This window comes from Pseudophryne corroboree (genome assembly GCF_028390025.1).
Source record: "Pseudophryne corroboree isolate aPseCor3 chromosome 3 unlocalized genomic scaffold, aPseCor3.hap2 SUPER_3_unloc_71, whole genome shotgun sequence".
NCBI lineage: Eukaryota > Metazoa > Chordata > Amphibia > Anura > Myobatrachidae > Pseudophryne > Pseudophryne corroboree.
Genome location: NW_026967565.1, coordinates 44769 through 188947, shown reverse-complemented (window position 1 = coordinate 188947; position 144179 = coordinate 44769). Strand labels below are relative to the sequence as shown.

General features: G+C 47.1%; 1 protein-coding gene across 1 annotated transcript; it reads left to right on the top strand.

The window, feature by feature from the left end:
* The first annotated feature begins 22956 nt into the window (after nucleotides 1-22956).
* On the top strand, nucleotides 22957-125013 carry LOC134984667 (oocyte zinc finger protein XlCOF7.1-like). The gene is made up of 7 exons (XM_063950195.1): nucleotides 22957-24097; nucleotides 98809-98957; nucleotides 102092-102283; nucleotides 103199-103277; nucleotides 103396-103493; nucleotides 103592-103979; nucleotides 123045-125013. Exons 1-7 carry the CDS (start codon nucleotides 22957-22959, stop codon nucleotides 124121-124123), a joined length of 3126 nt encoding a protein of 1041 aa, XP_063806265.1. The 3' UTR covers nucleotides 124124-125013.
* The last annotated feature ends 19166 nt before the right edge of the window (nucleotides 125014-144179 follow it).

Below are 144179 nucleotides of genomic sequence, written 5' to 3'. Positions count from 1 at the left end.
TTTTAGGTAGATATTAAAACAGAAGACATAGAAGGAGAAGAAGAGACGTATGTGACTGACATAAAGGCAGAAGATACAGAGGGAGAAGAAGAGACGTATGTGACTGATAAAAAGGCAGAAGATATAGAGGGAGAAGAAGAGACGTATGTGACTGATATAAAGGTAGAAGATATAGAAGGAGAAGAAGAGACGTATGTGACTGATATGAAGGCAGAAGATATAGAAGGAGAAGAAGAGACGTATGTGACTGATATAAAGGCAGAAGATATAGGGGGAGAAGAAGAGACGTATCTGAAGGGTGATCAGCAGTGTAAGGAGGGGGAAATCCCTACAGATATCAGCACAGGTGAGTAATAAACACTTATTACAGAAAAGAGTCACATATTCTCCTTTCTCAGTCACTACAGCAATCTCTTATCCTACACCCTCCTCTGTCAGTACACACTAATGAGGGAAATGTATCTGCCTAGTGGGAGAGTCAGGAGCCATCAGCCCCTATTATACTCCTACTCTCCCCCTCACATCATGTCAATGTGTGTTACCAGCCCAGAGATCTGACCAGTCTCCTCCCCACACTCTCTGGTGTATCTCATACATCAGGTGCCATCAGCCTCTATTATACTCCTGCTCTCCTCCTCACATCATGTCACTGTGTGTTACCAGCCCAGAGATCTGACCAGTCTCCTCCCCACACTCTCTGGTGTATCTCATACATCAGGAGCCATCAGCCCCTGTTATACTCCTGCTCTCCCCCCTCACTTCATGTCACTGTGTGTTACCAGCCCAGAGATCTGACCAGTCTCCTCCCACTCTCTGGTGTATCTCATACATCAGGAGCCATCAGCCCCTATTATACTCCTGCTCTCCCCCTCACATCATGTCACTGTGTGTTACCAGCCCAGTGATCTGACCAGTCTCCTCCCACTCTCTGGTGTATCTCATACATCAGGAGACTCAGCCCCCATTATACTCCTGCTCTCCCCCTCACATCATGTCACTGTGTCACCAGCAGCCATACTGTGTGCTAGCAGTACCCCTGCCTATGGTATTACATGCCCTGAGAGTGTCACTATTAGCACACGCCGGTCTATATATAAACCACTCCTTATTTCTTGCATGGTACGGCTGCTTGCTGGGGCACAGACTCGGGGCTCCTCATGCCACGTGACGCAATGCTTAGGAAATATCTGGTGCAGCCTCTGTCATGTATCCACATGCTCCTGTAACAGCCGGCCTCAGGGAATTGGCTTGTGAGCGGCTCCTATTACTGAGTTGGCAGCATCTGAGTCTTGCTACCGTCGTCTTAGGTATATAATACATTTATTGAGCTTGTGTATGGGAACCAGCATTCAGAGTCCTGCACATTCCCTGCTGATTACCTGCCCCCTGGCACTTGGATGACGGCCTTCTGATCCATGGCCTTAAGGGCACACCAATGGTTCGTAATGGAAGTATTTTCAGGAGCATTCACATCTAAGTAGGAGGACAGGGCCTCTTGCAAAATTCTAGTGCCTTCAGCATCCATTAATATATAATCCTGCAATCTCCAAGGTGGTAAAGGAGGAGTAGCGGGAAAAGGCGACCAGAACCCTATCAGAGGGGTGGGATCAGACCATGAAATTACTGTCTGTAGAAAAATTCAAGTGACCAGGTTCTGGGATACACTGTGATAAATATGGAGACTGACACAGGACATTTCATAAAGGAGAAGCATTTATTTCTCTAAGTTACAACAATAAGAACCTGCAAATAACAAGTTATACTCAGTTACAGTAATAGCAAGAACAAATTAGAATACTCAGCTCTTATCTCAGATGTTTCATGATCTGTCCCAGATGATGGTCATCGATTACGTAGTTTAAACAATATAGTTCAGTCGCCCCCAGGGTCCCCCTTTAATAACATCATTTATCTTACCCTGGACAACTGTCCCCTTTCACCTACTTATGAATACAATATTCCAAACATCTTACTAGACACTTTCCATCTGAGATACTGATAATAGGAAGATATATCTATTATAATCATCCAGCCTAAAAGCTGTGTATATTCTCCCCACTAATCCTAATAAAATGAACATATATAGAGCAGTGAGGACATACATATACAAAATGGAGATACACATGGACAAAATGGCATCTAAAAAGTAGTAACTAATTGTGAGGATACGGATTCTCAGATCACTCAGGTAAACAGTTTAGTAAAGTGGCAAATGCCCTTTATTGTAAATATACACACACAGTACACTAAAACAGTAACTATTACATGCCAGGATGGTATCTCACTAGGTCCCCACAATAGTATAGGATTACAGATGTATGCGGGAGTATCTATATAGCAGAGCCAACAAGTCTGCACTCCCAGGAAAAGTTTGTCATCCAGTGTCCACAATGCGTCCAGACAATCCTCACTGGCAGCCTCGTCCTCAGTGCACGTCCAGTAGCCTTTTTGGAACGAGGGGATAACAACCATGCTTGTAGGCCTCAGCACACTGGAAGCGCTATCCTACCAGTAGCTTTCAGAAGCAATACACCTCATTCCTCACAGGTCAAGAACTCCACACTCTCTGACCTTCTGGCCAGATCTCACCTCAGAAGAGCCCACTCCTCTTACCTCCCCTGTCTTTTCATCACACAAGCTGGTCAGGAGGTCACAGGACTGGAGACGAGGTGTCTGGGCTCCTGTACACAGTGGGGTGTATAGGATCAGATTACCTGCAGCTCCATACAGAAACTGTTTACTACTGAACCTACTCCTCCTAATCACATCTGATTGTATAGCTAGGGAACTTACATTACAATGACCTGATGTAACTATGTTACTAACACTCTGGCATACAATCACACACATTGCACACAGTATAACCAAATAACCTGTATATTCCTAATATAACAGATAAAACATAACTGTGCAATATAATAACACAATACAATACAATATTGCGTAGCATATGACTAATAACATAATGGCAATTAGTGGAGTCCATGGTTAGGACCAGGGCTAGGAAAGTAACTGCGTGTATTTCATCACTGTGCGACACGATGCGCCAGCTGTGTCGTCACACTATCACCCCATATTGAAATCTATTAATGCGAGGAATCAATTGTAACGACCTAGAAGAAGGTCTATTCTCTAATATGACCTGTGTACAGCAGAGTAATAAGTATAATCACGCACACCTGGATGTCTAATTCTCCGAGTATTATAGAGGTCAGATTCAGCTAATAAAGGGAGCATGAGGAAGCTAAGGAACGGGCGGCGTTATTGGTCTGTTCATCAGTAGTGGTGGATCTATCAAGATGAGAGTCTGGAGCAAGAGTAACATCTCCCATAAGGAGAAGTGCAATTTCTTGTAGCTTTTGAAAAACAATATATAAGAAATCGGGGCTGTCTGGCATTAGGGGCATTGAGAGAAGTGAGGGTGACATATTTATGAATTTTCCCAACTAGAATCAAATATCTACCATTGCATTCCACCCACTTGCTTTCCAGGTGAAAGGGGCAGGATCTATGGGAAAGGATGGCTACACCACAGGAGATAGAGCATGCTGGGTAGTTATTGGTAAACTGAGGGGGAGAGTGCAATGGAACATGTGATTCCTGAATGGCTACCACCGCCGCCTTCTGGTCAGCAAAATATTTTATTGCAATACCTCTCTTATGAGGAGAATTAAGACCTTTTACATAAGACTTAAAAACGTCACCATGATAGAGATCAGATCATGGTATGAAACATCTAGGATCATCTGTGTAAAGTCCAATAGAGTCTGTAGGGCGTGTGCATACTTCAAACTATCATAACAGAAAAAATAAAATAGGGAACAAAAATGGGAGACAAACAGAAATTGCGTCCATAAAGGAGCTAGAGATTCCGTCACTAGGGTACCGTGACAGAAAGGTGGAAAAAGGTGGCGGTCGGGCCTAAAAGGGAAATCCACTGACTACCCCAAGTAGCCATACGACAGTGCAAAATCCAGTCATCATAGTAACAATTGTACAAAGAAATATCAAATCTCAATGTAACCCATATATCCAAAGGAGGTAAGGACCAAAAACATGGCCTGATATCCAATTTAGGTTCTACCAACACCTTTATAAGGGCAACAGGATGTTAGACAAATCAGTCATGCTTTGCCTGAACACCCAAACATTCTAGAAAGGTATAACGAAACGTAAGAGTGGAAAGAATATCAGACCATATACTATATAGTAATTAAATAGCACAGGAAATAAAGAGAAACAGAGACGTTTTAAACCCATAATAAGAATAAATAAATCTGGCCCAAAAATAGATCCATGCCCAGTAACTTAGTCCCAGTTGGCACATGTTACAGTAGCAAACAAACTCTGAGTCTCTCTAACAGTCTTACAACTTAGCATATTCCTTCAAGACGGAAGACAACTCCAGGATTGGTTTAGGTAAAGTGTCATGAAGGACTGTCAACAAAAAAATCCCACATTTTCAGAATAGCAGGGTCATCCTTGGGTGAAGGTATCACTGTGAAGGCGCCATTTCGCATCACAATAATCTTAGTAGGAAAGCCCCATTTGTATTGCACTTTTACTTGGGTGGAATAGACGTCTTTTGGCCAGCGTCACAGAAGAAATATCTGGAAATATCTGCAGATTATCCAGACACTTGGCTGTGGATGAGGAAGACAAAGCAGACTGTAGAATGTGTACTTTAATATGAAGAAAGTGGACCTTGAGCAGAGTGTCCCTCGGTGCTTGGATAGGGGCCTGTTTGGACTTTGGGAGTCTATGGATCCTATCAATAAGAAGGTTCGCGGCAGAAGCCTTCAGTGGAAGCTTCTGAATAGAGGACCATGGCATAATCATAAAGCTCAGAATTTGTAACAGAATCCGGAACGCCCATTATTCTGATATTATTTCTCTGAGACATTGTCTTCTAAATCAATGACTTTATCACGAATAGAGACCATGTCTTCCTGAAGGTTGTCATGTGCTGAAATCAGATCTTTGTGAGACGCAACAATCTCTTTCATCTTAGTCTGTACGAGTGCCAATCTCACGGATACCGGACCTCAAAGCTTGAATATTAGAGTTAAGTTCTGAGGTTATTTCAGTCCTTAAATGTAGATACCATAGAATGTATAGAGCGTAGAGTAACAGAACTATCTAGAGTGTCTTAAGACATCTTCAGCCATTACAGCTGGGCTGTGCATCTGACAAGAAGAAGCAGATGATGTTGTAGCGGTTTCAGAAGGACCACCTGAATTCGAGGTACCAAATAGATGGACAGGTGGGGCTGATGTACCTTTTAACCTTTTTTGGAGGCATGGTAAGCTGACTACAAAGAGACTGACCTCTCAGAGATAGGAACATACAAACGATCTATAAATAAAAGGAGCAGTAGTACGTTGTCAGAAGGTTACATCAAGATGACATTCTTAGTCGGGGTGACGGGGGTATCCGAGCTAAAATTTCAAGTAAACTTGATGTAATGCAACTCAAATAACACAGTAATGACCGAGAAATTCCACTAGAGGTCAGCGTGATCATAGACGTGAAGTACTCAGCACAGAGAGAAACAAATGGCAAAATATATGCAGTGGATAAATCCACAAAATAAAATACTGTGAGGTAATCAGAGTGTAATGAACTGTACTCAGACGATACTTGATACTGGGCTCTGCATGTAGACTGAGAGGAAGTAGATGATAGTGGTACCATATAAATAGAAGGTAATTTCACCTCCAGGCAAATGCCTCAATTTAGTGTAGTAACCCCGGTCCAGCCGTCAGGACAATAAATTTAGCAGCTTATATAAATTTGACACCTTATTGAAGGCAAAGTATGCGATGGCCGGGCACCAGGATCCAAAATGGCAGCCATATCACTTCCCAATATCACTGCCGGGCTCCGGTGACTGTGGGCAGCCAGTTCTGTCCCCAGCTGTAGTGAGCGGGAGAGCAAGTGCTCCCACCTGAGGCAAAAGCGATTCCAAGTCAGGTGGCCAGAGCATGTGGGAAAGACTGGGCACACTTAGCTCCAAAATTTAGCCTGTGGCTTCAGTGGCGGCGCTAGGCTGCGGCAGTGAACAGTGCCCGGAGTGAGCAGAGTGTGTGGGTTTAGGGCAGGAGGAGTGAAGGACTTAATAGATTGGGTCTTGGTCCCAGCAGCGGCTGAGAGCTATCAGGTAGATAAGAAGCCACTTAGTGAGGAGAAATCCAGAAAGTACGTCTGGATGGACTCAGGCCACGCCACTTTTATTTATTTTAAATACTAACGGGTGACTGGTGTGGTACATTCCTGCAAAGGCAGATATAATCTTTTTCTCATCAGACTCTGCTATCTTCCCTGCACTCTCACTCAGATGTTCACTGCTGCCAGTAGCACATGTATGAGAAGCAGAAGTATGGCGGCAGCTGTATAGATTCTGATATATAATTCTCTGTGTCATACTTACCGTACACACATCATCCTTATTACTATGATGGGGGGGGGGGTAAAAGTAGATTATAACCTAGCAGATGATGATGATTGCAGGGTATTATATGGTGTATTGCATGTAAGATACTGTACTTTGTTCCACACACCTACTCTGCTGTAGCAATATACCTTATATAAGGGTGAGTAACACATGTACAGGCTTACCAGCGTATGAGCACACACATAAAGGAATGCTACCTTACAATGCTTCCAGGAGTAACATTAGGAGACATTTCTCTGATCCATCAGCTCATATGACTGATGTTATTGTTCATCTAGAATCTCCAATTCATACAATATGTTCCCCATCCATTGTTTTACATTGGTGCTGACATAGGACTTGGCGAGTGACTACATCTCCATTTATACTTCATGGTTAGTTACCAGTACAAGAGAGAGAGATATCTAAGTCTTATTATAATATTACATTTGTTATTGTGAGTGTTCTCAGGAGGGTGGACACAATTATAGTCTGAGACACAATATTATAAAGCCTTCATTAAAAGTTATGTTTTATTATACACACACATTTACAATTAAGTGTCCCAGAGAGTAGTCTTCTCCTATTGTTTACAAGATTAATATTGTTACAGAAAATGTCACATTTCCATAATGTATTTTATTTCCAGCAGATGGACACACAAGCAGGAATATCTCAGAAGGACATCTAATGTTATCCCTGGATTGTGACATAAAAGATAATGACAGTAGACAGGATTCTCCAGGAGATAACCCCATTACCCCAATTATACATCCAGCTCTATCAGCTAATCCCCCTGATCCTGGGAAATGTTCTCCTGATCACTCTGATATTTGTGCATCTGTTACAGCTCTGAGCGTAGATACAGTGTTTCCATGTTCTATAGATGCCAAATGTTTTACACAGAACACAAAGCTTATTACCCATCAGAAAGGTAAGGCAGGTGAGAGGCCATTTCCATGCTCTGAGTGTGGAAAATGTTTTTCACGGAAATCACATCTTGTTATACATCAGCGAAGTCACACAGGTGAGAAGCCATTTCCATGTTCTGAGTGTGGGAAATGTTTTATCCGAAAATCACAACTTGTTGCACATCAGCAAAGTCACACAGGTGAGAGGCCATTTCCATGCTCTGAGTGTGGGAAATGTTTTATCCGGAAATCACAACTTGTTGCACATCAGCGAAGTCACACAGGTGAGAGGCTATTTCTATGTTTTGAGTGTGGAAAATATTTTACCTGGAACTCACAACTTGTTACACATCAGCGAAGTCACACAGGTGAGAAGTAATTTCCATGTTCTGAGTGTGGGAAATGTTTTGCACACAAATCAGATCTTATTAGACATAACATAAGTCACACAGGTGAGAAGCCATTTTCTTGCTCTGAGTGCGGTAAATGTTTTATCCGGAAATCCCAACTTGTTACACATCAGAGAAGGCACACAGGTGAGAGGCCATTTTCTTGCACTGAATGTGGGAAATATTTTACACAGAAATCACAACTTGTTACACATCAGCGAAGTCATACAGGTCAGATGCTATTTCCATGTTCTGAGTGAGAAATGTTTTGCACACAAATCAGTTCTTGTTAAACATCAGAGAAGTCACACAGGCGAGAAGCCATTTCCATGTTCTGAGTGTGGGAAATGTTTTGCACACAAATCAGCTCTTGTTTTACATCACAGAAGTCACACAGGTGAGAAACCATTTTCTTGCTCTGAGTGTGGGAAATGTTTTATACAAAAATCACATCTTGTTAGACATCAGCGAACTCACACAGGTGAGAGGCCATTTCTATACTTTGAGAAATAAATCAGCTCTTGTTGCACACAATAGACATCACTCAGGTGAGGAACCATTTTAATCCTCTGGAGTATACTTATTGCCATGCGTTGTTCTTAAAGGTTCTTATCCTATCTCCTATGCTTTTTGAAATATACATGCTACCACTCGGTATAATAATCAGACGTCATCTCATCTACCACTGCTATGCAGATGACCTGTCTCTTGCTCCGGATACTGAGAACCCAGTACCAATCCTAAATGGTTGTCTAGCTGAGCTCCAGGTATAGGTGATGCCAGTTGGCTGTGACTCAGTCCGGGCGAAACAGATCCATATGATAGAAGCTCACCAACAAAGGACATGGCTACAGCTCAGCTTTGTTACCAACCAGACATACGCTTGTGGGTTCAGAGTTACAAAATGCTGATCATGTGCGGAATCTTGGTGTCCTGGATGGTGGAGTGACTCGGAGACATCAGGTATCAGCCACAATCATATCCTCATCTGAGGAACATAGCCAGACTCCAGCACTTATTTCCCTCAGAAGATCTACCTACAGTCATACATGCACTTGTATCATCACACATAGACTACTGTAATGTCCTCTACCTGGGTCTCCCAGCAAAAGAATTGCACCGCTTGTAGCTTGTACAGAATGCAGCAGCCAGGCTGTTACCTAACCAGCCCGTTCCTGCCACATAACACCCATTCTCTGCTCCCTTCACCGGCTGCCTGTAAGATGGTGACTCTGTTACATAATCTTAGTGATTCTCCCAGCCATACATGACCAGGGTCCATGTACCAGAAGCAGCTTCTGCCTCCTTACCACCCTGGTTACTTCCATCTGTTGATGAAGGACTATTAGTAGTACCATAAATCCCCAACTAGTGATTGGATGTTGGGTGACAGGTGGGTGGCAGTAGTGGGGGAGAGATGGTGGGTGGCAGTGGAGGGGAGACAGGGCAGGTGGAAATAATGAAGGGAGATGGAGCAAGTGGTAGTAGTGGAGGGAGACAGGGCAGTGGCTGTAATGGAGGGTGACGGGGCAAGTGGCAGTAATGGAGGCAGATGGTGTGGGTGGCAGTAGTGGGGGAGACGGTGGATGGCAGTAGGGGGGAGACAAGGTGGATGGCAGTAGGGGGGGAGACATGGTGGATGGCAGTAGTGGGAGGAGACAGGGTGGGTGGCAGTAGTGGGGGAGACAGGGTGGGTGGCAGTAGGGGGGAGACAGGGTGGGTGGCAGTAGTGGGGGAGACAGGGTGGGTGGCAGTAGGGGGGAGACAGGGCAGATGGCAGTAGTGGGGGAGACAGGGTGGTGGCAGTAGTGGGGGGAGACAGGGTGGGTGGCAGTAGTGAGGGGAGAAAGAGCAGATGGCAGTAGTGGGGGGAGTCGGGGTGATGGCAGTAGTGGGGGGAGACGGGACGGGTGGAAGTAGTGGGAGACAGGGCAGATAGTCACAGTGCAGTACCAGGGGCTGCTGGAGACAGTAAAGAGGTGTATGGGTCCTGCACAGAATCAGTTGATAATTAGACTTAATGATTATTATGCTTCCTTATTTCTAATTAATCCCTTGTGTGTGTTACTGTTATTTGCTGTGTCAGCCTTTATGTGTGTTCTGTGTAATAATCCTGTAAGTAGTGGTGCTACCGATCTCATATCATTTGTAGTAACTTGGAAAAGATGAGATATCAGGTGCACTCTGGAAGCTTATAGGGGGTTATTCAGAGATGAACGCAGATGTGACATCACGCAGCCCCCCGGAAAATGGTCCCAGCCCGCCCGCTTTCCCCCCTCAGGGATGTGACCACAATGTGTGTCCGCGCGGCCTCTGCGCATGTGCATTTTGCCACCACCAGAAAACTGCTGAGTGAAGTATTTTTTAAGTTTCAAATATAGATAGACAACAATATGTGAATTAAAGATATGAAATAAAGTAGTTTAAAATCAAAAGATTTCCGGTGCTATTTTGGCTGTGTCCAATTTTGACAAATCATTTGAATAGTGGGATGATATTATGGGAGGGAAGGGGGGGTCTCTTTCTGTGTAAAGAAAGTTTTATTTGTTGGTTTTAAATAAATGATGTCTGTTCAAATGTTTTTTTTACTTGTAGGGGAATTAGGGTTGTTGTATTTGGAAAAAATAGACTTACCTGACCCTTGCCTGGAAATGTCCATGTATGAAGGTATGGGAGATACCTGCTGCAGTCCCTTCTACTTACATTTGGGAGGTCCGGTTGTTTTGGGGGAATGAGCAGCAAATAGTAAATGATACATTGGCTCCATAACGTCTCGCTGACCCTCTGATTTTTACAAACATATCTTACACAAAATGACATTTGCATTAACAACTATTAATTAAACAAGCAAAACATTTTTTTTCAAAAATACTTTATATATATATATATATATATATATATATATATATATATATATAGAAGAAAATCACCAATTCTGGTCTGGATTCAGTGACTATGATGAGAAAAAGTGTCTTAAGTAAGGGTTGGAACGATTTAGGGAGACCGGGTCCGAGACTTGAAAAGAGAATTTTGTATCAACAGGGTGTTTCCCTAGATTCAAAGTAGATCTTGACAACACACAAGCGGTCATTCCATTCACACGAAAATGCATTGCTGACAGTAAATTCAGTCATTGTTACACACATCCCTACTCTCAAGGAGGAACAGACTAATACTCAGTTTTACATTTTTTTTATCAGTTTCTAATAGCCTACAGATTCAAGGTGGAATCAATCCAATCGGTCATTGCAGGCCTAGACACGGAGGAGTTCAGGGTGTCTATGGACATACGGGATACGTTCCTTTTTGTCCTGATTTGGACTTCTCACCAAGCATACTTACCATTCATACTGGTGAAAGGTCATTACCAGTTGGGGTGTCACCATTCCATGCATCATCAGTCCCGATAATTTTTTACAAAGATCAGGGTGATAACGGGTGCAAGTTTAAGACTGTTAGGGTTCACGATCATACTTTATCTAGACGATCTGCTGATCTAGGCCACCTCTCAAACATCACTCCCGACCATTCCAGATGACTCTCATTGCTCAAGGAGCAGGTTTACACTGGTTTCTATATTGCAGTTGAAACGACTCATAAATTTCTCACTCAGCATAGGTGGATTGTAAGTTTCAAGAAATCCAACCTAATGCTAACTCAAAGGATTCAATTTCTAGGCCTCATCTTGAACACAGTAGCAAGATTCAGGACATACAGAGGTTGGTGGCTCAGGGACTACAGGCACATAAGGTTTCCCTACACCGCTGGGTACAACTTCTCTGGAGAATGGTGCCATCTTTGGAGGCTCTACATTGCAGCAGACCCTAATAGTGGTGGTTGTTGTAGACGAATTTCGCAGCGGTTAACAGATTCGGCAATTGGGATTGGAAGATCCTCACAACGGATGCCAGTCTCAGAGATGAGGGTGCTGCCCTAGATAAACATCAGTTTCAGGACAAGATGAACATCACGAGAGCAGTCTACCCATAGAATTTCTCAAGCTGAGTGCAGTTACAATGCAACTTCTCTTTGCCGAAGACCTAGTGATGGGCCATCACTTGAAGATGCAGTTGGATAATTTCAGAATGACGGCGTACATAAGTCGTCAAGACGGAACAAGGAGCAGGATGGCATTAGAAGTAGCCACAAAGATCTCATTATAGGTAGATAATATAGTTCATTTCAGGAATGGAGGACTGGTAAGCAGATTTTCTCAGTCGCCAGGACATGCATCCAGAAATCGAGAAGGCGGTAGGGAGATAGGGCCTGACTCAGGTAGACTTACTGGCCTCTCGAAATAATCCATCAACTGCACAGGTATGTGGCCAGCACGAGAGATCCAGCAGCAGAAGGAGTGGATGCATTGACACTTCCTTGGTGTTGCAGAAGGGTTTACATTTTTCCAACTTCCCCGCTCATACCCAGAGTTCTAGGTAGGGCGAAATGGGAAAGAGTTGGGAAATTCTAATAGCACCAGATTGGCCCCGCAGGAGTTGGTGCTCGGACTTGTGGGGGCTATGAGCGAAAGACCTCAGAGAGAAGTCCTGCTATCTCAGGGGCTGTTCCTCCACCCAGACCTGAACAAGCTGCGTTTAATGACAGGGCTCTTAAGACCCGGATCTTAAACACAGGGATATAAAGAGCAGCCATTCCTACGATTATAGCCACTCGGTAGCTAGTCACGGCCATGCACTACTGCAAAAAATGGAGGAGATACATGGACTGGTGTTAGGCTCGGGAGTGGGATTCAAAAGAATTCCACTTATCCAGACTTCTAAGTTTCCTCCAAACCGGTTTTAGATGGAGGGCTAAAATTAGGTTCTTTACAGAAGCAGTTTTCGTCTCTCTCCATCCTATTTCAACAGCATTTAGCATCCTTACAGGAAGTTAAAACTTTCTTGCAAGGGATTCTGAGGATACAACCTCTTTTCCGTCCTCCCACTACATGTGGGACCTAAACTTAGTGTTGGGATTTTTTTTATTTAAACTTTTTATTAAGGCAGCAGACAAATCATCACAACAGTACATTTCAAAAAGAAGGGGACAATATCATTGCATATCATATGTCAATATAAAACATTTAAAGCACCCAAAGCATGGAAAAAAGTTGTCTGCTTATTTTTCAACATCAAAACATGTAAAAAGAAACAGCTTAGGAAAATAGGAAAGGAGAGAAAGAGAGGGATGAAGAGGAAGAAAGAGAAAGGGAAAGTTATGAAATGTAGAGGCAGGTGAGAGTATCTGCACAGAAAGAACGAATCCTTTGGGAGATAAGGGGGGGAACCTTCTCAACTAGAGATCTGAAACATGCTAGAAAGACACATCATACGTAATGGGGGAAGAACTAAGTAGTTATATAAGACCGATGTACAGGTGACTCCTTGAAATCATACCAGGGAAACCAGATGGCTGTGAAGTTAATGGTTTTCTCTGATGAGGAGATAAGGTCTTCCATATCTAAAAAGTAATCAATCTTTCTTCTACGCTACTTCATGGCAGCCATAACTACTGGGAATGTATCCCATTCCTAACCTTTAGACAGGGAGTTTTTTTTTTACTAAGGACCACCCACTATGGGTACATAGCAGCACTCCACCCCCTTCTCCTTAGTCTTTTTCCTGTCTCCTAACTAGACAGGGTAGGAGTTGTGTTTTTCAGGGGCTTACCTCATTTGTGTTCCCAGCTAATACGTCTCCTTGGTAGCTGTGCTGGAAGAGGGTGGCTCCCTGGGTGTTTGGCAAGTGTGCTGGGGCGGTCAAGTAAGTCCCCTCTCATCAGCTTAAGGTGTCTGCCTGTCACCTCTCATTTTCTGACCCCCTCTGGTGCTAACCGCCGCCCGTGGCCGCCGTTCTGCTGCCCTGTGCTGGGTGAGGCCGTCCAGTGAAGGGAACGTGTGTGTGCTGGCCGGAGAGTCCGTTCGCGGAAGCTAATGTGCGCGACTTCCGGCAGGGTCCGCGCACGGAAGGGTGTGTGCGCGGCAGTCCTCTTACTGAAGGGGATGTTCGCGGCTTCCGCCGGAAGGTCCCCGCGAGGAAGGGAATAGGCGGCGGTGGGCGAAAGTGCTAAGGGGAGGCGGCGGCGGAGGCTGGTGGGCGGAAGCGCTGTAGCAGCCGTCCGTGATGGTGTGGGGGACGGTCTGCAGTAACGCCGCAGCCTTTATAAGGCACAGATGTTTTAGGTTAAAGGCGCTGCACACAGGAGTAGGAAAGCTCCTATTTGGTTGCTGGGCTGGTCTCTGAGCTTACCAGCAGGATGGAAAGAGAGCCTTCTCCCCAAAAGCCGGTCGGTGCCCTAAAGAGGTAAGTCCTCATAGAGGGCATGGTTTTTACTCTGTTGCTGAGTGTCAGATTAGGTTTTAAGGTGGTTTTATTTTGCTATTTATAGTGTGTCTCCACCTAAGAAGAGATTGTGTAAGAAGAAGCATAAGGACATGCAGTGTGCAGCTTGTGATAAAATCTTTGCAGCTGCTGAAAGTGTTAAGTTCTGTGACGAGTGCATGCAGAGTGATTCTCAGGAGTCTGTGCAGTCCAAACAGATACGAGATTTGATGAGATGGATGAAGGAGTCTTTTGTTACTAAAGAACAGCTCTCGGAGTTCCGGGGGAATAAAAGAGCCAGATCTCTGGATAGAGTTGATGCTGTGGATGAGTTGGGCTCTCAGGATTATCAGGTTGTCTCTAGTGCAGAGTCGGTTGACATGCAAGAGGAGGATAGAAAGTTTAACCTGGAGCTGGTGGATAGTCTTCTGAAGGATATCTTTAGGACTATGAATTATAAAGAGCCTGAAGACAGACATACTGTTGAGGATATTCTGTTTGGTGATAAAGCTAAAAAGAACAGGAGTTTTCCAGTCCATAAGGCATTGAAAGATGTTGAGAGTAAGGAGTGGAAAAACATTGATAAAAGGCTGGGTAATACTAAGAGACTTGATCGTATGTTCCCAGTAGAGGATGAACAATTTACTAATTGGTGTGCAATCCCCAAAGTTGATGCAGCGGTCGCAGAGATGGTATCAAAAACCACCATTTTGCTAGAAGACGGTGCAGTCTTGAAAGATGGTATGTTCTTATTTGCAAGTGGCACAGAAAATACCTAAGGTTTTGTGTCCTCGGCAAACACTTTCAGTTCACTTGCCTGCCGTTCGGTCTGAAGACATCTCCAAGGGTGTTCACCAAAGTTCTGACGTCACTCATAGCTGTGATAAGAAGTCAAAAAGTAGCAGTATGGTCATACTTGGATGACCTGCTGGTGTGTGGAGAGTCAATAGAGAAAGTGGAGATAGCGTTAGGTGTGACGCTACAGATTCTGCAGGAACACGGCTGGCTCATAAACTGGGAAAAAAGCAGATTGTCACCAAAACAAATAATACAATTCCTAGGGGTGCAAGTAGATACCCTCGACTACACGATAAGCCTTTCAGAAGAGAGGTGTCTGAAACTTCAAAGTCTAGCTACCCTCATAAAGGGGTGCGACAGTGTGAAGATTCGTCAGGGAATGCGTCTTTTGGGGATGATGTCATCCTTGGGCGAGGTGGAGGATGAGAGATCTTCAATCGGACATCCTGAACTACATCCAAAAAGGGTATTCTCTAAATTACCGTATGAGGCTAAGTTGGAAGGCAAAAGAATCTTTAACCTGGTGGATGGACGAACGGCTGGTCAGCAGGAAGACATCTTTATCGGACCATCATTCCCTGGTTCTGACAACAGATGCGAATGCAACAGGTTGGGGTGCACATATGTCGCACAGAAGCTGTCAGGGTACATGGAGCAAGGAGGAAGCAGGTTTATCTTCGAATCACAGAGAGATGAGAGCAGTGTGGAATGCCATACAGCATTTTCAGAAACAGCTTCAGGGAAGGCATTTCAAAGTTTTCTCGGACAACGTGTCTGTGGTGGCGTATCACAATCGCCAAGGGGGCACCAGGAGTCGAGTGCTGATGGAGGAAGTGTCGAAGATATTGAGGTGGGCGGAATGCCATCTCAGAACTCTGGCAGCCCTACATGTTCCAGGGGTGAACAACATGGTGGCAGACTTCCTCAGCAAACAGGAAGTATTAGCAGGAGAGTGGGAGCTGAACGATGTAGTTTTTCAGCAGATCGTGCAGAAGTTTGGAAGGCCTCAGGTAGATTTGATGACCACACAGGTCAATGCAAAAATACCACTCTTTTTCTCCTGATATCATCTCCCAGGAACGGGGGGAGTGGATGCTTTCTCCCTTCCTTGGACATTCAAACTAGCGTATGTGTTTCCTCCATTCCCCATGATTCCAAGGACTCTCAGGAAGATCAGGGAAGAGAAGACTCAGGTAATAATAATTCTTCCTTACTGGCCGAAGAGGGTTTGGTTTCCTTCAGTGCTCAGGATGGCGGTGCAGGGTCCTTGGTGGTTGCCGTTGAAGGAGGACTTGCTGCGTCAGGGACCGTTGTTACATCCGAATCTGCAACAGCTTAATTTGACGGCATGGAAATTGAACGGCAGTTGTTAAAAAATAGAGGCCTATCCGAGCAGGTCCTTAATTTGCTTATTCAGTCAAGGAAAAGGGTGTCCTCTAGTGTTTACTATAGGGTCTGGAGGAAGTTCATCTCATGGTCTGGATCAAGATTTAATCCATTGGAAGCAGAAACATCTCAAGTTTTACCTTTCCTGTGTGAGGGCTTTGAGAAAGGATTGGCAGTGTCCACTATCAAAGTTCAGGTATCAGCCCTGAGTATTCTATTAGAACGGAGGTTGGCTGAGGAGGACTTGGTTAAAAAGTTCTGTCAGGCAATTAAAAGAATAAGACCTCGAGTTAGGTCAACTCTGGCTCCTTGGGACTTAAACTTAGTTCTCAATGCTTTGATGCTGCCTCCATTTGAGCCTCTGCAGGATATTTCGCTAAAGTTCCTAACTTGGAAAGTAGTGTTTCTGGTAGCTATCACAACTGCCAGAAGAGTTAGTGAATTACAGGCTCTGTGGTCGGAGGAGCCTTACCTCAACTTTTTTCCGGATAAAATTGTTCTTAGAACTAATCCAGATTTCCTGCCGAAGGTTGTGTCGGAGTTTCACCTCAGTCAGGACATTGTATTACCATCCTTTTATCCAGATCCGCAGAATGAGGAGGAGAAAGCAATGCATAACTTAGACCTAATTAGAGCAGTTTCAATCTATGTGGAAAGAGTTAAGCAGTTTTCGCAAAACGAAGCATCTGTTTGTGCTGCACTCGGGTGTAAAGAAAGGTGAAAATCCTACTAAACAGACCATTTCCAGATGGATAACGGAACTTTTGACGTTTGTTTACGAGAGAAGTGGACGTAGAGTTCCAGAAGGTTTGAAGGCACACTCTACTAGGGCCGTGGAAACTTCTTGGGCTAGGAGGAGTCAAGTGTCGGCGAAAGACATTTGTGCAGCAGCTATGTGGTCTTCGATACACACGTTTTCTAATCATTATGCTTTAAATATTGTTGACACCCACTTTGGGAAGCAGGTCCTTCAGGGAGCATTAAAATAAATAAGTATTATTTAGCATCAGAACAATGCTTCTTGTGTGTTTATGTTGCCCTCCCTATGATAAGCGTTGGTATATCCCAGTAGTTATGGCTGCCATGAAGTAGCGTAGAAGAAAGAAGCAAATTATACTTACCGATAATTTCATTTCTTCGAGATACTTCATGGCAGCCTACAATATACCCTCCCTGAGTTGGTTTTCTTAGAGGCAATTGTCATAGGAGACACTCAAAAGACTAAGGAGAAGGGGGTGGAGTGCTGCTATGTACCCATAGTGGGTGGTCCTTAGTGTAAAAAAAAAACAACCCCATGTCTAAAGGTTAGGAATGGGATACATTCCCAGTAGTTATGGCTGCCATGAAGTATCTCGAAGAAATGAAATTATCAGTAAGTATAATTTGCTTCTTTCATGCAACGTAGGCGCGCACCCCAAAAAAGGGGCATGGTCTCAAAAAGAAAAGGGTGTGGCCATACAATAGTAATAATGCCCACAGTAATAGCACCCCGTAATACACATAATGCCCACAGCAGTAACACCGCTTATACAATTCCCACAGCAGTAGTGCTCCTTATGCAATGTCCACTGTACTGGTAGTGCCCCTTATAGAGAGCCCATTAGAGTGGTGCCACTTGTGCTATGCTTGCAGTTGTAGTGCCTCTTATGTCCTGTGGAGTGATGCCCATTATTAAATGCTCCCCTGTAGTAATGCCCCCTTGTAGTAATGCTCCCTGTAGTAATGCCCCCTTGTAGTAATGCTCCCTGTAGTAATGTCCCCTTGTAGTAATGCCCCCTGTAGTAATGTCCCCTTGTAGTTTAGCCCCAAAGTAGTAATACCCGCAGTAGTTTAGTCCCCTGTAGTTTGACCCCAGTAGCTTGCCCTCTTGTAGTTTAACCCCCAGTAGTAATGCCCCCTGTAGTTATGCACCCAGTAGTAATGCCCCCTAGTAGTTTGCCCCCTTGTAGTTTAGCCCCCAGTAGTAATGCCTTCTTGTAGTAATGACTCCAGTAGTTTAGCCCCCTTTTAGTTTGCCCCAGTAGTAATGTCCCTTTAGTTATGCCCCAGTAGTAATGCTCCCTTGTAGTTTAGCCTCCAGTAGTAATGTCCCTTTAGTTATGCCCCAGTAGTAATGCTCCCTGGTAGTTTAGCCTCCAGTAGTAATACCCCTGTAGTTATGCCCCCAGCAGTAATGCCCCCCTGTAGTTTAGCCCCAGTAGTAATGCCCCATTGTAGTTTAGCCCTCAAGTAGTAAAGCCACCAGTAGTTTAGCCCCTGTAGTTATGCCCCTAGTAGTTTAGCCCCCTTTAGTTTGCCCCTAGTAATAATGCCCCCCTGTCATTTGCCCCCAGTTGTATTGCCCCCTTGTAGTTAAGCCCCCAGTAGTAATGCCCCCAGTAGATGCGCCGTTAATAAACACACATATGGAGAAAAAAAAACACCATACTTACCAAACCCACCCCCCGGCTGACCGATTTGATCCTTCTGGCGTCCACTCCTCAGCACTATGGGAAAGACATCATGACGTCTTTCCCATTGTGCACACTGACAGAGCCGGAAGCTGGAGCTCAGTAGTGAGCTCCTGCCTCTAGCTGATGCTGTGAGGAGGGAGCGGGGCGCCCACTGGTAACACAATCTCAGCAGGTGCCCGGCATCTCCGTGCAGTGCATCGGGTTAGGTGAGCTGGAGGAGGCAGAACTGCATTCCGTCTCCAAGTGGAACTGACGGAACGCAGTTCCGCCCCGTTCCGGCTCACTTTAACCCCTGGCTGGCCCTGTCTTGTATGCTGTAAAAAATCAGGGGTGCAGTTGTTAAAATAAAAGTACACTGGTCCTGTATGCTGTAGAGATACAGGAGTGCTGCTGTTAAAATAATATTACACTGGCCATTTATGCTGTAAATATTCAGGGGTGCAGTTGTTAAAATAAAAGTACAATGGCCCTGTATGCTGTAAAAATTAAAGGGTGCAGTTGTTAAGTTAAAAGCACACGGGGGGTGTGTGGCCTGGCTGTGAATGGAGACAGCTGTGTTTCTGTGGAGCTCCTGAGACCCAGGGATATATTGCCTTTTTATACCCCTTTCACGAGCCCACCTGGGTTCCTAGATACCCCCCCTATCGCTTCTGTCCCATCTACCGAGCCCCTGACAGAGCCGCGGAATCGGGGAGCAGTTTTAACTGCTTCTGCGGGTTGCGGCCTAGGGGACTCATAGAGCCGGGGCCTCAATTTCCCCGCAGTACTGACATCGGCTCCGGGACCCCCCGGACCGGCTCGCGGGTTCCCTTTGGAGCTCCCCACGACCTGCTGCAGCGGCCTGCGACTGAGAGGGAGGCCCCCTGTTGCAGGCTGAAGGCTCCGGCTGCGGGTCCGCAGACTTTCAACTCGGGACAGAGCGGACGGGTGCCCGGCGGCCATCACCACCAGCAGGAAGGCCGCCTGTCCCATCCCCGCCGGACGCTCGGCCCTAGCACCTCCCGGCCTGGCGCGGTTCACGGCTGTGGACCCCTCCCCGTGCACGGGGATCCGGCCGGAGGAGCGTTACTGTGCGGGAGAGGTTGGGGCCTCCACCAACACCAGAAGCCGGGACTATCGGTGTCGGCTGCACGCTGTCACGGCCTCGGGCTCCGGACCCGGACGGAGGCCGGAGCGGGACGAGTGGCGGCGCCCGACCCCCCAGGTCTCCCCCCACATCGCTTCCCAACCTGCATCAGTCCTCCGGGCTCCAGTGGGTAGTGGACATACCTGCGGACCCTGAGAGTGACGATAGCCCGACAGCTCCCGGGCCTAAGCAAACACCGGCGGCCATCTTGGAATCTCGGGCTGCCCTGCTAGAGACCTCCCAGAGAGATCACCGGAGGCCCCGCTGAGAGTCTGAACCGAGGGGAGAGGGGGGGGGGGAGAAAGGAACAGAACAAAATAAATAAGAGCCCACACACATAGATACATACAGATCCAGGGGTATAAGTAGCATTAACCCCACAGAGGCCTGTATTTGAAGCTGGAGGAGCCATCTTGCCTACTGGCAAATATCCAGTTTTCATTTACCCCTCTCATTCTTGCGCTGTGCAATCCAGATATTTATTCTGCATCCCATTTATATATCCCGGTACCTCTGTACGGGAAGGGGGCCTGCCCCCTGCTATATCTCCGACACCCGGATCTGGGAATATTGGGGAGACCCAGACATATCCATACAGACAACCCACTCCCACAGATTCCAGGTAACTGGAGACCGTGAGAAGCTCCGCCTTACACCAGGCTGCTCTGATGTGATCATTAACGGGAACCAAAGACTCCCCCTCTGCTCCTGAAGAAATAAAGCCGTGTGGGCATGTATACAGCGCCGATTTAGGCTAATTTCACTTCCTCCTGGGCCCGATCTCTATATTTACGTGACGAACGCCGTGTACAGGGACAATGGCACCGAAACGCCAAAAAGACCCGACTCCGAGTCGCCAGGTAGCCTTTTTCAAACAGTCCCCGTCTTACCAAAGCCAGAAACACCCTACCATACAGGACTCCTCGGCTAAACAAACCCGGAGTGGCGATGACATATCAGTAACCCCTCGGGTAATCCAGACGAAAATTTCTGAACTCAGTGATGATGCACCCCTTACCCTGGGCACTATGCGGCAACTGCTGACCTCCTTTAAAGATGATATAACGATGGAAGTTAAGACAGCGCTGCAGTGCTGCCAACAGTCGGTCGACGCTATAGGCCAACGCACGGATCATCTTGAGAATAAATGCGAGGAGTTGGTGAAGTCACATAATGAGGTGATTACCCAGCTCGAGGACCTACAGGCTGAAGTAACGGATCTTCGGCGGAAGACCTGTGACCTTGAGGACAGGTCACGCCGTAATAATCTCAAGCTTCGAGGCATCCCTGAAACCGTCGCCAACTCCGAACTTACCCAATTTGCGACAGATCTCTTCATGGAACTTCTCCCAACTAACTCTATTGAAGACTTCCTCATCGACCGCATCCATCGCATACCGAAGGCTAGAAATGCCCCAAGGGACGCTCCGAGAGACACTCTAATGCGGATGCATTACTTCCATATCAAGGAACAAATTCTACGGGTGGCTATGCGTCCGGAGGCATCAGCCAAGACGCTGGGTGAAGTTCAAGTCTACGGAGATCTCTCAGCGGCCACACTGGCCTTGAGACGCTCGTTCCACCCGGTGACCTCAGCGCTTCGAAAAGCCGATATCCTGTACCGATGGGGGTTCCCGACGAAATTGCTGGTTAGACGTAACGGCGTTACGCACGCGATAATCTCCCCGGAAGCGGGCCTAAAATTACTGGACTCCTGGAAGGGAGAAGAAGATCCAAATGAAAAGCCACCGGCAACTCCCAAGCTGACCCAGGAGTGGACGATGACAGATAATGATCGTTAGGGACTGGTTTTCTCGGCCAGGTTGTATGTCATTGTTGAGAATGTTCTTAATTATCCTAACTTTTCGTTAATTAACTATGTCACTGGTGCCGATACGGTGCTCTCCCCGGCCAATACCCCGGGAATACACGAATTAATCAACCGTACCTACCAATATGGGTGACACCAGTTTAACTTGGGCGGTTTATCTTATACTGTATTAGTCGGGACCTGGCCGACCTTACATAGTCCTAAACCTCTAAAACGGTAGAATATGGCTCCCCTCGATGTTACAATCCTATTCTTGTTAATGGTTGAGTTTTTCGAGAGGAGACATGAACCCTATGACCCAACGCAATTTCTTATTTTATAAGTTGAAAGTTCTAGGAGCGAGGGGGAGACTGCTCCCCACACCTCGCCACGACCCCATGTGTTGCCCTGCTAGGCAACCTTATTTGGTACCCTTGTGGTGCCCGCTCTATGTCCTCTTCATGCTGCATCTTCAGCCCTTTCTATTTTCCCCATCTCTCCAAGTTTTGACACACACACAATCTGGCAGATTCTGTTACTTAATCTTTATACACAACCTGATTCTAGCACAACTCTCACATAAACCTAATGGTTAATGTACTATCCTTAAATGTAAAAGGGTTGAATTCACCCAATAAACGACAACTAGCCATGCGCCACTTTGCTAAATGTAGGGCGCATATAGTGGCCTTACAGGAAACCCATTTCATGCGACCATCGCCCCCCTCCTTTAGGGATAATAAATACCCCACTAGCTATATGTCCAATGGCCCGAAAAAAAAGCCGGAGTGGCAATACTATTCTCAAATACATGTGAATTCTCCCTAGAATCTCAGATCTCAGACCAGGAAGGCAGGTATATCATATTGACAGGTAAATTGGAAGACAGGCCGGTCACCATAGCTACGCTTTATGCTCCCAACATCAAACAACTCCCTTTCCTTAGGAAATTTTTTACAGTCCTCCAGAAACATTTATCGGGTGCCTTACTACTCCTGGGGGACTTTAACATGGTCCTTGACCCAACGATCGATAGATCCCAAGCCCGCTCACCTCCCAAGGGCGACTCGCAGCGTAACAGCGCCCACGCCTTTAGAAATATGCTTCATGAATATGACCTCTATGACGTATGGAGGGCTAAGAATCCGACTTGTAGAGATTTTACGTTCTTCTCCCCAGTCCATGGCTCGTTTTCTAGGATTGATCTAGCGATATCAGATAAGTGGACACTCCAACAGGTTTCAAAAGCTTCTATTCTGCCAGTGTCGTGGTCTGATCACTCTGCTCTCTCGGTCCGTTGGCACCCCAGCAAAATTAGGCCCTCCCCTACCCTATGGCGCCTGAAGGACTACCTTCTTTGGAACCCAGACGCTCAGCGTCCATCGAACAGACCCTCTCCTTATATATTGAGACTAATACCCCAGCGGAAACGTCAGTATTTACACACTGGTGCGCCCTCAAGGCGGTGGTCAGAGGAGCGGCCATTCAGGTGGCTGCTTACATACGCAGAACCTCCCGACAAAAACAGGCAGAACTAGAAGCCCGTCTTACAGATCTAGATGTATCACTTAAACTGAACCCTTTTAATAAGACAATTTATCGAGAACTGACCCGGGTCAGAGATGAGCTGAATAAATTAGAACTAACGGAGGCCCGTAAAAACCTTTTTCGCCTAAGGCAGAAGTTTTATGTGCAAGGAGATAGGGCGGGTAGAATGCTAGCTCGCAAACTGCGGGGGAAAACAGCTAAAGAAAGGGTGAAATACATTATCAACTCAAATAACATCAAGATAACCGACCCATCCGATATAGCTAACTCCTTTGCTTCATATTATTCCTCCCTATATAACTTAAAAGACGATACTTCTACCCCTCAACCCACACCAGCCAATATTGCAGCCTTTTTGAATGATGTAAATCTCCCCTCCATTGACCCAGATACTTTGCAGACCCTAAACCAACCATGGACCCAGAAGGAAATCACTCAAGCTATAGACTCGCTCCCAAAAGACAAGGCTCCAGGTCCAGATGGGTTTATAAACAATTTCTACAAATGTTTCAAGGACACTCTGGTCCCTGTGTTAGATGGAGTATATAATCACGCCTCCTCCATAGGGAACTTCCCTGGGGAGATGTTAGAAGCCCGCGTAGTAGCTTTCCCTAAACCGGGGAAGAACCCGGCCATGATGCCTAATTACCGCCCCATAGCTTTATTAAATACAGATTTGAAAATTTATGCGAAGATGGTGGCTAACAGGCTCAACCCTTTACTTCCTTCTATTATACACGGGGACCAGGTGGGCTTCGTCCCCGGCAGACAATCCCCTGATAACACTAGGCGGGTGGTAAATATTTTAGATGCCCTATCCGCATCAGAACCTCCTTTGTTATTGCTCTCACTAGACGCAGAGAAGGCGTTTGACCGCCTTCATTGGGGATACCTGCAGGCGACCCTTAGAAAGTTTGGCCTTACGGGTAGAGCCCTATCATCCATTATGGCCTTATACTCTCTCCCTTCAGCAAGGGTATGCGTGAATGGTCTACTCTCGTCACCTTTTCCTATTACAAACGGCACTAGACAAGGGTGTCCCTTATCCCCACTAGTTTTTGCAATGGCAATGGAACCATTGGCCGAGAAAATTCGTAACTCACCTTTGATTGAGGGTGCAGAGCTCTCGGGACGCTCCCATAAGATTTGTCTGTTCGCAGACGATGTCCTATTGACACTTACTAGCCCCTCCTCTTCCCTGAGAGCTCTGCACACACTTTTGTCCGAATATTCAGCAGTTTCCTACTATAAACTCAACAGCACGAAGACAGAGGCACTTCCCATTAACTTTCCACCCCCTCTTTTGACCGATATGAAGGCCATTTATACATATTCCTGGCAGGATAGAAGCCTCAAATACCTGGGAATCCACATCACCAAGAAAATAGAAGACCTAATATCCGCTAACTTCCCCCCCCTCTTGCGCAAATCCACAACTCTAATATCAGATTGGATGATGCAGCACGTATCATGGCTGGGGAGAATAGCGGCACTGAAAATGACGATCCTGCCCAGGCTTATGTACCTGTTCCGGACCATCCCTCTTATCGTACCCAATTCCATACTATCCAAATTTAACGCGCTATTTAACTCTTATGTCTGGAAGGGCAAGAAGCCACGGTTAGCAAGGAAAACCATGACCCGACCCAGGCGCAATGGGGGCCTGGCATATCCAGACTTGCACTCATACCAACTGGCTTGCCGACTAGCCCAGATAGGAGCATGGTATACTCAACCCACGGATAAAACGTGGGTACACCTAGAACAAGATCTTATAGCTCCACTACCCCTGACTGACGTACTGCTACTCCCTAAAACGGAGGGCACGATATTAACCAATAGATCCCTCTCTGTCCAATCTACTAGGAAAGCTTGGTTAGAGATAGTACGAAGTGGGAACGACATAACTCTCCCAACCACGGCCATGTCTTTGTTGGGAGTAGCTTCCTTGATTCCCGACCTGAGACTGGACTATTGGATATCACGGGGAATTAGATCCCTACAGGATATAATGGCACATGACGCCTTAATCTCTTTTACCCAGATCCAAGACAATTACCTGTTACCACATGGGGAATTTTATAAATATTTACAGCTAAGACATTGGTTTCAGGGAGTCTCGAAGTCCACTGCCCCCCCTCCCTCCTTACCTAGACTTGTTCAAAAGCTCCTGGATACCGGAGGAGGCAGAGGGGGTATCTCCAGATGGTATAATTACATTAACATTCCCCAACCATTACAGAAAGCCCCCTTCCAGATGAAATGGGAGGCAGATCTGCGCTGCTCAATCTCGGAGGAGGAATGGGATGAGATTTATAAATCCTGCTACACAGTCTCTAGATGCATATCACATATAGAACTATCATATAAACTCCTCCACCGCCTGTATTTCACCCCATCCCGCCTCCATGCGATGCAGCCCATCAAGTCCAAAATGTGCTGGCGGAACTGCGGTTTGGTCGGTACTTTGATGCATATATTCTGGGGCTGCCCGATACTCGTCCCACTGTGGACAGCAGTCTTCAATCTCATAGAATCAGTAATCAACCGCCATATATCCCCACACCCACGAATGGCCCTTTTACATTTATACTATGGGGACCTGTCATCAGCGGACCGATATATAGTGGGCCATATTCTCCTTTCAACAAAACTGCTAATTGCTCGCCATTGGCGCTCCACCGAGGCCCCTCACATCTCTGCAATAGAAATGGCCGTACAGTCGCACTACGAATTTGAGACAGCGGGAGTGGCCTATGCCTCCTCCCCAACGTCCCCACTGCTCAAATGGTATCCTTGGTCAACCTATTGGCATTGTAGAACATTGAACCCCAAACCCCCTCCCGATGTTTAGATATATCCCATATGAGACCGGTAGACAGGCCTTGAAATCGTGATATTTACCTGCATTACCCAAACTAATTTGTACAAGTGTTGTGTATAATATCCTATGTGTTATATAGTACAATACAGACTGATGTGTGTACCCCCCCTACCCCTCCCCCCCCTTTTTTCCATTTCTGTATCCCTTTCCCAATTGCTTTGCTTACCCGCAAATAATAAAAATTAATATTAAAAAAAAAAAAAAAGTTAAAAGCACACTGGTCCTGTATGCTTTAAAAATGTAGGGGTGCAGTTGTTAAAATAAAAGCACACTGGACCGGTATGCTGTGCAAATACAGGGGTTCTGGTCCAGTCTTGTATGCTGCAAAAGTACTGGGGTGCTGCTATTAAAATAATATTACACTGGCCCTGTATGCTGTAAAAATACAGGGGTGCTGCTATTAAAATAATATTACACTGGCCCTGTATGATGTAAACATTTAGGGGTGCAGTTGTTAAAATAAAAGCACACTGGGCCTGTATGCTGTGAAAACACAGGGGTTCTGGCCCAGTTTTGTATGCTGTAAAAATAAAGGGGTGCTTCTGTTAAAATAATATTACACTGGCCCTTTATGCTGTGAAAATTCAGGGGTGCTGTTATTAAAAAGTACACTGGTCCTGTATGATGTGAAAATTCAGGGGTGCAGTTGTTAAAATAAAAGCACACTGTCCCTGTATGCTGCAAAAGTACTGGGGTGCTGCTGTTAAAATAATATTACACTGGCCCGGTATGCTGTAAAGATTCAGGAGTGCAGTTGTTAAAATAAAAGCACACTGGTCCTGTATGCTGTGAAAATCCAGGGGTGCTGGCACAGTCTTGTATGTTGTAAAAATTCAGGGGTGCTGCTGTTGTTAAAAAAAAGTACACTGGTCCTGTATGCAGCAAGAATACAGGGGTGCTGTGAAAATAAAGGGGAACTGTTCTGTGTGATGTAATAATAAAGGGGTGCTGTCCTGTGAAATGGAGAACAATTTGGAGGAAAAAATAGTGGAAGATCAGGAACCAGTTCCTAGTACTAGTGCTGAAGCAGCTGCCGCCACCAGTCATGACATTGACGATGCAGTTCCATCAACGTCGTCTGCTAAGGCCGATGCCCAATGTCATAGAGGGCGTGTAAAATCCAAGAAACAAAAATATATAATCAAGAAAATAAATAAATTATTTGATGAAAAACGTAAAATTGGCAATATGCCATTCACGACACGAAGTGGCAAGGGAAGGCTAAAGCCTTAGCCTATGTTTATGACTGGTGGCTCAGCTTCTCATGATGGAAGCCCTGCTCCCTCTCGAAAAATTTAAACAAAATTAAGCTTGTTAAAGCACGGGAAAATACAACTGTGCGTTCAGAGATATCACAAATCCCCAATGAGAGTCCAAGTTTGTCCGCGGTTGCCATGTCTAGGCCTGACCTTCCCAAGACTGTATGGAAAGAGGAGGCTCCTACCAACATTTGCATGCCCCGTGCAAGCGCTGGTAGGAGCACCGCCAGTCCAATTGCTCATATTGAGATTGAGGATGTCACTGTAAACATACACTAGGATGAGCAGGATATTGGTGTAGCTAGCACTGAGGAGGAAGTTTATGATGAGGATTCTGATGGTGATGTGATTTGTTTGAATAAGGCACCAGTGGAGACAGTTGTTGTCCGTGGGATGAGAAAGCCCATTGTCATGCCTGGCCAAAATACAAAAAAGCCACCTCTTTGGTGTGGAATTATTTCTCCACAAAGCCAGAGAACAGGTGTCAAGCCATGTGTTGCCTTTGTCAATCCGTAATAAGTAGGGGTAAGGATGTTAACCACCTAGGAACATCCTCCCTTATACGTCACCTCCAGCGCATTTATCAGAAGTCATTGTCAAGTTCAGAAACTTTAGGTAAGAGCGTAAGCAGTCCACTGACACCTAAATCCCTTCTTCCTGTTGTACCCAAGCTCCTGCAATCCACACCACCAACTCCCTCAACGTCAATTTCCTCAGTCAGGAATGTCAGTAGTCCTGCAGGCCATGTCACTGGCATAACTGACGAGTCATCTCCTGACTGGGATTCCTCTGGAGGATCCTTCAGTGGTACGCCTACTCCTGCTGCCGCCGCTGCTATTGTTACTGCTGGAAGTTGATCATCATCCCAGAGGGGAAGTCAGAAGACCACTTGTACTACTTCAACTAAGCAATTGACTGTCCAGCAGTCATTTGTGAGGAAGATGAAATATGACCGCAGTCACCCTGTTGCAAAGCAGATAACTGAGGCCATAACAACTATGCTGGTGGTAGACGTGCGTCCGGTATCCACCATTAGTGCAGTGGGTTTTAGACAGTTCTGTGTCCCCGATACCAAATCCTGTCTAGAATCCACTTCACTAGGAAAACGATTCCCGGACTGTACAGGGACATTAAGAAAAGTGTCCTCAGTGTCCTGAAAAATACGGATGTATCCAGTGTCCACTTAACCATGGACATGTGGACAAGTGGAGCAGGGCAGAATAAGGACTACATGACTGTGACAGCCCACTGAGTAGATGAATTGTCTCCCGCAGCAACTACAGCAGCGGAGGCACCAGTAGAAGCATCTCACAAATGCCAACTTGTTCCTAGGCAGGTTACGCTGTGTATCACCGGTTTCCATTAGAGGCACACCGCTGACAACCTCTTACGGAAACCGAGGGACATCATCGCACAATGGCTTACCCCACTTAGACTCTCCTAGGTATTTGTGATATCGGACAATGCCACCAATATTGTGCGTGCATTACATCTGGGCAAATTCCAGCACGTCCCATGTTTTGCACATACAATTCATTTGGTGGTACAGAATTATTTTGAAAAATGACAGGGGCGTGTAGGCGATGCTGTCGGTGGGCCAAAAAATTTATGGGCCACTTTTGGCATATAGCCACAATGTGCCGAAGACTGGAGCGCCAGCAAACACTCCTGAACCTGACCTGCCATCACCTGAAGCAAGAGGTAGTAATGAGGTGGAATTCAACACTCTATATGCTTCAGAGGATGGAAGAGCAGCAAAAGGCCATTCAAGCCTATACATCTGGCTACGATATAGGCAAAGGAGGGGGAATACACCCGACTCAAGCGCAATGGAGAATGATTTCCGTCTTGTGCAAGGTTCTCCAACCCTTCAAACATGCCACACGTGAAGTCAGTTCAGACACTGCCAGCCTGAGTCAGGTCATTCCCCTCATCAGGATTTTGCAGAAGCAGTTTAAGAAATTGAATGAGGAGCTAAGACAGAGCGTTTCCGCAAAGTATGTGGGACTTGTAGATGGAGGGTTTATATCTAAAGAAGCCTTAATGTGTGGCGCACTCTTTTTTGTTTATGTTCCATGAATAAATGAAAACATAACTTTTATTATTTTTATTTAAGATAGATTTTTCAATAGGCATGACATAAGGCAATTGATTGTCAGCCAGGAAAGACAAAAACTTAAGGAAATATATAAAATAATTTATATACCAGCAACCCCTATGTATGGGTATACGGGTAGAGCAATAATTGATATAAGCAAGTGAAACATTTAACATATATGTTTCTTTGTGCCTTTGAGAACGATCCCACTGTTACACATTATAGGTAGTAACACTGTCTTAACGTGTGATATGCTACGGGTAGTAACAAAGTGGTCATTGTAAGACACAGTGGTTACCAGAAAAGGCCACTTAGGTTGTATGCAGTAGTAACGCTCTGCAGGGAGCACTTAGATTGTATGCAGTAGTAATGCCCTGCAGGGAGCACTTAGGCTGTATGCAGTAGTGACGCTCTGCAGGGAGCACTTAGGTTGCATGCAGTAGTTACGCTCTGCAGGGAGCACTTAGGTTGTATGTAGTAGTAACGCTCTGCAGGGAGCACGGAGGTTGTATGCAGTAGTAATGCTCTGCAGGGCGCAGCTGTAAGTTTTTCTCTGAGATCACAATCCCGTTGTGAAAGGATCTCATAAATTTTATAAACAAAACCTGTGTTTAAATTCCTTTTATATTTCACTTGCTTATATCAATTATTGCACTACCCATATACCCATACATAGGTAGTGCTGGTATATAAATTATTTTATATCTTTCATTCATTTTTTGTCTTTCCAGGCTGACAATCAATTGCCTTATGTCATGCCTATTGAAAAATCGATCTTAAATAAAAAAATAAAAGTTATGTTTTAATTTATTCATGAAACATAAAGAAAAAGAGTGTGCCACACATTAAGGCTTCTTTAGATATAAGCCCACAAGCATTTTTTTCTAAACCCACTAGCCACTCATTGCAATTTGCTTAATGGCGCGCCTACAACCAGATTAGCTAATCTTTGGTATTAACACTTTCGGATTATTCCCTCTATCGGTTGGTTCATATATGATGGAGCCCTTCATTCGCTTTGCCAGGATTCAAGGGTGGTCAATCTGTTGAAATCAGAGCACTACCTTTTCCCACCGTGCTCGATCCTAGGTGTAAAGCCTACGTTGTATCTCTCTTTCCGGACACAAGTCTGCAGAGGTGGAAAGACCTGCTGGTGAGAAAATTGTCAGCTCAAGCGGAACGTGACCCGTCAACAGCTCCTCCTTCATTTTCTCCAGCAACTGGGGCTGCGAGGAAAAGGATAACATTTCCGAGCCCACCCGCTGGACACAAAAGTAACAATACAAGTGACACATTAACAGGAAATTGTTTCTGTCACCATAGCTACAATTATCTGGAAATAAGATAATACACAGACACATAAAAAGACTCAACGGAAATCTTTTGTTTTTAAACAACTTTATTTCATATCTTTAATACACAGATTTTTCTCTATATTTTAAACTTAAAAAATACTTTACTCTGCACAACATGGATAAAATATCCTTAAAGCACAGAAACAATTCAAGTTACATTATAGTATTGCAGGTAAGTAAAACAGATCAGGAGAGCCAAAACCCTATGGGGGTCATTCAGATCCAGCCGCAATAGCGGCCCGCAGCAGTTTGCTGGTGGTGGCAATATACACGTGCGTAGCGGCCGCGCAGACACACATTGTGGTCGCATCCCTGAGGGGTAAATGCGGGTGGGCCGGGACCATTTTCCGGGGGGCTGCGTGATGTCACATCTGTGTTCATCTCTGATTAACCCCTATGCAGATGGAAGAAAGCAGGGCAGTAAGGAGGCAGAAGCTGCTTCTGGTACCATGGACCCTGGTCATGTAGGACTGGGAGAGTCAGTAAGATTATGTAATAGTCACCATCTTACAGGCAGCCGGTGAAGGGAGCAGAGAATGGGTGTTATGTGGCAGGAAAGGGCTGGTTAGGTAACAGCCTGGCTGCTGCATTCTGCACAAGCTACAACCAGTGCAATTCTTTTGCTGGGAGACCCAGGTAGAGGACATTGCAGTAGTCTATGCATGATGATACAAGTACATGTATGACTGTAGGTAGATCTTCTGAGGGAAATAAGTGATGGAGTCTGGCTATGTTCCTCAGATGAGGATCTGATTGTGGCAGATACCTGATGTCTAAGTGTCACTCCACCATCCAGGACACCAAGATTCCATACAGGATCAGCATTTTGTAACTCTAGCTTCTATCTTAAGCACCTATTTCGCCAGGACTGTCACAGCCAACTGGCATCACCCATACCTATAGCTCAGCTAGACAACCATTTAGGATTGGTACTTGGTTCTCAGTACCCGGAGCAAAAGACAAGTCATCTGCATAGCAGTGGTAGATGAGGACATGACATCTGATTATTTCACTCAGTGGTAACATGTACATTGCAAAAAGCATAGGAGATAGGATAAGAACCTTGAAGAACAACGCATGGCAATGATAACTATACTCCAGAAGATTAAAATGGTTCCTCACCTGAGTGATGTCTATTGTGTGTAACAAGAGCTGATTTATTTCTCAGAATATAGAAATGGCCTCTCACCTGTGTGACTTCTCTGATGTCTAACAAGATGTGATTTATGTGCAAAACATTTCCTGCACTCAGAGCAAGAAAACAGCTTCTCACCTGTGTGACTTCTCTGATGTATAACAAGATGTGATTTACTTACACAACATTTCCCACACTCAGAGCAAGAAAACAGCTTCTCACCTGTGTGACTTCTGTGATGTATAACAAGATCTGATTTGTGTGCAAAACATTTCCCACACTCAGAACATGGAAATGCCTTTTCACCTGTGTGACTTCTGTGATGTGTAACAAGTTGTGATTTCTGTGTAAAACATTTCCCACACTCAGAACATGGAAATGGCTTCTCACCTGTGTGACTTCTGTGATGTCTAACAAGATCTGATTTCAGTGCAAAACATTTCCCACACTCAGAGCAAGAAAATGGCTTCTCACCTGTGTGTCTTCTGTTATGTATAACAAGATGTGATTTGTGTGCAAAATATTTTCCACACTCAGAGCAAGAAAATGGCTTCTCACCTGTGTGACTTCTGTTATGTCTAACAAGATCTGATTTGTGTGCAAAACATTTCCCACACTCAGAACATGGAAATCCCTTCTCACCTGTGTGACTTCTCTGATGTCTAACAAGTTGTGATTTCTGTGTAAAACATTTCCCACATTCAGAACATATCAGTGGCATTTCACCTGCCTTACCTGTGTGTGGGTTAATAGGCTTTGTGTTCTGTGTAAAACATTTGGCATCTATAGAACAGGGAAACACTGTATCTACTGTCAGAGCTGTAACAGATGCACCAATATCAGAGTGATCAGGAGAACATTTCCCAGGATCAGGGGGATCAGCTGATAGAGCTGGATGTATAATTGGGGTAATGGGATTATCTCCTGGAGAATCCTGTCTGCTGTCATTATCTTTTATGTCACAATCCGGGGATAACATTAGATGTCCTTCTGAGATATTTCTGCTTGTGTGTCCATCTGCTGGAAATAAAATACATTATGGAAATGTGACATTTTCTGTAACAATATTAATCTTGTAAACAATAGGAGAAGACGACTCTCTGGGACACTTAATTGTAAATGTGTGTGTATAATAAAACATAACTTTTAATGAAGGCTTTATAATATTGTGTCTCAGACTATCATTGTGTCCACCCTTCTGAGAACACTCACAATAACAAATGTATTATAATAAGACTTAGATATATCTCTCTCTTGTACTGGTAACTAACCATGAAGTATAAATGGAGATGTAGTCACTCGCCAAGTCCTATGTCATTACCAATGTAAAACAATGGATGGGGAACATATCGTATGAATTGGAGATTCTAGATGAACAATAACATCAGTCATATGAGCTGATGGATCAGAGAAATGTCTCCTAATGTTACTCCTGGAAGCATTGTAAGGTAGCATTCCTTTATGTGTGCTCATACGCTGGTAAGCCTGTACATGTGTTACTTATATAAAGGTATATTCCTACAGCAGAGTAGGTGTGGAACAAGGTACTTTACATGCAATACACCACATTATACCCTGTAATCATCATCATCATCATCTGCTAGGTTATAATCTACTTTCTCTTACGTCCTAGAGGATGCTGGGGTCCATTTAGTACCATGGGGTATAGACGGGTCCTTTGGGAGACACTGGCACTTTAAGAGTTTAATAGTGTGGACTGGTCCCTCCCTCTATGCCCCTCCTACCAGACTCAGTCTAGAAAATGTGCCGGGAGGAGCCGGTCACAGCTAGGGGAACTCCTAGGAGTTGTTTATTTTCTAGAGTTAGTTAGGTTACAGGAAGGCTGCTGGCAACAGCCTCCCTGCTTCATGGGACTTAGGGAGAGGGGGGGGGGGGGGGTAGGAACCAACTTCCTGAAGAGTTAATGGTTCTCTACTCCGCTGACAGGACACTGAGCTCCTGAGGTTGCTGATCACAAGCCTACGAGGCGACTGCTTGCTCCCGTAGCACAGCCGCCAACCTCTAACAAAGCCAGAAGAAAGAAAAGTGGTGAGTACAGCGCTGGCATCCCGGTTAGCGGGTCGCCAGCGGGTATGGCGGCACAAGGGTGGAAGCGCAGCTCTGACAGGCTGCACTCCAGGAAGGCTCAGCAACACACAGTGTAGGCGCTTTGAAGGGCGTCCTGAGCCAGCGCGGATAAACCCTACACTGGTCACACAGATAACAGGGGCTAATCCCACTGTTATCACTAAAATCCTCAGGCCAGTATAAACAATTACTGCGGGAAGCCGGGCGCCATTACAAGGGGCGGGGCTTCCTCTCAGAGCGGATCCAGCACTCACCAGCGCCATTTTCTCCCTGCAGATCATAGGAACTAGGACACTGACAGGGAGCGCTGCCCTCCCTATTAAGGTCAGTCAGCGCCGGTATTAAGGTCAGTCAGCGCCGGGCTTTTATCATAACTACCTACAGGGGCGCTGTGTGGCTGGCTCCTTATACTCTGTGACTCTCTGAAGGTACTCTGGGGGAAACTGTGTCTGACATTTTCCTGTGTGTGTGTGTGTGTGTGTGTGTGTGAGTGAGTGTGTGTGTGTGTAAGTGTGTATATCCACATTACCAAGTCTAAGGACTCTGTGTCCTGTGCTGCAGAGTGTGTATATTCTCCTGAGGAGTCTATTCCATGTACTCAGGACTGCAATGTGCTGTCTCAGCCTTCTGAATCCAAACCCCCATGGGTGGATACTTTAAGGGGAATGATATCCCAGATTTCAACAAGGATGTCACATACTGAGAAAGAGACGCAGGTTTTGAGACAATCTGTAGTGGGTTTGAAGTATTCAGCTCCCACTACTTCATCTAAAACCCACCTACATACCCCAAAAAAGTACACTTGTCCAGATAATGCAAGCTGACACTGATACAGACTCTGATACAGGGGACGGTGATGGGGATATGCAGGGGGGGAATGCATCCCTTGCTAAAGGGGTGCAGCTAATGATTGAAGTCATTAGGGATGTTTTGTATATTTCTGAGAAGGTTCCGGCACAAGTAGAGGAATCTTATTTTACAGTAAATAAGAAGTCCTCGCTTACCTTCCCTGCTTCTAAGGAGTTAAACTCCTTGTTTGAAAAATCCTGAGAAAACCCAGAGAAAAAATTCCAGATCCCTAGAAGAATTCTCATTGCTTTCCCTTTCCCTGAAGAGAATAGGAAGAAGTGGGAAAACCCACCTATAGTAGACGCTTCTGTATCTAGGCTGTCTAAAAAGATGGTTTTACCTGTTCCTGGTTCAACCGCCTTAAAGGAGATGGCTGATCGCAAGATTGAGACTACGCTCAAATCACTATACACTCTACAGGCGTGGCTTTAAGGCCCACTATTGCTTGTGCGTGGATCACTAAAGCCATAGTAAAGTGGTCAGGCACCTTCATGTAAAATTAAAAACAATTTATTAACACATTTTATGTAAAACAGTTAAAAGAAAAAAATTCCTATTGCCACTAGGTGGCGATGTAAATTGAATCCCCAGTGACGTCTCCCTCCCCTTTTATGTGCATCAGCGCAAGAGCTGGCCAGTGACAATCTTCAGGTTGGCCCATTCTTTGCCAGGACTCACTGTACAACGGGTGGTGCTTATTGAATCATTAAGAAGGGTATAAATAGAGTACCCAACACCCATGGGATTTATGCTCCTGAGGAAGCTGGATTATACCAGTGAAATGCGTTGAGCTCATTCCATATCTGGATTCCACTCTCTGAATTGGCCTGCAAGATTTTTGTCATCCTCCGGCACTTATTGAACTTTTTCTCCCATCACTGGACATTTCATCAAACCGGATTGATCCACTTCTACAGCTTTAAATGGACATATCCTAATGCTGATGCCCATTGTCATGTGGATCTGGTAACTATTTACCTAATACAGTGAATGCATATTGGGAGGCTGTCCTAGCCTTAAGGAATGGACATTGATTGCCAATACATGAGAGTCACAAATGTATCTAATCAGTTGATCCAGATAAGACATTCTCAATTTACATCGCCACCTAGTGGTAATAGGAATTTGTTTCTTTTAACTGTTTTACATAAAATGTGTTAATAAATTGTTTTTAATTTTACATGAAGCAAACCATCTTTTTATTAATTTGTTCAGCCAGCGCTGGTATATATTCTCTCTTACTGTTTAGTTTTTATTTGAGGAATTGACCTTCCTCTTACCTGCTGCTATTGGCTGCGCACTTCCATATCTATTGTTTTGTACCTTACTAGAGGACTTAGATACTATGGATAGGAGTGACATTGACTTGTTTTTATTTCACATACAGGATTCTGCAGGTTAGATGGTGGAGGCAATGAAGGACATTGGCCTGCTTAATGCAAGGGCCACTTCCATGGCTCTCTCGGCACGCAGAGGACTCTGGCTACGCCAATGGACTGTGGATGAAGAATCCAAGAAAAGTATGGAGAACCAGGTCAGGCACTATTTGGGAACGCATTGGATGCGTGGATTTCCACGGCGACCGCGGGTAAGTCGACATTTCTTCCCTCCGCAGCAGCCTCAGCTAGGAAATCTTATCCTACACCTACACTGCAGTCCTTTCAAGCCACAAAATGTAAAAAATCCAAAAACCCTCCCACCTTCTTTAGAGAAGGTCGGGAAAGATCTAAAAAACCTGCACCAACAGGTTCCCAGGAACAGAAACTAGGTTCTGCTTCCTTCAAATATTGAGCATGATGGTGGACCTCTCAGCCTGGAGATCAGACAGGTGGCAGCGAGACTAAAAGATTTCAGTCACGTCTGGGCGTCATCATGCCTAGACCCCTGGGTGACGGATATTGTTACCCAGGGGGACAGACTGGAGTTTCAGGAACTCCCACCTCACAGATTCTTCAAATCAGGCTTACCAGCGACGCTGACAGAAAGTGCTATCCTACAGGAAGCCATTCAAAAATTGGTACGAACAAATGTCATTGTTTCAGTTCCACCTCACCCAAAAACCAAGGGTTATTACTCAAACCTGTTTGTGGTACTGAAACCAGATGGTTCGGTAAGGCCTATATTGAACCTGAAGTCGTTGAACTCCTACTTGAGGGTTTTCCAATTCAAGATGGAGTCTCTGAGAGCGGTGATCTCAGGTCTGGAGGAGGGGGATTTCCTAGTATCCCTAGATATCAAAACAGAAAAAATCAGCTGCGCAAAGTATCAGGGAAAAAAACAGTACAATTTTAGGAGAGCCGATGTATGTATATAAATTGATTTATTAATGAAAAAGCATAAAATAGCAGTAAAAGATGCTATTTTACTGCTATTTTATGCTTTTTCATTAATAAATCAATTTATATACATACATCGGCTCTCCTAAAATTGTACTGTTTTTTTCCCTGATACTTTGCACAGCTGATTTTTTCTGTTTCTATATTCTCTAACCAAACACCCACATAGTGTTTTTCAGCCGCGCACGTATCAGGACAATTTGATTATTAGCCTCCTGCAATTGAGGCGCTGTAGAAGCAGTTTTCGTTTTTTTCTTCTTTAATCCCTAGATATCAAGGATGCGTACCTTCATATTCCGATCTGGCCGCCTCACCAGGCCTATCTACGGTTTGCACTACAGGACTGTCACTATCAGTTCCAGACGTTGCCATTTGGCCTCTCCACAGCTCTGAGGGTGTTCACCAAGGTTATGGCAGAGATGATGCTCTTCCTACGCAAACAGGGAGTGAACATAATTCCATATCTGGATGATCTGCTGATAAAGGCATCTTCCAAGGAGAAGCTGTTGCAGAGTATTGCGCTCTCAACTCAACTGCTCTGAGATCATGGGTGGATCCTGAACCTTCCAAAGTCACATTTGGAGCCGACAAGGAGACTGCCCTTCCTGGGGATGATACTCGACACGGAAGTGCAGAGGGTGTTTCTACCAGTGGAGAAAGCGTTGGTGATCCAATCAATGGTACGGGATGTCTTGAAACCTCCCCGGGTATCGGATCGTCGGTGCATTCGCCTTCTGGGGAAGATGGTATCCTCCTACGAGGCTCTACAATATGGAAGATTCCATGCATGGTACTTCCAGCTGGATCTCTTGGACATGTGGTCGGGATCGCATCTTCACATGCACCAGCGGATACGCCTGTTGCCGAAAGCTAGAATTTCACTACTCTGGTGGCTGCAAACTTCTCACCTGCCCGAGGGCCGCAGGTTCGGGATTCAGAATTGGATTCTTCAAACCACGGATACAAGCCTCAAAGGTTGGGGAGCAGTCACCCAAAAGACTTCCAAGGAAAGTGGTCAAGCCGGGAATCTGTCCACCCAATAAACATTCTGGAACTAAGGGCCATATACAATGACCTTCTACAAGCGGCTCATCTTCTGCAAGACCGAGCCATTCAGGTTCAGTTGGACAATCTAACAGTGGTGTCCTACATAAACTGACAGGGTGGAACGAAGAGCAGGGCTGCAATGTCAGAGGTAGAAAGACACACGCTGGCGGCGATCTTCATTCCGGGAGTAGACAACCGGGAAGCGGACTTCCTCAGCAGACATGATCTCCATCCAGGAGAATATGGCTTCCACCCAGAGGTATTCGCAGAGGTAACACGCCGATGTGTACCTCAGACCTGATGGCCTCTCAGCTCAACAAGAAGCTTCGGAGGAACTGTTCCAGGTCACGAGACCCACAGGCAGTGGCGGTGGACGCCCTGGTGACTCCGTGGGTGTTCCAGTCAATGTATGTGTTCCCTCCACTTCAACTCATCCCAAGGATTCTCAAACTAATAAAAAGATCAAGAGTTCCGGCGATCCTCACTGCTCCGGACTTGCCAAGGCTGGCTTGGTACGCACATCTTCTGGCTTTACTGCTGGAGGATCCGAGGCCTCTTCCTCTTCGCGAGGACATTCTACTGCAGGGGTCATTCACCTATCAAGACTTACCACGGCTACGTTCGACGGCATGGAGGTTAAACTCCAGATCTTAGTTCGGAAGGGCATTCTGCATAGGGTTATTCCTACTCTGATCCAAGCTAGGAAGGGGTAAAGTCTAAGCATTACCATCGGATTTGAAAAAAGTATGTGTCTTGGTGGGAATCCTAGAAGTTTCCTACGGTGGAGTTTCAACTGGGACATTTTCTCCTCTTTCTGCAAGCAGGTGTGGATGTTGGCCTAAGCTTGGGCTCCATCAAGGTCCAGATTTCGGCCTATTTTCTTCCAGAAACAATTGGCTGCTATCCCTGTGGTTCAGACTTTCTTCAAAGGAGTTCTGCACATCCAACCACCCTTTGTGCCTCCTATGGCACCTTGGGATCTTAATGTGGTGCTGCAGTTCCTGCAATCGGATTGGTTCGAACCTTTACAGGAGGTGGACGTAAAGTTTGTTACTTGGGAGGCGGTCACGTTGTTGGCCTTGGCTTCTGCCAGATGTGTGTCAGAATGTGGGGCATTGTCGCACAAGAGCCCCTACTTGATTTTCCATGAGGATAGAGCTGAGCTCAGAACGCATCAGCAATTTCTCCCTAAGGTTGTGTCGGCTTTTCATATAAACCAACCTATTGTAGTGCCAGTGGCTACTGACACCTCAATTACCTCAAAGTCCTTGGATGTCGTGCGGGCTTTGAAAATCTATGTGAAGAGAACTACTCGTCACAGGAAGTCGGACGCACTATTTGTCCTTTATGATCCCTACAAGATTGGGTGTCCTGCTTCTAAGCAATTTCACACTGGATCAGGCTTTCTATCCAGGATGCTTATTCCACGGCAGAATTGCCAATTCCAAATCTGTTTATGCCCACACTACCCGTAGAGTGGGTTCTTACTGGGCAGCTGTATGGGGTGTCTCAGATATTCAGCTTTGCCAATCAGCTACTTGGTCAGGTTCGAACACATTTGCTAAGTTTTACAAGTTCGATACTTTGGCCTCTGAGGACCTCAAGTTTGGTCAATCAGTTCTGCAGGAACCTCAGCACTCTCCCTCCTGTACTGGGAGCTTTGGTTCATCCCCATGGTACTAAATGGATCCCAGCATCCTCTAGGACGTAAGAGAAAATAGGATTTTAATTACCTACCGGTAAATCCTTTTCTCGTAGTCCGTAGAGGATGCTGGGCGCCCGGCCTGTGCTTCGTATTACTGCATATAACTCTCTCTGCAAATGTTATATCTGCCTCCCTGCAGTGCACATGGTTTTGCCCAACTGCTAAAACATTTCCTGCTGCGATCAACTTGGAATTAACCCCATGGTCTCTATTCGTGATAAAGTCATTGATTTAGAAGACGGGTCTTAGTGAAATAATATCAGAATAAATAGGATTTTAATACCTACCGGTAAATCCTTTTCTCCTAGTCCACAGAGGATGCTGGGGGTCCACTTCAGTACCATGGGGTATAGATGGTTCTGCAGGAGCCATGGGCACTTTAAGACTTTTCAAGGGTGTGAACTGGCTCCTCCCTCTATGTCCCTCCTCCAGACCTCAGTTATAGGAACTGTGCCCAGGGAGACAGACATTTAGAGGAAATGATTAACTTTTATACTAATGGTGAGATTAATACCAGCTCACACCTCAACCATGCAGCACAACATGGCATTCAACATGACACACGCCAACAGGCATGGACCATTTACAGCAACATGCTGAAAACAAATGAAACACAACTTGTGTAACTATAAAGAACAAACTGCAGGTAAAGTACACACCAGGTCGGGTGCCCAGCATCCTCTAAGGACTAGAAGAAAAGGATTTACCGGTAAGTATTAAAATCCTATTTGCTCATACGTCCTAGAGGATGCTGGGGTCCACTTCAGTACCATGGGTTTACACCAAAGCTCCAGTACGGGCGGTAGAGTGACCAAACTTGAGGTCCTCATCGGCCAAGTGTCAAACTTATAAAATTTAGCAAATGTGTTTGACCCTGACGAAGTAGCTGCTCAGCAAAGTTGTAAAGCAGAGACACCTCGGGCAGCAGCCCAGGATGAGCCCACTTTCCTAGTAGAATGGGCCTTCACCGAATTCGGTATCGGCAATCCTGCCGTGGAGTGAGCGTGATGAATCATACCTCTGATCCAGCACGCAATAGTCTGCTTAGAAGCAGGACACCCAATCTTGTTGGGAGCATACGGGGCAAACAGAGCCTCTGTTTTCCATATCTGAGCTGATCTTGCAACATAAATCTTCAAAGCTCTAACCACATCTAGAGACTGGTAGCCACTGGCAACACAATAGGTTGGTTTATGTGGAAAGATGAAACCCCCTTTAGAAGAAATTGTTGGCGAGTTCTCAACTCTGCCCTATCTTCATGGAAGATCAGGTAAGGGCTCTTGTGAGACAAAGCCCCCAACTTCGACTCCCGCCGTGCGGATGCCAAGGCCAAAAGCATCACCACTTTCCTAGTGATAAACTTCAACTCTATCTCCTGCAGAGGTTCAAACCAATCCGAGTGAAGGAACTGCAACACCACATTAAGGTCCCATGGTGCCACTGGAGGCACAAATAGATTCTGGATGTGCAGAACCCCTTTCACAAAGGTCTGAACTTGTGGAAAGGAGGCCAATTGTTTTTGAAAGAAAACTGATAAGGCCGAAATCTGGACCTTGATTGACCTCAATCTAAGGCCTGCATCCACACCAGCCTGCAGAAAATGGAGAAAACATCCCAACTCAAACTCTTCCGTAGGAGCTTTCTTGGATTCACACCAAGACACATATTTTCTCCAAATACGGTGGTAATGTTTAGACGTTACTCCTTTCCTGGCCTGAATAAGAGTGGGGATGACTTCCTTGGGAATAGCCTTTCGGGCTAGGATCCAGCGCTCAACAGCCATGCCGTCAAACGTAGATGCAGTAAGTATTGATACACACATGGCCCCTGCTGCAGCAGGTCCTCGCGAGGCGGAAGAGCCCGAGGATCTTCTATGAGCAACTCCTGAAGATCTGGATACCAAGACCTCCTTGGCCAGTCTGGGGTAATGAAGATTGCTCTAACTCTTGTTCTTATTATTTTTAGAACTTTTGGAATTGGTGGAAATGGAGGGAAAACATATACGGACTGAAACACCCACTGGGTCACCAGTGCATCCACTGCTATTTCTTGAGGGTCTCTCGACCTAGAACAATATTTATTGTTTAGACGAGATGCCATCATGTCTACTTGAGGAACTCCCCAAAGACTTGTCACCTCTGCGAAGACTTCTTGGCGGAGGTCCCACTCTCCTGGATGGAGATCGTGTCTGCTGAGGAAGTCTGCTTACCAGTTGCCCACTCCCGGAATGAAAATTGCTGACAGAGCTCTTACATGTCTTTCTGCCCAGAGGAGAATCCTTGTCACCTCTGCATTGCCGCGCTGCTTTTCATTCCGTCTTGCCTGTTTATGTACGTGACTGCTGTTACATTGTCTGACTGGATCTACACGGGATGATCTTGAAGATGTACCACTTGTAGAAGGCCGTTGTAAATGGCTCTCAATTCCAGAACGTTTATGTGAAGGCAGGCTTCCTGACTTGACCATTTTCCTTGGAAGCTTTCCCCCTGTGTGACAGCTCCACAGCCTCGGAGACTTGCACCCGTGGTTATTAGGACCCAGTCGTGAATCCCAAACCTGCATCCCTCTAGTAGGTGAGAACTATGTAGCCACCACAGGAGCGAAATCCTGGCTTTGGGGGACAGGATTATTCTGGTGCATGTGTAGGTGGGATCCGGACCACTTGTCCAACAGGTCCCACTGGAATACTCTGGCATGAAATCGGCCAAACTGTATGGCCTCGTAGGCCGCTACCATTTTCCCCAACAACCGAATGCATTGATGGATCGACACGCTTGTTGGTTTCAATATTTGTTTGACCATTTTCTGGATTTCCAAAGCCTTTTCCACTGGAAGAAATACTCTCCGTACTTCTGTGTCCAGAAGCATCCTTAAAAAGGACAATCTTGTGTTCGGTTTCAACTGCGACTTTGGAAAATTCATGATCCAACTGTGTTGTTGGAGTATTGACAGGGAGAGTGCGATGTTCTGCACCAACTGTTCCCTGGATCTCGCTTTTATCAGGAGTTCGTCCAGATAAGGAATTAAATTGACTCCTTTTTGACGAAGGAGGACTATCATCTCCGCCATCACCTTGGTGAATACCCTCGTGCCTTGGAGAGTCCGAACGGCAACGTCTGGAACTGCTAATGGCAATCCTGTACTGCGAATCTCAGATAAGCTTGGTGCGGAGGATAAATGGGAACATGCAAGTAAGCATCCTTTATGTCTACTGACACCATGAAGTCCCCCTCCTCCAGACTGGAAATCACTACCCTCAGGGATTCGATTTTGAACTTGAACCTTTTCAGGTAGAGATTCAGATTTTTCAGGTTTAAAATCGGTCTGACCGAGCCGTCCGGCTTCGGAACTACGAAGATAAAAATCTTATCCTTGCTGTGAAAAGGGTACCAGGACAATGACCTGATCCTGATATCATTTTTGAATTGCCGTTGTTACTGCCTCACTTTCTGGAATAGAAGCTGGCAAGGTCGATTTGAAAAATCGGCATGGGGGACGTCTTGAAACTCTAGTTTGTACCCATGGGACACTATTTGTAAGACCCATGGGTCCAGGCCAGATTGAGTCCAGATTTAACTGAAAAGTTTCAGACATGCTCCCACCTGAGCGGACTCCTGCAAGGGAGCCCCTGCGTCATGCTGCAGATTTGGAAGAAGCAGGGGTGGACTTCTGCTCCTGCGATCCGGGAGACGCTACGGATTTCTTTCCTTTTCCCCTTCCTCTACCTGCATAAAAAGGGGGAACCTTTGGCCTTTTTGTATTTGTTGGGCCGAAAGGACAGCATGTGAGAGAGATGTTTCTTTTTTGCCAGTGTAGGAGCATAAGGCAAGAATGTTGACTTACCTGCGGTAGCCGGCGAGTCTAACGCATCCAGCCCATCACCCAACAAGGCCTCACCTTTATACGGGAGAGCCTCCAGATTTCTTTTGGAATCTGCATCAGCATTCCACTGACGAATCCACAACGCCCTCCGAGCCGATACTGCCATTGATCCCAAGAGACCAATATATTTCATGGTTTCTAGTACGTATGCAGCAGCATCTTTGATATGACCTAACGTTAGGAGTATCTCGTCTCCATCTATTGTGTCAATGTTTAATGACAAGTTTTCTGACCACTTCTCAATAGCACTACTCACCCACGCACAGACAATGGTAGGCCTGAGTAGTGTCCCATTGGCCACATCAATAGATCACCTCACTCACTTGTGCCTGTCAGCTCCTTAAGTGAAGCCATTCCTGGCGCAGGGAGAAACACCTTTTCTCTTTTATAATAGGGCCCTGTCTAAAATGCGGGGTGACTCCCACCTTTTGGAAAAAGGTAAGCTGCCTGAATTCCTTTTGGGAACCTGAAATTTCATTTCAGATTAAATCAGACTCCCTCCAAGAGACTGTTCAGCTCCTGAGATGGAGGGAAAATTATATTACTTCTTTACTAAAGTAAACCCTCTCCTTGTGGTAAAAGAAGGGGCTTCGTAACTTCTAACACCTCCTTTATAGCTAAAAAATGTTTTCAATGCTTTTTTGCTAACTTAGGACCTATTCCCCTGGAATCACTAGTGTCAACACAAGAATCAGAGTCCATGTCGGTATCAGTTTGTATTACTTGTGCAAATTTGTATGTGACCCAGAGGGGTCCCTGTGGATGAAAGTCAGAACTATTAAAAATCACATCTTCAACAGATTATTTTCTGTATGAAATTCAGTCCAACCTCTTACTGATATGATTCACACTATCATGTAACCTTTTACCCAGTCAGGCTCTTGGTGTCATATTACACCTCTGTGTCCCTAACATGTCTCCCACAGAGGAAGAGTTCCCTGCCACAGACATGTCACACACGTGCACAACCACACCAGACACTCCGGGACTTATAGGGGACAGACCCACAGTAAAATCTGTCAGAGGGACACAGATAGGATTTGCCAGTTCACAACTTAACGCCAGTAACACAATGTCTGTGAACACAAAATGCCCACTGACATGCAGCGCTTTTATAATGTTAATCACACAATTATATAGCACCAAATTCACTGTGGCCCCCCTCCCCCCGTTTTGCACCCTGATACTTGTTCAGCAATGGAGGAGGACCAGCGTTCTTCTCTGCAGTCTGGAAGAGAGAAAATGGCACTGAGCAGTGTGCTGGCTGACTGAGGAGGAAGCTCCACTCTTCATTTGAGTGTTTCTCCTCAGATTTTATGAGGTACATTTTTATACTGGCGGAGGTAGGATTGTGCCTCAGCAAGTTAACATAGAAACATAGAATCTGACGGCAGATAAGAACCACTTGGCCCATCTAGTCTGCCCCTTTTTTTAATCCTTTATGCAATCTTAACCCTTTTTGAACCTTAATTCTTTGTAAGGATATTCATATGTCTATCCCAAGCATGTTTAAATTGCTCTACAGTCTTAGCCTCTACCACCTCTGATGGGAGGCTATTCCACTTATCCACTACCCTTTCTGTGAAGTAATTTTTCCTTAAATTCCCCTGAACCGCCCCCCCTCCAGTCTCAGTGCATGTCCTCGAGTTCTAATACTTCTCTTCCTTTGAAGAATGTTTCCCTCCTGAACTTTGTTAAGACCCTTGATATATTTGAAAGTGTCTATCATGTCCCCCCTTTCCCTTCTCTCCTCCAAACTATACATGTTAAGATTGTCAAAGTCGGAAAAATATCATGATGTGTATGCCTTGTATTAACCCCTAATGCGTGCGCACGCTGCTCGTCGCCTGGTCCCCCGTGCGAACACATCCCCGCAGCTTGCGTAAGGGACGCTCCAGCGTCTCGTGCGCATGGGATGTGTAAATACGGCAGAGTTTGCGAGCTTGTAGCGTGCGACTCGATCGTAACATATTTAACCCAAATAACGTATATTATAGTTAATATTCCCCTAGACAATGTCAGCAAGTATGTTTAGTTTAAACCTGTTCCTGATTCCTCTTTGCATGATAGGAAGGGTCAGATAAAGGTTGGAAGGTCGTGTTTAGTATCCAGCTGTAGGGTATTTTAAGGGTAATATTCCTATGATAGTTAGGAAAGATTTGCATGTTCCTGCGCATAGTTATGCACAGTAGTAGAAAATAAATTGTATTTAAAATATATTACGAATGGAGAGAGGATGAGAATGGAATTCACACATAAATTTCCCACAGACTGAGATACAATGGCCTTATTTACACTAAGCTTTGAGATTCTATGAAGAGGGCTTACACCTTTGTTCATGAATAGGGCCAGGTTTCTCTCCAGAATAATGAGTGCTGAGTTGCCATTGTCTCAACTGAAAGAGACCTAAACAAGGATAAACAAAGCCCAGAGACAGAGTTTGTTTGGAAGATCCGAAACAATAGCGAACCACAACAATCCAGATAGGAATTTAGAATAACTGGCATCTCTAGTCCAGAACCCACCCATGGAAATAGAGGTATTCATTCATGTACATTATATATATATATATATATATATGTATGTATAAGTGAATATATAATTCCTAACAGATCGTAATAGCAAGAGTGTGTATATATATAATAAGATTTTACTCACCAGTAAATCTATTTCTCGTAGTCCGTAGTGGATGCTGGGAACTCCGTAAGGACCATGGGGTTTATACCAAAGCTCCCAAACGGGCGGGAGAGTGCGGATGACTCTGCAGCACCGAATGAGCACTCAAGGTCCTCTTCTGCCAGGGTATCAAACTTGTAGACTCTTGCAAAAGTGTTTGAACCCGACCAAGTAGCAGCTCGGCAAAGTTGTAAAGCCGAGACCCCTCGGGCAGCCGCCCAAGAAGAGCCCCTTTCCTTGTGGAATGGGCTTTTACAGATTTAGGATGCGGCAGTCCAGCCGCAGAATGTGCAAGTTGAATCGTGCTACAGATCCAGCGAGCAATAGTCTGTTTAGAAGCAGGAGCACCCAGCTTGTTGGGTGCATACAGGATAAATAGCGAGTCAGTTTTCCTGACTCCAGCCGTCCTGGAAACATATATTTTCAGGGCCCTGACTACGTCCAGCAACTTGGAATCCTCCAAGTCCCGAGTAGCCGCAGGCACACCAATTGTTAGGCGCCGGGGTCCGCTCGGCCGTGCGGCCCGGCGCCTAGCAACCAGGGACGCCGGGCGCGTTCAGCCGCCGGCTCCCTGGCAACGCTGAGACGCTGGGCGCACGGAGCCGCCTCTGGCCTTAGCAACGGGGACGCCACGTGCAGCCGCGTTCCCCGTTGCTGGGTCTATCCTATTGCCCTGATTATGTGCTGGCCGTGCAGCATGCAAGCTGCACGGCATTTCTTTTGATTGTCCTGTCTGGATCTTGATTGGAGGGTGCCTGAATAAAGGCATCCTCAGGACTTCCTACAGACGCCGGTGATAGTTTCCTGTTTGCCTTGTCTGCTGCAGAGAGTTCCCAGTCCCGGTCTATTTGGTTGTTCCTGTCCTCAGAGATCCTGTACTCGGAAGTTACCATCTGTTCCTGGAGTCTGACCGAGCACCTTTAACATCTGGTGGTGTTCGTGAGTCGCGGCGCAGCCGTGTGTTGCGGCTAGTCCGCTACTGTTTATTATTTTGTTTATATTGTGTTCTGGAGTTTTGCGGAGGATTCCGCTTCCACAGATCCACTCTGGTGTCCAGCGGTGCCGGATAGGAGTGTCGGATCAGTGGATCTTTGGTTGTCCTTTTTCCCTGGCGGCAAATCCGCACATACCTTTTGATTTAGTTAGTCAGCTTGTAACCCCTGGCCGTGTTGCTTAGTCAGAGGGCCCCTTGTTATCACCCTGTCTCGGACTTCCCCTTGTCTCCCATTAAGACCTGCGGGGGCATCGGGGTTGGGCAGACATAATCCGCCCTTCGAACGCGGCTGCCATGGGCTCAAGCAACCATAGTCTCGCAGGGGATTTCTGATAACACGGGCGAGACAACGGAGTTAGGGCGCCAGGGGTTACTAGGCCTTCCAGCTCCCACAACCAGCTTATTTTCCTGAACTCAGATCCCTGTCATAAGATCTCCTCCGGTCTGGAGTTCAGGAATCATAACATTATCACCGGCCAGACAAAAGAAAAAATTTGAACAAGAGTTAATTTTTTCACTTATTCAGTTGGGAGATTTTTGTCGGCCTCATGAATCCCACCGGTGTTGGGCCAAATCCTGGCCAGTTTCTAGTTAGTCAGATTCAGGAACTTACTCAGATGGTTCAGGATCTGTCCCTCCGGGTGAGCTCACAGGAAGATCTGTTACGGACCTCCCCGAGGGTCGTCCCTGAACCAAAAATGCATCTGCCTGACCGTTTTTCTGGGGATAGAAAGCAGTTTTTTAATTTTAAAGAATCTTGCAAACTGTATTTTCGTTTAAGACCAGTTACCTCAGGTACAGAGGCTCAGCGGGTTGGGATTATTATTTCTCTGCTCCAGGGGGATCCTCAGACCTGGGCTTTTGGTTTAAAGACAGACGATCCGGCCTTATCGTCTGTAGACGCCTTTTTAAAATCTTTAGGGCTATTGTATGACGACCCTGATAGAGAGGCATCCGCAGAAAGTCAGTTGCGTGCTCTTAGACAGGGTAGGAATCCCGCAGAAAATTATTGTACGGAGTTTCGCCGTTGGTCGAACGACTGTGGCTGGAATGACCCAGCCCTGCGCAGTCAGTTTCGCCTCGGCTTATCTGAATCTATAAAAGACAGTCTCCTCCAGTATCCCGCTCCTACGACCCTCGATAACCTCATGGAGCTCTCTATTAAGATAGATCGTCGGCTCAGAGAGCGGAGGGCTGAAAAAGGGGCATCTGTCGGGTCCTCTTCCTGGGTTCCTTCCATTCCTGTAGACATAGAGGAGCCTATGCAGATAGGTCTCTCCAAATTGTCTCCGGAAGAAAGAACCAGGAGGCAAAATTCTGGTCAGTGTTTATACTGCGGAGGTAAGGGACATTTTGCCCGTAGTTGTCCAAACAAGTCGGGAAACTTCCTGACCAAGTGAGTTGTGAGGGGGTTCACTTTGGTCTGCAGCTCATCTCCTCAAATAATTCACTGTTGGTTCCTGTTAAAGTTTCCTATGGCAGCCTCTGTTCCTCGGTCTCTGCTTTTGTGGACAGTGGAGCTGCAGGAAACTTTATGGATTTAACATGGGCCAAGGCCTTAGGTATTCCTCAGCTAACCTTGAATAGGTGTATCACCATGCATGGTTTAGACGGGAGTCCCTTGTCCAATGGGGTTATTTCTCTATGTACACCCCCAGTTTTGCTCTCGGTGGGAGCTTTGCATTCTGAAAAGATTGAGTTTTTCCTTACCCATTGTCCAGCAGTTCCTGTGGTTCTGGGTCACCCTTGGCTGGCCTTTCATAATCCCATCATAGATTGGCAGTCCGGGGAGATCCTACAATGGGGTACCATCTGTGATAAAGAATGTATTACGCTTCCTATCCGAGTAGCTGCCGCCGGTTCCGCACATATTCCTGGGGAATACCAGGATTTTGTTGATGTGTTTTCTAAGGGCAATGCAGATATTTTGCCTCCCCATAGGCCTTATGATTGTACCATTGAGTTAATTCCTGGTGCCACGTTGCCTAAAGGAAGGTTATATGCATTGTCTGGTCCTGAAACTGTGGCCATGAATGAGTATGTGAAAGAAAGCCTTGGGAAAGGGTTTATCAGGCCATCTAAATCCCCTTTAAGTGCGGGGTTCTTCTTCGTAGAGAAGAAGGACGGTTCACTCAGACCCTGCATTGACTTTAGAGCTCTGAATAAAATCTCAGTAAAGAATACTTACCCTCTGCCGCTGATCTCTGTCATCTTTGATCAGCTACGTTCGGCTGTTATTTTCTCTAAGATTGATCTGAGAGGAGCATATAACCTCATCAGAATCAAGTCAGGGGATGAGTGGAAAACGGCATTTAGTACTCAGTCAGGCCACTATGAGTATCTGGTCATGCCATTCGGCCTATCTAACGCTCCGGCAGTTTTCCAGGATCTCATTAATGATGTGCTCCGTGAGTTTCTGGGAAGATTCGTCGTGGTCTATTTAGACGATATTTTGATATATTCTGACTCCGTGGAACAGCATGTTACCCAGGTGCGTCAGGTTCTAAAGAAATTACGTGAAAATCACTTATATGCCAAGCTGGAAAAGTGTGAATTTCATGTCACAGAAGTATCCTTTTTAGGGTACATTATTTCCCCTCGGGGATTCCGAATGGAACCAAAAAAGCTCCAGGCCATCCTCAGTTGGGCGCAACCCACCAATTTAAAAGCAATTCAGCGCTTTTTAGGGTTTGCAAACTACTATAGAAGATTTATTCACTCTTTCTCTGACCTAGTTGCTCCTATTGTGGCACTTACTAAGAAGGGAGCAGATCCTACCAATTGGTCATGTGAAGCTGAGTTATCTTTTCAGGCCTTAAAACAAGCCTTTGTCTCAGCCCCTGTCCTTAGACATCCCAACCTAGAATTACCTTTCATTGTTGAGGTTGATGCCTCGGAGGTTGGAGTAGGGGCTATCCTGTCTCAGAAGGATCCAGATTCCCTTGAGTTACATCCTTGTGCCTATATGTCCAGGAAATTCTCATCTGCAGAATCCAACTACGACGTTGGTAACCGGGAATTGCTGGCTATTAAATGGGCTTTCGAGGAGTGGAGACATTGGCTGGAAGGAGCGACCCATACCATTTCAGTTTTGACTGATCACAAAAATCTTCAATACATTGAATCGGCTAAACGACTGAATGCCCGACAGGCTCGTTGGGCTTTATTTTTTACTCGTTTCAAATTCATTATCACCTTCAGACCAGGTTCCAAGAATACCAAGGCAGATGCCCTGTCACGCAGTTTCCTTCCGGTTCAAGACAACAGTCCTGTTACCCCCATACTTCCGTCTTCAGTCATTCAGGCAGGTCTCACACAGGATGTATTTTCCCAATTAAAGCTGCTTCAACATCAAGCTCCTGGAAATACTCCTGCTGGTCGTCTTTTTGTCCCTGAATTTTTGAGAGCAACTGTTTTGGCAGAGTTTCATGATAGCAAAGTTGCCGGGCATCCTGGAATCGCCAAGACTTTGGAATTGGTATCCCGCTCAGTATGGTGGCCTGGTCTTTCCAAAGACATTAAAGAGTTTGTTTTTTCGTGTCAGGTCTGTGCACAGCATAAAGTTCCTCGTTCCTTGCCTATTGGTCAACTTATGCCCTTGAATGTTCCCCTTAGGCCATGGTCGCATATCTCCATGGATTTTGTGGTGGACCTCCCTCTGTCAGCAGGATGCCGAGTCATATGGGTAGTAGTGGACCGTTTTAGCAAAATGGCCCACTTCATTGCTCTTCCCCGATTGCCATCTGCCCAGGGATTGGCAGTCTTGTTCCTCCGTCATGTTTTCAGACTCCATGGGCTACCCACCGATATTGTTTCTGACAGGGGTCCACAATTCATTGCGCAATTTTGGAAATCTTTTTGTGCTTCGTTAAAGATGAAATTATCATTAACCTCCGGCTATCATCCACAATCCAATGGACAGACTGAGCGAGTTAACCAATCTCTAAAACAATATTTGCGTTTGTACTCGGCCAAACTCCAAAATGACTGGTCTGAGTTCCTTCCATTGGCGGAGTTTGCTTATAATAATGCCTGTCATTCCTCCACCAATGTGTCTCCATTTTTTGCAGTTTTTGGTTTCCACCCCAGAGCTAATTCATTTTTTCAACATTCCTCTGTCTCCTCTCTGGCCCTGACCTCTCATCTTAAACTTATTTGGAAAAAAGTGCACCTGGCTCTCAGAAAAGCAGCTTTCCGGGAAAAGAAATTTTCTGACAGGCTCCGGCGGCCGTGCACTTTTAAAGTAGGAGACAGGGTGTGGTTGTCGACTCGCAACATCAAACTTTGACAAACTTCAGCCAGATTGGGTCCTAGATTTATTGGACCATTTCTCATTATCAAAAAAGTCAATCCAGTTGCTTTCCGGTTACGTTTACCAAAAACTTTACGGAACGGAAATACCTTCCATTGCTCATTGCTTAAACCATATGTTTCGTCCAGCAGATTTCCTCGTAAAAAATCTCAGGGGAGATCACCAGTTAATGTACAGGGTCAGCAAGAGTTCTTGGTTGAGAAGGTTCTCGATTCCAAGTTGTCCCGGGGTCGGCTTTATTTTTTGGTGCATTGGAGAGGTTATGGGCCAGAGGAAAGGTCGTGGGTCCTGGATGAAGACCTTCATGCCCCGAGGCTGAAAAGGGCATTTTTTCATGAATTTCCTCGGAAACCGGGCTTTGGGGGTTCCTTGACCCCTCCTCAAGGGGGGGGTACTGTTAGGCGCCGGGGTCCGCTCGGCCGTGCGGCCCGGCGCCTAGCAACCAGGGACGCCGGGCGCGTTCAGCCGCCGGCTCCCTGGCAACGCTGAGACGCTGGGCGCACGGAGCCGCCTCTGGCCTTAGCAACGGGGACGCCACGTGCAGCCGCGTTCCCCGTTGCTGGGTCTATCCTATTGCCCTGATTATGTGCTGGCCGTGCAGCATGCAAGCTGCACGGCATTTCTTTTGATTGTCCTGTCTGGATCTTGATTGGAGGGTGCCTGAATAAAGGCATCCTCAGGACTTCCTACAGACGCCGGTGATAGTTTCCTGTTTGCCTTGTCTGCTGCAGAGAGTTCCCAGTCCCGGTCTATTTGGTTGTTCCTGTCCTCAGAGATCCTGTACTCGGAAGTTACCATCTGTTCCTGGAGTCTGACCGAGCACCTTTAACATCTGGTGGTGTTCGTGAGTCGCGGCGCAGCCGTGTGTTGCGGCTAGTCCGCTACTGTTTATTATTTTGTTTATATTGTGTTCTGGAGTTTTGCGGAGGATTCCGCTTCCACAGATCCACTCTGGTGTCCAGCGGTGCCGGATAGGAGTGTCGGATCAGTGGATCTTTGGTTGTCCTTTTTCCCTGGCGGCAAATCCGCACATACCTTTTGATTTAGTTAGTCAGCTTGTAACCCCTGGCCGTGTTGCTTAGTCAGAGGGCCCCTTGTTATCACCCTGTCTCGGACTTCCCCTTGTCTCCCATTAAGACCTGCGGGGGCATCGGGGTTGGGCAGACATAATCCGCCCTTCGAACGCGGCTGCCATGGGCTCAAGCAACCATAGTCTCGCAGGGGATTTCTGATAACACGGGCGAGACAACAGAGTTAGGGCGCCAGGGGTTACTAGGCCTTCCAGCTCCCACAACCAGCTTATTTTCCTGAACTCAGATCCCTGTCATAAGATCTCCTCCGGTCTGGAGTTCAGGAATCATAACACCAATAGGTTGGTTCACATGAAAAGTTGATAGCACCTTAGGAAGGAATTGGGAAGAGTCCTCAATTCCGCCCTATCCATATGAAAAATCAGAATAGGGCTTTTGCATGACAAAACTGCCAATTCTGATACACGTCTGGCCGACGCCAAGGTCAACAGCATGACCACTTTCTACGTGAGGTATTTTAGCTCTACGGATTTAAGTGGCTCAAACCAATGTGACTTTCAGGAAATCCAACACCACGTTGAGATCCCACGGTGCCGCTGGAGGCACAAACGGGGGCTGGATATGCAGCCTTCCCTTAACAAAAGTCTGAACTTCAGGCAGTGAAGCCAGTTCTTTTTGGAAGAAAATGTACAGAGCCGAAATCTGGACCTTTATGGAACCCAATTTTAGGCCCATAGTCACTCCTGACTGTAGGAAGTGCAGAAATCAACCCAATTGAAATTTCTCTGTTGGGGCCTTCCTGGCCTCACACCAAGCAACATATTTTCGCCATATGCGGTGATAATGTTTTGCGGTCACATCTTTCCTAGCCTTAATCAGCGTAGGAATGACTTCCCCCGGAATGTCTTTTTCCTTTAGGATCCGGTGTTCAACCGCCATGCCGTCAAATGCAGCCGCGGTAAGTCTTGTAACAGACAGGGCCCCTGCAGCAGCAGGTCCTGTCTGAGCGGCAGAGGCCATGGGTCCTCTGAAATCATTTCTTGAAGTTCTGGGTGCCAAGCTCTTCTTGGCCAATCCGGAACCACGAGTATAGTTCTTACTCCTCTCCTTCCTATTATTCTCAGTACCTTGGGTCTGAGAGGCAGAGGAGGGAACACATACACCGACTGGTACACCCACGGTGTCACCAGAGCGTCCACAGCTATCGCCTGAGGGTCCCTTGACCTGGCGCAATATCTTTTTAGCTTTTTGTTGAGGCGGGACGCCATCATGTCCACCTGTGGCCTATCCCAATGGTGAACAATCATTTCGAAGACTTCTGGATGAAGTCCCCACTCTCCCGGGTGGAGGTCGCTCCGGGAATGAACACTGCTGACAGCGCTAACACATGATATTCCGCCCATCGGAAAATCCTTGTGGCTTCTGCCATCGCCATCCTGCTTCTTGTGCCGCCCTGTTGGTTTACATGGGCGACCGCCGTGATGTTGTCTGACTGGATCAGCACCGGCTGGTGTTGAAGCAGGGGTCTTGCCTGACTTAGGGCATTGTAAATAGCCCTTAGTTCCAGAATATTTATGTGTAGGGAAGTCTCCTGACTCGACCATAGTCCTTGGAAGTTTCTTCCCTGTGTGACTGCCCCCCAGCCTCGAAGGCTGGCATCCGTGGTCACCAGGACCCAGTCCTGTAAGCCGAATCTGTGGCCCTCTAGAAGATGAGCACTCTGCAGCCACCACCACAGCGACACCCTGGCCCTAGGAGACAGGGTTATCAGCTGATGCATCTGAAGATGCAATCCGGACCACTTGTCCAACAGATCCCACTGGAAGATCCTTGCATGGAACCTGCCTAACGGAATTTCTTAGTAAGAAGCTACCATCTTTCCCAGGACTCGCGTGCATTGATGCACCAACACCTGTATTTGTTTTAGGAGGTCTCTGACTAGAGATGACAACTCCTTGGCCTTCTCCTCCGGGAGAAACACTTTTTCCTGTTCTTTGTCCAGAACCATACCCAGGAACAGTAGACGTGTCGTAGGAACCAGCTGCGACTTTGGAATGTTCAGAATCCAGCCGTGCTGTTGTAGCCCTTCCCGAGATAGTGCTACTCCGACCATCAACTGTTCCCTGGACCTCACCTTTATAAGGAGATCGTCCAAGTACGGGATAATTATTACTCCCTTTTTTCGAAGGAGTATCATCATTTCGGCCATTACCTTGGTAAATACCCTCGGTGCCGGGGACAGACCAACGGCAACGTCTGGAATTGGTAATGACAGTCCTGTACCACAATTTTGAGGTACTCCTGGTGAGGAGGGTAAATGGGGACATGCAGGTAAGCATCCTTGATGTCCAGTGATACCATGTAACCCCTTCGTCCAGGCTTGCAATAACCGCCCTGAGCGATTCCATTTTGAACTTGAACCTTCGTATATAAGTGTTCAAGGATTTCATTTTTAGAATGGGTCTCACCGAACCGTCTGGTTTCGGTACCACAACATTGTGGAACAATAACCCCGACCTTGTTGAAGGAGGGGTACCTTGATTATCACCTGCTGGAAGTACAGCTTGTGAATTGCCATCAGTACTACCTCCCCTTTCTCCGAGGGCAGCCGGCAAGGCTGATTTGAGGTAACGGCGAGAGGGAGTCGCCTCGAACTCCAGCTTGTATCCCTGTGATACTACATGCAGAACCCAGGGATCCACCTGTGAGCGAGCCCACTGGTCGCTGAAGTTCCCGAGACGCGCCCCCACCGCACCTGGCTCAACCTGTGGAGCCCCAGCGTCATGCGGTGGACTCAGAGGAAGCGGGGGAAGATTTTTGATCCTGGGAACTGGCTGTCTGGTGCAGCTTTTTCCCTCTTCCCTTGTCTCTGTGCAGAAAGGAAGCGCCTTTGACCCGCTTGCTTTTCTGAAGCCGAAAGGACTGTACCTGATAATACGGTGCTTTCTTAGGCTGTGAGGAAACCTGAGGTAAAAAAAATTCTTCCCAGCAGTTGCTGTGGATACGAGGTCCCAGAGACCATCCCCAAACAATTCCTCACCCTTATAAGGCAGAATCTCCATGTGCCTTTTAAAGGCAGCATCACCTGTCCACTGCCGGGTCCCTAATACCCTCCTGGCAGAATGGACATTGCATTAATTCTGGATGCCAGCCGGCAAATATCCCTCTGTGCATCCCTCATATATAAGATGACGTCTTTAATATGCTCTATGGTTAGCCAAATAGTATCCCTGTCCTGACAGGGTAACAGACCACGCTGCAGCAGCACTATCCATGCTGAGGCAATTGCAGGTCTCAGTATAGTACCTGAGTGTGTATATACAGACTTCAGGGTAGCCTCCTGCTTTTTATCAGCAGGCTCCTTCAAAGTGGCCGTATCCTAAGACGGCAGTGCCACCTTTTTTGACAAACGTGTGAGCGCCTTATCCACCCTAGGGGATATCTCCCAACGTGACCTATCCTCTGGCGGGAAAGGGTACGCCATCAGTAACTTATTAGAAATTACCAGTTTCTTATCGGGGGAACCCACGCTTCTTAACACTTCATTCGCTCATCTGGGGGAACAAACACTGGCTGCTTTTTCTCCCCAAACATAAAACCCCTTTTTTGTGGTACTTGGGTTAATGTCAGAAATGTGTAACACATTTTTCATTGCCGAGATCATGCAACGGATGTTCTTAGTGGATTGTGTATATGTCTCAACCTCGTCGACACTGGAGTCAGACTCCATGTCGACATCTGTGTCTGCCATCTGAGGTAGCGGGCGTTTTTGAGCCCCTGATGGCCTTTGAGACGCATGGGCAGGCGCGGGCAGAGAAGCCGGCTGTCCCACAGCTGTTACGTCATCCAGCCTTTTATGTAAGGAGTTGACCCTGTCGGTTAATACCTTCCACCTATCCATCCACCCTGGTGTCGGCCCCACAGGGGGCGACATCACATTTATCGGCATCTGCTCCGCCTCCACGTAACCTTCCTCTGTTAGGCGCCGGGGTCCGCAATGTCCGCGCGGCCCGGCGCCTAGCAACTAGGGACGCCGTGCACGTTTAACTGCCGGCTCCCTAGCAACGCTAGACGCCGGGCGCGCTGAGCCGCACGGACCCTAGCAACGGGGACGCCACGGGCGGACCGCGTTCCCCGTTGCAGGATCTAATTACACACGCACACACACTTGTTTCTGCCCGTGCAGCAAGGCAGCTGCACAGCATTTATACCAATCAGGCTCTGAACAACTGATTGGAGGACTCCCTGTTAAGTACCTTCCCAGGGCTTCTCACAGACGCCGGTAATAGCTTCCTGCATGCTGCTTTGCTGAGAGTCTGTTCCAGTCCTGCTGTATCCGGTCATTCCTGTCCTCAGAAGTCCTGTATCTGGGAGTTGTCATCTCATCCCAGGAAGTCGTTTGGTCTCCTGTAGTCCTGACTGATCACCTATGAAAATCGTGTGATGTTTCGTGAGTTGCGGCTCTGCCGTGTGTTGCGGCTCAGCCGCTTTATCTTTATATATTCTGTTTTTGGAGCATTTGCGGAGTGTTCCGCTTCCACAAATCCTCTCTGGAACTCGGCGGTGCCGGGTAGGAGAAGTGGACAAGTGGATATTTTGGTTGTCCTTTTCCCTGGCGGTTTTTCCGCACATATTCTAGTTTTAAGTTAGCTTGTAGCCCCTGGCCTGGTTGTTTAGTCAGAGGGCCCCTTGTTATCACCCTGTCTCGGATTTCCCTTTGTCTCTCATTAAGACCTGGGGGGGCATCGGAGTTGGGCAGACGTAATACGCCCTTCAAACGCGGCTGCCATGTGCTCAAACAGTCTCGCAGGGGATTTCTGACAGCACGGGTGAGACAACGGAGTTAGGGCGCCAAGGGCTATTTTCCATTCCCGCTCCCTTCCCCAGCATTACATTCCGGTGCTCCGGTCCTCGCAATAAGATCTCCTCAGACCAGAGAGCTGGAATCATAACATCCTCATCAAACATGTCGACACAGTCGTACCGACACACCGCACACACACACAGGGAATGCTCTGACTGAGGACAGGACCCGACAAAGTCCTTTGGAGAGACAGAGAGAGAGTATGCCAGCACACACCAGAGCGCTATATAATACAGGGATTCACATTACCCACAGTGATTTTACCCTTATAGCTGCTATAATACACAATTTTGCGCCTAAATTTAGTGCCCCCCCTCTCTTTTTAACCCTTTGAGCCTGAAAACTACAGGGGAGAGCCTGGGGAGCTGTCTTCCAGCTGCACTGTGAAGAGAAAATGGTGCCAGTGTGCTGAGGGAGATAGCCCCGCCCCTTTTTCGGCTGACTTCTCCCGCTTTTTTCTGGAACTCTTGCAGGGGTATTTTTCACATATATAGCCTCTAGGACTATATATTGTGATTTTTATGCCAGCCAAGGTGGTAATATTGCTGCTCAGGGCGCCCCCCCCCAGCGCCCTGCACCCATCAGTGACCGGAGTGTGAGGTGTGCATGAGGAGCAATGGCGCACAGCTGCAGTGCTGTGCGTTACCTTGTTGAAGACCGAAGTCTTCTGCCGCCGATTTTCAGGACCATCTTCTTGCTTCTCGCTCTGTAAGGGGGACGGCGGCGCGGCTCCGGGACTGGACGATCGAGGTCGGGCCCTGTGTTCGATCCCTCTGGATCTAATGGTGTCCAGTAGCCTAAGAAGCCCAAGCTAGCTGCAAGCAGGTAGGTTCGCTTCTTCTCCCCTTAGTCCCTCGTAGCAGTGAGTCTGTTGCCAGCAGATCGCACTGAAAATAAAAAACCTAAAATATACTTTCTTTTTCTAGGAGCTCAGGAGAGCCTCCTAGTGTGCATCCAGCTCAGCCGGGCACAAGATTCTAACTGAGGTCTGGAGGAGGGTCATAAAGGGAGGAGCCAGAGCACACCAGGTAGTCCTAAAGCTTTCTTTAGTTGTGCCCAGTCTCCTGCGGAGCCGCTATTCCCCATGGTCCTTACGGAGTTCCCAGCATCCACTAGGACGTCAGGGAAATATACATATATATGTATATATGAATATGTGGATATATGAGTATCTTGTAGATAGATAGTAATATAATTTGTGGGATCATATTGTTCAGAGTCACTTGAACATTAATCTGGTGGGAATAAGAACATTGTTAAAACTTACCTTTTTAAGATATTAATAATACCAGATTTATATTTAATGTGATGGGTTTGAACTGATTATGGGGCGGGAACTCCACATCCCAAATCCTAGCCATCGCCCACTTCTTGAACTGGCCAATGGTCCCTGGTGCAGGACGTGTCCCACGCCCTAGCTAATGGGAGAGGAGCACACGGTGTCTATTGTATTATGTCTTGAGCTAGTGAATAAATATAGCTTGCAGAAGGCTTTGACACACAAGACTCTCTCTGAAAGGCCTTCTCATTGAATGCTGAGGGCTGGATCCAGGACGCTCTTGCAAATCATCCCCACGTATGTATATTTCTCTGTAGCTATTTTGTTATCCATTCTGTTTGCCATTTGTCTCCATCTGTTCACTCTTGTTTGCGATTGTTCGCTATTGCTCATCTTATTCTCTGTTATTGTGTTAGATTTTGATGTTAGTTTGTAGCGTATAAATTGTATTGTTTTATCTTTTAAATATACTCATTTCCACGGTTTTTAAACTAACTGGTGTTGCGTTCACATTTCTGCAAGGGGCTCTCTGAGCGTCTCAATTGCTCAAACAGCATACACATTGTTAAGGTTTCCCAGCGTTACATCACTGCAGTACTTTATTATTAGGGGTTAGAGTTTAAGCATATCCTTACAGTGTGTTTAACATAACAAGGTTTAAAGGTCATCAACCGTGTGTGCGCCCCCTGTGTGTATTCTGTACACCCAGCGCAGCGTGTGTACGCTACTTGCATACCACGTGCAAAGTCTTTGTACGCAAATAGCGTGGTCTGGCGGCCATTACGGCTCCAAGGTGATTGTATATAGCTTTATGTTTAATGGTAATATTTGACATTATCAAGATCTTTCAGCCTTTCCGGGTAAGTTTTGTGATGTAGGCCATGCACCATTTTCGTTGCCCCTCTTTGTACACTCTCTAATGTATTTATATCTTTCTGGAGATATGGTCTCCAGAACTGGACACAGTATTCCAGATGGGGACGCACCAATGACCTATACAGTGGCATTATCACTTCTTTTTTCCTGATACTGATTCCTCTCCCTATGCAATGAAGCATCTGACTTGCCTTTCTCATTGCCTTGTTACATTGCTTTCCTGGCTTCAAGTCACTTAAAATAGTGACTCCTAGATCCCTTTCCTTCTCAGTAGTTTCCATTATAGTACCCTTGATACTATATTTAGCCTTTGGGTTTTTGAGACCCAAGTGCATGATTTTGCATTTTTTAGCATTAAACTGTAGTTGCCACATTTTTGACCATTTCTCAAGCCTACCTAGGTCATCAATCATTTGTTTTACCCCTCCCGGTGTGTCTACCCTGTTGCATATCTTTGTATCATCTGCAAAAAGGCATACCTTTCCTTCAATACCATCTGTAATGTCACCAACAAAGATATTAAAGAGAACTGGACCAAGTACAGATCCCTGGGGTACTCCACTGGTAACATCCTCCATAGATTGCACTCCATTCACTACAACGGTCTGTTTCCTATCCTGCAACCAGGTTCTTATCCATTTAGCTATTTTATAATCCACCTCCACACTTTCAAGTTTATTTAGCAGTCTGCGATGTGGGACAGTGTCAAATGCCTTACTAAAGTCTAGATATGCTACATCTACAGCTCCCCCTTGATCTATTATTTTCATCACAGAGTCAAAAAAGTCAATAAGATTTGTTTGGCATGATCTCCCACCAGTAAGTCCATGCTGTTTTGGATCCTGTAAGTTGTTTGATTTAATATATTCCACAACTATTTCTTTTAATAGTTTTTCCATTACTTTCCCTACTACTTGTCAGGAATCGACTCACCTCAGTTACATCTGTCCGTCGGTGCGGACTCTGTCCGGGGTCACTGCATGTCACTGTCATCCGTCACCCTGTCGTTGGATGTCGTCTCAGGCCTGGGAGCGCTCCTGATGTCAGCAGGCGTGTGAGCACGCCGCGTTCCTGCCGGGCCGCGGCATGGGCGCCGCCATGACAGTATCCTCCAGTGTAAGTTCGGCAGCCAATCCGGAGCTTGTCCGCACCTCCTTGTCTCACTCCAGCCAATACCTGCCGGTCAGGGGGTATATCAGGAGCTGCAGGGTGAGTCAGTGATTGTCCTGAACTTTGTTTCACTCCTGCGACCCGTGTGTCTGGATCTGCTCTCCTGTTCCTCCGTGTTCCTGGATATTCTCCTGTTCCTCCGTGTTCCTGGATATTCTCCTGGTCCTCCGTGTTCCTGGATATTCTCCTGTTCCTCTGTTACCTCCGTGGAACTACAAGCACCAGCATTACAGCAATACCTTTCTGGCTTCACACCTTCCACATCTACAGTGTGCTCCAGCTCTCAGCAGTAGAGACTCTCTCTCCAGGTGCATCCCGTCATCTCACCTGTGATTCAGCCTGCATGCTGCCTGTGTATTTCCAACAGTACAGTGGACATTAACATCAAGTCTCCTGCATTTGCTACCAGGTTTGCTACCATTATTTCCACCTCTGCTGGCTCCACGTTTTAAACTGTTCTGGTTTCCGTATTTGCTTTACTCAGTCATATACTTTGCCATAGACTCTCAGCTTCCAAGCTGCATCATTACCATTTGCCTTGTCATTTCCATTGCATTCTTTTTGTTTATTTTCTGCAAGTATTTCTGCTGCATTATTATCTGGACTTCCTTTGTTAATAAAACTACATTGTGCACATGTGCAGAAATCCAATCCAGCCTCCTCACTTCTTTCCTCCTACCTCCACTGACCCACTAGCGCCCCCTCCGGGGACACAAGCTAAACCGAATCTGACACTACTGATGTAAGGCTTACTGGTCTGTAGTTACTTGCTTCTTCCTTGCTTCCACTTTTGTGCAGTGGAACTACATTTGCTCTTTTCCAGTCCTCTGGAATAGCACCTGTATTTAGTGACTGGTTAAATTATTCTGTTAAAGGTGTAACCAGCACATCTTTTAGCTCTTTGAGTATCCTTGGGTGTATCCCATCTGGTCCCATTGATTTATCCACTTTTAGTTTTGAAAGTTCTGTTAGGACCTTCCCCTCTGTAAATGTATTTTCATCTACCTTATTTTTATGAATGTCCTTGCAACTTAACTGTGACCCTATCCCTTCCTCTGTAGTAAATACTGAGCAAAAATAATTATTTAGGTGATCTGCTATTGCCTTGTCTCCCTCCACCAAATGCTCACTCTGTCTTAAGTCTTATTATTCCTCCATTTGATTTTCTTCTTTCGCTTATATACTTTAAAAAAGTTTTGCCCCCTTTATCTACTGACTGGGACATTTTCTCCTCAGCTTCTGCCTTTGCACGTCTGATCACTTTCTTAGCATCCTTCCATCTGTCCAGATACACCTCTTTGTCATTATTATTTTGAGTCTGTTTGTATTTCCTAAAAGCCATCTTTTTTGCTTTCACACTAGTTGATACTTCTTTTGTGAACCACGCTGGCTTTCTTTTCCTGGTGTTTTTCCTAACCCTTTTGATACAAAGGTCTGTTGCACTTAGTATTGCACTTTTCAGTTTTTCCCACCTCTCCTGCACTCCTTCCAAGTTCCTCCAGTCCACCAATGAATCACTTAAACATCTACCCATTTTTGCAAAGTCAGCATTTCTAAAATCCAACACCTTTATTTTTGTGTGACAGGTGTGACAGGGAATTTATGCCCCTTATTTATGCCAGTTTCCATAGGTTTCATGCTGCCCAGGGCTCCCACCCCCCCGCACCCTGCAGTGCCTGTGTATGTGTGGGAAACATGGCGCGATGCGCTCCTGCCAGCCGCGCGGTACCTTTAGCCGTCACTTTCTTGATTGAAGATCTGTCTGCTAACACTCACCTGTCTTCTGACTTCTGGCTCTGTGAGGGGGGTGACAAACGTGCTGTGGGAGTGAGCATCTCGGCACGGCTAACGTTCAGTTCCCTTCAGGAGCTAATGGTGTCCTGTCAGCCAGAAGCAGAGCCATGAAATTCTTTAGGAAGTTGGTTCCTACTTCTGCCCCCTCAGTCCCACGAAGCAGGGACTGAGGGGGCCAGCAGTTCTCCCTGAAAATAAAAAACCTAACATAAGTCTTTTCAGAGAAACTCAGTAGAGCTCCTCAGAGTATATCCAGGATGCCTGGGCACATTTCTAAAACGGAGGTCTGGAGGAGGGGTAGAGAGGGAGGAGACAGTTCACACCCTTGAAAAGTCTTGAAGTGCCCATGGCTCCTGCGGAACCATCTATACCCCATGGCACTGAAGTGGACCCCAGCATCCTCTAGGACGTATGAGAAATTGGCGTTTCGGATTCTGCTACAAATGCTGAGCTTTATGATAATGCCACGGTTCTCTTTTCAGAAACTTTCACCGAAGGCTTCTGCCGCTGACCTTCTTATTGATAGGATCCATAGACTCCCAAAGTCCACACAGGCCCCTATCCAAGCACAGAGGGACAGTCTGCTCAGGGTCCACTTTTTTCATATTAAAGAACACATTCTACAGGCTGCTTTGCCTTCCTCATCCACAGCTGAGTGCCTGGATAATCTGCAGATATTTCTCCTGTGACGCTGGCCAAAAGGCGTCTATTCCACCCAAGGAAATGTACAATACAAATGGGGCTTTCCTACTAAGATTATTGTGATGCAAAACAATGCCTTCACAGTGATACCTTCCCCCGAGGATGGCCCTGGTATTCTGAAAAAATAGGATTTTAATACCTACCGGTAAATCCTTTTCTCGTAGTCCGTATGGGATACTGGGATGGTCTTAGTACCATGGGGTATAGATGGAGTCCATTGGAGCCTGGCACTTTAAAACTTCTACAGAGTGTGCTGGCTCCTTCCCTCTATGCCCCTCCTGTAGACTCTTTCTAGGAAAACTGTACCCGAGGAGACGGACATACTTTGAGAGGAGGAAAAGAGACAAGAAAGTGGTGAGAGAACGAACCAGCACACAACATAACAAGAGGATAGCAACACTAACCACAACTTGAAAATAGGGACAGCAAAAGCAGACCCAAACTACAACACAAAAGAACAACTCTTGCTGGAAAATATCAAAGCACAGAGGCGGGCGCCCAGTATCCCCTATGGACTACGAGAAAAGGATTTACCGGTAGGTATTAAAATTCTATTTTCTCTAATGTCCAAGGGGATACTGGGATGGTCTTAGTACCATGGGGAAGTTCCAAAACTCCAAACCAGGCGGGAGAGTGCAGAGACCCCATCAAAACTGATTGACCAAACTGAAGATTCTCAGATTCTCAGTAGCTAAGGTGTTGAACCTTTAAAAACTTTACAGCGTGTTCGAACCCAACCAAGTAGCTGCCCAGCATAACTGCAAAGCCGAGACACCCCGGGCAGCCACCTAGGAAGAACCCACTGACCGTGTGGAGTGGACCTGAACAGACCTCGGCAGCGGCAAAGCCGCCAATGAGTGAGCCTGCTGGATCGTAAGCTTGATCCAACACACAATAGACTGCTTTGAAGCATCATAGAGAACAAAAAGCGGGTCTGATTTTCTGAGATGAGCTGGCCTCTTGACATAAATCTCCAAAACCCGAACCACGTCCAAGGACATTGGTGTAACAGACATGCCAGTGACAACCAGAACCATCGGCTAATTTATATGAAATGCTGACACCACCTTAGGCAAGAATGTCTAGCGAGTTTTAAGCACCGCTCTATCCTCATGAAATACCAGAGAAGGACTCTTAAAGGATAAGGCCCCTAATTCCAAAACACACCTCACTGAGGCCAAGGCCAACAACATGATAGCCTGCCATGTCAAATACTCCATGTCCACCTTGTGGAAAGGTTCAATCAAACCGATTGGAGAAGGGCCAGAACCAAATTGAGAACTCACGGCGCTGTGAGAGGCACAAAGGGTGGTCAACTATGAAGGACACCTGTCAAGAACATCTGGACCACTGGAAGAACAGCCAATTGTTCCCTGGAAGAAAAAGACAAGGCTGAGATTTGAGCTGTTATGGAGCCTAAACGTAGGCCCACATCAACAACAGCCTGCAGGAAGTGCAAGAAATGTCCCAGATGAAAATCCACAGCAGAATACTGTTGACCCTCAAACCAAGAGACACATTTCTTCCATATGCGATGGGTCACTGCTATGGTGGCCAATCCCGGGATCAGTGGGATCCCGGGATTTAGGGCCCAAAATTGCCGGTATTCAATCCCGGGGTTTGAGGGATCAGTGTTGAGCGTCCACAAGACACTCAGATGCTGCCCAGCGTCCTCCTTCCGGACCCCCAGCGCAGCGTGAGAGGTCACGCTGCGTGTTCAGCCGCCAGCAGCGTTCAAAGGATGTTCCCCTCCCGCCCGCCCCCGGTATATGGTGAGTTATATGTGCGGGGCAGGGTGGGGCGAGGGGGCGGCCACCTAGCTAAAAGCCAATCCCGGGTATCCCGGTATTGGCCATTTTTCAATCCCGATACCCGGGATTGAGAAAAATGCCCCCCAACCATGGAGGCTTGCATCCATTGTCAACAGAATCCAATCCTGAATTCAAAACTGTCGACCCTCCAGGAGGGAGATCAGCAACCACCATAAGAGGGAAATCCTGGCGTTTTGTGAATGGCATATCATCTGGCGCATGTGCAGATGTGACCCAGACCATTTGTCCAGCAGATCCAGCTGGAATGGTCATGCGCGGAATCTTCCGTACCGAATTGCGTCATAGGAGGCCATCATCTTTCCCAGTAAGCTAATGCAAAGATGTACCGAGATTTTGTTCAACTTCAAAATGGAACATACCATCGTCTGAATTATCTTTGCCTCGTCCATAGGAAGGAACACCTTCTGAGACACCTTGTCCAGTATCATTATCAGGAACTGAAGCCTCTGCATAGGTTCTAGGTGAGATTTCTGCAGATTGAGAATCCACCCATGATCCGTGAGTAGTCGTGTTTGAAGGCTGATCTTTTCCATCAACTGTGCTCTGAATATAGCCATTATGAGGAGATCGTCCAAGTATGAAACAATGTTCACTTTCTGCTTGCGGAGTTGTAGCAACATCTCTGCCATCACCCCTGATAACACCCTCAGTGCTGATGAGAGACCGAAAGGCAAGGCCTGGACCTGGTAGTGACTGTGCTGCAGTGCAAACCTGAGGTAAGCCTGAAGAGGCTGCCATATTGGGATGTGAAGATACGCATCCTTAATATCCAGAGAAACCAAGAATTCCCTTTCTTCCATGTCACGCTTGGCTTGAGTTGGGGATCTGACGACTGAAAATTGACTGAGGGAGCAGCTATCGGCAAAGGAAGGAAACAAGGTGGCTGAATGCAGTTCTTACTCATGGATTGAAGACTTAGGCCCGAAGGTGTAGAGGGGTAGGCAATGAGGACAATGACCCGGAATGATACACTGAAGAAAGAGGAATCCAGTTTTAATGAGTCCTCAATCATACACAACGACTAGGGGGTAAATTTACTAAGGTGGGAGATTTTTAGAACTGGTGATGTTGCCCATGGCAACCAATCAGATTCTACTTACCATTTATCTAGCTGCTTCTAGCAGATAATAGATATAATCTGATTGGTTGCTATGGGCAACATCACTAGTTCTAAAAATCTCCCACCTTAGTAAATTTACCCCACGGAGAGAAGTCTGAGTGAATTCTGAAAAACGAAAGGTTAGTGACTTGTAAACGATGCTGAAGAAGTGACTTGTGATTTTTAAACAATGCTGAAGAGAGGATCACTGTGAGCACCATCATCAAATGGAGACCCTCTACCAGATAGATGGCCCAGTGGGCAGGTGGACTGGGAGCAAAGGACTGCAATAACAGAACTGACCACCAGGCGGAACCAGGATACCAGGGGTTAACCTGGGAGCGCAGAGCGCAGGGCACCTTACAGCAGCAAGTAACTTGAAGTACTGGCAACATAGCTAAGCATCAACCCCTTTTTATAAAAGAAGCCTGTACCGGATTGGCTGGACGCGAACTGGGATACCTATTGACTTTGATTGGTCTCTAACATGGTGGCTCCCTGCACAGAGGACACATGTGGAACAAGCACACAGCCACTACCTCTGGCCTCAGCCTCCCAGACGCCGCACTCCAGCAACAGGACACTTGGAAACAGACACCTCCGGCTGCCATGCTCCGCTCCCCAGGACCCGGACCCCGGCCTCCAGGTGCCCGGCAGCCGCACCAGAGGAGCTTGCTGCTGTAGGTCCTATCCATCGCAGCGACACCAGCCAGCTAAGAGGAAGGCCACAGGGACCAGAACCGGTGGTAAGACTCCGGATGCTGACAGTACCCCTCTTTTTAGGGTGATCTCCGAACACCCACGCTGCTTAGTGGGATTCTTGGCATGAAAGGCACAAATCAGTCTTGGAGCATGAACATCCTCTGCAGCCACCCAAGATCTTTCCTTCGGACCATATCCTCTCCAGTCTATGAGATACTGGAGACGACCATGGGGGTAATTCTGAGTTGACGCAGCAGGAACATTTTTTAGCAGTTGGTCAAATCCATGTGCACTGCAGGGAAAGCAGATATAATATGTGCAGAGAGAGATAGATTTGGGTGTGGTGAGTTCAATCTGCAATCTAAATTGCAGTGTAAAAATAAAGCAGCCAGTATTTACCCGGCACAGAAACAAAATAACCCCCCCATATCTAACTCTCTCTGCAAATGTTATATCTGCCCCCCCCCTGCAGTGCACATGGTTTTGCCCAACTGCTAACAAATTTCCTGCTGCGATTAACTTGGAATTACCCCCCATACCTCTTGCGGAAGTCAAGAAACTTATGAACCTCGAATTCCTAATTTTGAGCAGCTTGAACCTTGGGAGGTTAAGGGAAAGCTGCCCTAAATTATTTAGTTCAAGAGGCTTTAGTAGAGAAATGTGAAAGGTATTGGGAATTTTCAAATAGGGAGACAGTTTCACCTTGTAAGAAACAGAATTCAACACTGTTTTAATAGGATACGGACCGATGAATCTTGGAGCAAACTTTTTGGTAGGACCTTTGAGTCTGAGGTTTCTGGTGGATATCCAAACACGATCTCCCACTTTGAGACTAGGAACATCCCTATGTTTCCGATCAGCGTAGGTCTTTTATTTCTGGGAAGTCTTAAGTAGCGCCTTATGAATTTGTCTCGAAAATCTTAGTGAACTTACGAAGAGCGGATTCAGCAGCAGGAACCTCAAGAGGTGGGAGAGATTAGAAGGAAGGAACTCGTGGATGAAAACTATAAGGAGTGGAATTGGTAGAAGAATGATATAGATTATTGTATGCAAACTCAGCAAATGGGAGGTAATTTATCCAGTCTTCCTGAGCAGGAGACATGAACATCCATAAGAAAGTTTCCAGATCTTGGTTGACTCTTTCAGTCTGTCCGTCAATCTGGGGATGGTAGGCTGAGAACTTGATTTCTAGGACAGAGCTGAGAGCTTTCCAGAACTTGGCGACGAATTGAGGACCCTGATCAGAAACTATTTCCTGTGGAAGGCCATGCAAATGAAAAATCTATGAGAAAAACAATTTGGATAGCTGAGGAGCAGAGGGAAGACCGGTGAGGGGTATGAAGTGAGCCATTTTCAAAAATCATTCCACAATGACCCAAATGGTGTTGTGCCCTCTGGAGACTGGCAAATCGGTTATGAAATCCATAGAGATGTGAGTCCAAGGGTTTTGATGTGTTGGAAGTGGATGAAGAAGACCCAAGGGAGATGTTCGTGGGCTTTTATGTTGAACACACTTGGAACAGGCTGCTACAAATTCAAAGACATCCGTTTTAAGATGAGGCCACCAGTAGAATCGCTGAATGAACTTGAGAGTCTTAAGACCACCGGCATGACCCATGAAAGATGAAGAATGAGCCCACGTAAGCAATTTCCTGGAAAATTCTGGTGCTACAAAAGTTCTCCCCGGAGGAGGTAGAGGAACAGTATGAGTTGAAGCAAATGAAGCCGGATTTAGAATAAATTGTTTCTCAGAGGAGTTGAGTGAATCATTTGTTTGAAAAGAACCAGAAATTGCATCTGCTCTTTGATTTAAGGTTCCTGGGTGGTTAAAGAGTTTGAAGGAGAACCGAGAGAACAAGAGAGCCCACCTGGCTTGCCATGGGTTTAAACAACGAGTTTACACAATGGGTTTTAGCCATCATGGAAGGACTTGGAGGAGAAGATGGAATGGAAGAAGATTCTGAATGATCAGGACTGGGACTCAATGTTAGTTGATTAGGAAGACGAAAAGGTCTCAAGTCAGTTTGAGAGGTTTCCTGTTGAGGACGAGGTTTAGCTTTCTTATGAGATGATTTTCCAGTTCTGCCCATTCTTCAGCATAACATTACGAAGATTAGAGAACAAGGTCCGGAGGCCAGTAGCGACATAGCAGAAGTATTGAAGTGTGGAAGTAGGGAGGCATCAGTGAGCATAGACCCCCAGTGGCCATCGGTTACAGAAACATTGTGAGGTCAGTTGTTTATGGGTAATAGAAAGAAGATGCCATCCTTGAGCGGTAAAGTGATACGTCGTAGCTATACTGATGACCCAAGAGCTCTAATTGGATCTTACGGGGATCGAGGGGAGCATTAGGAAAAAAAACCCAGCAGCAGTCAAACAGTACAGAGGATGTAGTCAGCACAGTCTGCCACCAGTGGGAGTCGACAGAGCAGGAGTGGAGGCCAGGCAATAATAATAATAATAAAAGCAGTTCAGACGACCACTCACTACCCAGGTAGGGCCGCAACGGTAGAAGTCCCTGATAGAAATCACTGAGTCTGTAGTGAAGGGCACTGATTATTATTATTATTATTATTATCCTTTATTTATATGGCGCCACAAGGGTTCCGCAGCGCCCAATTACAGCGTACATATGCACATAATCAAAACAGGAAAACAGTGACTTACAATTGAAGACAATTTAGGACAAGTACAGGGTAACTAAGCATAACTACACCAGTAAATGACAGAGATAAGTTCCAGGTGGCCAAAAAAACTGCGTGATTTGGGCAGTTGAGGATTATTAAAGTAAGAAAAGGATAAGCACATGAGGGAAGAGGGCCCTACTCGTGAGAGCTTACATTCTAAGGGGAGGGGTAGACAGACAGGGGTGACACAGATGGGGTACATAGAGAACGTGGAACAGAGGGTTAGGATGAGATTTGGCTGGGTTTGGTAAAGAAATTGGTCTTAAGAGCCCGTTTTAAGTTTTGTAGAGCGGTGGAGAGTCTGAGGGGGACTGGTAAAGAATTCCAGAGGAAGGGAGCAGCACGTGAATAATCTTGTCGATAGGAGTGGGAGGAAGTAATCAGAAGACAGGAGAGCCGGCGTGCATTAGCAGAGCGAAGAGGATGGGTGGGCGAGTAAAGGGAGATAAGGTCAGAGATGTAAATGGGAGAGGAGTAGGTGAGTGCTTTGTAAGTGAGTGTGAGAAGTTTGAATTGGATTCTGAAAGGGAAGGGAAGCCAGTGAAGGGCTTGTAGGAGAGGGGAGGTGGACGTAGTGCGTTTGGTGAGGAAGATAAGCCGGGCAGCAGCATTGAGGATAGATTGGAGTGGAGAGAGGTAATTGTCAGGGAGGCCAGTTAGGAGGAGATTACAGTAGTCCAGTCTGGAAATAATCAGTGAGTGAATAATGATCTTAGTGGCATCCTGGGTGAGAAAAGGTCTGATTCTGGAAATGTTTTTGAGATGAAAATGACAGGTTTGTGAGAGGTGCTGAATGTGTGGTTTGAAGGAGAGGGAGGAGTCAAGGATTACACCAAGACAGCGTACTTGGGGGCTAGAGGAGATAGTCGTGCCATCAATGGATAATGAGATAGTGGGAGGTGAGGTTGTGCGGGAGGGTGGGAAGATGATCAGCTCAGTCTTAGACATGTTGAGTTTAAGAAAGCGCTGGGACATCCAGGAAGAGATAGCAGAGGAGAGGTAGATTTGAGTGTCATCAGCATAGAGGTGATACTGGAAATAAAAAGAACTAATGAGTTCACCTATAGAGAGAGAAAAGGAGAGGACCAAGAACAGAGCCTTGGGAGACACCAACAGTTAGTGGAAGTGGGGGCGAGGTAGCATCATGAGAGGAGACATAGAAGGAACGATCAGAGAGGTAGGAGGACAGCCAGGAGAGGGCAGTATCACGCAGACCAATGGAGTGAAGGATTTGCAGAAGGAGAGGGTGGTCCACAGTGTCAAAAGCAGCAGAGAGGTCAAGAAGAATAAGCAGAGAGTAGTGGCCTTAGATTTGGCGGCATGGAGGTCATTGCAGACTTTTGTGAGGGCAGTTTCAGTGGAGTGGAGAGAGCGGAAACCAGACTGGAATGGGTCAAGCAGTGAGTGAGAGGAAAGAAAGACAGTGGGGCGATTATAGACAATACGCTCAAGAAGTTTGGAGGCAAAGGGGAGGAGAGAGATGGGTCGACTTAGTATGAGTTTCCAATTGTTCCTTTATCCATAATATAATGTCAATACTAATGGTAGTCTAACTAATATAAATGTATGATCAATATAGTTTTAAGCGTTCTAGCATACGCAGCAATGTTAAATGTTTTTAGTGCACACATTATTATGTTTTAATCATTGCACATTTCGTATCATTCCAGCCCGGGGCGAGGGTTCCGTCATGCACCTGGTTGCCAGGACACGCTGGTCGCCTAGGCGACGCTACCAACCCTGGTCTCCAGGAAGCCGACGTCTCCGCGACTCCAGGGCGGAAGTACGTCATCACGCAGCACTGTAAAGCCAGGCCGGGGGTGTGTCCCAAGCCTGGGGCCGGGAGCTCGTCCCGTTCGCTGGTCTTCTTCTTCTGTATAAAAGGTATGTTGTGTTCACTTATTTTGTTGTATCACCTTGAAAAAGGGGCGTTGTGGCCCCGAAACGTCGGACACTGAGTGATGAAATAAATGCACTTTACTGACTGTGAGTATACCCGTGAGTGCCGCCGCTGCTGGGCTTGTTATATATATATATATATATATATATATATCTAAGAGGATAGAATTTGATCGGTGTTGTTACACTGTTTTGTTGGCAGGTTACTTAATACTTTTGTCCTCATTGGTTACTATAGGTCACGTGGACGAGGTTCTCTCCATGTCCCCGGACGTAGCGTGTGTCAGATGACGTCACTTTGATGCGCTGGAGCGTGTGACGGATGGCGACATGGCAGTTCCACCGGGTATATTAATGACATGGAACGTGCACATGTGTGTAGATGGTGACACTAAAACTACTGATTGATCATTGTGAATGTCTGAGGTATTGATACAATGCAAATTTGTTGAGATATTGTTTCTTTTTCAGATGGAACCATGGGTCGTGCACGTGATGCGACTGGAAAAAGGGAGCCATTGGTTTTGGCTGAGACCGGCATTTGTTTGTTGGTGATCCCTTGTAGACAGTGAGTAGTATCCATCTACAGTGGAAGAAGCATGGACACCAAGAATCTCAGCGGCGGAACAGTGGGCGAAAGTAGATCATGACAAATCGGGACCACAGGCATTTAGGGCGTCTAGCAACCACCAATCGTTCCAAACGCATCAGGAACTGCACCAACAGTACAATGCTGGACCCAGCCAAACAGTCCCAGATCTGGTGAATTGGAGGGCCACGTGAGATGTGGTACATCAGACTGGTGCTCTGAAAACCAATCCAAGCCTTTCGGCCACTGTTCCGCCGCTGAGAGCATACCTAAAGTCTAACACTAATGTGATAGCTGGTTTTATGGTAATTATTTTGAGCCATAGAGTAGGACCTGCAGTATAGTGGGGACACAATTATGTATGTAATAAGGCTACTGGGAGACCTTAGATTGAGAAATATTGGATCTGACCATTACATTCCCTAAAGTCATAACCTCAGAACTGCACAGAGAAGGAACTATTATTCACAAGTAATTAGGAATGTGTTCATCATGAAGTCCACAATTACCGTCTGAAGGTTACACAATTATTTCAGGTCTACACAATTGATATTTGAGGATAAAGCCTTTAACAGAAAACACCCCTGAAGAAGTCACTATTGATGAAACGCGTTGGTGACATGCAATTTGGATTTAGAGTGAATTGGAGTGGATAAGAACAAGCCCGCCCATGCAAGGGTGACAACAAGTGCAAAACGCTTGTCTTATGATTATACAGATATGTACTTGTGATATGCTTTTAATCTGTTTTACTTGAAGTTCAAGATTTAAAATTCATTTTATTTCTAAATATTATACGAATTGTATTTGGTGAGCTCAGGTCTACTATATAGCAGGAAATATTTCATACCTGCATCATCTAACAAAATGCTTATAAATTAGGCACTCCACAAAAAACAATACTACTTATATTATATACATACATATATACACATTTATATATAATCACTAATAATAAACTTCTGCTTGTTACTTTTAATAACATTATAGTGTTGTGTGTAATAACTCTCTACATGTGATATTTGTCATGGATAGCCTTGTGTTAGAAACACCCAACTGAGAACAGGGCTGATGGCGGAGGAGGGTGTAGGATAAGAGATTGCTGTAGTGACTGAGCAAGGAGAATATGTGACTTCTGTAATACTGTAAGTGTTTATTACTCACCTGTGCTGATATCTGTAGGGATCTCCTCCTCCTTACACTGCTGATCACCCCTCACATACGTCTCGTCTTCTCCCTCTAGATCTTCTGCCTTTAAATCAGTCACATACATCTCTTCTTCTCCCTCTATATCTTCTGCCTTTATATCAGTCACATACGTCTCTTCTTCTCCCTCTATATCTTCTGCCTTTATATCAGTCACATACGTCTCTTCTTCTCCCTCTATATCTTCTGCCTTTATATCAGACACATACATCGCTTCTTCTCCCTCTATATCTTCTGCCTTTATATCAGTCACATACGTCTCTTCTTCTTCCTCTGTATCTTCTGCCTTTATATCAGTCACATACGTCTCTTCTTCTCCCTCTATATCTTCTGCCTTTATATCAGTCACATATGTCTCTTCTTCTCCCTCAATATCTTCTGCCTTTATATCAGTCACATACGTCTCTTCTTCTCCCTCTGTATCTTCTGCCTTCATATCAGTCACATACGTCTCTTCTTCTCCCTCTATATCTTCTGCCTTTATATCAGTCACATACGTCTCTTCTTCTCCCTCTATATCTTCTGCCTTTATATCAGTCACATACGTCTCTTCTTCTGCCTCTATATCTTCTGCCTTTATATCAGTCACATACGTCTCTTCTTCTCCCTCTGTATCGTCTATTTTAATATCAGACAGACGTTCTTCCTAAATAACCAAAAAATAATACAACGGCATTTGCATAGTGTTAGATTAAACTGAGGTGAAACAGTATAATATCAGTGTATAATACACACAGCTCCTCTACAGATCATATAGTGACAGTCACTTTGCAATATTGGTGAGACCCTAAATCCCACCTACCTGATCTTCCTGTGGGATCCTGGGATTCTCCTCTGTACAATCCTGGGAATACAGAGGACAGGAACATCTCTCTGGGGTATCTCTTTTACTGGGCCCATCTGTAGGAGACACACAGTGACTGAGTACAGTGTATAAATGTGATTATCAGATGATGTGTGTATATAGGGGGCCCCCATACCTGCTCTCCCCTGTACAATACATGACAGTCTCCTCTTACCCAGTGATGTGAGGGGCCGGTGATTCTCCATCATCACGTCCTTGTACAGACCCCTGTGTTCCTCTATATACTCCCCCTCCTGCATGAAGACATAGACAGTGACATCCTGACACCTTATAGGAACCTGACACACATAGTGATACAGTCATCACCCAGACACATTCACTGGTGTTACTGTATAATGTCCCATTCCCAGCAGTCACCTCTCCAGTCATCACCCGGACACGTCCCCTGCTGTTACTGTATAATGCCCCATTCCCAGCAGTCACCTCTCCAGTCATCACCCAGACACGTCCCCTGGTGTTACTGTATAATGCCCCATTCCCAGCAGTCACCTCTCCAGTCATCACCCGGACACATCCCCCGGTGTTACTGTATAATGCCCCATTCCCAGCAGTCACCTCTCCAGTCATCACCCAGACACATCCCCTGGTGCTACTGTATAATGCCCCATTTCCAGAAGTCACCTCTACAGTCATCATCCAGACACATCCCCTGGTGCTACTGTATAATGCCCCATTTCCAGAAGTCACCTCTACAGTCATCATCCAGACACATCCCCTGGTGTTACTGTATAATGTTCCATTCCCAGCAGTCACCTCTCCAGTCATCACCCAGACACATCCCCCGGTGTTACTGTATAATGCCCCATTCCCAGCAGTCACCTCTCCAGTCATCTCCCAGACACGTCCCCGGTGTTACTGTATAATGTCCCATTCCCAGCAGCCACCTCTCCAGTCATCACCCAGACACATCCCCTGGTGTTACTGTATAAATGTCCCATTCCCAGCAGTCACCTCTCCAGTCATCACCCACGCACGTCCCCCGATGTTACTGTATAATGTCAAGGGGTCAACTTGCTGGGGGTAGCTTGCGTGGAATTTAATAAGTGTGGAATTAAGAAGTGTGTTATCTGAATAGTTAAAAAAACAGTTGAACAAACATTGAGCACCATCAAGGAAAGGTAACTTACTTAAACAACTTATTCCTACACCACTTAACCCAAAATTATCTCACAAATCACCACAGCATCTTCATCAAACTACTGTTTCTTATTTCAATTCATGGAATTCTCACCAAATGTAACACATTCTACACTTACCCTAAAACTCACCCCTCTGTGCACATTACCGCTTCTATTCTCCACTCCCCTCTTCTATCCACTCATGAGCTTTATACTTACTTCTCTGCAAGTACTTTGACAACCACAATTGGCCACCAGAATAAACACTCGCAAACATCCACCAATATTTACCTCACTCTTTTGCTTTTATTAGCTGGTGCCATATCATCAAATCCAGGTCCCAACCACCTGTCCCTCTCACACTCAGCTATCTCAAAACAACATAGAAATCCATCTAACCTCATAAATATCACGTGTCTCCCATCCCCCTCCAAGTCACTAAAATGTGGCTTATGGAACGCACGCTCTGTTTGTAACAAATTAACATCCATCCATGACCTCTTCATATCTCACAACTTTAATCTGCCGACTATAACAGAAACATGGCTCACACAATCAGACACAGCCTCCCCTGCAGCACTGTCACACGGTGGTTTCCACTTCACACACACACACACACACACACACACACACACACACACACACACACACACACTGGTAATAGTAAAGGTGGTGGGGTTGGAATATTACTGTCCCAATTTTTCACATACACTGTTCTATCTCAGGTTCCATCACTCGCATTCACATCATTTGAAGTTCACTCTATCAGGATCCCCCCCCCCCTTCTCTCTGCGTGTTGCAGCTATCTCTCGCCCTCATGGGCAACTCAAACAACAATTTCTAGAAGATTTTTCTGCCTGGCTCCCTCACTTCCTCTCCTCTGACATCTCCACCATCATTATGGGTCGATTTCAATATAGCTCTTGACAGTCCACAATCTGTTCATGCCTCCAAACTCCTCTCTCTAACCTCCTCTCTTGGCCTCACCCAATGGTCTGACTCCTCTACTCATCAGGAGGGCCACTGCCTTGATCTTGTGTTCACCAGGCTCTGCTCAGTTTCTGAATTCATTAACACTCCTTTCCCTCTTTCTGATCACAACCTGATCACCTTCACAATCTCTTCTATTACTCTAAATTCTATGACACTAAAACCTAGCGAGCCTCCTCTAACCTGCAGAAATACTAACAATATAAATTTTCAACAACTTTCCACTTCTCTGCAACAACTGCTCTCACCAATCTCTACATTTACTACACCTGACACTGCTGTATCACACCTGGACAAGACCATAGAGAGTGCCCTTGATGAAGTGGCTCCAGCTACCCATCACACTCCACGTAGGCTTAGATGCCAACCGTGGCACTCTAAATCAACAAGACACCTACAAAAACTGTCACGTAAAGTAGAACGTCAGTGGCGTAAATCTCAGAATCCAAGTGACTTCCTCACATATAAGACTACCTACCACTCCTATCATCAGGCTCTGGACACTGCCAAAGAAACATATTTCCAATCTCTCATCTCTTCTCATGCCACCAACCCCAAGCGACTTTTTAATACATATAAATCACTTCTTTACCCTCCCTCACCTCGTCCACTAGCTACTATCAGTGTACAAGAACTTGCTTCCTACTTCAAGGATGTGTGATAAAATCCGAGATGAAATTATATGCTCTTCCTCAGCCAGTGACCTGCTCAATTCCCTACCTGAACCCTCTGGCACTTTCTCTTCATTTGATCCCACAAGTGAAGATGAAGTATCAACACTCTTTTCATCCTCCTACTCCACTACCTCTCCTCTTGATCCTATACCCTCACAGGTCAGTAAAACTTTGTCTCCTGTGCTTATCCCAACCTTAACTAAAATCTGTAATTTCTCTCTCTACTGGTATCTTTCCTTCTCTGTTTAAGCATGCAGTGATTACTCCCATTACTAAACAAACACAACTCTGACCCAAACACACTCTCTAACTACCGTCCCATTTCTCAGCTACCATATCCCTCCAAGCTACTTGAGAGACTTGCCTACACTCGCCTCACACACATTCTTAACTCCCACAACTTATTAAACCCACTTCAGTCAGGCTTTCATGCCCAACACTCCACAGACACTGCACTGACCAAAGATCTGCTAGATCTAAAGCCCATTACACACTACTCATTCTTCTAGATCTATCTGCTGCTTATGACACTGTTGCCCTCTCCTGGTTCTCATCCTACCTATCTAATCGCTCTTTCAGTGTTCACTTCTCTGATTCTACCTCTTCTTCTCTACCTCTTCTTCTCTACATCTATCAGTTGGAGTACCGCAAGGCTCAGTCTTGGGTCCTCTGCTGTTCTCAGTCTGTACCTCATCTCATTGCTGGGTGATCATATCATACAACCCATTAAGAAACTGGCAAGCTGGTGGACCATTATGCAACAGGTAGCATCTATCCTTGTGTATCAATGCCTATTCCCCCATATATTGTAAGCATGCAAGCAGGGCCTTCCTACATCTATGTCTGTCTGGTTTTACCCAGTTTTGTTCTATTACTGTTATTTTAATTGTAAAGCGCAACGGAATATGCTGCGCTATATAAGAAACTGCTAATAAATAAATATTAAAATAAATACAACACAGGCCGCTGCCCCTGTATACTATGACAACACAGAAAGCTACCCCTGTATAGTATGACAATACAGTCCACTCCCCCTGTATACTATGACAGCACAGGAAGCTACGCCTGTATATTATGACAACACAGGCCGCTCCCCCTGTATACTATGACAGTACAGGATGCTAACCCTGTATATTATGACAACACAGGCTGCTCCCTCTGTATATTATGACAACACAGGCCGCTCCCCTGTATACTATGACAGCACAGGATGCTACCCATGTATATTATAGCAACACAGGCCGCTCCCCTTGTATACCATGATAGCACAGGATGCTACCCATGTATATTATAGCAACACAGGCCGCTCCCCTTGTATACTATGACAGCACAGGATGCTACCCCTGTATATTATGACAACACACGCCACTCCTTCTGTATAGAAAGCCAATACTTGCCACTCACCCTATATAATAATAGTAACAAGACACCACAGGCCCCTCCGCCTGTATATTATGACAACGCAGGTCGCTCCCCTTGTATACTATGACAGTACAGGAAGCTACCCCTGTATATTATGACAACACAAGCCACTCCTTCTGTATAGAAAGACAATCCATGCCGCTCAACCTATATAATAATAGAAACAAGACACCACAGGCCCCTCCTCCTGTATATTATGACCACAGGTCACTCCCCTTGTATACTATGACAGTACAGGAAGCTACCCCTGTATATTATGACAACACAGGCCACTCCTTCTGTATAGAAAGACAATCCATGCCGCTCAACCTATATAATAATAGAAACGAGACACCACAGGCCCCTCCTCCTGTATATTATGACCACAGGTCACTCCCCTTGTATACTATGACAGTACAGGATGCTACCCCTGTATATTATGACAACACAGGCCCCTCCTTCTTTATAGAAAGACAATACATGTAACTCACCCTATATAATAAAAGGAACAAGACACCACAGGCCCCTCCGCCTGTATATTATGGCAACACAGGTCGCTCCTCCTGTATACTATGACAGTACAGGACGCTACCCCTGTATATTATGCCACTACCCCTGTATACAATGACGGAACAGGATGCTAGCCCTGTATGTTATGACAACACAGGCCGCTCCCACTGTACACTATGACAGCACAGGATGCTACCCCTATATATTATGACAACACAGACCACTCCCCCTGTATACTATGACAGCACATGATGCTACCCCTGTATATTATAGAAACACAGGCCGCTCCCCCTGTATACTATGACAGCACAGGATGCTACCCCTGTATACTATGACAGCACAGGCCGCTCCCCCTGTATACAATGACGGCACAGGATGATATCCCTCTATATTATGACAATACAGGCCGCTCCCCCTGTATACTATGACAGCACAGGATGCTACCCCTGTATATTATGAAAACACAGGCCGCTCTCCCTGTATACTATGAAAGCACAGGATGCTACCCCTGTATATTACAGCAACACAGGCCGCTGCCCCTGAATACTATGACAGCACAGGATGCTACCCCTGTATACTATGACAGCACAGGCCACTCCTTCTGTATAGAAAGCCAATACATGCTGTTCACCCTATATAATAATAGTAACAAGACACCACAGGCTGCTACCCTGTATACTATGACAGCACAGGCCGCTCCCCCTGTATACAATGACGGCACAGGATACTTCCCCTGTATATTATGACAATGCAGGCAGCTCCTTCTGTATAGAAAGCCAATACATGCTGCTCACCCTATATAATAATAGTAACAAGACACCACAGGCCCCTCCGCCTGTATATTATGACAACACAGGTCGCTCCTCCTGTATACTATGACAGTACAGGACGCTGCCCCTGTATATTATGCTACTACCCCTGTATACAATGACGGCACAGGATACTACCCCTGTATATTATGACAACCCAGGCCGCTCCACCTGTATACTATGACAGCAGATGATGCTACCTCTGTATATTATGTAAAGACAGGGCACTTCCCCTGTATACTATGACAGCACATGATGCTACCCCTGTATATTATGTTAATACAGACCACTCCCCCTGTATACTATGACAGCACAGGATGCTACCCCTGTATATTATGAAAACACAGGCCGCTCCTCCTGTATACTATGACAACACAGGCTGCTACGCCTGTATATTTTAGCAACACAAGCCGCTCCCCCTGTATACTATGACAGCACAGGATGCTACCCCTGTATACAATGACAGCACAGGCCACTCCTTCTGTATAGAAAGCCAATACATGCTGCTCACCCTATATAATAATAGTAACAAGACACCACAGGCCCCTCCCCCTGTATACTATGACAGCACAGGCCAGCCCCCTGTATTCAATGACGGCACAGAATGATAACCCTGTATATTATTACAATACAGGCCACTACTCCTGTATACTATGACAGTACAGGACGCTGCCCCTGTATATTATGCTACTACCCCTGTATACAATGATGGCACAGGATACTACCCCTGTATATTATGACAACACAGGCCGCTCCACCTGTATACTATGACAGCAGATGATGCTACCCCTGTATATTATGTAAAGACAGGCCACTCCCCCTGTATACTATGACAGCACATGATGCTACCCCTGTATATTATGTAAATACAGACCGCTCCCCCTGTATACTATGACAGCACATGATGCTACCCCTGTATATTATGAAAACACAGGCCGCTCCTCCTGTATACTATGACAACACAGGCTGCTACCCCTGTATATTTTAGCAACACAGGCCGCTTCCCCTGTATACAATGACAGCACAGGCCACTCCTTCTGTATAGAAAGCCAATACATGCTGCTCTCCCTATATAATAATAGTAACAAGACACCACAGGCCCCTCCCCCTGTATACTATGACAGCATAGGCCGCTCCCCCTGTATTCAATGACGGCACAGAATGATACCCCTGCATATTATGACAACATAGGCCGCTCCCCCTTTATACTATGACAGCACAGGATGCAACCACTGTATATTATGACAACACAGGCCGCCCCTCCTGTATACTATGACAGCACAGGATGCTACCCCTGTATACTATGACAGCACAGGCCACTCCTTCTGTATAGAAAGCCAATACATGATGCTCACCCTATATAATAGTAACAAGTCACCACAGGCTGCTCCCCCTGTATATTATGACAGCACAGGCCGCTCCCCCTGTATACTATGACAGCACAGGCCACTCCTTCTGTATAGAAAGCCAATACATGATGCTCACCCTATATAATAATAGTAACAAGTCACCACAGGTTGCTCCCCCTGTATACTATGACAGCACAGGCCGCTCCTCCTGTATACAATGACAGCGCAGGATGCTACCCCTGTATATTATGACAATACAGGCCGCTCCCCCTGTATACTATGACAGCACAGGATGCTACCCCTGTATATTATGACAATACAGGCCGCTCCCCCTGTATACTATGACAGCACAGGATGCTATATATTATTATTATGACAACATATGCTGCTCCCCTGAATATTAATACAACACAGGCCGCTCACTTTCAATTTATGGAAATACAATAACGGAGGGGTCAGCGCCACCTGTATTACGGTAACGGCGGGGTCTGAGTCACCCGTATTACGGTAACCGCAGGGTCTGCTGCACCCGTATTACGGTAACTCCGGGGTCTACGCCGCTTGTATTACGGTAACGCCGGAGTTTGCACCACCTGTATTACGGTAACGGCAAGGTCTGCACCTCCTGTATTATGGTAACGGTGGGGTCTGCGCCACTGTATTACAGTAACGGCGGGGTCTGCGCCACTGTATTACGGTAATGGCGGGGACGGCGCCACCTATATTACGGTTACGGCAGGGGCTGCGCCACCTTAATTACAGTAACGGCAGGGGCTGCGCCACCTGTAATACGGTAACGGCGGGGTCTGCGACGCCTGTATTACGGTAATGGCGGGGTCTGCGCCACAGTATTACGGTAACGGCGGGATCTCCACCACCTGTATTACGGTAACGGTGTGATCTGCGCCACCTGTATTACAGTAACAGCGAGGCCTGCGCCACCCTTATTATGGTAATGGCGAGGTCTGCGTCACCCTTATTACGGTAATGGCGGGGTCTGCGCCACCTGTATTACGGTAACGACGGGCTCTGCGCCACCTGTATTACGGTAATGGCGGGGTCTGCTCCACCTGTATTACGGTAACGGCGGGGTCTGCTCCACCTGTATTACGGTAACGGCGGGGTCTGCGCCACCTGTATGACGGTAACGGCGGGGTCTGCGCCACCTGTATTACAGTAATAGGACACTAGAGTGTCAGCCACCTGTACAGGGATAATGCAGCACCAGAGGCTGCTCCAGCTGCACTATAACAAGGCACCAGAGGCTGCTCCCCCTGTAGTACAGAACCTGACACCAGAGCTGCTCAGCCTATAGAATAATAATAATAATATAATTACCTGCTGCCAGACACAGCAATGGCTGCTCTCTGCTCCTGCTGCCTTGTGGGAATGATAGAAGGAAGGCGGAGCTCAGACCAGGGGAAAATGGCCGCCGCTCCTGACGTCACTACTCGGCCAGGGACCCTATTGCTGCTGCCGGACTGGTCTACAAGAAAATGGCCGCCGGCCTCCTGCACTGAGGACATAAATGGTAATATTCCTTACAGATGGCGGGATGTAGGAGGGGAGGAACCAGTCACTAGGAATCAGCTTGTGCCAATCACTCTTTACTTCCGGACTGTGCGTTCCACCTTATTTCCGGACTGTGCGTTCCACATACAGGAAGTGAGTTTTCATCGACTGCAGCAGCCTCCCATTGTCAGTGTCCGTGGAAATCAGGTAATGGCGTCTTATTATACAGGGGGAGCAGCCTGTGGTGCCCTGTTATTATTATTATACAGTGGGAGCAGCCTGTGGTGTCTTGTTGTTATTAATATACAGTGGGAGCAGCCTGTGGTGTCCTGTTATTGTTATTATACAGGAGGAGCAGCCTGTGGTGTCCTATTGTTATTATTATTATTATACAGGAGGAGCAGTCTGTGGTGTCCTGTTATTTTCTCGGACGTCCTAGTGGATGCTGGGACTCCGTAATGACCATGGGGATTAGCGGCTCCGCAGGAGACTGGGCACATCTAAAGAAAGCTTTAGGACCATCTGGTGTGCACTGGCTCCTCCCCCTATGACCCTCCTCCAAGCCTCAGTTAGATTTTTGTGCCCGAACGAGAAGGGTGCACACTAGGTGGCTCTCCTGAGCTGCTTAGTGAAAAGTTTAGTTTTAGGTTTTTTATTTTCAGTGATGGTGGTGTCCTGTTATTGCTAATATTATACATGGGGAGCAGCCTGTGGTGTCCTGTTGTTGTTGTTGTTGTTGTTGTTATGTCAGCTGCAGAGCATTACTACACCACTAGCAGTGTGACAGCTGCAGAGCATTACTACACCACTGGCAGTGTGACAGCTGCAGAGCATTACTACACCACTGGCTGTGTGACAGCTGCAGAGCATTACTACACCACTGGCAGTGTGACAGCTGCAGAGCATTACTACACCACTGGCAGTGTGGCAGCTGCAGAGCATTACTACACCACTGGCAGTGTGGCAGCTGCAGAGCATTACTACACCACTGGCAGTGTGACAGCTGCAGAGCATTACTACACCACTGGCAGTGTGACAGCTGCAGAGCATTACTACACCACTGGCAGTGTGGCAGCTGCAGAGCATTACTACACCACTGGCAGTGTGACAGCTGCAGAGCATTACTACACCACTGGCAGTGTGACAGCTGCAGAGCATTACTACACCACTGGCAGTGTGACAGCTGCAGAGCATTACTGCACCACTGGCAGTGTGACTGCTGCAGAGCATTACTACACCACTGGCAGTGTGACTGCTGCAGGCTGAGCCCCCTCATTGCCGCCCCCCCAGCAGTCACGTCACTATAATGGTGTAAGATGTGAAATGCCCGCTAGGAGGCGCCACACGTATAACGACGGCCATCTGCTGTAGAGACACCGGGCTGTATTATATAATGCCAGTATCAGAAGAGACTGACGTCACGTATGTAACAAGAGTTTCTGCAGCAGCTGTGCCTGGCGTTTACTATTATTCTATAGGGAACCTGTTATTTTGTGTGCGTGCCGGCAGCCGGGCTGTTACTGTGCCCCGTGCTGTGTGCAAATGTGGGGGATACCAGGTAGGCGCTCTATCCAAATGATGCAACCAAAAGATAAAAACAATATAAACAGTAATATAGACCAAAACATATACTAATGGGTGTTACCCTGAGGTATATGATATCTCTGGTATACATGATATACACAATGAGTATACACAAAGGTATCACTGATAAAATCAATGTAAAAGGAAAACGCTGATCCTTCTACATAGGAGACTCTCAGAGGATTTGTCAGTCTCTTATAGTAAATGAGCAGCGCAGTGTGAGTGAGAAGAAATCCTCCAGCTCTTGGAAAAGCTGCCCGGTGTGCGGAGAAACGCGTTGAGGGCACAGAGAGAGGGATTGCTGATACCTGTAGTGCCCACAGAAGAAGATACAACCTCCAGTAGCTGATGGTTCACCAATTGCCGTCAAATGTGAAATGAACATCGTGGAGAGACTGCACCATCTGTTCCTCCCTATTCCGGGTCAGTCCAGACACTGTGCTGCTGATACAAACCTTACCCGTGCTGGGAGTACGAGACAGCGGCTCTGCGCATCCACATTGCACCGCACGACAGGGAACAGCTTATAGCAGACCGCGCCGCCCGCAGCTTCTTCACCCGGGCAAAGGGTGAGACGGAGCGGGTCTGCATTTGTGCCGCAAGGACTACCAACACTGGTGCAGTGACTACTGACTACCATCACATCTATACACATGTAACTCACTTTGTTGTTACACCGGAACTAAGCGGATGGACAATTACCATATAAAGGTCATTCTGGTTCAGGACACATTCCTGTATGAACCATATCAGCTGGAGGATTTCTTCTCCCTCACACTGTGCGCTGCTAATTTACTATAAGAGACTGACAAATCCTCTGAGAGTCTCCTATGTAGAAGGATCAGCGTTTTCCTTTTACATTGATTTTATCAGTGATACCTTTGTGTATACTCATTGTGTATATAATTTATACCAGAGATATCATATACCTCAGGGTAACACCCATTAGTATATGTTTTGGTCTATATTATAGTTTATATTGTTTCTCTGACGTCCTAGTGGATGCTGGGAACTCCGTAAGGACCATGGGGAATAGCGGCTCCGCAGGAGACTGGGCACAAAAGTAAAGCTTTAGGACTACCTGGTGTGCACTGGCTCCTCCCCCTATGACCCTCCTCCAAGCCTCAGTTAGATTTTTGTGCCCGAACGAGAAGGGTGCACACTAGGGGGCTCTCCTGAGCTTCTTAGTGAAAAGTTTAGTTTTAGGTTTTTTATTTTCAGTGAGACCTGCTGGCAACAGGCTCACTGCATCGAGGGACTAAGGGGAGAAGAAGCGAACTCACTTGCTTGCAGAGTGGATTGGGCTTCTTAGGCTACTGGACACCATTAGCTCCAGAGGGATCGAACACAGGCCCAGCCTCGGAGTCCGGTCCCGGAGCCGCGCCGCCGGCCCCCTTACAGAGCCAGAAGCAAGAAGAGGTCCGGAAAATCGGCGGCAGAAGACATCCTGTCTTCACCAAGGTAGCGCACAGCACTGCAGCTGTGCGCCATTGCTCCTCAGCACACTTCACACTTCGGTCACTGAGGGTGCAGGGCACTAAGGGGGAGGCGCCCTGAGCAGCAATAAAAAACACCTTGGCTGGCAAAAATACATCACATATAGCCCCCAGGGCTATATGGATGAATTTTAACCCCTGCCAGATTCTACATAAAAGCGGGAGAAAAGGCCGCCGAGAAGGGGGCGGGGCCTATCTCCTCAGCACACAGGCGCCATTTTCCCTCACAGCTCCGCTGGAAGGACGTCTCCCTGACTCTCCCCTGCAGTCCTGCACTACAGAAACAGGGTAAAAAGGAGAGGGGGGCACTAATTGGCGTAATACTAACATATAGCAGCTATAAAGGGGAAAAACTCTTATATAAGGTTATCAGTGTATATTTATATAGCGCTCTGGTGTGTGCTGGCATACTCTCCCTCTGTCTCCCCAAAGGGCTAGTGGGATCCTGTCCTCTGTCAGAGCATTCCCTGTGTGTGTGCTGTGTGTCGGTACGTTGTGTCGACATGTATGAGGAGGAAAATGATGTGGAGGCGGAACAATTGCCTATAATAGAGATGTCACCCCCTAGGGAGTCGACACCTGAGTGGATGAGATGCTGGAAGGAATTACGTGACAGTGTCAGCTCTTTGCAAAAGACAGTTGACGACATGAGACAGCCGGCTACTCAGCTTGTGCCTGTCCAGACGTCTCAAAAGCCATCAGGGGCTCTAAAACGCCCGTTACCTCAGATGGCAGATACAGACGCCGACACGGATACTGACTCCAGTGTCGACGGGGAAGAGACAAACGTGACTTCCAGTAGGGCCACACGTTATATGATTGAGGCAATGAAAAATGTGTTACATATTTCTGATAATACCACTACTACTAAAAAGGGGTATTATGTTCGGTGAGAAAAAACTACCTGTAGTTTTTCCTGAATCTGAGGAATTAAATGAGGTGTGTGATGAAGCGTGGGTTTCCCCCGATAAGAAACTGATAATTTCTAAAAAATTATTGGCATTATATCCTTTCCCGCCAGAGGTCAGGGTGCGTTGGGAAACACCCCCTAGGGTGGATAAAGCGCTCACACGCTTATCAAAACAGGTCGCTCTACCCTCTCCTGAGACGGCCGCCCTTAAGGATCCTGCTGATAGAAAGCAGGAGGGTATCCTAAAATGTATTTACACACATACTGGTGTTATACTGCGACCAGCAATCGCCTCAGCCTGGATGTGCAGTGCTGGGTTGGCTTGGTCGGATTCCCTGACTGAAAATATTGATACCCTAGATAGGGACAGTATATTAATGACTATAGAGCATTTGAAAGATGCATTTCTATATATGCGTGATGCACAGCGGGATATTTGCCGACTGGCATCAAGAGTAAGTGCGCTGTCCATTTCTGCCAGAAGAGGGTTATGGACGCGACAGTGGTCAGGTGATGCAGATTCCAAACGCCATATGGAAGTACTGCCTTATAAAGGGGAGGAGTTATTTGGGGTAGGTCTTTCAGACCTGGTGGCCACGGCAACGGCTGGGAAATCCACTTTTTTACCCCAGGTCGCCTCTCAACATAAGAAGACGCCGTATTATCAGGCGCAGTCCTTTCGTCCCCATAAGGGCAAACGAGCGAAAGGCTCCTCATTTCTGCCCCGGGGCAGAGGAAGGGGAAAAAGGCTGCAGCAAGCAGCCAGTTCCCAGGAACAGAAGCCCTCTCCCGCTTCTGCTAAGTCCTCAGCATGACGCTGGGGCTTTACAAGCGGACTTAGGTATGGTGGGGGCACGTCTCAAGAATTTCAGCGCGCAGTGGGCTCACTTGCAGGTAGATCCCTGGGTCCTTCAGGTGGTATCTCAGGGGTACAGGTTAGAATTCGAGACATCTCCCCCTCGCCGTTTCCTAAAGTCTGCTTTACCGACATCTCCCTCCGACAGGGAGGCGGTATTGGAAGCCATTCACAAGCTGTATTCTCAGCAGGTGATAATCAAGGTACCCCTCCTGCAACAGGGCAAGGGGTATTATTCAACGCTGTTTGTGGTACCGAAGCCGGACGGCTCGGTGAGACCTATTTTAAATCTGAAATCCTTGAACACTTACATACAAAGGTTCAAGTTCAAGATGGAGTCACTCAGAGCAGTGATCGCGAACCTGGAAGAAGGGGACTATATGGTGTCTCTGGACATCAAGGATGCTTACCTCCATGTCCCAATTTACCCTTCTCACCAAGGGTACCTCAGGTTTGTGGTACAGAACTGTCACTATCAGTTTCAGACGCTGCCGTTTGGATTGTCCACGGCACCCCGTGTCTTTACCAAGGTAATGGCCGAAATGATGATACTTCTTCGAAGAAAAGGCGTCTTAATTATCCCTTACTTGGACGATCTCCTGATAAGGGCAAGATCCAAGGAACAGTTAGTAGTCGGAGTAGCACTATCTCAAGTAGTGTTACGGCAGCACGGGTGGATTCTAAATATCCCAAAATCGCAGCTGATTCCGACGACACGTCTGTTGTTCCTAGGGATGATTCTGGACACAGTCCAGAAAAAGGTGTTTCTCCCGGAGGAGAAAGCCAGGGAGTTATCCGAGCTAGTCAGAAACCTCCTAAAACCAGGCCAAGTGTCAGTGCATCAATGTACAAGGGTCCTAGGGAAAATGGTGGCTTCTTACGAAGTGATTCCATTCGGCAGATTCCACGTAAGAACTTTTCAGTGGGATCTGCTGGACAAATAATCCGGATCGCATCTTCACATGCATCAGCGGATAACCCTGTCTCCAAGGACAAGGGTGTCTCTCCTGTGGTGGTTGCAGAGTGCTCATCTTCTAGAGGGCCGCAGATTCGGCATTCAGGACTGGGTCCTGGTGACCACGGATGCCAGCCTGAGAGGCTGGGGAGCAGTCACACAGGGAAAAAATTTCCAGGGCTTGTGGTCAAGCCTGGAGACGTCACTTCACATAAATATCCTGGAACTAAGGGCCATTTACAATGCTCTAAGCCAAGCAAGACCTCTGCTTCAGGGTCAGCCGGTGTTGATCCAGTCAGACAACATCACGGCAGTCGCCCACGTAAACAGACAGGGCGGCACAAGAAGCAGGAGGGCAATGGCAGAAGCTGCAAGGATTCTTCGCTGGGCGGAGAATCATGTGATAGCACTGTCAGCAGTGTTCATTCTGGGAGTGGACAACTGGGAAGCAGACTTCCTCAGCAGACACGACCTCCACCCGGGAGAGTGGGGACTTCATACAGAAGTCTTCCACATGATTGTCAACCGTTGGGAAAAACCAAAGGTGGACATGATGGTGTCCCTCCTCAACAAAAAACTAGACAGGTATTGCGCCAGGTCAAGGGACCCTCAGGCAATAGCGGTGGACGCTCTGGTAACACCGTGGGTCTACCAGTCAGTGTATGTGTTCCCTCCTCTGCCTCTCATACCCAAGGTACTGAGAATTATAAGACGGAGAGGAGTAAGAACTATACTCGTGGCTCCGGATTGGCCAAGAAGGACTTGGTACCCGGAGCTTCAAGAGATGCTCACAGAGTACCCGTGGCATCTACCTCTAAGAAGGGACCTGCTCCAGCAAGGACCCTGTCTGCTCCAAGACTTACCGCGGCTGCGTTTGACGGCATGGCGGTTGAACGCCGGATCCTGAAGGGAAAAGGCATTCCGGATGAAGTCATCCCTACCCTGATCAAAGCCAGGAAGGATGTAACCGCACAGCATTATCACCGTATTTGGCGTAAATATGTTGCGTGGTGCGAGGCCAGGAAGGCCCCTACAGAGGAATTTCAACTGGGTCGTTTCCTGCATTTCCTGCAAACAGGACTGTCTATGGGCCTAAAATTAGGGTCCATAAAGGTTCAAATTTCGGCCCTGTCGATTTTCTTCCAGAAAGAACTGGCTTCGGTTCCTGAAGTTCAGACGTTTGTCAAGGGGGTACTGCATATACAGCCTCCTTTTGTGCCTCCAGTGGCACCCTGGGATCTCAATGTGGTTTTGGGGTTCCTAAAATCACATTGGTTTGAACCACTTACCACTGTGGACTTAAAATATCTCACATGGAAAGTGGTAATGCTGTTGGCCCTGGCTTCAGCCAGGCGCGTGTCAGAATTGGCGGCTTTGTCCTATAAAAGCCCTTACCTGATTTTTCATACGGATAGGGCGGAATTGAGGACTCGTCCTCATTTTCTCCCTAAGGTGGTTTCAGCGTTTCACCTGAACCAGCCTATTGTGGTGCCTGCGGCTACTAGGGACTTGGAGGACTCCAAGTTGCTGGACGTAGTCAGGGCCCTGATAATATATGTTTCCAGGACGGTGGAGTCAGAAAATCTGACTCGCTGTTTATCCTGTATGCACCCAACAAGCTGGGTGCTCCTGCTTCTAAGCAGACGATTGCTCGTTGGATTTGTAGTACAATTCAGCTTGCACATTCTGTGGCAGGCCTGCCACAGCCAAAATCTGTAAATGCCCACTCCACAAGGAAGGTGGGCTCATCTTGGGCGGCTGCCCGAGGGGTCTCGGCTTTACAACTTTGCAGAGCAGCTACTTGGTCAGGGCCAAACACGTTTGCTAAATTCTACAAATTTGATAACCTGGCTGAGGAGGACCTGGAGTTCTCTCATTCGGTGCTGCAGAGTCATCCGCACTCTCCCGCCCGTTTGGGAGCTTTGGTATAATCCCCATGGTCCTTACGGAGTTCCCAGCATCCACTAGGACGTCAGAGAAAATAAGAATTTACTCACCGGTAATTCTATTTCTCGTAGTCCGTAGTGGATGCTGGGCGCCCATCCCAAGTGCGGATTATCTGCAATACTTGTACATAGTTATTGTTAACTAATCGGGTTATTGTTGTAGTGAGCCATCCTTCGAGAGGCTCCTCTGTTATCATACTGTTAACTGGGTTCAGATCACTAGTTGTACGGTGTGATTGGTGTGGCTGGTATGAGTCTTACCCGGGATTCATAAATCCTTCCTTATTGTGTACGCTCGTCCGGGCACAGTATCTTAACTGAGGCTTGGAGGAGGGTCATAGGGGGAGGAGCCAGTGCACACCAGGTAGTCCTAAAGCTTTACTTTTGTGCCCAGTCTCCTGCGGAGCCGCTATTCCCCATGGTCCTTACGGAGTTCCCAGCATCCACTACGGACTACGAGAAATAGAATTACCGGTGAGTAAATTCTTTTTATTTTTTATTTTCTTGTGTGTAATAAACAGTGTTTTTAATTTATATTTTTTGGCTGCATCATTTGGATAGAGCGCCTACCTGGTATTCCCCACATTTGTCTCTGTTTGAGGAGGCCGGCTACCCCTCTCCAGGTGGCTGCTAATCCTAAGGTGTATTCCATCACAGACCTGCCCAGCGCCAACAAACCTTGTTTCTCTGACGTCCTAGTGGATGCTGGGGACTCCGTAAGGACCATGGGGAATAGACGGCTCCGCAGGAGACTGGGCACATCTAAATAAAGATTTAGGACTATCTGGTGTGCACTGGCTCCTCCCCCTATGACCCTCCTCCAAGCCTCAGTTAGATTTCTGTGCCCGGCCGAGCTGGATGCACACTAGGGGCTCTCCTGAGCTCCTAGAAAGAAAGTATAGTTTAGGTTTTTTATTTTACAGTGAGACCTGCTGGCAACAGGCTCACTGCACCGAGGGACTAAGGGGAGAAGAAGCGAACCTACCTAAGTGGTGGTAGCTTGGGCTTCTTAGGCTACTGGACACCATTAGCTCCAGAGGGATCGCACACAGGACCCGACCTCGTCGTCCGTTCCCGGATCCGTGCCGCCGTTCCCCTTACAGAGCCAGAAGCAAGAAGGTCCGGAAAATCGGCGGCTGAAGACTTCTGTCTTCTCTAAGGTAGCGCACAGCACTGCAGCTGTGCGCCATTGCTCCTCATGCACACCACACACTGCGGTCACTGATGGGTGCAGGGCGCTGGGGGAGGGGGGGCACCCTGAGCAGCAATAAATAGCACCTTGGCTGGCAAACTGACACCATGTATAGCCCCAGGGGCTATATAGGTGTATATTAACCCCTGCCAGAACTATTAAAATAGCGGGAGAAAGCCCACCGAAAAAGGGGCGGAGCCTTCTCCCTCAGCACACTGGCGCCATTTTCCCTCACAGCTCCGCTGGAAGGATCGCTCCCTGGCTCTCCCCTGCAGTCCTGCACTACAGTAAGGGTAAAAAAGAGAGGGGGGGCACAAATTTAGGCGCAGTATAATATATATATGCAGCTATAAGGGAAAACACTCTTTATAGGTGATATCCCTGTGGTATATAGCGCTCTGGTGTGTGCTGGCATACTCTCCCTCTGTCTCCCCAAAGGACTTTGTGGGGTCCTGTCCTCTGTCAGAACATTCCCTGTGTGTGTGCTGTGTGTCGGTACTGCTGTGTCGACATGTATGATGAGGAAAATGATGTGAAGGCGGAGCAAATGCCTGTGAATGTGATGTCACCCCCTGCGGGGTCGACACCTGTGTGGATGGACTTATGGAAGGAATTACGTGACAGTGTCAACTCCTTACACAAAAGGTTTGACGACATAGGACAGCCGGCTACTCAGCTTGTGCCTGTTCCAGCGTCTCAAATGTCATCATCGGCTTTAAAACGCCCGCTACCTCCGGTGACAGACACAGATGTCGACACGGATACCGACTCCAGTGTCGGCGACGATGAGACTAGTGTACCCTCCAATAGGTCCACCCGTTACATGATTGAGGCAATGAAAAATGTAATTATATATTTCTGATAATACCCCAGGTACCAGAAAAAAGGGTATTATGTTTGGTGAGAAAAAACTACCTGTAGTTTTTCCTGCATCTGAGGAATTAAATGAGGTGTGTGAGGAAGCGTGGACTTCCCCCGATAAGAAATTGATAATTTCCATACGGTTATTGGCAGCATACCCTTTCCCGCCAGAGGATAGGTCACGTTGGGAAACACCCCCTAGGGTAGATAAGGCGCTGACACGCTTATCAAAAAAGGTGGCACTACCGTCTCCGGATACGGCCGCCCTAAAGGAACCTGCTGATAGAATGCAGGAGGCTACCCTTAAAGCTATATACACACACACGGGAATTATATTGCGACCAGCCATTGCATAATCATGGATGTGCAGTGCTGCAGCTGCGTGGTCAGATTCCCTGTCGGATAATATTGATACGATGGATAGGGACAATATTTTGCTGACGATAGAGCATATAAAAGACGCCGTCTTATACATGCGTGATGCACAGAGGGATATTTGCCGGCTGGCATCAAAAATAAGCGCTATGTCCATTGCCGCCAGAAACGGGTTATGGACTCGGCAATGGTCAGGCGATGCCGACTCGAAACGGCACATGGAAGTTTTGCCCTATAAGGGGGTGGAACTGTTTGGGGAGGGTCTTTCGGACCTCGTTTCCACAGCTACTGCTGGGAAATTGACCTTTTTGCCACAGGCTACCCCACAGCAAAAGAAAGCACCGTATTATCAGGTACAGTCCTTTCGGCCCCAGAAAAGCAAGAGGGCTAGAGGCTCATCCTTTCTGCCGAGAGGCAAAGGTAGGGGGAAAAAGCTGCAGCACACAGCTAGTTCCCAAGAGCAGAAGTCCTCCCCTGCGTCCGGTAAGTCCATAGCATGACGCTGGGGCTGCTCAGGCGGACCCGGGTACGGTGGGGGCCCGTCTCAGAAATTTCAGCGCACAGTGGGCTCTCTCACAGGTGGATCCCTGGGTCCTTCAAGTAGTATCTCAGGGGTACAGGCTGGAATTCGAGACGTCTCCCTCCCCCCCCCCCCCCCGCCGTTTCCTAAAATCTGCCTTACCGGCAACTCCCTCTGCCAGGGAGGCATTGTTGGTGGCTATTCAAAAACTGTATTCACAGCAAGTGATTGTCAAGGTACCCCTCCTTCAGCAAGGAAAGGGTTACTATTCCACAATGTTTGTGGTACCGAAACCGGACGGTTCAGTGAGACCCATCTTAAATTTAAAATCCTTGAACACTTATATCAAAAGGTTCAAGTTCAAGATGGAATCGCTTAGGGCGGTTATTGCGAGCCTGGACGAGGGGGATTACATGGTCTCCCTGGACATCAAGGATGCGTACCTGCATATCCCCATTTACCCTCCTCACCAGGAGTACCTCAGATTTGTGGTACAGGACTGTCACTATCAGTTCCAAACGCTGCCATTTGGGTTATCCACGGCACCGAGGGTCTTTACCAAGGTAATGGCCGAAATGATGATACTCCTTCGCAAGAAGGGAGTTTTAATTATCCCGTACTTGGACGATCTCCTAATAAAGGCGAGGTCCAAGGAACAGTTGGTAGTGGGGGTAGCACTTTCTCGGGAAGTGCTGCAACAGCATGGCTGGATTCTCAATATTTCAAAGTCACAGCTGGTCCCGACGACACGTCTTCTGTTCCTGGGATAGATTCTGGACACAGACCAGAAAAAAGTGTTTCTTCCAGTGGAAAAAGCAGAGGAGTTGTCATCTCTAGTCAGAGACCTCCTAAAACCGGGACAGGTGTCGTTACATCAATGCACACGAGTCCTGGAGAAAATGGTAGCTTCGTACGAAGCAATTCCATTCGGAAGGTTCCACGCAAGGACTTTCCAGTGGGACCTGTTGGACAAATGGTCCGGTTCCCATCTCCAGATGCAACAGCGGATAACCCTGTCGGCAAGGACCAGGGTCTCGCTGCTGTGGTGGCTGCAGAGGGCTCATCTACTAGAGGGCCGCAGATTTGGAATACAGGACTGGGTCCTGGTGACCACGGATGCCAGCCTTCGGGGCTGGGGTGCAGTCACACAGGGAAGAAATTTCCAAGGACTGTGGTCAAATCAGGAGATTTCGCTTCACATAAATATTCTGGAGCTAAGGGCCATTTACAATGCCCTAAGCCAAGCAAGGCCCCTGCTTCAGAATCAGCCGGTACTGATCCAATCAGACAACATCACGGCGGTCGCCCATGTAAACAGACAGGGCGGCACAAGAAGCAGGAGGGCAATGGCAGAAGCCACAAGGATTCTCCGATGGGCGGAAAATCATGTGTTAGCACGGACAGCAGTGTTCATTCCGGGAGTGGACAACTGGGAAGCAGACTTCCTCAGCAGGCACGACCTCCACCCGGGAGAATGGGGACTTCATCCAGAAGTCTTCCAACTGTTGGTAAACCGTTGGGAAAGACCACAGGTGGACATGATGGCGTCCCGCCTCAACAAAAAGCTAAAAAGATATTGCGCCAGGTCAAGGGACCCTCAGGCGATTGCTGTGGACGCTCTAGTAACACCGTGGGTCTACCAGTCGGTTTATGTGTTTCCTCCTCTGCCTCTCATTCCCAAGGTACTGCGAATAATACGAAGGCGAGGAGTGAAAACTATTCTCGTGGTTCCGGATTGGCCAAGAAGAGCTTGGTACCCAGAACTTCAAGAGATGCTTTCAGAGGACCCATGGCCTCTACCACTCAGGCGGGACCTGCTGCAGCAGGGGCCCTGCCTGTTCCAAGACTTACCGCGGCTGCGTTTGATGGCATGGCGGTTGAACGCCGGATCCTAAAGGAAAAGGGCATTCCGGAGGAAGTCATTCTAGCTGATTAAAGCTAGGAAGGATGTCACTGCAAAACATTATCACCGCATTTGACGAAAATATGTTGCGTGGTGTGAGGCCAGGAAGGCCCCAACGGAGGAATTTCAACTGGGTCGATTCCTGCATTTCCTGCAAGCAGGGGTGACGTTGGGCCTCAAATTGGGGTCCATTAAGGTCTAAATTTCGTCTCTGCCGATTTTCTTCCAGAAAGAACTGGCTTCACTGCCTGAAGTTCAGACTTTTTTGTCAAAGGAGTTCTGCATATTCAGCCTCTTTTTGTGCCCCCAGTGGCACCTTGGGATCTCAATGTGGTTTTGGAGTTCCTGAAATCACATTGGTTTGAGCCACTTAAGACTGTGGATTTGAAATATCTAACGTGGAAAGTGGTCATGCTGTTGGCCCTGGCTTCGGGCAGGCGTGTGTCAGAATTGGCGGCTTTGTCCTGTAAAAGCCCTTATCTGATTTTCCATATGGATAGGGCAGAACTGAGGACTCGTCCTCAGTTTCTCCCGAAGGTGGTATCAGCTTTTCACTTGAACCAACCTATTGTGGTGCCTGCGGCTACTAGGGACTTGGAAGATTCCAAGTTACTAGACGTAGTCAGGACCCTGAAAATGTATGTTTCCAGGACGGCTGGAGTCAGAAAAACTGACTCGCTGTTTATCCTGTATGCACCCAACAAGCTGGGTGCTCCTGCTTCTAAGCAAACTATCGCGTGCTGGATTTGTAGCACGATTCAGCTTGCGCATTCTGCGGTGGGACTACCGCAGCCTAAATCTGTAAAAGCCCATTCCACGAGGAAGGTGGGCTCAGCTTGGGCGGCTTCCCAAGGGGTCTCGGCTTTACAACTTTGCCGAGCTGCTACTTGGTCAGGGGCAAACACATTTGCAAAATTCTACAAATTTGATACCCTGGCTGAGGAGGACCTGGAGTTCTTTCATTCGGTGCTGCAGAGTCATCCGCACTCTCCCGCCCGTTTGGGAGCTTTGGTATAATCCCCATGGTCCTTACGGAGTCCCAGCATCCACTAGGACGTCAGAGAAAATAAGATTTTACTCACCGGTAATTCTATTTCTCGTAGTCCGTAGTGAATGCTGGGCGCCCATCCCAAGTGCGGATTGTCTGCAATACTTGTAAATAGTTATTGTTACGCAAATCGGGTTGTTATTGCGAGCCATCTGTTCAGATGCTCCGTTGTTATCATACTGTTAACCGGGGTTCCTATCACGAGTTATACGGTGTGATTGGTGTGGCTGGTATGAGTCTTACCCGGGATTCAAAATCCTTCCTTATTGTGTACGCTCGTCCGGGCACAGTATCCTAACTGAGGTCTGGAGGAGGGTCATAGGGGGAGGAGCCAGTGCACACCAGGTAGTCCTAAATCTTTCTTAGAGTGCCCAGTCTCCTGCGGAGCCCGTCTATTCCCCATGGTCCTTACGGAGTCCCAGCATCCACTACGGACTACGAGAAATAGAATTACCGGTGAGTAAATTCTTATTTTTTTCATGCTCTGTGCGATGCCAACATCTGCACCCATGCAGCAAATAGGGGAGGGCAGCATCTAGAAGCAGGCACAGAGAGAGCGGCACTTTCTCCTCCAGGGGCTTCCTCGCTCACCCGCCTCAAGGGGCTCCCAGCTGCTCTTCCTTCATAGGCTGCAGAGGGTGTGGGTAGGAGGCAGGGGGCTGGAGCCTCTAGTATGGGAGGGCCAGGTTATAGCCTGCAGGCAGCTGGCACTGTACCCCGCTGCTGGTGACCCCGTCTGAGCCCCATCTCATGTTACTCCATGCAGCTGCTCCCCTGTCTGTCTCCTGCCGCCTTTCCCATGTCTGTCTCCTGCCATCTTTCCCCTGTCTGTCTCCTGCCGTCTTTCCCCTGTCTGTCTCCTGCCGCCTTTCCCCTGTCTGTCTCCTGCCGCCTTTCCCCTGCCTGTCTCCTGCCGCCTTTCCCCTGCCTGTCTCCTGCCGCCTTTCCCCTGCCTGTCTCCTGCCGCCTTTCCCCTGCCTGTCTCCTGCCGCCTTTCCCCTGCCTGTCTCCTGCCGCCTTTCCCCTGCCTGTCTCCTGCCGCCTTTCCCCTGTCTGTCTCCTGCCGCCTTTCCCCTGTCTGTCTCCTGCCGCCTTTCCCCTGCCTGTCTCCTGCCGCCTTTCTCCTGCCTGTCTCCTGCCGCCTTTCCCCTGCCTGTCTCCTGCCGCCTTTCCCCTGTCTGTCTCCTGCCACCTTTCCCCTGTCTGTCTCCTGCCGCCTTTCCCTGCCTGTCTCCTTCAACCTTTCCACTGTCTGTCTCCTGCTGCCTTTCCCCTGCCTGTCTCCTGCCGCCTTTCCCCTGCATGTCTCCGGCCGCCTTTCCCCTGTCTGTCTCCGGCGGCCTTTCCCCTGCCTGTCTCCTTCCGCCTTTCCCCTGCCTGTCTCCTGCCGCCTTATCCCTGCCTGTCTCCTGCCACCTTTCCCCTGCCTGTCTCCTGCCACCTTTCCCCTGCCTGTCTCCTGCCACCTTTCCCCTGCCTGTCTCCTGCCACCTTTCCCCTGCCTGTCTCCTGCCACCTTTCCACTGTCTGTCTCCTGCCGCCTTTCCACTGTCTGTCTCCTGCCGCCTTTCTCCTGCCTGTCTCCTGCCGCCTTTCCCCTGCCTGTCTTCTGCCGCCTTTCCCCTGCCTGTCTCCTGCCGTCTTTCCGCTGCATGTCTCCTGCCGTCTTTCCCCTGTCTGTCTCCTGCCGTCTTTCCCCTGTCTGTCTCCTGCCGTCTTTCCCCTGTCTGTCTCCTGCCGTCTTTCCCCTGTCTGTCTCCGGCCGCCTTTCCCCTGCCTGTCTCCTGCCGCCTTTCCCCTGCCTGTCTCCTGCCACCTTTCCTTGCCTGTCTCCTGCCACCTTTCCTTGCCTGTCTCCTGCCTCATTTCTGCTGCCTGTCGTGTTTCCCCTGCATGTATCCTGCCACCCTACAGCCTCATGCCAGTTTACTGCCACCCCCACCCTGCCGCACCCCTGCTTGTCTCCAGCCACCTTCCCCCTGCATGTCTCCTGCCGCCTTCCCCCTGCCTGTCTCCAGCCGCCTTCCCCCTGCCTGTCTCCTGCCACCCCTTGCCTGTCTCCGGCCGCCATTCCCTTGCCTGTCTCCGTCTGCCTTTCCCCTGCCGTTCTCCTGCAACCTTTCCCCTGCCTGGCTCCTGCAGCCTTCCCCCTGCCTGTCTCCTGCCGCCTTTCCAGGAGACCCAGTCCCTTCACAGTGTACTGAACATCAGCTCATTGTGACTCCACCCACAATAGCGCTACAATCTAGATCAGGAACACTATACAGTACAGCCTTATGGGGCTGGGTCACAGGAACCTCGGAGACACTGAGCAGGACCCTATGGCTGTGGGGAAATAGGAGACTTAACTCACTCTATTCCACATTTACTATGTTACATGTGCAATATGTTTTATGTATTATATTTATTCCAGGAACTCCAGCTGTGAGGAACGGAGTCTTTATTACACATCACACGTTCTGTATTCTCTCTGATTTACCGAGGATGGACAAGAACAGGAGTCATAGGACTGAGAGGATAATAAATATCACCCTGGAGATCATCTACCTGCTGACTGGGGAGGTGAGTGGATCTGGGAGCTTCACAGTGACCTTATATCTATAGTAATAATACAGGGACATGACTGGGGAGGTGAGAGGATCTGGGAGCATCACTGTGACCTTATATTTCTAGTAATAATACCGGGACATGACTGGGTAGCTGAGAGGATCTGGGAGCATCATTGTGACCTTATATCTATAGTAATAATACAGGGACATGACTGGGGAGGTAAGAGGATCTGGGAGTGTCACAGTGACATTACTTATATCTATAATAATAATAATACAGGGATATGACTGGGGAGGTGAGGGGATCTGGGAGCGTCACTTTGACATAGCATATTTATAGTAATAATTCAGGGACGTGACGAGGTGAGGGGATCTGGCAGCTCACAGTGACATCACTTATATCTATAGTAATAATAAAGGGACATGACTGTGGGGGTGAGTGAATCTTGGAGCGCCACTGTGACCTTATATCTATATTAATAATGCGTATATGACTGGAGAGGTGAGGGGATCTGGGAGTGTCACAGTGACATCACTAATATCTATAGCAATACAGGGACATGACTGGGGAGGTGAGGGGATCTAGGAAAGGCACAGTGACGTCACATATATAGTAATAATACAGGGACATAACTGGGGAGGTGATGGGATCTGGGAGCATCACAGAGACATCACTTATATCTATGGTAATAATACAGGAACCTGACTTGGGAGGTGAGGGGATTTGGCAGCCTCACAGTGAGATCACTAATATCTATAGTCATAATAGAGGGACATGACATGGGAGGTGAGGGAATCTGGGAGCGTCACAGTGACCTAACTTATATCTATAGTAATAATACAGGGACGTAACTGGGGAGGTGATGGAATCTGATAGCGTCACAGTAACCTAACTTATATCTATAATAATACGTGGACATGACTGTGAAGGTGAGGGGATATGGAGGCGTCCCACTGATGTCACATATATCTATAGTAATGATACAGGGACATGACTGGGGAGGTTAGGAGATCTGGGAGCGTCATTGTGACATAATATCTCTCTCGTACTAATACAAGGGACATGACTGGGGAGTTGAGGGGTTCTGGGAGCACTACAGTGACTTCACTAATATCTATAATAATAATAATAATACAGGGACATGACCGGGGAGGTGTGGTGATCTGGGAGCATCACAGTGACTTCACTTATATCTATAATAATAATAATAATGCAGGGACATGACTGGGGAGGTGAGGGGATCTGAGAGTATCACAGTGACATTACTTATATCTATAATAATAATACAGGGATATGACTGGGAGGTGAGGGGATCTGGGAGCGTCACTTTGACATAGCATATTTATAGTAATAATTCAGGGACGTGACGAGGTGAGGGGATCTGGCAGCTCACAGTGACATCACTTATGTCTAAAGAAATAATACAGGGACATGACTGGGGAGGTGAGGGGAACTGGGAGCGTCACAGTGACATCACTTATATCTATAGTAATAATACAGGGACATGACTGGGGAGGTGAGGGGATCTGGGAGTGTCACAGTGACATCACTTATATCTATAGTAATAATACAGGGAGATGAATGGGGAGGTGATGCAATCTAGGAATGTCACACTAATGTCACATATAGCTATAGAAATACACAGGGACATAACTGGAGAGTTGAGGTGATCTTGGAGTGTCACAGTGACATCACTTATATCTATAGTAATAATACAGGGACCTGACTGGGGAGGTGAGGGGATCTGGGAGCCTCACTGTGACATCACTTATATCTATAGTAATAATACAGGGATATGACTGTGGAGGTGAGGGGATCTGGGAGTGTCACAGTGACATCACATATCTATAGTAATAATACAGGAACCTGACTGGGGAAATGAGGGGATCTGGGAGCCTCACTGTGACATCACTTATATCTATAGTAATAATACAGGTATATTACTGGGGAGGTGAGGTAATCTGACAGCATCACAGTGACATCACTTATATCTATAGTAATAATACAGAAACATGACTGGGGAGGTGAGGGAATCTGGAAGCGTCCCTGTGATGTAACTTATATCTATAGTAATAAAACAGGGACATGACTGGGGAGGTGAGGGGATCTGGGAGCGTCACTTTGACATAGCATATTTATAGTAATAATTCAGGGACGTGACGAGGTGAGGGGATCTGGGAGCATCACAGTGACATCACTTATATCTAAAGTAATAATACAGGGACATGACTGGAGTGAATCTGGGAGCGTCACAGTGACCTAACTTATATCTATAGTAATAATACAGGGATATGAACAGAGAGGTGAGAGAGTATGGTAGCATAACTGTAACATTACTTATTTTTAGTAATAATACAGGGACATGACTGGGGAGTTGAGGGGATCTGGGATTGTCACTGTGACATCACTTATATCTATTGTGATAATACGAGAACATGACTGGGGAGGTGAGGGGATCTGGGAGAGGCGCAATGATGTCACATATCTATAGTAATAATACAAGGACATGACTGGGGAGGTGAGGGAATCTGGGAGTATCACAGTGACGTCACTTATATCTATAGTAATAATACAGAGACGTGACTGGGGAGGTGAGGAGATCTGGAAGCGTCACAGTGATGTCACTTATATCAATAGAAATAATACAGGGACATGACTGGGGAGGTGAGGGGATCTGGGAGCGTCAATGTGACATCACATATCTATAGTAATAATACAGGGTCATGACTGGGGAGGTTAGCGGATCTGGGAGCTATACAGTGACATTACTTTAGTAGTAATACAAAGATATGACTGAGAAGGTGAGGGGATCCGAGAGCATTACAGTGACGTCACTAATATCTATAGTCATAATACAGGGACATGACTGGGGAGGTGAGGGAATCGGAACGTCACAGTGACATCACATATCTATAGTAATAATACAGGGACCTGACTGGGGAGGTGAAGGGATTTTGGAGCTTCATAGTGACGTCACTCATTTCTATAGAAATAATACAGGGACATGACTGGGGAGGTGAGATGATTTAGAAGCGTCACTGTGAATTCACTTATATCTATAGTAATAATAAAGGGACATGACTGGGGAGGTGAGGGGGGGTCTGGGAGTGTATATATTGATATTTGATGTCTCCTCCATTACTCAGGATTACACAGTAGTGAAGAAGACATCCAATGAGTGTGAGATATTCAACAGCCGTCCCCGTGTGTCAGGAGGACTGAGTAGAACCCAGAGACCCATCCCAGTGCCTCCACCTCACTCACTAATACATGAGAGACTCAATGACCAAAAGATCCTGGAACTCACCAACAAGATCATTCAGCTGCTGACTGGAGAGGTGACTGCTGGGAATGGGGCATTACACAGTAACACCAGGGGACGTGCCTGGGTGATGACTAGAGAGGTGATTGCTGGGAATGGGGCATTATACAGTAACACCAGGGGATGTGTTTGGGTGATAACTGGAGAGGTGACTGCTGGGAATGGGGCATTATACAGTAACACCAGGGGACGTGTCTGGGTGATGACTGGAGAGGTCATTGCTGGGAATGGGGCATTATACAGTAACACCAGGGGATGTGTCTGGGTGATGACTGGGGAGGTGACTGCTGGGATGGGGCATTATACAGTAACACCAGGGGATGTCTCTGAGTGATGACTGGAGAGATTACTACTGGGAATGGAACATTATACAGTAACACCAGGGGACGTTTCTGGGTGATGACTGGAGAGGTGACTGCTGGGAATGAGGCATTATACATTGACATGAGGGGAAGTGTCTGGGTGATGACTGGAGAGGTGACTGCTGGGAATGGGGTATTATACAGTAACACCAGGGGATGTGTCTGGGTGATGACTGGAGAGGTGACTGCTGGGAATGGGACATTATACAGTAACACCAGGGGACGTGTCTGGGTGATGACTGGAGAGGTGACTGCTGGGAATGGGACATTATACAGTAACACCAGGGGACGTGTCTGGGTGATGACTGGAGAGGTGACTGCTGGGAATGGGACATTATACAGTAACACCAGGGGACGTGTCTGGGTGATGACTGGAGAGGTGACTGCTGGGAATGGGACATTATACAGTAACACCAGGGGACGTGTCTGGGTGATGACTGGAGAGGTGACTGCTGGGAATGGGACATTATACAGTAACACCAGGGGATGTGTCTGGGTGATCACTGTATCACTGTGTGTGTCAGGTTCCTATAAGGTGTCAGGATGTCACTGTCTATGTCTCCATGCAGGAGGGGGAGTATATAGAGGAACACAGGGGTCTGTACAAGGACGTGATGATGGAGAATCACCGGCCCCTCACATCACTGGGTAAGAGGAGACTGTCATGTATTGTACAGGGCAGAGCAGATATGGGGGTACCTATATACACACATCATCTGATAATCACATATATACATTGTACTCATTCACTGTGTGTCTCCTACAGATGGGCCCAGTAACAGAGATACCCCAGAGAGATGTCCCCGTCCTCTGTATTCCCAGGATTGTACAGAGGAGAATCACAGGATCCCACAGGAGGATCAGGTAGGTGGGATTTAGGGTCTTCCCAATAAACCAAAGTGACTGTCACTATACGTTGTGTAGAGGAGCTGTGTGTCATTATATTTGTCTTGTTTACATAGGGTGAAGCCCAATTAAATAATATTAAAATCAAAGATACAGAGGGAGAAGAAGAGACGTATGTGACTGATATGGAGGGAGAAGAAGAGACGTATGTGACTGATATGAAGGCAGAAGATATAGAGGGAGAAGAAGAGACGTATGTGACTGATATGAAGGCAGAAGATATAGAGGGAGAAGAAGAGACGTATATGACTGATATGAAGGCAGAAGATATAGAGGGAGAAGAAGAGACGTATGTGACTGATATAAAGGCAGAAGATACAGAGAGAGAAGAAGTGACGTATGTGACTGATATAAAGGCAGAAGATGTAGAGGGAGAAGAAGAGACGTATGTGAGGGGGGATCAGCAGTGTAAGGAGGAGGAGATCCCTACAGATATCAGCACAGGTGAGTAATAAACACTTATTACAGAAAAGAGTCACATATTCTCCTTTATCAGTCACTACAGCAATCTCTTATCCTACACCCTCCTCTGTCAGAACAAACTAATGAGGAATTTTTTTCCCCAGTGTAGAGTTTAGAGCCATCACCCCTATTATACTCCTGCTCTCACCCTCACATCATGTCACTGTGTGGTACCAGCCCAGAGATCTGACCAGTATCCTCCCCACATTTTCTGGTTTATCTTATACATCAGGAGCCATCAGCCCCTATTATACTCCTGCTCTCCCGTTCACATCATGTCACTGTGTTACCAGCCCAGAGATCTGACCAGTCTCCTCCCCACACTCTCTGGTGTATCTCATACATCAGTAGCCATCAGCCCCTATTATACTCCTGCTCTCCCCCTTACATCATGTCACTGTGTGTTACCAGCCCAGAGATCTGACCAGTCTCCTCCCCACACTCTCTGGTGTATCTCATACATCAGTAGCCATCAGCCCCTATTATACTCCTGCTCTCTCCCTCACTGTGTTACTAGCCCAGAGATCTGACCAGTCTCCTCCCCACACTCTCTGGTATATCTCACACATCAGGAGCCATCAGCCCATATTAATCCCATGGTCTTCTTATCATGTCACTGAGGTCAGGTAGGATTTGTTTTCTGTAACTAACATGGTGTTGAGTCTCAGCAATAAGAAGGCAAGCTGAGAACTGAACTCTCTGCCCTAGAACGCCAGTCTCCTTTTTCGAGTAGGCCGTGACATTGGTCTTCAGCACACGGATGAGTAATGCATAATAGGAGGTCACTGGATTCAGTGGACCATGCTTTAATTAAGAATTGGAACCTCCTAATAGTTCTTATTTTCTAAAGCAGAGTAATGGGAAGTGTATGTGACAGGATGGTCTTCATTCCTTAATATAGGTACTCCATTCCTAGTATGTCTGCAAGTAGAGACCTCATACATAGAAAAGTTCATCCTTCATGAGCAAACAGATTGATTATGGGGAGTGATATTCTGTACAGATGTCCTGGAGAAGTTATCCAGACAATCCCTGTTATACAGAGTGGAGATCATGTAGAGAGGGATAGACACCTTGATAGAAGAATGGTCTGGTTACGCCCCTTGGCTAGAGGATCGGTCCGGTTTTGCCCCTGCGCTAGAGGATCGTTCCGGTATTGCCCCTGCGCTAGAGTATCGGTCCGGTTTTGCCCTTGGCTAGAGGAACAGTTCGGTTTTGCCCCTGGCTAGAAGAACGGTCCGGTCAGGCCCCTGGGCAGCAGGTGATCACTAAAAAAGCCTAGTTATTCTCCCATTTATAGCGGATCTTTCTTCTGGAGAAAAATAAAATGATATTAAAATTCTCAGGTGAAAATTACTGTGTATTCTCATTATCTATAACGTCCGCAATTTAAAGACCTAAGAAACTGTAGGCTAGTAAAACATTACAACAGGAGACTACGTAGAAAGCCCTTTCGAATGTGTTCTTCTAGCACCACACAACTGCACAGTACGCAGACATTTGGCCGATCTATCAAAAATCAGTGAGAAATGGATAAAGTATTGAAATCCATCAGTATTCAAAGGGAAAAGTCTTTATACAGGACTCCATCAATCTTAAAGTCTATGCACGGTTGTCGACTGAATAAGTCTTCTCTACATCCTACAGATCAGAAAGGCTGAAAAAATACTCTCTCTAATATCCATTATGGGATATTGGGGAATTAGTACGATGGGGTATAGATGGGGTCCAAAGGAGCCAGTGCACTTTACATTTCTTCCACTGGGTGTGCTGGCTCCTCCCCTCTATGCCCCCTCATACAGGCAGTTTAGAAACATGTGCCCTCAGGAGAGGATGCCACTCTGAGCTCCAGAGGATTTTCTTCCGTTTTATTTTGAACTTTATTTTCGGGATGCTGTTTGGGCGTCAGTATACCTGCACCGTGTGAGTGGGGGGAGGGGGGGTCCTGAGAGGTTGTTGGTACCGCGGGGCATTGCGCCTCGTTGGTCGCAATTGCAGCATGCCGCACACCCCTAACGTAGCCTGAAGGTCAGAAGAGTGGTGAGTACAAACCGGGGGCCCTGCTAGGGGGGTCCCCTGGTTCTTGGTGCGGTGCTATGGCAGGGGCGGCATACAGGACCCTCCCTTAGAGGGACCCGCTATAGCCCCCCTGTGTACACTGGCAGCGGTGGTGAAATCAATGTGATGTTTCACACTTATAAGGAGACATTGCCAGTATAAATATCTACACAGCTCCGGCGCCATTACACGGTTCGGAGCTACCCCAGAGCAGGACCAGCGGCATTTTGGCGCCTTCCTCTGCTCACTGCTGCAGCAGCAAGGACACACAGTTCCTCCAGACAAATGGGGGAGAGCCGCTATTATTACACAATTAGAGTCCTGAAAAGGACAAGAACTCCGGTGTTCACCGTGATATAAACACAGCCTGCAATCTTACTGAGGCTGACAGGCTTGGGTGTGCTGTCCCTCTCACTCTCTGTCTCCTCACATACAGTAAGGGCAGGCTTGCTATGTAATAACGTGTGTGTGTGTGTGTGTGTGTGTGTGTGTGTGTGTGTGTGTCTGAGTGTTGTCTACTCTAAACATGGTAAAACACCAATTATGCAGTGTATGTTGCAACAGATTCTCTCCCTCTATAGATGGTTCCCTATCATGTGAACAATGCAGTCAGTCTTCCCAAGTTAGTGAGGAAGTCAGGCGTCATCCTGGCTCGGTGCCATAAAGACTATGATGGCAGACATGTCATCTCAGCTCACTGCTAATACTCAGAAAAAGCTCAGTGTCACCTTCCCTGATTCTCCGGAACTAGATGACATATTTAAGAAAGCCTGGAAAAACCCTGATAAAAATAAAAAATATCAGGTTACAAAATGGTTTTTGCACACTTCCCCATTTACACCTGAAGGTAGGAAGAATTGGGAAGAACCCCCAGCTGTAGACATATCAGTCTCCCGTTTCTTAAAAAAGGTGGTACTACCAGCATCTGGCTCCTTTACATTATAGAACCCTGGGGATAGGAAAATAGAGACTACACTAAAGTCTACTTACACAGCGGCTGGTGTATCACAAAGACCCGTGCTTGTGGGTTCCTGGATGACACATGCCAGTCATACATGGGCAACTCAAATTCAAGAGGGCCTTGCGGGGGATATGTCCCTGGTCACTACGGTGACTCTCATAAAACACATTCAAGACACTGCAGGCATCCTGTGTGACTCTCTCAAGGAGATAGGCGCTATTAATACTAGGACTACTGCATGGCAGTGTCAGCGCGCAGAGCTTTGTGGCTGCGTCACTGGATAGTGGATGCAGATTCCAAGCACAGTGTGGAGTCTGTTCCTTAGGGGAGTTGGATACATGGATTTCTAAGGTTACTGCAGGAAAATCCACATTTCTCTTTTCTGGGGACGTCTAACCAGTCCTTTTGGACAACAAGGTTTAGATCAAGAATCAGAGGTGCCTGCACTGCAGCGAGAAGCACCAGAAGTAAGGCAAGAAAACCAGCCGCTGCATGTTCTCAGGAACAAAGCACCAGTTCAGCTTCCACGAAGGCCTCAGCATGACCCCCCCACACACACACACACACACACACACACACACACACATCGAGGGGATCTCGATGTGGGAGCTCGACTGCGTCACTTCAGCCGCAACTGGGAAAGCTCCTACCAGGATACCTGGGTACAGGACCTCATTTCTCAGGGCTACAAGCTGGAGTTCAGCAGCGCTCCTCCCCAACAATTTTTCAAATCAAGCTTACCAGTTTTGGAGGATACATGAGTTACGCTGCAACAGGCCATCCTAAAGTTGGTCCAGTCCCAAGTCATTGTTCCAGTGCCACTACAACAACAAGGAAAGGGTTACTACTCCATCCTGTTTGTGGTACCAAAACCGGACGGTTCGGTAAGGCCCATTCTGAATCTAAAATCCTTGAACTCTTACCTAAAGGTTTTCAAGTTCAAGATGGAATCCTTGCAAGCAGTGATTGCTGGTCTGGAAGAATGGGAGTTCATGGTCTTGCTGGATATAAAGGTCGATTATCTCCATATCCTGATTTGGCCACCTCATCGGGCCTACCTGCGGTTTGCCCTGCTGAACGATCACTACCAGTTCCAGGCACTACCCTTCGGCCTGTCCACAGCTCCGAGGGTCTTCACGAAGGTGATGGTGGAGATGATGTTCCACTCCGAATCCAGGGTGTCAATATTGTCCCTTACCTGGATGATCTCTTGATAAAAGTGACATCCAGGGAACTTCTAGTACTCAATATAGACCGCACTATTCAGCTTCTGCTATAACATGTATGGATCCTCAATTTACAGATGTCCCACCTGGAGCTTACTCAGTGGCTTCTATTCCTGGGAATGTTTCTGGATACTGTGGCAATCCAGTACGGAAAGTTCCATGCCAGAACATTTCAATTGGATCTCCTGAGCAAGTGATCCGGATCACATCTTCAGATGCATTGGATAATACGTCTGTCACCTCAGGCCAGGATCTCCCTCTTGTGGTGGCTACAGTCCTCAAACCTGCTGGAAGGTTGAAGTTTTGGGACTCAGGATTGGATTCTCCTCATGACAGATGAGTCTGAGAGGATGGGGAGCTGTCACCCAAGGGGCTCAGTTCCAGGGCAAGTGATCAGCCCACGAAGCCCTACTTCTAATCAACATTATGGAACGTCGGGTGATCTACAATTCTCTGCTTCTGGCCTCTCCTCTGCTTAGGAATCGAGCGATCCAGGTTCAGTCGGACAACGCCATGGCGGTGGCTTACATAAATCGCCATGGAGGGACAAAAAGCAGAGCCTGCATGCGAGAAGTGTCAAAGATACTCCTCTGGGAAGAAAGAAATGCAATGTCCGTCATCTTCAATCTGGGGGTGGACTACAGGGAAGCGGACTTCATGAGTCGTCATGATCTCCACCCCTCCCAGGGTGGTTCCATCAACAGGTGTTTTAACAGATAATTTGTCAGCGTCCGGAATCTTACCGGTACGCTGGGGCCGCGGGGCTGGCTTCCTTGGCCTTGTGCGGGCAGCAGCGGAGGTGGGCTGCTGCGCCGGATCCGTGGGCAGCAGTAGCGGCGGTGAGGGGGTCCGCTCGTGGCGGCGGGATGCCCTTGCTGAGCCGTTGCTAGGAGACCAGGGGCAGTGAGCAATGTGGCTTTGCAAAAAGGTGTGCATTACTGGGGGCTGCCATGTTGGAGACCAAGTTTTAAGCATAGTTCCTGTTTCCTGTTTCTTCCAGCCAATCCAGGGGAAGCTCTCCCTATAAAAGGGGGCTGATTTAGGACAGGGACGCCAGTGCTTCAAGTTACAACCCTGTTGTAGGTGCTTTAGCCTGTGCTCCCAGGATTCCTGCTGTATTCTGGTTACTCCTGATCCTGCTTGGTCGGTTCTCTATTGCTGCTGCAGCCCTGCCGTTTCTAGCCTGCTACTGCCTGTGGAAGCGCTCCTGGAAAACCCGGTCCAGTAAGACTCTTGGGCACAGTCGGCCCTGGGTCTTCTGCCTCGTCTTTCAAGCCACACTCCACAGATCTCCTTCACCAGCCACGCCTTTGTACCACTGACCACAGCCTGCAGATTACCTGTTAGGGTCTCCTGCCCTGTGCTGCCACGTCGTCATGGCAACCGGGAGACAACTGCTAGCGGAGTAACCTGAGCGCAGCTGATACTCCGGTTCGGGTCTTTTGCTGTGCAGTGGTTATAGGCTCTGTGCACGGCAGGGGATCCGGTGCTGGTTTTTGTGCTCACAGTCTGTGAGGTCTGAGTGGGGCGTGGACAGCACCTGCTTTATAAGGCCTCTTCTCAGGGTAAGCAGATGCTGCTGAATCTTTGTTGGTTAGTCAGTTCATGAAAGTTAGCCAGTACTGTGTAGCTTTGTATTTGTTTGTTGCTTACTGCAAATAGGCCTGGGGATTTGGTATTACACTCTGCCAATCCAGACCTAGCAGTAAGACTGGAGTCAGTCGTTTAGCTTGCTGGGGTTCTGTTACTACTCTGTGAACTTAGCAAGTTTGCGGCTGTATTCTAAGACTTGCCTGTCTAATCCTGTCTCACTGTGCTAGGTGTCAGGGGTCAGTTTAGTGGCAGTAAGCTGAACCTGTGCACTGCAAGTGAGAATTAGGATTGTGGAGACTCTCCTTGTGTCTATCATTCCATCTCTGACCAAGGAGTTTACTGCCACACCCGTTGGTAACCCTTTAGGGTTTACTGTTGCCCTTAGCAACAGCATTTCGGGTTCTCTACGTATTAAAACACAACATCTTGCTTTTCCCATCTGAGCAGTTCTAATACAAGGGAGATACCCAGTTCCTTAGCCTCTGGGCTTCTCTGTTCACTTTGTGTGTATTTTGTTACCCTATCACCTTCTGTGTACGTTATGTCATATTCCCCAGTCTGTCTGTGAGTCCATTTGTTTTGCATAACAGTTCAAACACCAGTACATTCCTGCAGGCACTGGAGTGCATAACAGTTCTGACACCAGTACTTTCCTGCAGGCACTGGTGTGCATAACATTACCTTCAGCCTCGTTTTCCAAACCACAGTCCACAATCCTTGTCTCCAGCCACGGCTTCAACCACCATCCACAGTTCCACAGTTCATCATCTACAGTCTCGTCTTTCAAATCACAGTCCACAGTTCTTCGCCCCCAGCCACGTCTTTAACCATTGTGCACCAGCCGCTGTTCTTTACCTCAGCCCTGTACATAATAAATACTTTCCATTGACTCTCAAACCCCGCCTATGTTCTTCATTGCTCCGTGTCCCATGCGAAGAAACTATATCCAGCCCCCTCATCTGGTTCATTCACAGCCTGCTACCTTCTCGGGCAAATCTCAGCTGCCGGATCCTCAAACTTTGCTAGACGTGACATAATTGACCTGTGGGGCTGCCCACAGATAGACATAATGGCTTCTCGACTCAACAAGAAGCTTCGCTGGTATTGCTCAAGAACCAGGAACCCTCAGGCGAGGGCAATAGATTCGCCGACGTCCCCTTGGCCTTACTGGCTGGTCTACCTGTTTCCTCGATTCCATTGCTCCCGAGGGTGCTAAAGCGATTCAGAAATCAAGGAGTCCAGGCAATTCTGATTGCCCTGGATTGGCCTCGGAGGACATGGTAAGCAGATCTTCTGAACATGTCCGTCGCAGACTCTTGGCCTCTGCCAATGAGAAGATATCTTCTGCAACAAGGACCGTTCATCTACCCGATCTTACGGCAACTTTGTTTGACGGCATGGAGGTTGAGCGGAACATCCTAGCTCACAAAGGCTTTTCCAAAAAGATTATTGCAACCATGGTTCAGGCCAGAAAGCCTGTGACGTCAAAACACTATCATCATATCTGGAGGAGATATCTTTTGGTATGAGGAACGCACGTATCCACCTGCAGAATTCTTGTGTTTCCTGCAGACTGGAGTGAATAAGGGCTTATGTCTGGGTTCCATTAAGGTGCATATTTCAGCTCTCTCAATGTTCTTTCAGAAGAAGTTTACAGTGTTGCCAGAAGTTCAGACCTTAGGGGTAATTTTGAGTTGATCGCAGCTGGAATTTTGTTAGCAGTTGGGCAAAACCATGTGCACTGCAGGGGAGTCAGATATAACATGTGCAGAGAGAGAGAGATTTCTAAAAGTGTTGGTTTCTGAGTTAATTACCTTACACAGCTTCGTGTCGTCTGCAAAGATTGACACTGTGTTTTCCAGGCCTATTCCTAGATCATTGATAAATATAATGAACATCAGTGGGCCAAGAACAGACCCTTGTGGTATTCCACTGACTACTGATGCCCAGCTGGAGAACATCCCATTGACCACTACTTGTTGTTCCCTGTTGTCCAACCAATTACCTATTCAAGTACAAATAATATTTCCTAGGCCAAGTTCCCTTAATTTGTGGACCAGTCTCCTATGTGGCACTGTATCGAAGGCTTTTGCAAAATCTAAGTAAACCACGTCCACTGCTTTTCCAGGGTCCAGATTCTCGCTCACTTCCTCATAGAAGCTAATTAAGTTGGTTTGACATGACCTGTTCCTTACAAACCCATGTTGACTTTTAGTAATAAACTTAGTTGCATGTAGGTGCTCCTCTATGCTATCCCTCAAAATGCCTTCTAATATTTTACCCACTATAGAGGTTAAACTAACTGGTCTATAGTTTCCAGGATTATTTTTAGTTCCCTTTTTAAATAAAGGCACTACCTCAGCTATACGCCAATCCTTTGGTACCATGCCTGATCTAATCGAACTATTGAAAATCGGGTATAGGGGTTTAGCTAGCTGTGTCCTAAGCTCCATAATAACCCTCGGATGCAAACCGTCTGGGCCTGGTGATTTATTAATCTTTATTTTGCTTATTCTCTCCAGGACTACTTCCTCACTTAAACAGGTATCTAGCCAAGAGTCATTACATTCACTGTCGTTAAGCAATACTGTCACCTGTGCATCCTCCATGGTGAATACTGACGAAAAAAATAGTTCAATATTTCAGCTTTTAATTTGTCATCGTTTGTCAAGGATCCCAATTCATCCTCTAATGGGCCCACGTTCTCCTTCTTCAACCTTTTACTGTTTATATATTTATAAAACTTTTTAGGATTGATTTTACTCTATAGCGATTTGCTTTTCATTAGCAATTTTAGCTGCTCTTATTACTTTTTTGCATATTTTATTGCATTCCTTGTAAAACTGGAATGACTCCTCCCCACCATTAGATTTACATGTTTTAAAAGCACGCCTCTTATTAGCCATTGCTTCTTTGACCTCCTTATTAAGCCACATTGGTTTGTGCTTAATACTCCTGCGTTTACTGCTCATTGGAATGAATTTGTGACTATTGCTTTCAAGCAACCCTTTTAAAGTATCCCACATTTCCGAAGTGTCCTTGCCATGAAACAACTCATCCCAGTCAATGCTGTTTAGTGCCCGTCTCGGCATATTAAAGTTAGCTTTTCTGAAGTTTAATATTTTGGTTGCTCCCTTATAGCTATTTTTCTTGAAACTGATGTCAAAAGTGATCATATAATGATCGCTGTTTCCCAAGGTCTCCCCAACTTTAATGTTTGATATAATGTCCACGTTATTGGTAATAACTAGGTCCAGAATAGTTTTACCTCTAATTGATTCAGGAATTGATCCTTCAATGTATTTAAAAACCTGTTGCTCCTAGTTTTTAAACATGAATCGTTCCTCCAATTTATATCAGGATAGTTAAAGTCTCCTAACACTAGGATGTCCCCCATTCCTGCTGCTTTTTCTATTTGCTGTAGGAGTTGTTCCTCATCATGTATGCTGATATCCGGTTGCTTGCAACGTGTCAATGACTAGTTTCTTTGCCTCAGTGCCCTCACTTGTGATCTCAACCCATAGCGACTCCACATTATCTCCAATCCCCTTGCAGATAGTATCTATTACGCATGGTTTAAGAGATGGTTTACCGAAGAGACATATCCCTCCTCCCCTTTTGGTAGCCCTATCCCTCCTAAAAAGAGAAAGACCCTCCAAATACGCAACCAGGTCATTGTCACGGCCCCCCCGTCACAACAGGGAGTAGGCTTTTATTCGAGCCACTTCGTGGTCCCGAAGCCGGATGGCTCGGTCAGACCGATCCTAAACCTGCAGTCCCTCAATTTCTATCTAAAAAAGTTCAAATTCAAGATGGAGTCGCTCCGAGCAGTGAGTTCCAATCTGGAGGAAGGGGATTTTATGGTGTTGGTGGACATAAAGGATGCCTACTTACATGTTCCCATTTATCCTCCGCATCAGGCTTACCTGAGGTTTGCAATTCAGGATTGTCATTACTAATTTCAGATGTTGCCGTTTGGTCTGTCCACGGCTCCGAGTATTTTTACCAAGGTAATAGCGGAAATGATGGTTCTCCTTCGCAAGCAAAGAGTAACGATTATCCCGTACTTGGATGATCTTCTGATAAAGGCGAGATCCAGGGACCAGTTGGTGCAAAACATTGCACTCTCCCTGACAGTTCTTCAACAACATGGTTGGCTCCTAAAGTTGCCAAAATCACAGTTGATTCCGACGACCTGGCTGACGTTTTTGGGAATGATACTGGACACAGAACTACAGAGTTTTTCTTCCAGTGGAGAAGGCTCAGGAAATTCAGGGTCTGGTCAAACAAATTCTGAAACCAGCCAGAGTGTCAATCCATCAATGCACTCGCTTGCTGGGGAAGATGGTTGCGGCTTACAAGGCCATTTAGTTTGGCAGATTCCATGCCAGAGTGTCCCAGTGGGACCTGTTGGACAAGTGGTTCGGATCCCACCTACACATGCACCGGAGGATAATCCTGTCTTCCAAGACCAGAATCTCTTTCCTGTGGTGGCTGCACAGCTCTCACCTCCTAGAGGGGCACAGGTTCGGGATCCAGGACTGGATCCTAGTAACCACAGATGCAAGTCTCCGAGGCTGGGGAGCAGTGACACAGGGGGAAAACTTCCAAGGAAGATAGTCAAGTCAGGAGACTTGTCTTCACATAAACGTTCTGGAGTTAAGGGCTATTTACAACGGCCTTCTACAAACGGAACGTCTTTGTCACAATCTGCCTGTACTGATCAAGTCGGACAATATAACAGCAGTAGCATACGTATACTGCCAGGGCGGAACAAAGAGCAGAGCGGCAATGGCAGAAGCTACAAAGATTCTCCGCTAGGCGGAAAAACATACAGTTGCTCGGTTGGCAGTCTTCATACCAGGAGTGGACAACTGGGAAACAGACTTCCTCAGCAGGCATGATCTCCATCCAGGAGAGTGGAGCCTCCATCAGGAGGTCTTCACAGAAGTGACAAGTCTTTGGGGAGTTCCTCAAATAGACATGATGGCGTCTCGTCGCAACAAGAAGCTACAGAGATATTGTTTCAGGTCGAGGGACCCTCAAGCAATGGCAGTGGATGCACTGGTGACACCGTGGGTGTTTCAGTTGGAATATGTATTCCCTCAACTTCCTCTCATTCCAAAAGTTCTAAAGATCATAAGAAGTACAAAGATTCAAGCGATCCTCATTGTCCCAGGCTGGCCAAGGATGGCTTGGTATCCAGATCTTCAGGAATTACTCGTAGAAGATCCCTGGCCTCTTCCTCTCCGCGAGGACCTGTTACGGCAAGGGCCATGCGTGTATCAAGACTTACTGCGGCTACGTTTGACGGCATGGTGGTTGAACGCAAAATCCTAGCTCAAAAGGGTATTCCCAGTGAAGTCATTCCCACACTTATTCAGGCCAGAAAAGGAGTAACGTCTAAACATTACCACCGTATTTGGAGAAAATATGTTTCTTGGTGTGAATCCAAGAAGGCTCCTACGGAGGAATTTCAGCTAGTATGTTTTCTCCATTTTCTACAAGCAGGTGTGGATGCGGGCCTAAAATTGGGCTCAGTAAAGGTACCGATTTCAGCCTTATCGGTTTTCTTTCAGAAACAATTGGCCTCCCTTCCAGAAGTTCAGACCTTCGTGAAGGGTGTGTTGCACATCCAACCTCCATTTGTGCCCCCAGTGGCACCGTGGGATCTTAATGTGGTGTTGCAGTTCCTTCAATAACATTGCTTTGAACCTTTACGTAAGGTGGAATTGAAATTCCTCACTTGGAAAGTGGTCATCCTGTTGGCCTTGGCATCCGCGAGGCGGGTGTCTGAGCGGCCTTGTCTCACAAGAGCCCTTATTTGATCTTTCATGAAGATAGAGCAGAGTTGAGAACTCGTCAACAATTTCTGCCGAAAGTGGTTTCATCTTTCCACATGAACCAAGCTATTGTGGTGCCAGTGGCTACTGACGCCTTATGAGTCAAAGTATCTGGATGTGGTCAGAGCTTTGAAAATTTATGTCGCCAGAACGGCTCAAATCAGGAAAACGGAGGCTCTGTTTGTCCTGTATGCTCCCAACAAGATTGGGTGTCCTACTTCCAGGCAGACTATTGCAGGCTGGATCTGTAATACGATTCAGCAGGCTCATTCTACGGCGGGATTGCCGTTACCAAAATCGGTAAAAGCCCATTTGACTAGGAAGGTGGGCTCATCCTGGGCGGCTGCCCGGGGAGAACTTTGCCGAACAGCTACTTGGTCAGGGTCAAACACTTTTGCTAAGTTTTACAAGTTTGATACCTTGGCCGATGATGACCTCCAGTTTGGTCAATCAGTGCTGCAGAGTCATCCGCACTCTCCCGCCGGTACTAGAGCTTTGGTATAACCCCATGGTTCTAATGGTGACCCCAGCATCCTCTAGGACAGGGGTGGGGAACCTTTGGCCCTCCAGCTGTTGTTGAACTACACATAAAAGCATGCCTTGCTACAATTTTGCTATTTGGCCATGCTAAAACTGTTGCAGGGCATGCTGGGATGTGTATTTCAACAACAGCTGGAGGGCCACAGGTTCCCCACCCCTGCTCTAGGACGTATGAGAAAATAGGATTTTAATACCTACCGGTAAATCCTTTTCTCTTAGTCCGTAGAGGATGCTGCGCGCCCGTCCCAGTGCGTACTGTATCTGCAGTTATTCATTGTGGTTACACACATGTTGTGTTACAGTTATAGTCGGCATGTTGCTGACGTTGTTCATGCCGTTGGCTTGTGTTCTATGGAATGCCATGTTGTGCGGCTTGTTTGAGGTGAAAGCTGGTATGTATCTCACCTTAGTTTAACAATAAATCCTTTCCTCGAAATGTCCATCTCCCTGGGCACAGTTCCTATAACTGGAGTCTGGAGGAGGGGCATAGAGGGAGGAGCCAGTTCACATCCTTTGAAAGTCTTAAAGTGCCCATGTCTCCTGCGGATCCGGTCTATACCCCATGGTTCTAATGGTGACCCCAGCATCCTCTACGGACTAAGAGAAAAGGATTTACCGGTAGGTATTAAAATCCTATTTCTTGTAGCGTTTGAAAAAACGATTTAAGAAATCGGGTCTGTCTGGCATGAGGGGCATAGAGAGAAGTGAGGGTGACATATTTATAATGAATTTTCACAACTAGAATCTAATATCTACCATTGCAATCCACCCACTTGCTTTCCAGGTGAAAGGGGCAGGATCTATGGGAAAGGATGGATACACCACAGGAGATAGAGCATGCTGGGTAGTTATTGGTAAACTGAGGGGGAGAGTGCAATGGAACATGTGATTCCTGAGTGGCTACCACCGCCGCCTTCTGGTCAGCGAAATATTTTATTGCAAGACATCTCTTATGAGGAGAATTAAGACCTTTTACATTAAGAATTAAAAACGTCACCATGATAGAGATCAGATCATGGTATGAAACATCTAGGATCATCTGTGCAAAGTCCAACAGAGTCTGTAGGGCGTGTGCATACTTCAATCTATCCAATAACAGATAGAAAAGGAAAGAAAAAATGGGAGCCAGAAATAGCATCCATAAAGGAGCTAGAGATTCCATCACTAGGGTACTGGGACAGAAAGGTAGAAAAAGGTGGCGGTCGGGCCTAAAAGGGGGACCTGCGAACTACCCCAAATAGCCATACGAGAGTGCAAAATCTAGTCATCATAGTAACAATTGTACAAAGAAATATCAAATCTCAATGTAACCAAAGGAGGTAAAGGTCAAGAACATGGCCTGATATCCAATGTAGGTTCTACCAACACCGTTATAAGGGCAACAGGATGTTAGAGGAATCAGTCATGCTTTACCTGAACACCCAAACATTCTAGAAAGGTATTATGAAACGTAACAGTGGAAAGAATATCAGACCATATAGCAATTATATAGCACAGGAAATAAAGTTAAAAATACACGTTTTATACCCAAGAGCAAATAAATATGGGCCAAAAATAGATCCATGCCCAGAGTAACCGAGAGTAACCTCACCGCTGACCACAAAGTTCCCACCATTGGTTACAATGGAGCGCATAGGCGCTACATTGTAACACTGCCGGGTGCTGCCTGTCATACAGTACAGGAGCACACAGCCAATCAGGAGGGTGCCAAACGTGGCGCTCCCTGATTGGCTGATGGAACCTTCTTGGACTTAAGTCAGAGTTGGTTCCAGGCATTCGGGGAAAGGGGTCCCATGTGAAAACATGGGGCCCCTTTCAGTTCGTGGTCGGGTATCCGTTTTTTTATTTTTACAAGTACGTGGATTACAAAAGGATTACAAGCCGAGGAGCCTTCTACACTGGATTTGGTGAGTATAATTTTATCAACAGGTACACCATGGATTCTACTGGAGAAGATGACCGACCCTCGTGTGAACATAAGGTAAGTATGTGTATATGGTGGTATGCATGTATGTATTAAAGTTATACTTTCAAGGTGTGTGTGTGATGTCTTTATTGGGGTATTTTTTTAGTACTAGTACTACAGGTACCAGCGGGCCCGTTTTTCCGCCGCATGCTGGTACTTGTGGTTCTCCAAGTACCAGCTTGCGGGGGAGGCTTGCTGGGCCTTGTAGTACTGCTACTAAAAACAATATCAAACACTTTTAACAAAGGCTATCAGCCCCCCATCCGCAGCCCTTGGATGGGGGGGGGACAGCCTCGGGCTTCACCCCTGGCCCTTGGGTGGCTGGGGGGGGGACCCCTTTATTGAAGGGGTCCCCACTCCCCCAGGGTACCCCGGCCAGGGGTGACTAGTTGGATATTTAATGCCACGGCCGCAGGGCACTGTATAAAAGTGACCCCCGGCTGTGGCATTATCTGTCCAGCTAGTGGAGCCCGGTGCTGGTTGCAAAAATACGGGGGACCCCTACTCCTTTTTGTCACCCATATTTTTGGAACCAGGACCAGGCGCAGAGCCCGATGCTGGTTGTTTAAATATGGGGGAACCCTTGTCCATTTTTTCCCCATATTTCTGCAACCAGGATCGGCTCAAAGAGCCCGAGGCTGGTTTGGCTTAGGAGGGGGACCCCACGCAATTTTCTTTCACATTTTAAACTACTTTATAAAATATAAAAAGGTGCACAATGAACCCCAGCACGGATCTCACAGATTCGTCCGTGATTCATTGTGTTAAAGTCGGCAGTGTTTTGCTAATCACTCCCGTAATACACTGTAAAAAATTACGAATGACATCGACATCGGAAAACACGAAAATGCAGAATACGACAGCTTAGTAAATTAGTCGTAATCAATTAAAAAAGTTGCAGTTTTACACTTTCGATGTCATTCGTAATTAATCTCCAACCAAATCGGGAGAATTACGAATGTTAGTAAATATACCCCCATGTCTTCCTGAAGGGTGTCATGTGCTGAAATCAGATCTTTGTGAGACACAACAATCTCTTTCATCTCAGTCTGTACGAGTGCCAATCTCACTGATATCAGACCTCAAAGCTTGAATATTAGAGTTAAGTTCTGAAGTTAGTTCAGTCCTTAAATGTAAATAACATAGAATGTATAGAGCGTAGAGTAACAGGATCCTCTAGAGCAGGGCTGGCCAAACCGGTCCTCGAGATCTACCAACAGTTCATGTTTTCCAGGCCTCCTGGAGATCTGTAGAATTGTCAGTTAGGAATGAATGCAGCACATCTTAATTAGTAATGACTACACCTGTGCACCAGCTAGGTGGTCTGGAAAATGTGTACTGTTGGTAGATCTCGAGGACTGGTTTGGCCAGCCCTGCTCTAGAGTGTCTTAAGGCGTCTTCAGCCATTACAGCTGGGCTGTGCATCTGACAAGAAGAAGCAGATGATGTTGTAGCGGTCTCAGAAGGACCACTTGAATTTGAGATACCAAAGAGATGGACAGGTGGGGCCGATTTGGTACCTTTTTAAGCTTTTTTGGAGGCATGGTAAGCCGGCTACAAAGAGACTGACCTCTCAGAGATAGGAAAATACAAACGATCTATAAATAAAAGGAGCAGTAGTACGCTGTCAGGAGGTTACAGCAAGATGACTCCGTTCAAAATGACATTCTTAGTCGGGGTGACGGGGGTATCCGAGCCAAAATTTCAAGTAAACATGATGTAATGCAACTCAAATAACACAGTAATGACCGATAAATTCCACTAGAGGTCAGCGTGATCACAGACGTGAAGTACTCAGCACAGAGAGACACAAATGGCAAAATATATTCAGTGGATAAATCCACAAAATAATATACTGTTAGGTTGTATTCAGAGTGTAATGAGCTGTACTCAGACGATACTTGATACTGGGCTCTGCATGTAGACTGAGAGGAAGTAGATTATAGTGGTACCATATAAATAGAAGGTAGTTTCACCTCCAGGCAAATGCTTCAATCCAAAATGGCAGCCACCTCACTTCCCAATATCACCACCGGGCTCCGGTGACTGTGGGCAGCCCGTTCTGTCCCCAGCAGTAGCGGGAGCTGCGCAGCCAGGGGCGGATTGGTCCACCAGGACGCTGGGCCAGAGCCCCTTAGGCTGGTCCAGTTGTCCCCTTGATGTCCAGTCTCCTTCACACAGTGGGCCATCTGCAGTGATTGGAGCTCAGATCAGTCAGCGCTAGGTGACAGCTTCTGCGCATGTGCAGAGGCTCAATGAAAAGCTGATGTGCAGCGCGGCGCACCAATGCACCACCCCCTCCCTCTCTGCTCACAGGCCGGATATCCCCAGTCCCACCGCTTCTATTGTGTCCTGGTCCGGGCTGCAGCGTCCGCCCCGCAGCTTACCAGCCAGCAGGGGCTCAGTGTCTGGCCGGGCTGGCTGTAGGAAAGGAGGGGTGGGCCACAGGGAATGAAGTGCGGCCGGTGTCTGCCTCAGACCGCCCACTGTTATCATCTGTGCACTGATAGAGAAGCAGGAGCTCAGCCTCAGCTCCGTGATGGCTGCCTGGTGGGGTGACTTATGTGGGTGAGCTGGATGTTATTAATAAGGTAGTGTGTGTGTCTTATGTAACGCTGCATCTCTTCATGTATCCAGTCATGGTGATGGTTGCTGCAATTTCTAGAACTTTGTTGTTCCTGCCTCTGGTCCTTTCATTTGTGCTGCTAACGCTATGGTGAAAACAGAATACATATGATATCCCAAAGCCCGGGCTACCCGCTATCATTATGCCGACGGCATCATTCCAGAGGTGAAAATCCAGACAGTCCCCCTAAAATCTAATCTAACCCCGATTCCCCCCTCACACTAACCAGCCTTTCCCACAGCCTGTCCCTAACCCTCCCCAGTGGTGCTAATTTCCCCGGGAGATGCCTAACCCCCCCTACACACAGCCTAACCCTCCCTCCCCCACAGCCTAACCCCCCCTACACACAGCCTAACCCCCCCTCCCCCACAACCTAACACTCCACGTGGGATGCCTTAGCCCCCCCTACCCACAGCCTAACCCTCCTACCCTAGTGGTGTTAACCCCCTCGGGGGATGCATAACCCCCCTACCGACAACCTAACCCTCCCAGGAGGATGCCTAACCCCCCCCCCCTACCCGCAGCCTAATCCTCCCACCCTAACAGCCTAACCTTTCCTCCCCCACAGCCTAACCCTTCCTGGGGGATGCCTAAACCTCCCTACCTGCAGCCTAACCCTCCTCGGGGGATGCCTTAGGCCCCACTACCTGCAGCCTAACCCTCCCTCCCCCACAGCTTAACCCTCCCTCTTCCACAGCTTAATCCTCCCTCCCCCATAGCCTAATCCTTCCCAGTGGATGACTAACCCTCCCACCCTAGCAGCCTAACCCTCCATCCCCCACAGCGTAACCTTTCCCGGGGGATGCCTAACCCTCTATCCCACACAACCTAACCCTCCCCATGGGATTCCTAACCCCCCTACGCACAGCCTAACCCCCCCTACCCACAGCCTAACCATCCCTCCCCCACAGTCTTTCCCTAAACCTCCCCAGTGGTGCTAAGCCTAACCCTTCTCCCTGCAGCCTAACCCTCTGTCCCTCACAGCCTAGCCCCCCCACCCTAGCAGCCTAACCCTATCCCTCTCTGGGGATGCCTAACTCTAACCCCCCCACCTACCCACAGCCTAACCCTAACCATCCCACCCCTGCAGCCAAAAGCACCTCCAAGTCAGGTGTCTAGAGCGTGCAGGAAAGACTGGGCGCACATAGCCCCAGAATACAGCCCATGGCTTCAGCGGCGTCACTAGGCTGCGGCAGTGAACAGTGCCCGGAGTGAGTAGAGCAAGCGGCTTTAGGGTAGTGGGGGACAAAATAGATTGGGTCTTGGTCCCAGCGGGGGCTGAGAGCTATCAGGTAGGGTAAATAAGAAGCCACTTACTGAGGAGAGCTCCAGAAAGCAGGTCTGCATGGACCACACTCCTCTTATTTATTATTTTATATACTAACAGGGGTGACAGGTGTGGTACCTCCCTGCAAAGGCAGATCCAGTCTCTTTCTCATCAGACTCTGCTGTCTTCCCTGCACTCTTAGATGTTCACTGCTGCCAGTAGCACACGTATGAGAAGCAGAAGTATGGCGGCAGCTGTATAGATTCTGATATGTCATTCTCTATATCATACTTACTGTGCACACCATCATCCTTATTACTATTGTGAATATAGAGGTAAGACACTGATGATGGGGGTGTAAGAGTGGATTATAACCCAGCAGATGATGATGATGATTGCAGTGTATAATATGGTGTATTGCATGTAAAATACATTGTTCCACACCTACTCTACTGTAGCAATATACCTTATATGAGGGGGAGTAACACATGTACAGGCTTACCAGCGTATGAGCACACACATAAAGGAATGCTTCCTTACCAATGCTTCCAGGAGTAACGTTAGGAGACATTTCTCTGATCCATCAGCTCATATGACTGATGTTATTGTTCATCTAGAATCTCCAATTCATACGATATGTTCCCCATCCATTGTTTTACATTGGTGCTGACATAGGACTTGGCGAGTGACTACATCTCCATTTATACTTCATGGTTAGTTACCAGTACAAGAGAGAGATATATCTAAGTCTTATTATAATATTACATTTGTTATTGTGAGTGTTCTCAGGAGGGTGGACATAATGATAGTCTGAGACACAATATTATAAAGCCTTCATTAAAAATTATGTTTTATTATACACACACATTTACAATTAAGTGTCCCAGAGAGTCGTCTTCTATTGTTTACAAGATTAATATTGTTACAGAAAATGTCACATTTCCATAATGTATTTTATTTCCAGCAGATGGACACACAAGCAGGAACATCTCAGAAGGACATCTAATGTTATCCCCGGATTGTGACATAAAAGATAATGACAGTAGACAGGATTCTCCAGGAGCTAATCCCATTACCCCAATTATACATCCAGCTCTATCAGCTGGTCCCTCTGATCCTGGGAAATGTTCTGCTGATAACTCTGATATTGGTGCATCTGTTACAGCTCTGAGAGTAGATACAGTGTTTCCCTGTTCTATAGATGCCAAATGTTTTACACAGAACACAAAACGTATTACCCATCAGCCAGCTAAGGAAGGTGAGAGGCCATTTCCATGTTCTGAGTGTGGGAAATGTTTTGCACGGAAATCAAATCTTGTTATACATCAGAGAAGTCACACAGGTGAGAAGCCATTTTCTTGCTCTGAGTGTGGGAAATGTTTTATATGGAAATCACAACTTGTTACACATCAGCGAAGTCACACAGGTGAGAAGCCGTTTTCTTGTTCTGAGTGTGGGAAATGTTTTTCCCAGAAATCACAACTTGTTACACATCAGAGAAGTCACACAGGTGAGAAGCCATTTTCTTGCTCTGAGTGTGGGAAATGTTTTAGATGGAAAACACAACTTGTTACACATCACAGAAGTCACACAGGTGAGAAGCCATTTTCTTGCTCTGAGTGTGGAAAACATTGTTTAAATAAATCACATCTTGTTATACATCAGAGAAGTCACACAGGTGAGAAGCCATTTTCTTGCTCTGAGTGCGGTAAATGTTTTTCCCAGAAATCACCACTTGTTACACATCAGCGAAGTCACACAGGTGAGAAGCCATTTTCTTGCTCTGAGTGTGGGAAATGTTTTACACGGAAATCACAACTTGTTAGACATCGGAGAACTCGCACAGGTGAGAATACATTTCCATGTTCTGAGTGTGGGAAATGTTCTGCACACAAATCAGATCTTAGAAACCATGAGAGAAGTCACACAGGTGAGAAGCCATTTTCTTGCTCTGAATGTGGGAAATGTTTTACACAGAAATCACAACTTGTTACATATCAGAGAAGTCACACAGATGAGAGACCATTTCCATGCTCTGAGAAATAAATCATCTCTTGTTGTACATATTAGACTTCATCAGGTGAGGAACCATTTCATTTTCTGGAGTATACTTATTATTGCCATACGTTGTTCTTCAAGGTTCTTATCCTATCTCCTATGCTTTTTGCAATATACATGTTACCACTGGGTGAAATAATCCTATGTCATGCCCTCATCTACCACTGCTATGCAGATGACCTGTCTCTTGCTCCGGGTACTGAGAACCCAGTACCAATCCTAAATGGTTGTCTATCTGAGCTCCAGGTGTGGGTGATGCCAGTTGGCTGTGACTCAGTCCTGGTGAAACAGGTCCTTATGATAGAAGCTCACCAATAAATGGCAGGGCTACAGCTCAGCTTTACTACCAATCAGACGCCACATAACACCCATTCTCTGTTCCCTTCACCGGCTGCCTGTAAGATGGTAACTCCATTACATAATCTTACTGACTCTCCCAGCCCTACATGACCAGGGTCACAGGTACCAGAAGCAGCTTCTAACTCCTTACTGCCCTGCTTTCTTACTTCCATCTGCAGATGAAGGTCTGTTACCAGCAGTACCAAGAATCCCCAAGCAGTGCTGAGATGTCAGGGGTAGACAGGGTGGGTGGCACTATTGCTGTATCAGTGGCACTGTCTGGGTAATATCCCCAAGCAGAGCTGAGGGGGTACTCAGGGTGGCTGGCAGTAGTGGGGACTGCAGGAGGCAGTGTCTGTGAGACTCTTGTCCTCAAGCAGAGTTAAGGTGTCAGAGGAGGAGACAAGGTGGTGGCAGAAGCGGAAGAAGACAGGGCAGTGGCAGTAGTGGGCTGAGACAGGGAGGGTTGCAGTAGTGGGGAGAGACGGTGGTGGCAGTAGTGGGGGCAGACAGGGTGAGTGGCAGTAGTGGAAGGAGACAGGGCAGGTAGCAATACTGGGGGGAGGGTGGGTAGTAGTAGTGTGGGGGAGGCAGGGCAAATGGCATTAGTGGGGGGAGACAGGGCGGTGGCAGTAGTGGAGGGATGCAGGGCAGTTGGCAGTAGTGTGGGGGAGATGGTGGGTAGCAGTAGTGTGTCAGGTCCGGGTGTTTTGTGAATCCGTTAACCCGGGACCAACCACAGGTGTAGGTGCTGGGCTATGAAGAAAGCAGGGAGGACGAAGAAAGTTCCGCTTCATATATTTATTCAAAATAACAATTCAGTAAAGAGTTAACTGACAAGTTGTTAATCATCATATTATACTGAAGTATTGCAGGAATAATATGCAAGAGAAAACTCAAAAATAAATAAAAGAAATGTTCATGGAAACATATGCAAAACAAGCTGATGAATAAATGTTGGATTGTCCAAATATAAACAGGCTTTGATGCTGAACTGCAGAATGTGATTAACTGGATAATGCAGACATGAAGAGATAACTAAGGATTTGCAATGGAGTTTTGAGAGTTAACTGAGAGACTGTGAAGAATTATCCTTGTTATGACAACATAGCAAATATAAACAAGCTTTGATGCTGAACTGCAGAATGTGATTAACTGGATAATGCAGACATGAAGAGATAACTGTAAGGATTTGCAATGGAGTTTTGAGAGTTAACTGAGAGACTGAGAAGAATTATCCTTGTTATGACAACATAGCAAATAAAAGTACTGAATTGGGTTACTTGCGGGTTCCGGAGATCACTGTGAAACTGTAGTAGATGACAAGGTGATGAATGGGTTAAATGCAGAGTTGAACAAACGAACAGCTGAGATCCTCCAGACTTTGTAGGATAGGCAGACAGACTAGGTAACCTCATGCAAGACTCTGGGAATTCAACTGTTTCCAGTAGGTGAGCAATTAACTGACAGCACAGCGGAGAGCCGGTGGATCTTTCAGCAGTGAAGGCTGCAGACGGACCTCTGGGAACGGAGGCGATATCTGGACCACGGGAATCACACAGGAATGCACGGAGAGAGCTCAGAGCTAGAGCACAGCGTTGATACAACAAAGCACTGGCCCAGAGTAACATAATCCCAGCCTACTTAAAGGCAGCACAAGCACGGGATTGGCTTACACCTGCCCACAGGTGTTTTCACAAGTGCTCTGTATTAGCTATTTGGTCTCCAACATGGCCACCTCCTATACAGCAGACACACCGCAGTGCCTTAGGCCATTTGGTCCCCGCACTCACAGTTCCCAGACTCTGCATTACCTGTGCCATTGATCACGCCGTGTCCCCACACGGGCGCACAGCACCGCGAGCAACCGCACTGGCAACGGATGAACCCCAGAACCCGCAAAGGTGAGAGACCGGTTCGTGACATAGTGGAGGAGACAGAGCGATGGCAGTAGTGGGAGACAGGGCGGAGGCAGTAGTGGGGAAAGACAGGGTGGGTAGCAGTAGGGGGGAGACAGGGCAGGTGGCAGTAGTGGGCAGAGACAGAGTGGGAGGCAGGGTGGTGGTAGTAGTGGGGGGAGACTGGGTGGGGGGAGACAGGGCAGGTGGCAGTAGTGGTGAAGACAGGGTGGGTGGCAGTGGGGGGGAGACAGTAGTAGAGGGAGACAGGGCGGGTGGCAGTAGTGGGGAGAGACCGGGTGGGTGGCAGTAGTGGGGGGGGGGGGGGGTCAGGGCGGATGGTCAAAGTGCTGTACCAGGGGCTGCACAGAATCAGTTGATAATCAGACTTAATGATGATTATGCTTCCTTATTTCTAATTAATCCCTTGTATGTGTTACTGTTGTTTGCTGTGTCAGCCTTTATGTGTGTTCTGTGTAATAATCCTGAAAGTAGTGCTGCTACCGATCTCATATCATTTGTAGTAACTTGGAAAAGATGAGATAGGAGGTGCACTCTGGAAGCTTATAGGGGGTTAATCAGAGATGATCGCAGATGTGACCTCACGCAGCCCCCCAGAAAATTGTACCGGCCCACCCGCGTTCGCCCCTCAGAGATGCGGCCACAATGTGTGTGTCTGTGCGGCCGATGTGCATGTGTATTTTTCCAACACCAGCAAACTGCTGCGTGCCGCTATTGCGGCTGGGTCTGAATGACCCCCATAGGCTGTTGTGCAGACTACTAATGTATTTTTGAAGTTTAAGATATGAAATAAAGTTGTTTAAAAACAAAAACAAAAGATTTCCGTTGAGTCTTTTTATGTGTCTGTGTATTATCTAATTTCAGGATAATTGTCGCTATGGTGACAGAAACAATTTCCTGTTAATGTGTCATTTGTGTTGTTACTTTTGTGTCCACATAATATCAGTGTTGCTGTGTATAAATATCCTGTCTGGTGTGTAAAGGTGGGTACACACGCTGCCATTGTGACTGTGCGATTTCCCTTGAACTGTCCGGAGGCCAGAACCACCAATAGTGACTGTATGTACTTGTGATTGTGGCTATGTGTGATTGTGACAGCTCATGTGAATAGTGGGTGACATTACAGGGGGGGGTCTCTCTGTGTAACTAATAGTGGCAGACATTTTATATCAGTGCATTAATGTGGAGTGGGGGCAGTGGCCTGGCAGAAAGCTGCAATTACATCATGTGACTTCCTCTGGTTTCCAAATTCCCTTCTGCTGTGTGTGTATATGTATGTATGTATGTATTGTCAAAGTCGAAAAATATTGTAATACATATGCCTTGTACTAACCCCATGCACATGCCCGCTGCTTGTGCACTCAGTCCTCCGTTCGTGCACATATCCGCAATTTGCGTAGGATCGCTCCGGCGATCATGCGCGTGATATGGGTATTTACGGCGGAGTTTGTGAGCGCGTAGAGGGTTATTAGTACATTACATATTTAACCCAAATAGTGCACATTGTACACATAGCCCCCTGCACCACATCAGAAAGAAATAGCTGTTTAAAATGATAACAGAACAAAGGGATTCACCTTTACAGGGTAGGAGGGGACAGAACAAGGTTACAAGGTGGTGTTTGGTATCCAGCTGTAGGGTATTTTAAGGGAAACATTCTGGTGTTGGTTTGAGGAAAATCGCATGTTCCTGAGGATAGTTAGATGCAGAAGCAGAATATAGGTTTAAACTGTATTTACTGTATATTATGTATGCGGGGGGAATCCAGAGGAGGCCACCCACAAGAGCAGTTGAGAAAGACATCGCCCACCTTTTCAAATCAACCTATGACCTCTCCCGTAATGAAAAGGTACATCTCTGTGTCCAATAGACAAAGGGATTACAGTGACTATTGTATTGTTTTGGATGAAGTGAATAAAGAGAGCTTGCAGCAGGCTTGGACACACAAGACTCTGAACGCTATCTGTATGACCAGCGGAGGACCGGCTCGGGTTGCTCTTGCGAACATTCTCACGTATGTACATTCTCTGTAGCCATTATTCTGTTTAGATTTACTTGTTAGCCTGTAGTGTATGATTTGTATTGTTTTACCTTTTGGAATTAATCCACTGAGGCCTTAGAACCCTGTGGTTTCAACTACAAATCAGTGTGGTGTCTTCAATTTCCTGCAAGGAGTTTAAAGTGTATTTATCTGTATAAGGTGTATAGGCATTGATAAGGTGTACGCACTGCGGGTACTTTGTATCGCCAGCGCTACTTAAGGTTTAAAGGTGTAACATCATTGCAGTGCTTTGCTGCATAAGGTTTAAGGTGTAACATCATTGCAGTGCTTTGCTGCATAAGGTTTGAGGTGTAACATCATTGCAGTGCTTTGCTGCATAAGGTTTAAGGTGTAACATCGTTGCAGTGCTTTGCTGCATAAGGTTTAAGGTGTAACATCGTTGCAGTGCTTTGCTGCATAAGGTTTAAGGTGTAACATCGTTGCAGAGCTTTGCTGCATAAGGTTTAAAGTGTAACATCATTGCAGTGCTTTGCTGCATAAGGTTTAAGGTGTAACATCATTGCAGTGCTTTGCTGCATAAGGTTTAAGGTGTAACATCATTGCAGTGCTTTGCTGCATAAGGTTTAAGGTGTAACATCATTGCAGTGCTTTGCTGCATAAGGTTTAAGGTGTAACATCATTGCAGAGCTTTGCTGCATAAGGTTTAAGGTGTAACATCATTGCAGAGCTTTGCTGCATAAGGTTTAAGGTGTAACATCATTGCAGAGCTTTGCTGCATAAGGTTTAAGGTGTAACATCATTGCAGTGCTTTGCTGCATAAGGTTTAAGGTGTAACATCATTGCAGTGCTTTGCTGCATAAGGTTTAAGGTGTAACATCGTTGCAGTGCTTTGCTGCATAAGGTTTAAGGTGTAACATCGTTGCAGAGCTTTGCTGCATAAGGTTTAAGGTGTAACATTGTTGCAGAGCTTTGCTGCATAAGGTTTAAAGTGTAACATCATTGCAGTGCTTTGCTGCATAAGGTTTAAGGTGTAACATCATTGCAGTGCTTTGCTGCATAAGGTTTAATGTGTAACATCATTGCAGTGCTTTGCTGCATAAGGTTTAAGGTGTAACATCGTTGCAGAGCTTTGCTGCATAAGGTTTAAGGTGTAACATCATTGCAGTGCTTTGCTGCATAAGGTTTAAGGTATAACATCATTGCAGAGCTTTGCTGCATAAGGTTTAAGGTGTAACATCATTGCAGTGCTTTGCTGCATAAGGTTTAAGGTATAACATCATTGCAGAGCTTTGCTGCATAAGGTTTAAGGTGTAACATCATTGCAGTGCTTTGCTGCATAAGGTTTAAGGTGTAACATCATTGCAGTGCTTTGCTGCATATGGTTTAATGTGTAACATCATTGCAGTGCTTTGCTGCATAAGGTTTAAGGTGTAACATCATTGCAGTGCTTTGCTGCATAAGGTTTAATGTGTAACATCATTGCAGTGCTTTGCTGCATAAGGTATAAGGTGTAACATCATTGCAGTGCTTTGCTGCATAAGGTTTAAGGTGTAACATCATTGCAGAGCTTTGCTGCATAAGGTTTAAGGTGTAACATCATTGCAGAGCTTTGCTGCATAAGGTTTAAAGTGTAATCATATCATTGCATTGTATAACTGTATAAGGTTTTAAGGTGTATTAATTGTGTGCGCACGCTGTGTGTGCTTTGTACCCACAGTGCAGCGTTTGTACGCTGAGTGCGTACACGGTACAGGACTCTGTACGCAAAATAGCGTACGAAGTACGTAGCGTGAGCTAGCGACCGCAGCAGCTCCATGGTAAAGGTGTGTTTAAAGGTATAGCTTTATGGTTTAAGATAATATCGACATTATCAGTATGTAGATATATATATATATATATATATATATATATATATATAAAATTATTATTATTTATGTCTGTTGAAAGGTTGAGTTTTTTAGGGTTTTTTAATTGTACGGGAAATAGGATTGTTGTATTTAAAATGAATTTACCTGACCCTGGCCTGGAAATGTCCATGTATGAAGGTATGGGAGATACCTGCTGCAGTCCCTTCTACTTACATTTGGGAGGTCCGGTTGTATTGGGGGAATTAGAAGCAAATAGTAAATAATACATTGGCTCCATAACATCTCGCTGACCTGTGATTCTTACACAAATACACTCCTATAAGCGCTCTTATTAAATAAGATGATATACATTCCTTATCTATTGAGCAGTAATGTCCTTCATCTCCGGACTCTTCCTTGTATTCACACAAAGTTTCAGAGATGGACTCCCAGTTTCATTATGTATGGAAAAAATAGGATTTCTCTGACGTCCTAGTGGATGCTGGGAACTCCGTAAGGACCATGGGGAATAGCGGCTCCGCAGGAGACCGGGCACAAAAGTAAAGCTTTAGGACTACCTGGTGTGCACTGGCTCCTCCCCCCATGACCCTCCTCCAAGCCTCAGTTAGATTTTTGTGCCCGGCCGAGAAGGGTGCACACTAGGGGCTCTCCTGAGTTTCTTAGAAAAAGTTTAGTTTTAGGTTTGTTATTTTCAGTGAGACCTGCTGGCAACAGGCTCACTGCATCGAGGGACTAAGGAGAGAAGAAGCGAACCTGCCTGCTTGCAGCCAGCTTGGGCTTCTTAGGCTACTGGACACCATTAGCTCCAGAGGGATCGAACACAGGGCCCGACCTCGATCATCCGGTCCCGAAGCCGCGCCGCCGTCCCCCTTACAGAGCCAGAAGCAAGAAGAGGTCCGGAAAAATCGGCGGCAGAAGACATCAGTCTTCAACAAGGTAGCGCACAGCACTGCAGCTGTGCGCCATTGCTCCTCAGGCACACTTCACACTCCGGTCACTGAGGGTGCAGGGCGCTAGGGGGGGGGGCGCCCTGAGCAGCAATATAAACACCTTGGCTGGCGAAAATACATCACATATAGCCCCCAGGGCTATATGGATGTATTTTAACCCCTGCCAGAACTCGCCAAAAAGCGGGAGAAAAGTCAGCCGAGAAGGGGGCGGAGCCTATCTCCTCAGCACACGGGCGCCATTTTCCATCACAGCTCCGCTGGAAGGACGTCTCCCTGACTCTCCCCTGCAGTCCTGCACTACAGAAAAGGGTAAAAAAGAGAGGGGGAGGGGCACTAATTTGGCGCAGTTTGATAATAACAGCAGCTATAAAGGAAAAGCACATTATATAGTGGTATTCCTGTGTATATATAGCGCTCTGGTGTGTGCTGGCATACTCTCCCTCTGTCTCTCCAAAGGGCTAGTGGGGTCCTGTCCTCTATCAGAGCATTCCCTGTGTGTGTGCGGTGTGTCGGTACGATTGTGTCGACATGTTTGAGGAGGAAAATGAGGTGGAGGCGGAGCAATTGCCTATAATAGAGTTGTCACCCCCTAGGGAGTCGACACCTGAGTGGATGAGCTTATGGAAGGAATTGCGAAACAGCTCTTTACGAAAGACAGTTGACGACATGAGACAACCGGCTACTCAGCTTATGCCTGTCCAGGGGTCTCAAAGGCCATCAGGGGCTCTAAAACGCCCGTTACCTCAGATGGCAGATACAGACGCCGACACGGATACTGACTCCAGTGTCGACGATGAAGAGACAAATGTGACTTCCAGTAGGGCCACACGTTACATGATTGAGGCAATGAAAAATGTTTTGCATATTTCTGATAATACAAGTACCACTAAAAAGGGTATTATGTTTGGTGAGAAAAAACTGCCTGTAGTTTTTCCTGCATCCGAGGAATTAAATGAGGTGTGTGATGTAGCGTGGGTTTCCCCCGATAAAAAACTGATAATTCCTAAAAGGTTATTGGCATCATACCCTTTCCCGCCAGAGGATAGGGCACGTTGGGAAACACCCTCTAGGGTGGATAAAGCGCTCACACGCTTGTCTAAACAGGTGGCACTACCCTCTCCTGATGCGGCCGCCCTAAAGGAACCTGCCGACAGAAAGCAGGAGAATATCCTAAAATGTATATACACTCACACGGGTGTTATACTGCGACCAGCAATCGCCTCAGCCTGGATGTGCAGTGCTGGGGTGGCGTGGTCGGATTCCCTGACTGAAATTATTGATACCCTAGATAGGGACAGTATATTACTGACTATAGAGCATTTAAAAGATGCATTTTTATATATGCGTGATGCGCAGAGGGATATTTGCCGACTGGCATCAAGAGTTAGCGCGCTGTCCATTTCTGCCAGAAGAGGGTTATGGACGCGGCAGTGGTCAGGTGATGCGGATTCCAAAAGGCATATGGAAGTATTGCCTTATAAAGGGGAGGAGTTATTTGGGGTAGGTCTATCAGACCTGGTAGCCACGGCAACTGCTGGAAAATCCACATTTTTACCCCAGGTAGCCTCTCAACATAAGAAGACGCCGTATTATCAGACGCAGTCCTTTCGGCCCCATAAGGGCAAGCAGGCAAAAGGCTCCTCATTTCTGCCCCGTGGCAGAGGGAGAGGAAAAAGGCTGCAGCAAACAGCCAGTTCCCAAGAACAGAAGCCCTCTCCCGCCTCTGCCAAGTCCTCAGCATGACGCTGGGGCTTTACAAGCGGACTCAGGCACGGTGGGGGCCCGTCTCAAGAATTTTAGCGCGCAGTGGGCTCACTCGCAAGTGGACCCCTGGATCCTTCTGGTGGTATCTCAGGGCTACAAATTGGAATTTGAGACGTCTCCCCCTCGCCGTTTCATAAAGTCTGCTTTACCGACGTCTCCCTCCGACAGGGAGGCAGTATTGGAAGCCATTCACAAGCTGTATTCCCAGCAGGTGATAATCAAGGTACCCCTCCTGCAACAGGGAAAGGGGTATTATTCAACACTGTTTGTGGTACCGAAGCCGGACGGCTCGGTGAGACCAATTTTAAATCTAAAATCCTTGAACACTTACATACAGAGGTTCAAATTCAAGATGGAGTCACTCAGAGCAGTGATTGCAAACCTGGAAGAAGGGGATTATATGGTGTCTCTGGACATCAAGGATGCTTACCTCCATGTCCCAATTTACCCTTCTCACCAAGGGTACCTCAGGTTTGTGGTACAGAACTGTCACTATCAGTTTCAGACGCTGCCGTTTGGATTGTCCACGGCACCCCGGGTCTTTACCAAGGTAATGGCCGAAATGATGATACTCCTTCGAAGGAAGGGAGTTTTAGTTATCCCTTACTTGGACGATCTCCTGATAAGGGCAAGATCCAGGGAACAGTTGGAAGTCGGGGTAGCACTATCTCAGGTAGTGTTGCGGCAGCACGGTTGGATTCTCAATATTCCAAAATCGCAGCTGATCCTGACAACACGTCTTCTATTCCTAGGGATGATCCTGGACACAGTCCAGAAAAAGGTGTTGCTCCCGGAGGAGAAAGCCAGGGAGTTATCCGAGCTAGTCAGAAACCACCTAAAACCAGGCCAAGTCTCAGTGCATCAATGCACAAGGGTCCTGGGAAAAATGGTGGCTTCCTACGAAGCAATCCCATTCGGCAGATTCCACGCAAGAACTTTCCAGTGGGATCTGCTAGACAAATGGTCCGGGTCGCATCTTCAGATGCATCAGCGGATAATCTTGTCACCAAAGACAAGGGTGTCTCTCCTGTGCTGGTTGCAGAGTGCTCATCTTCTAGAGGGCCGCAGATTCGGCATTCAGGACTGGGTCCTGGTGACCACGGATGCCAGCCTGAGAGGCTGGTGGGCAGTCACACAGGGAAGGAATTTCCAGGGCTTGTGGTCAAGCCTGGAGACATCACTTCACATAAATATCCTGGAGCTAAGGGCCATTTACAATGCTCTAAGCCTAGCAAGACCTCTGCTTCAAGGTCAGCCGGTGCTGATCCAGTCAGACAACATCACGGCAGTCGCTCCACGTAAACAGACAGGGCGGCACAAGAAGCAGGAGGGCAATGGCAGAAGCTGCAAGGATTCTTCGCTGGGCCGAAAATCATGTGATAGCACTGTCAGCAGTGTTCATTCCGGGAGTGGACAACTGGGAAGCAGACTTCCTCAGCAGGCACGACCTCCACCCGGGAGAGTGGGGACTTCACCCAGAAGTCTCCCACATGATTGTGAACCGTTGGGAAAAACCAAAGGTGGACATGATGGCGTCCCGCCTCAACAAAAAACTAGACAGGTATTGTGCCAGGTCAAGGGACCCTCAGGCAATAGCTGTGGACGCTCTGGTAACACCGTGGGTGTACCAGTCAGTGTATGTGTTCCCTCCTCTGCCTCTCATACCCAAGGCACTGAGAATTATAAGACGGAGAGGAGTAAGAACTATACTCGTGGCTCCGGATTGGCCAAAAAGGACTTGGTACCCGGAACTTCAAGAGATGCTCACAGAGGACCCGTGGCCTCTACCTCTAAGAAGGGACCTGCTCCAGCAAGGACCCTGTCTGTTCCAAGACTTACCGCGGCTGCGTTTGACGGCATGGCGGTTGAACGCCGGATCCTGAAGGAAAAAGGCATTCCGGAAGAAGTCATCCCTAGCCTGATCAAAGCCAGGAAGGATGTAACCGCACAGCATTATCACCATATTTGGCGTAAATATGTTGCGTGGTGCGAGGCTAGGAAGGCCCCTACAGAGGAATTTCAACTGGGTCGTTTCCTGCATTTCCTGCAAACAGGAGTGTCTATGGGCCTAAAATTAGGGTCCATTAAGGTTCAAATTTCAGCCCTGTCGATTTTCTTCCAGAAAGAACTGGCTTCGGTTCCTGAAGTTCAGACGTTTGTCAAAGGAGTACTGCATATTCAGCCTCCTTTTGTGCCCCAAGTGGCACCTTGGGATCTCAATGTAGTTTTGGGGTTCCTAAAATCACATTGGTTTGAACCACTCACCACTGTGGACTTAAAATATCTCACATGGAAAGTGGTAATGCTGTTGGCCCTGGCTTCGGCCAGGCGTGTGTCAGAATTGGCGGCTTTATCCTATAAAAGCCCTTACCTAATTTTTCATACGGACAGGGCAGAATTGAGGACTCGTCCTCAATTTCTCCCTAAGGTTGTTTCAGCGTTTCACCTGAACCAGCCTATTGTGGTACCTGCGGCTACTAGGGACTTGGAGGACTCCAAGTTGCTGGATGTAGTCAGGGCCCTGAAAATATATGTTTCCAGGACGGCTGGAGTCAGAAAATCTGACTCGCTGTTTATCCTGTATGCACCCAACAAGCTGGGTGCTCCTGCTTCTAAGCAGACTATTGCTCGTTGGATTTGTAGTACAATTCAGCTTGCACATTCTGTGGCAGGCCTGCCACAACCAAAATCTGTAAAAGCCCATTCCACAAGGAAGGTGGGCTCATCTTGGGCGGCTGCCCGAGGGGTCTCGGCTTTACAACTTTGCCGAGCAGCTACTTGGTCAGGGGCAAACACGTTTGCTAAATTCTACAAATTTGATACCCTGGCTGAGGAGGACCTGGAGTTCTCTCATTCGGTGCTGCAGAGTCATCCGCACTCTCCCGCCCATTTGGGAGCTTTGGTATAATCCCCATGGTCCTTACGGAGTTCCCAGCATCCACTAAGACGTCAGAGAAAATAAGAATTTACTTACCAATAATTCTATTTTTCGTAGTCCGTAGTGGATGCTGGGCGCCCATCCCAAGTGCGGATTATCTGCAATACTTGTACATAGTTATTGTTAACAATTCGGGTTATTGTTGTTTTGAGCCATCTATCCAGAGGCTCCTCTGTTATCATGCTGTTAACTGGGTTCATATCACAAGTTGTACAGTGTGATTGGTGTGGCTGGTATTGAGTCTTACCCGGGATTCAGAATCCTTCCTTATTGTGTACGCTCGTCCGGGCACAGTATCCTAACTGAGGCTTGGAGGAGGGTCATATGGGGAGGAGCCAGTGCACACCAGGTAGTCCTAAAGCTTTGCTTTTGTGCCCAGTCTCCTGCGGAGCCGCTATTCCCCATGGTCCTTACGGAGTTCCCAGCATCCACTACGGACTACGAGAAATAGAATTATCGGTAAGTAAATTCTTATTTTCTGCATTGTACAATGTGACTGTGTGTGCATGTAGCTGCTGTGTGATATCTACTCTGTGTATCTTACTCATACTGCTATCCCTATATTCTGTACCCTGAGGGGGCTAAGTGCGTCAGGGTTATTGTTTAATATAGGTGTTTCACAGGATATACTCGTGTGTTTTTTCTCTGTGATTTTCAGTCACCTGTCGAAGTAAAAAATATGGTCACACGCATCACATATAAACTCGACACGAGTGGCCTCCGTGCGCGTGCTTGCTCTGCCGTGCGTGCCCATACTCGCACGTTGCGTATATTGGCTCATGAAGTCCTGCGTATTAGCGCGTGGTATGAGTACTTACGGTAGCATATGCATTCACATGGAAAAGCCGCAAAGGCATATCTCATATTTAATCCACATAGTACATAATTTACACACAGCCCACACACACCACACCAGCAAGTTACATTTACTTTGGAAAGGGAACAATAGAGATATTCAACTTTACAGGATATGAGGGGACAGAATTAGGTTAGGAGGTGGTGTTTGGTATCCAGCTGTATAGTATTTTAAGAGCAATATCCCGATGGCAGTTTGCAGAAAGTAGCACGCTCCTGCGCATATCTATGCACAGGAACAGAATATTAATATCACACTGTATGTACTGTACTCTTGATATTAAGAGGGAACCCAGTGGAGAACATCTGCAAGTACACCTGGACTAGGCATCGCCCACCTATTCAAACCAACCTATGACCCCTCCTGTACTGTAAATAACCAGCCCTTTAACCTATGGATGAAGAGATTACAGTTTCCTTTCTTTCATGCTTTGGACCATTGTATAAAACCAAGCCTCCTGGCTGGCCTCAGTCTCTTTCTCTGAAGGTCATCTATTCAGATTGACTGAGGACCGGAATGTATCCACTGATTGTAGCCTTTTCTCTTATGTGATTGTATTTCTCTGTGATCCCCCTTTTAAAGTAAATACTTGTTGTGGGTTGGACCTCAACATTTTATATACAATTGGTGACGCATTCCTTTCCTGTTAGGTGTTATAAAGTGTATTCTGCCTCACATGTAGCTACTCTGTGCTTACAGCGTGACGGTATGCTTATGCAGGGTAGTCTTCAGTATGCCAGCTGTCGGGATCCCGGAGCACAGTATACCGGCGCCGGGATCCCGACAGGCGGCATACCGACACTTATTCTCCCTCGTGGGGGTCCACGACCCCCCTGGAGGGAGAATAAAATAGCGTGGCGCGCCACCGTGCCCGCAAGGGGCTCATTTGCGCTCACCACACTGTCTGTATGCCGGCGGTCGGGCTCCCGGCGCCGGTATGCTGGTCGCCAGGAGCCCGACCGCCGGCATACGTACTACACCCCTTACGCAACGTGTACGCAACGTGTACGCATCTCATAGGAGCTTCACACACACACTTAGAGGGTTTCAACAGCCTGAACATTCTCTGCATTTAAAGGTATTGCTTTTCTTCCTGAAAGTGAATCAGACTTCACACACCATATACCTCTTGAATTCTCTGTGTTAATACACTGCACAGGGGGTTCTTGTTAAGGTATTAGATTGCTGATATTGTACTAGGTTGCCCGTAAATTGAGCTTTCAGATATGTCAGCTACACAGGGCAACGGAGCTGGGGCTGACCCCACATAGCGTGGTGGTGACGCTGCAGACACATTGGAGGAAAATATAGCAGCAGAGGGTTCAGGTTCTGGGGGTTCCCTACCCCTCAGTGGGACTGTAGCAATGGGAGTTCCTAATGACCCACCATGGGCTACTTTTTCCACACTATTAAGTATGCTGGTAACTAGACTTACGCCCCCTATGGGACCTCAAGTGCTGGTACAACCGCATATTGTCCCTGTGGTTAATCCTCCATGGGCGGATCACCTGTCTACTCAGTTACAGCAATTGGACCACTCATTGACTAAACAGAAATCTACCTCTCGCCCGCCTAAGACCAAGGGGTCCTCTAAGCAGGCCATTACTTCCTCGCAATCCACCCAGGTCCCAGACACCTCGTCAGATGAGGATGGCGTGTATACTGACCCCACAGACTCTGATCCAGATACTTCTGATGGGGAATCTGTCACACAGGTGGATGTTCCTGACTTATTGGAGGCTATCAGACTAATTCTTCAAGTTACTGATGACCCAGAGCCTGACGCGGCCCCTAAGAAACCGGACAGATTTAAACGTCAGAAGGTTGTAAAACAAATTTTACCTCACTCTGACCATTTAGTTGACATACGTCAGGAATCCTGGAGAAATCCAGGTAAGAAGTTCACACCTCACAAGAAAATGCTGGCTCGCTATCCCCTCGCTGCGGAGCTAAGTAAAAATTAGGAAACACCCCCGCCAGTGGATTCACAGGTGGTGCGGCTGGTGGTATCCTCAGCTCTGCCTGTAACTACCGTCACTTCTCTAAAAGAGCCGATGGATAGCGTGTGGAGGGTTGCTAAAAGGCAATTTACACCCTAGCAGGAGCTGTGCATCGGCCCACTCTTGCAGCGACATGGGCTGCTGAAGCTATTGAAGCGTGGGCTCAGGAGGTGGAAGCAGAGCTGCCTTCCAATTGTTCTGATTATGCTTGACAATTTCTATCGTATATTGTCACAGCTTCTCATTACATTAAGTGGGTGGCTTCTGATGCCGGTATTCTGGCGGCCAAGTCTTCTACTACGTCCATTTTGGCTCACTGGATTCTCTGGTTACGGTCCTGGTCTGTGGATCTGGATTCAAAGAAAACCCTGGAGGTGCTCCCTTTTAAGGGAGACATTCTTTTTGGAGAGGACCTCAACAAGATAGTGGCTATCTTAACTTCTGCTAAAACAGCGTGTCTACCTAGTACTGCCCCTTCGGTGCTGAAGGTTAAGAGTACTTCCTTTCGACCTCCAGGTAAAGCAAAAGGTCAGGCATACCCGAAACAGGCTCGCACTTCCAAAACCCCTAAGCCCAAACCTAAACGTGCCTGGGTTGCCCGTCAGCCTGCTTCCAAACCAGACAAGCCTGCTGCATACGGGGTGGGCCTCCCTCTGGGGGGATCCAAAAGTGGGAGGCCGACTTCTAAGGTTTACCCAGGAATGGTTGAGGGCCACTTCCGATGCCTGGGTACGGGAAGTCGTCACTCACGGTTACACCATATCCTTCAAGAATCGTCCCCCTCATCAATTTTGCCTGATAGACATCCTTTCGGATCATGTGAAGGCAAAAACTCTGCATTCGGTGGTACAGTCCCTCCTGGACACAGGAGTGGTGGTACAGGTGCCTCTGGCTCAGAGAGGCAAAGGGTACTATTCACCGATGTTCCTAGTCCCGAAACCAAATGGGTCCTCTCGGCCCATTCTCAACCTCAAGTCCTTAAACAAATTTGTGAGAGTCTCCAAGTTTCGTATGGAAACTCTTCACTCTATTGTTCTGGCCTTGGAGCCCGGGGATTATATGGTCTTCCTCGACATACAGGATGCTTACCTGCATATTCCTATTGCAATGTCGCATCAACAATACCTGAGGTTTGCTGTAGGCAACCTCCATTATCAATTTAGGGCTTTACCATTTGGTTTGACCACGGCTCCGCAACACTCCCTTCAGGGTCGGTGGACCAGGGAGGAGTCTCTCCTCCCGATAAACATTCTGGAACTTCGGGCGGTGTTCAATGCACTGAAGTTGGCCCAGCATTTAGTACAGAACAGACCTGTTCAAGTACAGTCGAACAACGCCACCACGGTGGCTTACATAAATCATCAAGGCGGCACTCGAAGCCGCATGGCACTGAGGGAAGTATCAAGGATTCTTCAGTGGGCGGAACGCCATCTACCAGCCATATCGGCAGTGTTCATTCTGGGGGTCCTAAACTGGGAAGCGGACTTCCTCAGTCATCAGGACGTACGCGCCGGAAAGTGGAACCTCCATCCAGAAGTTTCAACTCCTAGTGGACAAGTGGGGCCTACCAGATGTGGATCTGATGGCGTCTCGACACAATCACAAGGTTCAGGTATTCAGAGCAAGGACAAGGGATCCTCAAGCAGCGTTCGTGGATGCACTTGCAATTCCATGGAACTTTCGGCTGCCATACGTGTTCCCTCTGGTGTCACTCCTGCCCAGAGTAATAAGGAAGTTCAAGCAAGAAGGAGGAATCCTCCTTCTGATCGCTCCAGCGCGGCCCAGACGGCATTGGTTCTCCGATCTTCAGGGTCTCTCGATAGAGCGTCCCCTTCTACTTCCGCAGTGCCCAGATCTCCTCGTTCAGGGCCCCTGTGTGTATCAGGATTTGGTCCAGTTGGCTTTGATGGCGTGGCTCTTGAAGCTTTGGTTCTGGGGGCCAAAGGATTTTCTGAGGTGGTCACTCAAACTATGTTGAAGGCCCGTAAATCGGTTTCTGTTCGGATTTATCATAGGGTCTGGAAATCTTACTTTGCTTTGTGTGCCATTAACAATCATGACTCTTACAGGTTTAGTACGGCCAAACTTTTGGCCTTTCTACAACAGGGCCTGGACTTGGACCTTCGTCTGGCCTCCCTGAAGGTTCAAATTTCTGCCTTGTCGGTTTGGTTTCAGAGAAAAATTGCCACTCTACCTGATGTTCATACCTTCACTCAGGGTGTGTTGCAGATTCAACCTCCTTACATCCCGCCTGTGGCTCCTTGGGATTTATCGGTGGTTCTGGAGGCATTACAGCAGTCTTCATGTGAGCCTCTTGAATCTGCTGACCTTAAGTGGCTTTCTCTTAAGGTGTTGTTTCTACTTGCTATTGCCTCTGCTAGACGGGTGTCGGATTTGGGTGCCTTGTCTTGGAGGTCCCCTTATCTGATTATTCACCATGACCGAGCATGTCCTGGGTAGGGAAGCCAATCCCGGGCCATTTTTTCAATCCCGGGTATCCGGATGGAAAAATGGCAAATCCCGGGATTCCCGGGATACCCAGGATTGGCTTTTAAGTGTGTGGCCGTCCCCTCGCCTGCCCCACACACATTACTAATCATATACCGTGGGCGGGCGGGTGGGGATCTCTTCCTGAACTCCCTCAGTACGCGGCTGACGGCGCAGCGTCACCTCATGCTGCGCCGGGGGAGCTGGAAGGAGGAAGCCAGGCAGCGTTTGAGCGACCTGTGGACCCTCAACGCTGATCCCTCAATCCCCAGGATAGGACCTTCCAATCCCGGGATTGAATCCCGGACGTTTTTGGCCCTAAATCCCAGGATCCCGCCGATCCCGGGATTGGCCACCATAGTCCCGGGTACCTACCTAAGGTGGTGTCTTCTTTCCACCTTAATCAGGAGATTGTGGTTCCGGCCTTTGTCTCTCCTGAATTGAGCGGTCTTTGGATGTGGTACGGGCTCTCCTTATCTATGTGAAGAGGACAGCTCCCATCAGGAAGACTGATTCTCTCTTTGTACTGTTTGGTTTTCACAAACGTGGCTGGCCTGCTCATAAGCAGATCCTGGCCAGATGGATTAGAATGGTGATTGCACATGCTTAGGTACAGGCTGGTCCTCCAGCTCCTGCGACTATCAAGGCCCATACTACTCGGTCTGTTGAACCTTCTTGGGCGGCCCGCCGTGGTGCCACCCTTGAACAATTGTGCAAGGTGGCTACATGATCCTCAGTGAACACGTTCATAAGGTTCTATGCCTTTGATACATCCACCTCCCAGGATGCTTCCTTTGGATGCCGGGTTCTTGTGCCCGCTACAGTGCATCCCCTCCCATGAGGAACTGCTTTAGGACATCCCCGATGTTATTCCATGTGGATCCCAGTGTACCCCACAGCAGAAAACGAGATTTATGGTAAGAACTTACCAGTGTTAAATCTCTTTCTGCGAGGTACACTGGGTTCCACAGGGCGCCCACCCTGATGCACTTAGCTTCTTTGGGTTGGTATGGCATTAGCCGCTGACACCTCCTGTCGTGAGAATGTGGTGTCTGTGGCTACTAACTGTTGTCGTCTCTTTTACCTGCTAATGCATTGTACTGGTTAACAAAACTGAGCTCCTGTGCACGGAGGCGGGGTTATAGAGGAGGCGGTGCTATGCATTCTTGGAACAGTCAAAGCTTTTAGCCTGTTGGTGCCTGGGATCAAGATCCTACTTTACACCCGATGTTATTCCCTGTGGAACCCAGTGTACCTCGCAGAAAGAGAGTTAACGGTAAGTTCTTACCATAAATCTTGATTTCTCTTACGTCCTAGAGGATGCTGGGGTCCAATTTAGTACCATGGGGATGTACCAAAGCTCCCAGTACAGGAGGGAGAGTGCTGAGGTTCCTGCAGAACTGGTTGACCATACTTGAGGTCCTCAGACGCCAAAGTATCGAACTTGTAGAACTTAGCAAACGTGTTCGACCATGACCAAGTAGCCACTCGGCAAAGAGCCAAGACACCTAGGGCAGACGCCCAGGAAGAACCCACTTTACGGTTAGAGTGGGCCTGAACAGATTTTGGAATCGAACAATCCTGCCGTAGAATAAGCATGCTGGATAGTAAGTCTGATCCAGCGTGAAATAGTCTGCTTAGAAGCAGGACACCCAATCTTGTTGGGATCGTAAAGGACAAACAGAGCGTCCGACTTCCTGCGACGAGCAGTTCATTTCACATACATTATCAAAGCCCGTACGACATCCAAGGACTTTGAGGTAATCGAGGTGTCAGTAGCCACTGGCACCACAATAGGTTGGTTGATATGAAAATCCAACACAACCTTTGGAAGAAATTGCTGACGCGTTCTGAGCTAAGCGCTATCCTCATGGAAAATCAAGTAGGGGCTCTTGTGCGCCAATGCCCCCGATTCTGACACCCGTCGTGCAGATGCCAATACCAACAGAGTGACCGCCTTCCAAGTAAGAAACTTTAAGCCTACCTCCTATAAAGGTTCGAACCAATCCGAATGCAGGAACTGCAGCACCACATTAAGATCCCAAGGTGCCGTAGGAGGCACAAAGGGTGGTTGGATGTGGAGTACTCCTTTCAAGAATGTCTGAACCTCAGGAAGAGCAGCCAATTGTTTCTGGAAGAAAATGGACAAGGCCGAAATCTGGACCTTAATGGATCCCAAGCGTAGGCACACATTCACACCTGCTTGCAAAAAGAGGAGAAAACGTCCCAGTTGAAACTCCACCACTAGAAACTTCTTGGATTCACACCAAGACATATTTTTTCCAAATCCAATGGTAATGCTTAGATGTTACCCCCTTCCTAGCTTGGATCAGAGTAGGAATAACCTTATTCGGAATGCCCTTCCGAGCTAAGATCTGGCATTCAACCTCCATGCCGTCAAACATAGCTGCGGTAAGTCTTGATAGGTGAACGGCCCCTGTTGTAGAAGGTCCTCGCAAAGATGAAGAGGCCTCAGGTCCTCCAGCAGTAATTCTAGAAGATCCGCATACCAAGCCCATCTTGGCCAGTCCAGAGCAATGAGGATTTCCTGAACTCTTGTTCTTTTTATCAGTCTTTGAATCCTTGGGATGAGTGGAAGTGGAGGGAACACATACACTGTCTGGAACATCCACGGAGTTACCAGGGTGTCTACCGCCACTGCTTGTGGGTCTCTTGACCTGGAACAGTACCTCTGAAGCTTCTTGTTGAGGCAAGAGACCATCATGTCTATGTGAGGTACACCCCACCAGCTTGTTACCTCTGCGAATACCCCTGAGTGGAGGCCCCATTCTCCTGGATGGAGAACGTGTCTGCTGAGGAAGTCTGCTTCCCAGTTGTCCACTCCTGGAATGAAGACCGCCGACAGCGCCACCGTGTGCATTTCCACCCAGTGGAGGATTCTTGTTACCTCTGATATTGCG

Bases quoted from the DNA above. Each gene is read 5' to 3' on its own strand.
- LOC134984667 (XM_063950195.1), top strand. From the start codon at position 22,957: ATGGCGCCTGAAGGACTACCTTCTTTGGAACCCAGACGCTCAGCGTCC. The intron at 103,278-103,395 runs GTAAGAGGAGAC...TGTCTCCTACAG, and splicing joins CCGGCCCCTCACATCACTGG to ATGGGCCCAGTAACAGAGAT. The intron at 103,494-103,591 runs GTAGGTGGGATT...TTGTTTACATAG, and splicing joins GGATCCCACAGGAGGATCAG to GGTGAAGCCCAATTAAATAA.